At 38.9% G+C, this 144179-nt stretch overlaps 3 protein-coding genes and 1 non-coding gene across 5 annotated transcripts; 3 read left to right on the top strand and 1 right to left on the bottom strand.

Annotated features, from left to right (window-relative positions):
• Nucleotides 1–19181: 19181 nt before the first annotated feature.
• LOC127810441 (protein STRICTOSIDINE SYNTHASE-LIKE 13) lies at nt 19182–21473 on the top strand. Its single transcript, XM_052349930.1, has 4 exons — nt 19182–19751; nt 19961–20245; nt 20330–20497; nt 20941–21473. The coding sequence occupies exons 1-4, from the start codon at nt 19381–19383 to the stop codon at nt 21374–21376; spliced, it is 1260 nt and encodes a 419-aa protein (XP_052205890.1). The 5' UTR covers nt 19182–19380; the 3' UTR covers nt 21377–21473.
• Nucleotides 21474–44228: 22755 nt separating this feature from the next.
• LOC127809776 (electron transfer flavoprotein-ubiquinone oxidoreductase, mitochondrial) lies at nt 44229–110093 on the top strand. Of its 2 annotated transcripts, none has more exons than XM_052348843.1 (18): nt 44229–44698; nt 54624–54700; nt 55264–55370; nt 57878–57959; nt 58036–58144; nt 58588–58634; nt 58762–58836; nt 59353–59469; nt 64581–64649; nt 65146–65238; nt 65577–65679; nt 104808–104932; nt 105558–105607; nt 105707–105773; nt 106622–106701; nt 107259–107387; nt 107483–107549; nt 109696–110093. In XM_052348843.1, exons 1-18 carry the CDS (start codon nt 44302–44304, stop codon nt 109777–109779), a joined length of 1878 nt encoding a protein of 625 aa, XP_052204803.1. In that variant the 5' UTR covers nt 44229–44301; the 3' UTR covers nt 109780–110093. The 2 variants fall into 2 exon arrangements, with proteins under 2 accessions (XP_052204803.1, XP_052204802.1); XM_052348842.1 differs by having other exon boundaries at nt 59350–59469.
• An 8767-nt stretch (nt 110094–118860) lies between these two features.
• LOC127810734 (small nucleolar RNA R71) lies at nt 118861–118967 on the top strand. Its single transcript, XR_008025545.1, has one exon. It is a non-coding gene; the product is annotated as a small nucleolar RNA R71 (small nucleolar RNA).
• A 4523-nt stretch (nt 118968–123490) lies between these two features.
• Nucleotides 123491–137822, bottom strand: LOC127809881 (calreticulin-3-like). The gene is made up of 14 exons (XM_052349035.1): nt 137676–137822; nt 137320–137427; nt 135104–135296; nt 127767–128025; nt 127525–127581; nt 127382–127429; nt 126711–126797; nt 126565–126622; nt 125516–125583; nt 124834–124929; nt 124683–124736; nt 124519–124581; nt 124030–124062; nt 123491–123696 (listed from the first exon to the last, which is right to left on the bottom strand). Exons 1-14 carry the CDS (start codon nt 137776–137778, stop codon nt 123685–123687), a joined length of 1239 nt encoding a protein of 412 aa, XP_052204995.1. The 5' UTR covers nt 137779–137822; the 3' UTR covers nt 123491–123684.
• Nucleotides 137823–144179: the final 6357 nt, after the last annotated feature.

Genomic DNA, 144179 nt, shown 5'->3' with positions numbered 1-144179 from the left:
GGATTCCGGCGCCAGTCGACGAGGAGCTCACCGGAGAAGAAAACACACGTGGCTGCTACGCGCAGTTCACTCACCAGGTGCGTGGGAGCACGTGCAAGTGAGGTAAAATCTGATTTTTTTTGTATTATTCTTAGAATATTATTTTAGGAATTGTTGTGTAAAAATATTGGGAAAAAGGTTTGCAAAAATATTTATTTTGGAATATTAGTGCGGAAAAATTGGAGAAAAATAGGAAATGTGAGGAAGTTAAGGAGAAAAATATATTTTGATGATTATTGGATAAATAAGATGATTAGGGTGCCTTGTGGCTTGAAGTGAAGTGACTTGTGAGAAGTTTGAGGTTGGCACAAAGATTGAGGTTATGCACGCTAATCGAGGCATTTTGAAATTTGTCGAAGGTGAGTGGTTCTACCTGAAAAACTGCTTTGTTGCATAAGAAAATGTCTACTTCAAACTTGATTTGATTACTTGCAAAGGTTGTGTTGCATGTGAACAGTTTTAACCTGTGATGGTTGTTTCATGAGGGCAGTTCGTCCCTAAATGTTTTATACATGTGCATTAAATTTTGTGCGATAAATTATGTACAAGAAATGATGCTTAAATGATGCATGGTTGGTGATATTGGCATTGGCATGTTTGTGTGATGTCCATGTGGGATGTGAGTTGTCAACATGTGTGAGGTACTTGAGTGATAGCACTAGGGAAGCGTTCCAAGGGAAAATGCTCATTGTGACGAGGGCTGAGACCAAACTTCACCCTTGCGAGTCGATAAGTGGCGGGGCTGAGAGTGGATACCACCCCAGACCAGTTCAAAGTGGCGGGACTGCGAGTGGACACCACCCCGGGACCATTGAGCGGTAGCATTGTTTCCAAGGTGGACGTGGATTCCTAAGGATAATGTTGATCATTTTGTAGCCAGAGTTGTGTTGAGATCCTGATGCTTTTGAGTGTGAGTGTAATGCCTAGACATGATATGGGGGTGATACCCGGGTTCATGTGTTGAGGTTGTCCCTCTTAAGCACGATTGCGTTATGCCGATGTGTCAATGTGGATGTGTTGCCTTTAGAGAGATTGAATTTTCCCCAGTTAGGGTTAAGTGCTATATGGGATTCTCTTGGGTTGAGGTATATCGGAATATGTCAGTTTTGTTGCAGGGTTTGCATACATTCATGAAAATATTTTTGAACTCTCACTTAGATGATTCAGCATCTAATTTGGACTATGTCCCTGAAATATTCAAATGTTTCAGGTGAAAGCAGTGATGTTAATGGAAAAGGGGTTCTCGACATGTAGTCGTTGGCTTCGTTGGTAATCGTTAGCATATATTTTGTTTATGCTCGAGGTGTTAGTAGTTGTTGTTGAGAGATGAGACTCGATGTATTTCGTTTTGAAATGTCTTGTCGAACAATTTCTATGCTATGAATAAAGTGAATTCGGTTATATATATTCGAGGTTTCGATCTTGCTTTCTCCGATGTGATGATATTACTAGTCTTAACTTATTCTTTTAAGTTAATATGCTGAGATGACAGATCGGGATTGTCGGGATTCAATTTATGTTGAGTATGCATTGGATGATTGTTGAGTACTGTTGAGAAAAGAAAAAATATATCCCGAAATTCCGAGTTAACGCGTGCTTTTGGAAAGTGGGGCGTTACAAAGAGTATCAAGGGACATCTCCTTAGAGAGATAAACTCCAACCCGAATAAGCAACTTCCATCTTTTGGAATTCAACATGCTAAACCTCTTTAACATTTTCTCTATATACAAGCTCTGGGAGAGACCTATCAATTTCCTGACTCTATCTCTATAAAGTTTAATCCCTAAAATATAGGTGGCATCTACCAGATCATTCATGGAGAATACTCTAGACAACCAAACTTTCACAGACATCATCATATCCACACCCATTATCCATAATTAAAATACCATCCACATATAGGACTAGGAACACAATGTTGCTCCCACTAGCCTTCTTATATACACACGGTTCATTTGGATTTCTCAATAAACCAAACCCTTTGATATCATGATCAAAACAGATATTCCAACTCCTCGATGCTTGCTTTAGACCATATATTAATCTCTTCAACAAACACACTTGATGTGGATTGGCAGACTCAAATCCCCTTGGTTGTTCCATATAGATCTCCTCTCCAAGAAATCCATTCAGAAAAGTCATTTTGATGTCCATTTGTCAAATCTCATAGTAAGCAATGATAGCTAACATCATCCTGATGGACTTCAACATCGTGACAAGTGAGAAAGTCTCATCATAATCAATACATTGACACTGATGCTAACTCTTTGCCACCAACCGAGCTTTGAAGGTTGAAACCTATTCATGTGGACCAATCTTTCTCTTGAAGATCCATTTACACTCGACATGAATAATTCCCTTAAGTGGATCTACCAAGACCCAGACCTGGTTGGAGTACATAGACTCCATTTTAGATTCCATAGCTATCTGCCACTTCGAGGTATCAATATCAGATATGCCTCCTTATAGGTGGTAGGGTCAACTAACTTGTCACTATTCCCATACAAGAACAGTTCATGTATCTCCTCTACCAATATAGCATACCATTGATTTGGAGGATGGAGCACTCTACCAGACCTACAAGGAACCTGTGGATGATCTTCCTAACTTGATTCACCTTGCTCAATAATCCAATCAAGTATTTGTAGAACAGAAGACCCTTCTTTTACTAAATCTATTTTCTTTCTCATACCACCCTCTTGGATGAACTTTTCTTCCAAGAAGAAAACATGTCTGGTAACTGCAACTCTTGGGTTAGCCGAAAAATAGATATAATACCCTAAACTATCATTAGGATATCCCACAAAATGATCCTTCTTAGATCTAGGATCCAACTTCTCTGTTCTGAACCTCTTCGAAAAAATCAAGCAACCCCAAATCCTAACATGTTTAAGACTCAGAGGTTTCCTAACCCATATCTCATATAGTGTGGTTGAAACAAATTTAGTCGATACTCGATTTATCAAATAAATCGCGATAAGAATATCATAACCCCATAGTGAAATAGGCAAATCCATGTAGCTTAGCATAGAATGAACCATGTCCAACAAAGCCTGATTCTTACGTTCAGTCACACCATTCAAATGTGGTGTATAAGGAGGAATCAACTGTGAAATTATACCACAATCTTTGAGATAATCAATAAACTTAATACTCAAGTATTCATCTCCTCAATCTGATCGAAGAATCTTGATACTTTTTCATGTTTGATTTTCTACTTCAGTCTTGAATTCTTTAGACTTTTCAAATACTTCAAACTTGTGCTTCGTTAAGTACATGTAACCATACCGTGACAAATCATCAGTAAAAGTTACAAAGTGGACATAACCACCTTGGGCCATAAAATTTATGGGCTCACATATATCTGAATGTATTAATCCTAATAATTCAGTAGCCATTTTCCCTTGTCCAACAAAAGGAGACTTAGTCATTTTTCCAAGAATACACGACTCATAAGTTGGCTCAGATTCAACACACAAATCACATATAAGACCCTGATAAGCTAACTTCATAAGCCTACTCTCGCCAATATGACCCAGCCTAAGGTGCCACAACTGCTTGGGATTAATTTGATTACCTTGAGAACTCCTTCTCTACTCTTTCCTTTCATCTATAACTGGGTAGTTATTAACATATTTAATAACTGAGGGAGAGAACATTCAATCTTATTCATATAGAAATAAGTAATAGAGGAGAAAGAACTCGACAACTATTGCAAGACAAGATCAATTCGGAGTTGAGTGTTCATTGGGAATTCCAAGGCATCCAGCTAACCAATCATATTGATTATGCTGATAGCATGATCTCCGACATCTGAACCCTCAACCATTTATGCTCGAAACAACTTCTTTGATATCTCATACCGAGTTATCCGACTATGCTTGCCAAGGAGGTCCTGGAGATGTTGTATCATGCTCACAACACTTATGAAATGCTCAAGCTAACGCTGCAAATCATTGGACATCAATGCGAGAATATAGTTATTGGCTCTCATGTCATGTTCTTTCAAAATCTCCCAAGTGATAATCTCCTCCTTAGTTGCAGTTAAAGAAATGTCAGTAGGTCGTATATAGGATACAATGTCATCTATATTTTCCATATTGAGCACTATTTTTAGACTTCAAAACCAGTTAGCCTATTGGTTTCTAGAATACAAGTTAATAGATTTAAATCACCCAATTTATCTGCATAAAATAAATTGATATATTAGCTTATATATTTGTAAAACTTCATTTAATTAAGGACCTTTTATTAAATCGGTACTCCCATTAAATATTTTGAAATCCTGCACTTCCTAGGAAGAAAAGGTGATCCTTATGCAGAATTCAATAGTTGGTAGTCGAATTATCTTTTATAAGAATACCCCTCACATTTACAGTTTTTTGGAATACTCTCATAATTGAATAGCCAACATTTGCCACCACATCATATGTGGAGCTAAATCTTTGACTTCTAACCCATCATAAACCTCACATTTATAGTTTTTTGTCCTAATGGACTAGTTAGATCCCACCTACTGTCTGGTTAAGTGCAATGAGTTGAACATCGCACTCTCTCACATTTTAGTTACTTGGTTAGGTGAGACCCGTTGAATACCGCCCCATCTCATGGTTAATAAGAGAAATCAAACAATCTTTCATTAAATGCACCCTTACATTTTAGTTACTTGGGCACACCCAATCAAACTAATGAACCCCTACGATAGTGGAAAGCCACAATAAATCAGATTTATCGTTTAGATTTAATATTAATTTTATGGGAAGACTTTTAGGCTTCTTATTTTAAGGTCTCATCAGATTCCATCATTCATTATATCACACAATCATTGCATAATAAAATAAATAATAAACTAACCATGATAACCATGGGCTTGCTCATAGAATAAACTCGAGCCTCTAGAGTTTAAACTATGTCATACATCAACTCCTTGATAGACTGCTACTATACTGCTTCTGTAACAGCCCGCCTCTTGGAGCCCCCGTGCACAAAGAGGATTCGTGAAAGAGTCATTATTTGAATGAATAACGTAAGCTAAAAAGCCAACCACAACCCTTATAGAAGCCATAACCTTTTTATCACATAACATTTCACAACCATCCTTACATAACCATTCACAACATGATCCCACCTGGGCTTACATAACATACACCTATCTCAAGAACACAAAAGCATTACCCTAACCAAACACAATGACATCCAAGATCTAGTTTCAGGAGAGCTCTGCACTTGCTATCATGGCTCGATGATCCAGACCCAACTCCGTCGAGCGTACCTAATATCTCAGACAATTCTCTTACTTGGAATGATGGAAAGCAAAGGTAAGTCGCGAGACTCAGCAAACTCATGAAAGAAAGGCTGTAGGTTAAAGACAAAACTCTTCCCCAACATCCCTTGCAATTTATGCCAATGCAATGACACACCATGTCATGCTCAACACATGTCTTAATTCTAAATGCACATACATAAAGTAAGCTGCACATAAAGGGTCATTGGGGACCACATAAAGTACACACATTTGCGCCCAAGTCTAGCATACAAACCTGTTAGTAGCCCAACATAGGCTACCATATCATTATTCCTGACCCGCCTTTTCCTGACCTTAGTCATATTTTCCCGACATTCATAACATACTACTGTCGTAGGCGTCCCCACGACCTTATGCACTTCATGCACTTCTCAAAATCACTCATCCTTACCATACAATGCAACATATAAGAAATGCAATGGCATGCTCTAAATGCATGTGATCGCCTAAGGTACCCAAGTTGGCTCTCAGACCAACCCGGTCATGTTAATGCGCACGCATCCCTTCACACACAAAGTGTAAGGCCCCCACCCAAGTCCCCCAAAGAACCAAAGCGAGTGCCCTACTAAAATAGAGACAACTTGAACCTGGATGAACCTATCATGCATGCAACTGATAAATACCAGAAAAACCTATTAAAGAAAACTTGTCATCCCGGCATGTATATCAAAACCTCAACCTGCTATACAACAGTTGATCTCTAGGCTTTCATAGCCCAGGCATGCATAACATACATCACAGACACACTGGCCACAAAATAAATCATAATCCATACAGACCCAATAAAATGAATCAAAATGCAATTCGGAAGCGACAAAATGCATAAAAGGAACCCCCAGGCTGACAATTGTTAGGTCTGTATAGCCCTGTACACCACCTAATCAGGAAGTTGGGAACCACTAGACTCGCCCACAACTAGGTCCTTGCCTTTACCTGGAATGAAGAGAAAATAAGGTGAGTCCAAATGACTCAGCAAGCTTATAAAGAAAGGAAGGGCGGATAGGTGGGTGCTAAGAGTAAACTTGTATCTCAAGTGCATAACAAATCAAAACTCATGCATAACATGCCATGTAATCAAATAAACTGATACAGATACCAACTATATAAGTAACAATGCACACATACAAGATCTTGGGGCCCAAATAAGAAATGCACTAGCACCAAGTCCTTATATCAAACCTGTTACTGCCCTGAAGGCAGACTGCACCTATACTATGAGTCGTAGCTCGCTAGGGTGGGAGCTACCACACCCACCGGCACACATAAGCGTCCAAAATAAAAACTGGGCATGCTAGGACGTCCCTAAATAACTTGGTTCGAGAAGCCTGACACTGTACAACTGTATCTTAAGCCAAGACTGTGCAAATGCAACAAATAAGGGTAGGGTAGTAGACCGAACATGATACAAAACCCCCATAAGCCAAGTATCCTACTAAGCCTCGCCCATATAGGAAGTTATATGCCGAATGTAATGCTCGTGTCTAACAACAAAAATATTTAAATCACTGTCATGCTCGTGACCAAGCACACACTCATGTGTAAACCCCCATATGAATAATCCTAAGTCCCTACATGCATTTAAAATGACATAATAATGGAAAATAAAATAAAATAAAATACATGCAAAGACTCTTGGCCACAAATCAACCCCTTGGCTCAAACTTATGAGATCCTATCTTCATTTCTCAATAAATTGGAGAGGGAAATAACTCTCCATAGCCATATAAACAAGACCCAATAGATTGGGTACTAGGAGAAATTACCATCCTTCTTTAGATGTATAAAATAATAGGAATTGCTCACTAGACACAACCAAATCAAGCCTATGCCTTCCCTTATAACATCCAACCAAAATAATCCCCTTAAGAACCCATTAACGCCTCAGCCAACTACTTACTATCCATGCATGCACATATATATATATATATACAATGAATTAAAAGCCATGGAGACTCAGCCATACACAAGGTGTCGGCCAAATAGCATAATTAAGAGCCTCACCATGTAAATAGAATCTCGACAATATCTGTATATAATTCACCCTTCTGCCACTTAACTCAAAGTATACCCTTACTTCTCAACCATGTATATATGTATATATATGTATATCTATACATTCATAGCAGAGAACCAGCCCACTCACCCGGGCAAACTAAATTAAGGAACCTCAAAGGAATCAAGGGAAGGAAAAAAGAAAGGAAGAGCTTGCCTACAGAACTTCTCCTTCCTCTTCTTCTTCTTTTTCACGACACTTCTTCATTGTTCATGCCCGATCACCTCTCTGAAATTAAAATAATTCTCTCTTCTCTCATCTCTCAGTTTTATATGTATAGAGCAAAGGTTAGTAAAGGAACAAAATGTGGCAAGATGAGATGAGAGGCTTGATATTTTATTCTTAGTAAAATGGTTTTGATAATGACTATATGAAAATCAATCTCTATGGATTATATGAATGAGAAAACAAATTTGTAATATATGATTTTTGAAGCAAGGTATGAAATCTTATGGAAGAAATATTGAGTATGGTTGAGTGAGGTTTTGTTTCAAAATATACTTTTGATAATCTCAACTTGCTTTCAAAATATCAAAATGAGGATATATTAAGTTTTCAATGTTTTCAAAAGAATAGTCGACTATGAGTTTCATTCTGTTGACTATGCCTAAGAATAGTCGACTATGCTGTTAAGGATAGTGGACTATATTTAAGGATAGTCGACTATGCTATTTCGATCTGTCGACTATTTAAGGCATCTGTCGACTATTTTTCAGTCTGTCGACTATCATGTAAGGATAGTCGATTATGGCCTTTCATCTGTCGACTATTTTTGTTCATAAAATTCAAAATTTTCTTCACATTTTTGCAATAGTCGACTGTGTATATGTATCTGTCCACTATGGGATTTTTGTGTTATAAGATAGTCGACTATGCATTTTTGTCTGTCGACTATGTTTTGTTTTATTTGTAAAAATAGTCAACTATGCATTTTCTTCTGTCAACTATGTGTTTTGCAGAAAGCTTCCAACGGCTAGTTTTTCAACTCCAACGGTCACAAACGACTACATTTCTCTTCAATCTCTTGGGAAGCTTATAAATACAAGTCATGGATGATCAAGAGAGGACTAATGGATGGGAATGAGTTGATCTAAAGAGTTCAAATCATTTTTACTCGAGCTTATAATATTTGCGCCTTCACTGTTATATTTTCTCTCCAAGGCTTTGTTGTTCTATCATTGTAAATTTATTATTAAGCCTTGTTTTCATTGTGAGAGAACTTGTAACTAAGAGTGTTAACTCTTAGCTTATCTCTTTCATTTGTATCGTTGTTATTTTCCTAGCTTGTGTAGCTAGAGGGCCCATTTGAGTGGGAGGTTGTATTTCCTAGTCTCGGACTAGATGACCTACTAGGATTGAGTAGGGGGTTGATAGTGGATGGTTTGAAAAATCCTTAATGAGGAGCTAAGGTAGTGGATTAGGCTTGGGTTAAGCCGAACCACTATAAATCTTTGTGTTCTCTCTTGCTTATGTTTTTTGATTTGTTTATCATTGCTAGCTTTTCATTATCCTCACTTGCATTGAATTTTTATTTTCAATCAAAAGGATTTCAAAGTTTTAAATCAAGTTTTTAAAATAACCAATTCACCCCCCCTCTTGGTGTGTGCCATAGAACCTACTGTCCTAACAAGGCTCCCACCACTGACTGGAGTTAATTTTGGTGACAAAATGGTCTGGGAATTCAGTCTCAAAAAGACCCATTCGGATGCTATAGTAGATAATTTCGAATGAGAGGAATTAAATGAAAATGGGCATTTTGGATAGATTTGACACATCTTCGTATTTTTGGCATAACTCTCTCATCCGACCTCCAATTGAGGTGATTAAAGATTATATGTAAAGAAAAGAGAAAGATCTACAAATTTCATGTTTTAAGTTTTTTGATATTAGGACTACATCGAGGTCAAAATCAGGTCACAAGGAAGAAATTGCACACTGGAAATCCAAAACCTTAGCTCCATTCAAATCACCTACTCTCCCATTCGAATCATCCTTTCCCCATTCGAATCAGCTAGTGTAGGATTCAAATCACACTCAAAAAACCTTAGCTAAATCCCAATTTTTCTATCTTGCATCCGGATGTCTCACCCCACATCCGGATATCACTCACCAAAATTTAAAGAGTCATCCGAATATATTCAAACCATCTGAATAACACCAAACCACATCCGGATACTACACCACCACATCCGAATACCACCAAATCATATCCAAATGCTACACCCCCATATCTGGATATCACTCACAAAAATTCATGGAGGTATCCAGATATGCCCCAACCTATCCGAATATGAATTAAATGCCTTTGGATACTCCAAACATATACGCAATACTTAAAGAATAAACACTAAAAATAACATACTACACATTAAGACATGATAAATATAGAATAACTAAATTCGGGTCATTACACAAAGCATGTCCCCCAATGATTGCAACCTAATCCCCATGCAACACACAACATCATGATATGTATACACCAAGGCGGGTAGCTGATGATACCAGCTCTCTTGGCCCATCTAAAGCTTATCACAATAGTTGATAACTAGCGCCTATACATTCAGCCATCGGTTGCTACGACCCACTGTCGACTGTCAATGGCTTTGTACCTACACCCTTAGACATACATAGACAACACTAGACTTATATACCTTAGACTTAACTGGTGTGCCCTAATAATTGGAAGGGAAGTCAAATGAAGCAAAGCTAACTTCGGAAGCCATCTTCGAAAGATTAGAGCATAGCTTCGGAAGCAGATGGCAGCATAGCTTCGGAACGGAGCTTCGGAAGAAGGACTTCCGAAGAATCCTTCTTTAGGGAGCTTCGGAAGACCCCTTCGGAAGCTAACTTCCGAACAATCATGTACAGCCCATTCTCGATCTCTATATAAGGCTAAGCTTAACACTCCAGAAGGGATGTATCAATTGAACACTGGTATTTTCTCTCACTACTTACCTTCCGAAGATCTTTGTTTCCTTTCCATTCCTCATGTAAATACTCCTTCCGTACTGACTTAAGCGTCGGAGGGTCTTCGTGGGAAAAGTCCCACAAGCCTTCTAACCATTCTCTTGCAGCACCTTCGGAAGCTACTGCAAGCTACCTTCGGAAGATACCTTTAGGCCACCTCAAGTGGCCAGCAATCCTCTGTTGGAAGAAACCTCGAAAACAAACCTCGAAAGCCTTCGGAAGACATCAGGAAGCCCATCGGAAGTCCTTCGGAAATGCCCTTCTGGGCTTCGGAATTAACTTGTTAGTCAGCTTCGGAAGTTTGCCTCGGAAGTCTCCTTCGAAAGCCACCTGCAGAAGCGTTCTTTGTTCCCGTCTCATAGTCAACGGCATTCACGAACGTTCCACTCATAGAAATTTTAATTGTTTTATTTTGGAAACAACATTAACATTTCGTAACCTTTCCCCATGACTTCTCATGCACTTGACAACATAGACATCAGTATACCATTCCTGCTTTTATCCCTTCTCATACATAGGAAACCACCTCGACATTCGTATTAGTAAATATTACATCTTCCTCATTTAAACCCTTAACACAACCCAGTAAGATCATATCTAACTCATCTAAGAACCTAGCCCAATGGGTTTAGCATCATTCTCAAGGAAAGCGGAGCAATACAAAGCCCCGTGATAGACCTAGGAAACGACACCAAGGAAACCATTTATTTAACTCACTCCATCAACAACGAACCCATTAATAAAATATAAGTCATCGGAAGGTTTTCACGCGGGTTTGCATTATTAATGCGTGGAACCGAATTACGGTGAGGGAGGGAATAAAATATAAAAAATGATAATGACACACATAACAACTTAAGAACGTAAGGAGAGGGTTAGAAGCTTGCCTACGAATAGCCGATCAAAGCTTCCTTCACACTTCCGTTATGAAGTATTATAATTAAGATAAATAATGAGTTCTTGGGCCCAAATAATTAATTTCAACCATGTAAAATTGATATTCCCATGTACACAAGGCTCTGATAATTTATTTAGCTTATCTGGTCATTTTAATCACAGATTAAACCAAATTTTCCTTACTTTTCTTGAATTTTTCTTCCTTGTGCGTGCTGCTCACCGGGTCCTCTCTTCTTCCACTTTTTCCTTATGTTCTTGTTGGCTTGGAAACGCCTGAAATGGGCTTAAATGAGGTGCAAAACGGGTGGCTTGGGGAGAGCCACGTGGCGGCCACTGAGGCAACCGCTAGGAGACACCACTACCTCACCGAAACAACGTCGTTTCAGGGAGGATTTTGCTAAAAAATCAACAAATCCTTCCCCAGCCTCGCATGCGCCCTGCTGTTTCTAACTCGCACCTCGCATGCGATCGCCCGTGCTAGTCATTGCCTTCAACTTATATATGCTTTTAATTTATTTTAACCTAACCCTTAATCCACTTTCCAAAATTAATCCAGCGCCCCATAATTTTTAGAAATCGACCCTTGCACCCCATGATACCTTTATTCTTATTTCACTTACGTTCCAAAATTTTCGAAAGCTTACACTTACACCCTAATTAATAATTTCTTAAATATTCCAAAATAAAATAAAATAATTAATTGTCCTAATTTTTCATTTCCTCAAAACAACATAAATTATTATTCTTCTCTTAATTCCTCAAATACTCAATAATTACTCCAAATACCAGAATTAATATTTATTATTTTTATCTCCAAAATTTTGGGATGTTACAGCTTCTACTGCGATCAACTCCTTGATGTCATTTTCAATTTACAACTTTTGTAAAATAAAGACTAAAAGAAACTACTATAGGCTTATGCCTCAGTACACACCCGAATGAATTAATTATTACATATTTGAATTAAATCAAATGAAGCCTTGTAACATTAATTCATACTGAGCCCATGCTCATCCTAAACATACATCCGCTTCTGCTATTTCAAAATAATTTTAAAAACATTTATCCTGCGTATGTCAAATAATACAATTCGACTTCCAAACAAGCATATCTAATTCCCCGTATTAATTTTCAATGTGAATTACCGCACAATCATAAAAATGAAGCAATTAGAACATGTTATCTGGCTCCCAGAACTGACAAGTCGGTTAAATGCAATATTTGACACATACATCAACATATATACATTAAATACCAAGTTGAGGCTTTCATACCATTAAAGGGAATCACTAGTACGTTGGTACAGATAAAAATAAAATTTTTATTGTGTATTAGATACACGCAACGGAATATAATATACATGTCATACATAGCTTGGATATTTAAGCAACACGCATATTCAATAATTGAATACATAATTAAATGCATACCTGCTGTCCGATGTAAGGTTGGGGTACAAAAACAATCTCTGTATTGAGACCGTGTCCACCTCATGCTGTGGTGGTCCTAGTCTATCTACATCTAGTATGCAGTAAGGTACCGTTTCGATCATCTCTTCCTGTGCTAGACACAAAAGATCTACGTATCACCGATGCCCGTGTCTCAAAATTTTACACGTAACAATTACACATAAAATATTTATGATAGTAGAAGAATTTCAAAGGAAGAAGAAAGAAGAAGAAGAGAGCATCATTGTGTGTTGGGAAAAAGAGAGAAACGTAAAGGCCATGCCTCTACCTTTTATTAATTTAATGCCCCCTCCATTTTTCTTCTTCTTCTCCCAATTTCATTCTAGCCTTATGACCATGTAGCCCCCCCCTCAATAATGCAGCGTAATAATTCAATTTACTATGCACTATATATTTTAACTATGCACTATGCATTTCAACTATGCACTATTAGCAGGAGGGGCCAAAGGTCAACTTTTGACCAACCATTTTCAGAGACATTTAGAAAACAAGATGTTGATACCAAACACAATACTATATGATATGTGACTTCCTAGGTTCACTACCTGCTAGCAATCAGATAACACCGAAACCATTTTCAATATCGGTTAACCCTTTGACCCATTACCGAAACTTCTCCAAATCCTAATGATGTTCTGAGAATTCCTAAATAACGCCTAACAACGGTTCATGATAGTATAGCTAGGTGGCAATGAAGTCTCATTTCAAATAAACCTATTATAGTTTATGATTATCGTGTGCTATAATCCTTTCATCACCTAATCTCCTGATTGAGCAAAAGCCATGAAGTGACAAATTCACAAACTTAGCAACTATGTATCAAACCTCATTAATGTGACTAGATGACACCCCATTAAACATATTTCCTGACTTTCAATCTGTCTTAGGCAGGGACTGTCCCATCATATCAATAGTAAATTACATAGGATGTTCACCCTATCAAATACTGACTAGGGCGAATAATCATATTCCCAACACCTGTCTCCATATAGCAGTAATACAGAAACACATAGATGAACATTCCCACCTCCTAATTGGATAGTTCATCTCATTAGCAAATCTCACACACCAATACACAAAATAACTGTGCTGGTTCAAGTCTAAAGATCAGCATACTATCGTAACCTAATGATTTGACCATTATCCACCAAGCCATATGATCATTCATCGGCGTCACATTCGACTGATAATTCCCCAATAACCACCCACGAGTCTACTAGCAACATCTCATGTTATATGGCACGTGACACACCATCCTCCCATTGGTATCCCCATACTGAACGAGATAGTAACCTTTGTGCTAGTGCATACTCGATTAATAAGAATCCCCATCCAAAGAATCTAAGGACTAGGAATAGTTTAAGAAATTCTGTTATCAGAAAATCTTGTCACACAGTCTCAACACCTTGAGAATAAAATTCTCACATAGAAGATTCAGGGACTCATTTATTTAATTGATTGGAGAAAATATGAATGAAAAAAAACCTTGTCTTTTATTGATTTATACAAAAATATAATTAATGTATAAATACAAGCCCATTAGATGTCATCCAAATTTAGCATTAAGGAACACAACACTAAAGAAAGCTTGAAAGGAAGAAGTGAAGAAAATAAGCTCCAATGATGTAACACCCCACTCCAACTGAGGGGCATTATAAATGCGGAATAAATAAACATGAATTTCAGGGATATATTTTTTTCCACAAATATACTGGAATAGCGTTTGTACGTGAGTAGTACACTAGGGAAGTTCCCAGGAAAGAAGGGTGGGTCACAATGGGACACACTTAAATACCAAGTCTTTCCTTAGCCAAGATTTTCCTAGACATGCACATTCACTACATAACACTTTAAATCCGTAATTTTCCCGATAATCCCAATTACCTTCTCAACATATCAAGCTAAGAAAGGTAATATCATCATAAACAAATATAGAAGCTAGATCGAAACCTGATATGATACATAACTGAAATCATTTTATACATAACGTCAAAATTGTATCATTGTCTAACATGACATCATCAAAAGGAAATACATATAATCCAAAACATATACTACAATTCCACCTATAAGTCGTCGTCAGTCCTCAATAATTCCTTTCCCTTTGGAACCGCTGCTTTCACCTAGAACATTAGAATATTCCAGGGACAAAAGTCCAACATAAGATGATGAATCATCAAAGTGAGAGTTCAAAAACATTTTCATGAATGTATGCAAGACATGAAACAATAGAATATCACGACAAAACCTGGCCCAAGAGAATCCCACAACACTTAACCCTAACCGGGGAAAATACAATCTCTCTAAAGGCAACACAACAACATGGACACATTAGCACAACACAGTTCTAGCTTAAGAGGGAGCAACATCAATGCATGAACCCGAAAATCACCCCGTCATCATCACGTTTCCACTCAGAAGCTTATGGAGCACGTCAACACAAATCCTGGCCAAATGATAATCAACACCGTCTAGGGAATCCACGTCCACATCGGAAACAATACTACCGCGCAAGGCATCTGGGGTGGTGCCTACTCGTAGCCCCGCTACTTGTTAGTCCGGGTTGGTGTCCATTCTCAACCACGTCATTTTTCAATTCACAAGGGTGGTGTCCACTCTCAGCCCAGGTCGATAAATTGGGTATTTTTCCTTGGCACGCTTCCCTAGTGTTGTCACTTCAAGTGCCACATCATAAGTTGACATCCCATCCCATATGTACAACCCGTCACCCTAGTGTAACTTCCCTCGCCACCAAGCCCGGCATGAAAATCAAGGCGGTCATCCTAGCACATAACCCGAGATATCCCTGTCCAACAAACATACTTGGGGACTTACGGCTACACTATCGGGATAACATCCCAGGTTGACATCCCAACACAAAAACATGCCAATGCCACAAAACATAACTCGATGCATAAACAATATTTCATGTACACAATTTATCGCACAAAATTCAATGCACATGCATAAAACATGTTGACATACCCGAATGAAACCAATCATCACAGGTTAAAACCATTCACATGCAGCAAAACATTTGCATGGATCAAATCAAATTTATAAAAGGATAACAACTTTGAATAAACAGATTTTGGGGTTAAAACTGCTCACCTTGACAAAACTCAGGGTACCTCGAAAAGCGCGCACTGCCTTGATTTGCGTGCTCGACCTCGTTTTTCATGCCAACCTCAAAAGTTGCACCAATTACTTTACTTTAATCCTCAAGGCACCTTAACCAATATATAATCATCAAAAATCTGATTTTTCTCCTAATTTCCTTATTTTTTTTTTCCCATTTTTCTCTCCAAAAATTCCAAATAAATGTCTATCAAACTATTTTCTCTAATATTTCTTCACAACAAATCATAATAACCTATGAACTTCAAGATAAAATTAATGGACTTACCCAGATGCTACGTTTTCACTCAAAATGAGGCTCTTTGATGCTAAAATCGAGATAACAAAAACTCCAAATCCAAAACTAATTGCACGGGAACCTAAATCATGATTTTTCAAGAATTTACAAATTTTTCCAAATTTTTCCGACATTGCATGCGCTCCTACGCGCCACTTGAAGACTTCCTCACGCGCCCCACTCGCGACTGCTGTTGGGCGCGTGTTCCACATGTGCCGTTTCTTCTTCCTTGGGCAATTCGTCGGACTGGTGCACCTCGCCTGGTTTTTTCGTGATTTCTCCCTCCTCCAAACTCCGTTTTGCCCCCGTTTGAGCCTACACCTTCCTCTATTTACCCTTTACCGGATAATAGCTTAAAATCGATCGATTGGAGCCATTTATTGACTGCTCAACACGATTTTCCAGCGAAGCTTATTTTTCTGACGAGGCTTCAGATCTCACTCATCTTTCAACCAAAATGGCTCAAATTGCACAGAAATGAAGATTAGGACATGGGCAACAAAAACCCCTTGTCCAATTCTCCCAATTTATTCAAAAAATCACGGATTTATAAAATTAATTTTCTTCATCTTCTTGGGCATCTCTATTTATAGGCGACCCCGAGCTTCCAAACGCTCCAAGCTTGCTAAACTGACTCCTCTGAGGCTTCTACTGCCCCTAGATCGACCTAATTGCAACAAAAAACCAATTGTAATCATTACTTTTGAAGCTTTCAAAATCCGATCGAAAACTTGGTCGAAAATCTTCCAAATATGACCACTACGTGCCCGATTGTCGACCCAAACCCGACCCTGATGCATCCCTGACCCATTTAACTCGATTCCCCATGGTTGGTAGGTGCTAGTTAGCTACCAGAAGCTGTTGGTCGGCCATGGAAGCTTCCTTCCTCCTTCCACTTTGAAAAATTACACTTTCACCCCCTAATTTTTGTCTCTTATGCCTTGGCCCATTTTCACAAAGCCCCTAAACTTTCAAATATTGCCATTGAGTCCCTCAAGTCCTAAAAACTTTCATTCCTTCTTGGAAGATTCCAAAAATTTGCCATTTCAACCTCCCTCTAGTGAATTCGATAAACTGCACTTTGGCCCGAATCTTTGTTTTGGCCACAAACCCATTCGTTTCTTCCAAAAACTATGGAAAGGTTGCCCTACTTGATGAAACGAAGCTTCTTGAGGCTTTCATTTCCATTTCGGGAGTCTCCTACGATTATTCAGTTTTACAACCTATCCCATAGCTGCATTTTAGTTGTACCGAAAACTATTCCTGATCCAAATTCTTTCGATGGCATAAATTATTCCTTGAAATAATCGACACTACTGCATCATTTTCTTTAGGAATCTCGGCTCCAGGGTACTCCCTGCAGTCGATTCAGTCAATTTCTCGGGCTATTCTGATACTTATTTTTCTCAATTCCCATTTTCTAATAAAATATTCATTTCTTAATTACCCAAAGTTCTCAGATATTACAAAGGACCCTTATTTATAGAGGTCCAAGGGAATTGAAAAGCATAGAAGTTCGTGCACAATAACATAAAATCCAAGAATGCAATACCAACAGAGTCAGAAAAATGCGAAGAATAGTAGGAAAATTAATTGGATGGTACTCGTAAAATTCATAGGGAAAAATACTCTTTCACCCAGGTCACTCAGTCAAAAGAATAAAAAGCAATTGATATGCCTAGCAAATATCAAAAAATCTACACATGGGTTAGAGCCACATATATGGGTTAAGAACACCCAACAAACAACCCAATAGACGAAAAGCAAGAAGATCTATCAAAAAGGGATCGAGTGGTGACAGAGTGGTCACCACTCGATCATATGTGACCACTCGGTCACAAGTACCCTTTACCCCTGGGAGCCTCCCTTGTAGCCAATAGACCCTCTCGGGGAATTCCTCGAAACGAATATACCAAGAATATTTCAAGATTTACAGAATATGCCACGAATGTGCCGAGAATATTCTCGAAATATGCCACTCGGGATGGCACCACACGTGTCCCCCTCTCCCTTCTCTATAAATAAGAGGCCTGCCTCCTCTCTCAGGTATATATATATGCTCACTCTGATACTCAAACTTTGTTTTGAGCTCAAACACTCGAAAACTAACTTAAGCATTGGATGGTCTGCCTGGGGACATCCTCTCAGGCCCCTAACTTTTTGTTTATCTTGGCAGGTCTCTCGATCATTTAGGACCTCTCAATCATCCCGGACATCTCTGTCATTTAAGATCTATCAGTCATTAGAGGGCACTCGTTCATTAGCAAGCCATATTTTCATTAGGGCACCTGATCATCTAGTCTCCTAATCATTTGCCTCAAGGTCTACTGATTATCCTTGCATAAGAATATCAAGATTACCTTTTCTACATTACAAATTTATTAATGTATTTTGGTAACGATAATAAACTTTTGTAAAAAAGAAAATTGGAAATGATTAATTATATTTTTTAATTTTGGCTTGTGTGGGTGACATAATTCTTTGAAACTTTACTGAAGACCTCTCTATAGGTCTGTGTTACTAATTTTTTACAGTGAGATTAAATTTAAAAGGGAAAATTCCTAATTTATAGCGAAATTAAAATACTTCATATTATGTGACAAGGTGGTTGCAGTTCTAGTGGGCAAAAATCAGAAACACTTCACCTTCATTTGGTAGTTTAATGATAGATAATTACATTAGTGAGTTTATGTTTTGAGTTCGAATTTTATGAGCATTAGACATACTCTTTAGGTCTGGCACAATTCTCTATCATACTAATGAAATCAAGTTTAAAGTATAAAAAAACTAAAGATAATATTATAAACATCTATTGAGGTATATCATTGACACATTTAATGTACTTGATTTAGCCAAGTGTAAGATAGATAAAGGTCAACATGTATGACAAACTTGAACATCTGTCAAACTTTCAACCTTATCCTTCTTACTTCATAGAAAAAAGAAAATCTAATCCTGGCCCTCTGTAGTTGGCTGCCAACTAGCAAAAGACAGATGCAATTCGAAGAACATGAACAAGACAACAGGCAACCTACTTCCATCCCATCCCCAAGACCCTCACAAAGAGCGCATGCTCTCCTAATTCCTATAACTTACATACGTACTCAATTAATATCCATATAATTCCACCCACATAATATACATCACCACATCTATACTATTCTCTTTCTTTATTTCTTCTTCTTCTTTTTCACTCGTCTCTCCTCCAGGACAATTAAGATTCTTTCTTTCTTTCATGGAGAAGAGAAGCCAACTGCTCAAAGATGAGCTTTTCCTGCAACATCCATGTCTGCTTCTTTTGGCCTTAGCTTTGGGATTGATTGTAATGGACCCATTTGAGATGAGTCCGGTTGGAGGCCATGACTTCCGGCCAGTCAAGCATGACATTGCACCATACCACCAAGTCATGGCCAGCTGGCCTAGAGACAACCGAAGCCTCTTGGGACTTGGGAATTTGGAGTTCGTTGATCAGGTATTCGGCCCTGAGTCGTTGGAGTTCGATTCGTCCGGGCGTGGCCCGTACACTGGACTAGCCGACGGTCGCATAGTACGGTGGATGGGAGAAGATGAAGGTTGGCAAACGTTTGCTCTTGTAACAAGGAATTGGTGAGATCTCTCCTGCAATATATAGAATATAGTTTTAGGGCTAGTGATACTTTTCACAAATTCATGGGCTGGAGTTAATGGTATTTTAATCATTTTGTCCGTGGGCAAAGTAATACGTTTGTTAAAGGACATGCATGCTCGCGCACACAAAATTCGATGCTTACCTAGGATATAATGAAAAATTAACTTTGGGTTTTTAACTGTGTAAGGTCTGAGAAACAATGTGGGAAAGGGGTGGACTCAACCACACCGAAGCAGTGGAAGGTGGAGGCGCAATGCGGGCGGCCTCTTGGCCTAAGGTTCGACCAGAAAACTGGAGACTTGTACATAGCGGACGCTTACTACGGCCTGCTGGTTGTCGGGCCAGAAGGTGGTGTCGCGAGTCCTCTGGCAACTCATGCCGGGGGGAAGCCTATTTTCTTCGCGAACGATCTCGACATCCATGCCAACGGATCCATCTTCTTCACCGATACAAGCAAGAAATACAACAGAGTGTAAGTTGATTAATTATGTTCCTCATGAACTGGCATTAATTATTTTTTTTGATTAATTAGCTGTATAAATTTTGAATACTGTAGGGAGCATTTCTTAATTATGTTGGAAGGAGAAGCCACCGGTAGGCTTCTGAGGTACGACCCTCCAACGAGGACAACTCACATCGTATTGGATGGCTTGGTTTTTCCCAATGGAGTACAATTGTCCAAAGACCAGTCCTTTCTTCTATTCACTGAGACTACCAATTGCAGGTAAATACGTATATGTTCAAATCCTTATGCATGGTACGTATCTAAATATGCTTGTATATGTTCAGGGGTGCGGGATAGTGCAATACTCAGTCTGTCTCTTAAAGCAAGGGTTAAAACAAGTAAAGATAGATTGAGTATTTCATCCCGTAGCCCCTTGAATTTGGCACACCTCCTTAGTGTGTGTGTGTGTGTGTGTATAAATAAAAGTGATATACATGTGAAGGGAATGCGTCGAACTCTTGTAAGACTGGGTGAAATACCTAGCATGTCCCTTGTAAGGGGCAAGTTAACCGATTTGTCCTTTAGAAGGGGCAAATTAAGTATTTCACCCAAACCCACCATAAATTCAACGCGTCCCCCTCGATCGACATTAAAATCATCTTCCATCTTGGAGTGAATTAAACATATTTTTCTCTTTTTATGATCGGTTGGTGACGGAAAAGGTTGATGAAGTACTGGTTAGAGGGTCCAAGAAAGGGAAGCACCGAGGTAGTGGTGGACTTGCCGGGGTTTCCAGACAATGTGAGGCTGACTGAGAGGGGTGAGTTCTGGGTGGCGATAGATTGTTGTCGAACAAGAGCACAAGAGGTTCTGATTCGCAACCCGTGGTTGAGGAGCGTATACTTCAGGCTACCATTGCCATTACGGTACTTGGCGAGGATGATGGGGATGAGAATGTTCACAGTAATATCTCTTATCAATGAGAAAGGAGAGGTGTTGGAGGTTCTTGAGGACCGAAACGGCCAAGTGATGAAGCTTGTGAGTGAAGTTAGAGAGGTGAAGGGGAAGCTATGGATTGGGACTGTGGCTCACAACCACATTGCCACTCTTCCTTACGCTCAAAAAGTGGTAAATGGGGATAATAATGCTATTGTGTAACTGTATACATGTTTGTTGGCATTGGCAATATTTATTAGTTCCATAACAGTATTATGTTTGTAGCCAAACATAGCCTGATACGTAATTTCTAATGGGAGATGACTAGTTTTTTTTTTTTTGTTTTTTGGGTAAGAAATTTTCTTTATTTTTTTAGTATTTCAATACAATTTCTCATTTCTATTTCAGTTGACATGAAACTTGGAAGTTGCAAGAGGGCATTAGGGACAGACGAAAAAAATATTCAATAATATATCAAGTTGTCGAGCTCTATGATATCACAAATTAATAATGGTACATTGTCTATTTATGATTTCAATAAATAATAGTTGACTTTAAAAAACTTTAAAATTTAAAATTAATATCTGCTCCCTATTTTCCTCTATCTTTCTCTCTATCATCTCTTCCTCCTTCCCTCTTTCCCTCTAAACTACATATATAAATTTTATTTAATAAAAATAAACTAAAATTTTAACTATTATTGTCAAAATATAACAACTAAAATTTATACCTAAGAGATCGAAACTTAATAAAGGTAGAACATGACTGCAGCACGGCAAAGATCAACGTTATGCATGAGCAAAGATAAATGATTTCCTGGATAGTTGTTGGAAAGTGTAATGGACTTGATGTAACAGTATGATATTTTGAGAAAAAATAATTTTTATAATTTAGATGCCTTGTTTATGAATTATTGGTGATTGATGAATTTGAGGATTTAAGTGGAAAAATTAAAATTTTATTGTAAAAAGTAATTAATAGTGATTTGTGAAAATTTTGAAAATTAAGTATAATTTATAATAAAATTGAAGCAAGTACAATTGAAGAGGGGTATATAATGTATAATATTATTAAAACTTTAAAAAGAAAGAATTGGAGAAGGCATACATATATAATACATAATTATTAAATTGAAATAGAAGGAATTGGAGAGGGCAACCATGCCTGTACAATATTATATTAATTAATGAAGGGATTGACATGGAGATTGAGGATTAAAAGTGGCAATAGTGAATGCCTCGGATGTTCCACTTGCTAGCAAATTAGAAGCTCTTGCGCTAAACCCATATGAAAGCTATGAAGCATTAAATACAAACATGAGAGCATTAATTAAACAGATAAGGTAGCACATGGAGAATAGCATAATTAAGATAAGATTAGAAATTATGGTTGAAATTGATTATGAGAAACTTGTCTACCAAGGTATAAAAATACCTATAAATGAGAGAGAAAAATTGAGGGAAATGAATAAGAAGTTGAATGTCCAGAAGAGAGACTTATGTGGGAAGGAAATTGAAAGAAAATTAGAGAGAGTGTGTCGGTGAGTATAAAAATAGTTAGAATCAAATGAAAGATATTTGAGGTAATGTTGGTAATAAATAAATTTTATGGTTTAATATATTGAATTTTTATTTAAGGGATTCAAGGTCGTGGCACTGGCTCTCCGAATAAATTTTAGACATTTACTTTAGTGTTTTAGTAAAAACACTAATTTATGCACCAAGTGAGCAAAAAGCTTGGAATCTTCTATTAAAAGGCAAGTTTCATACCCTCTCTTCGTGCTCTTCAATCCTTACGCAAGTTCTTACCATTTCGTATATTTTATTTTTTTCCTTTACCATGATTCAGTCTCACTAATTAATTATGTAAATACGTGTGATAACCATTTTATAATATGTGAGTTGTTATTGAGTCTATGGACGGTGGGCTTAAACTAAATATATGACTCTGGGTGATATTCGATTCTAACCGTCACGGGACATTGTATCGCCCCTATTTCTTTAGGAATGATGTGGACCTACAGAGGTTCTTAGAGAGTCAGCGAGATACAATATGGTTGTAATAATATTGGTGGGTTCACATGGTTGTCCTATAGGGCTGTGGCAGTCAACTAACCAGCCTCCGTCTGATCTTTAATATTATAAAATATTTTGGATCAGTCAATAATGTGAGCAACAATGGGCATTGACCTTAATCCTGAAATAAAGTGGTACAAATATTTATGCCGCATAAGGGTTCATATCCTGACCCCAGAACCATATGAAATATCAATATGTTGACTTGTGAATATTGAACTTAAGCCTTATGCCATAAATGTGTTGGGGAACACACAAATATGTGTTAAATGATGTGATTTACAAAACATGGAACATGTGGGTTGGTGCCCCTAAACTACCAGAATAAATATTCCCATAACAACTATGAAAAGATCTTTGCATATACGTGACGGTGTGAGTTACATATGATCATGCATGACATTGTATATATGATTATCGAGTAAGGTTTATGATAGGTATTTGTTCTCTCGGCCTCTAAGCGAAAGCACTGCTATCACTGTGCCGGTGACGCTCGGTCAGGATAGGTGTGTGTTACCATGCCAAAGAGGATGACATACGATTGATGAACACTATGGGTTTTGATATTACATATGGTATTGTTAAGCATATTGACAATTGTGAGCTTAAGAGATATTTGTATTTTGTTAAACATGTGCATGTGTTGCATTATGATATGAAACCTTTCATGGGGGTATGATGTGGCACTACCTAAATTACAAAAATACCCATACGTGCTACTAGTCTCACTCGCCATGTGGATCTCCTGAGAGGCTAACACGTGGCAAGTCCATAATTCGAATAGGAGTCCAAGAAATTCGGACCGGACCGCGAGACCCGTTCCAGCTTGACTAGGGTCATCAGGAGTTGTGCCCCCCCCATTGCGAGTTTTATCTTGGGTACTGTTGTTGTCAAAATACAACAATTAAAATTTGTGATGAAGGGTCCATTCGAGCTCGGTGTCGGGTGAAGTTAGGTTGCCGTAAGAGAGGTCGCATCAAGGGAGTTTTCCACTAGGATGCTCGTTGTAAGGATTTCACCACTAGCTCTTTCACCACAAGGTTCTGCCACAAGACTTCGCCACTAGTTCTTTCGCCACAAGGCTTCGCCACTAGCTCTCGCCATAAAATTTTTACCACAAGTCTTCACCACTAACTCTTGCCACAAGGTTTCACCACTAGCTCTCGCCACAAGATTTTCTCTTCACCGCTAGGTCTCGCCGCAAGCTTTTTCCTTCGCCACGAGATCTTACCACAAGGTTTTGACCCTGTTGATACTCAGAAAAAGGGTTAGAATGCTCGCAGGAATCTTCCCCCGTGAAGACCCTCTGATGCCAAAGTCAGTCTCGAATCCCAATGTCTATTCACCAAAACAGTAAAGATGTATTCTAAATGTCTAAATTTTACCTAAGTTGGAAATGCCCTTTAATATCCTGTAGCTGGGTATTTATAAGGCACGATTCTTAAGGGTGGCTAGTGCTGACATGTGGCGATTGATGAGTGGGTCAAATTTTTTGAAAAAATGAGGAGGGTTCTTCAAAACCGCCGCGAGGCAACTTGCGGCAGGCTGCCGCGAGGTTAGCCCTCATAGCCAGCCTTGGCTAGTGGTAGGCTGGGCCAGCCTGGTCGCGCGGCTAGCCCTTGCGGCCAGTTTGCCCCGAAGTAGGGCCTCGCGGCCAGCCTTCCCTCACGACAGGCTGCCACGAGCTGGCCCTTGCAGCCAACACTTTCTTGTAGCAAGCTGCCGCAAGGCTGGCCTTTGTGGCCAACTCGCGGCCCACTTTTGCCGTGAGGTTGGCCTTCGCAGCCAACTCCTGCCGTGAGGCTGACCCTTGTGGCTAAACTTTTTTACTCTATTATTTTTGAGAAAAATTCCTCATTTTTTCCCCTACCAATTTTCCATGGCACCACAATTACCCCCTACTCTTCTGTTTTGTCTTTAGGCAAAATTGAAAAGTAGAATATTAGCCAAAGAGTCAAGTGTAGCACCTGAATTCAATCAAAGGTTCCAGGATGCCCGAAGATCTTACTTCAGCCAGGGGCTTTAGGTACCAGATTATCTCTTAGGCAACCAAGCCCTCGAGAAATAGGTCCACTGTGGGAATCTTGTCGGGAATCTGAGCTTACCAGGAAGCCTAGGCATCGGATCAGCCAAGGAGTCGGGTCTAGCTGGGGAACTCAGCACCGGACTCAGTCAAGGGATCCTGGTGAGCCTACAGGCATAGGCTTCAGTGCATTCGGTAATCCCAAGATGGATCATATTACACTAGCTATTGTGTTCTCCATGTCTGTCTTTCGGGGTTAGCTTACTTCAGGGAATCTGGTTTGGCCAGTGGTTCAGTGCGGTATTCCTACTAGACATCCAAGTTTGTCGGGAGACCTAGGCAGCAGATCAACTAAGGAATTGGGTCTAGCCAAAAAGGGATCCAAGTGAGTTTGCAGGCATAAGCATCGGATCCTTTGGTGATCCAGAGCCATCTTGTAGCCATCGACACCAGATTACCACTAGGGGTAGTCCACCTCAGGGAATCTGGGTTTAGCTAGTGATCCGGTGCGGGATTCCTACCAGACATTGAAGTTTACCGGGAGACCTAGGCGCCAGATCAACTAGGGAGTTGGGTCTAGCCAAAAAGGCATAGCACCAAACTAAAACGAGGGATCCGAGTGAGTTTGCAAGCATAGGCATCAGATGTTCTGGTAATCCCGGGCCAACCCGTGGTCATCAACACCAGATTGCCACTAGGCGACTTGACACTCGAAAGTGAGCTGTGCTTGAGCGGCCGTTTCTACATGACACATACAAATAATCTGGGCCCATGGAGATTTTACGTGGTTCGGCTTATAGTTTTGCCTACTCCACGGGAATACAGGGGGTATATTCTTTTATTTATCGGGGGATGTTATTACAATGGAAAATTAAAGACAAATCCAGCCTCCAGCCGGGTCTAGTAACGTTTCAGGTGACAAGCTCAACTCTATGTCTCACGTTTCGTCCCTTCCCCTGGGGTTAAAGCTAGAAAGTACCTATCGAGGTGCACGGTGTTCCAAGCTTTTCCTATTGCTTCGCCTAGTAGTGTCGGTAGCATGCACATGTTATGGCCTAACATCTTCTAAATTTTGTAAGGTCCTTCGTACTTCGGGCTGGGTTTCCTTTCCTCGTCTATTACCTTCTTCTGCGTCTAAAATTTTCATTTGGATGATAAACTGTTCTGCTCGATCAAACAACTCAGTCACAGAATTTGGCTAGGAGAAGGCTAAGGATCTTCTAAGCGGGGCATATGTAGTTCCGTTTAGCAAGGCTGACGCCACCAATCCGAATGGGAGATTCCTTACTTCCTGCGTAGCAGTCCTGAACTGCTCGATGTATTGCTTTAGGGATTCATTTGGCTTCATCTATAAGCTCATTAGATATATTGCACTATTCTTCTTCGGGAGATAGGTGGAGAATGCATTTAAGAATTCTTTCTTCAACTATTCGAATGATCGTATATGTCTTACTGGTAATTCAGTGAACCACTGTTGAGCTTATCCTACTAGGGAGAGCGATAAATCCTTACACCTAGTGACCTCATTCCATCCATGTAACATGGCCACTGTAACAAAATGCTGTAAGTGTTTCTCAGGGCCCTCTCTTCCTGAGTATACAGAAAGATGTGGCAATTCGAATCCCGGTTGCACTGGTTGCCTCTAAAGTTCCTCCAATAGAGGGAACCCTTTTGGAGAGTTACCTTTGGCACCATCATTACCTACTTCTGCTCTAGCACCTCTTCTATGAGGTGTTTGATGTCAGACACGTTGAGTGTTTCCTGTTTCCCTTCATTTTGGCAAAGAGATGGATCATAAGGGACTCTTGAGTAGGTTTTTTTGCTGTCTCCCTATACGTGGGAGCTTTTCTTACCCTCTTGCTATATTTTCTTCTCGGGCCTATTACTTCCGGGACTTGACTATTCAGCCCTGGACTTTTGATTCTTATCCCCTGCCAAGGGGCCCTTGGAGGGTTGTCTCGGGATCTCCGATGTTCTCCCTCCATCTTGATTTGTCCCATGTGGGGAATATGAATGTCTGGCATTAGTTCATGTAACAAAGCAGTGACTCCCTGTAGTCTTCTCATATTCTCCTCATTGTTCATCTTGAATTCATCATTCTATTGTTTCAGCTCCTCAAAATTTTTCTACAATAGTTCATAATCTGAGAGTAAGACTGTGGGTGGAGCTATTCTTGAAGTCCCCATGAGGTTTTCATTTGGAATTGAAGACTACCCAAATGAGTGTTGTTCCTGACTAGCGGGCACTGCATGTGGGACTTTCTTCTCTAACCCTGTCGCATATCTCCTCAATCTAACTACATGTGCTTCTCCTTGTTCTGAACTCTCCATGCCCTCCAGTCCGGTGGTATGGTTGCATTCGAGCACAGGAAAGTTCTCAGAACGCACTTCATTGTTAGGGTGATCTACTGAAAATTCTGGTACTATAGACTGCACCTGATGGGGCCATTTCGTGGCTCCTATCCTGGTACGAGCGCTCCTTCGGGCAGGGTCAGGCGAGTTCGCCCAACCGACTGATCTTGTCCCTCTCGGCATCTTGTGTTAAGATTGGCTTTTTGTTGCATTTCCCACAAACAGCGTTAAATTGTTGTTGCCAAAATACAACAATTAAAATTTTGTGTCGAGGGGTCCACTCGAGCTCGATGTAGGGTGAAGTTAGGTTGCCGTAAGAAAGGTCACCTCAAAAGAGTTTGTCGCTAGGATGCTCGCCGCAAGGTTTTGCCTTCGCCACGAGGTCTCGCCACAAGGTTTTGTCTTCGCCACGAGGTCTAGCCTCAAGGTTTTGTCTTCACCACTAGGTCTCGCCGCAAGCTCTTTCCTTCGCCACGAGGTCTCGCCGCAAGGTTTTGACCCTATTGATACTCAGAAAATGGGTTAGAAGGCTCGCGGGAATCTTTTCCCACGAAGACCTTCCGATGCTAAAGTCAGTCTCGAATCCCAATGTTTATTCACCAAAATAGTAAAGATGCATTCAAAATGTTTAAATTTTACCGAAGTTACAAGTCTCCTTTAATGTCCTATAGCTAGGTATTTATAGGGCGCAATTCCCAAGGGTGGCTAGTGCTAACATATGGCGATTGATGAGTGGATCAAATTTATCAAAAGAATGAGGAAGTTGCTTCAAAACCGCTGCGAGGCAACTCACGGAAGCCTACCGTGAGCTAGCCCTCTCGGCAAGCCTGGCTGCACGACTGGCCCTTGCAGCCAGCCTTGGCTCGCGGCAGGCTGCCGCAAGCTAGCCCTCGCAACTAGCCTAGCTACGTGGCTGGCCATTTCCTTGTGGCAAGTTATCGTGAGGCTGGCCTTTATGGCCAACTCGCGGCCCACTTTTGTCGCGAGGTTGGCCTTCGCGGCCAACTCTTGCCACGAGGCTGACCCTCGCGACTAAAGTTTTTTACTCTATTATTTTTAGGAAAAATTCCTCATTTTTTCCCCTACCAATTTTCCATGGCACCACAGGTACCCCATAATGGACTTGCCTATAAAAAATAGGGGTCCTCACCAGGTATGATAGGCTCTCTAGCTTTTACATTTTCTACTACCTGCATTTACTCTACTGACTTAAGCGTTGGAGTCTACCCCGGGGAACCCTAGCCTTGTCACTCCGTTGTCTTGCAGGTTACATTCCTAAGGTCCGACATTGCCAAGTCCGAAGCATCTACGCGTCTATCCATCGAGGCAGCATTTAGTGGTCGGTCTTAGCATAACCAAGGGATCCTAGCCTGAACATGGGATCCCAACCTGACCAGGAGATCCCAGCCTGACCAGGGAATCCCAACTTGACCAACCCCGTTGCTCCATTGTCTTGTAGGCTACATTCCCACAGATCTGAGGCTAGGAATACCCAAGTCTGAAGCTTCCGCTTGTTGAGGCAGCGCGTGGTGGTCGCTCTCACAGATCATCATCAAGGTACATGATATAAAAAAAAAATGTGAACGTGAACATGCATAATGGTGCACAGCATACAATATGAACTAGGCCCAAACAGTCATTTTGCATAAACATGAACATGTGCCATATAAATCTAGAACTTGACATAGGAACGTAATGTAAAGTATAACGAATATATGCAATAACTCGAGACATGACATGGGAACGTATGTGGGAAACCTTGTTATGGCTAGTCGTGGTGATTCTTTCTTGTTACGATTTTATATTGAGCCCCATTTATTTTCATTATACTTGTTGAGCCTTGTAGCTCACTTTTCTTTATTATCATTCCAGGTTTAAGAAAAATAGTGCTCGGGGATGGATACTATGGAAGTTGATATTTCTTTTTTTAGGTTCTATGTGTACAGGGTTGTCCCGATCGAAAAGATCTCTAAAGGTGAGTGTTGACAGGGGCTAAGATGGGGTGTTTTGTGGGTTTGATTTGTTGATGCCATGATATGTATGTAAGAGCTCATGAAATGTGTAATTCTTAATAAATTTACTTTCACTATCGTAAATAAGAATTAAGGTGAAAATCTGAGTCGTTATACTTGAGTCTTCAAACAACCACCTTCAAGATTTTGAGAAAGTAAACGCCTTTGTATGGGGCACTTCCAATCCTTGTCCAGTATGGGATTCTTTCTTATGTGGGTTGCTAATCGTTCTTTAGGATAGACTATTTCTTTGTCCGAGAGAAGGTTTTTGAACAAACAAGTATCCTACAAGACTAAAGCTTGATTAGAAGGCACACAAGGTGTTAGAACGGGAGGTGCTATGGCACACACCAAGAGGGGGGTGAATTGGTTATTTTAAAAACTTAATTGAACTTGAAAAGCTTTTTAACACAAATTGAGGTTTTATGAAATAAAACGTGAAGTATATAAAAGTGACAGATAAAAGTTTGCAAAAAATAAATATGTGAACCAAGTGAGAAAAACGAAATGCTTGGAAAAATAAATAGATCAAAGAGCACAAGCACAAGAAACACAAGGATTTATAGTGATTCGGCTTAATCCAAGCCTAATCCACTACCTTAGCTCCTCACTAAGGATTTTGCAAACAATCCACTAAAACCCCCTACTTAAACCAAGTAGGTCCTCTAGTTCAAGACTAGGAATTACAACCTCTTGCTTATACAAGCAAGACCTCTAGCACCTAGCTAGGAAATACAAAACCTCCCACTCAAAATGGACCCTTTAGCTACACAAGCTAGGAAGCATAGGAAATATAGAATGTGAGAGAATCTAAGAGATGAATCTCTTAGTTACAATGTCTCTGAAGATTAAACAAGGCTTAAATGAATGTATTAACAATAATAGAACAAAGCCTTGGAGAGAAAAGTATAACAATGAAAGTACATAACACTGTAAATACAAACGAATATAAAATGTAAGCTCAAATCAATTCGTTCCCGTCCATTAGTCTGCTCTTGATCATCCATGACTTGTATTTATAAGCTTCCCAAAAGATTGAAGAGAAATAAAGTCGTTTGTGACCATTGGAGAATGAGAAACTAGCCGTTGGAGATTGAAAAACTAGCCGTATAGTCGATAGATCAAATGGGTTAGTCGATTATTTCTTCAAATAAAACTAAGCATAGTCGACAGATCCTTTTACATAGTCGACAGATCAAAAATTACAAAAAAAAAAATTGAATATCATGTACAAACATAGTCGACAGATGAAATAGCATAGTCGACTATCCTTACACAATAGTCGACAGAATGAAATACAGTCGACAGAGACCATATATAGTCGACAGATTAAACAAGTATAGTCGATTATCCTTATGCATAGTCGACAGCACTAAACAACATAGTCGACTATCTTCTTGGAAAATCTGAAAACTTAACAGATAACATGTAGAAGCACACTTGATTAATACAAAACATCACCACATATAATGTCCTCATTTTGTTTAATTTATATTTTACCTTCTATTTACTTTAATATATAAATGTAAATAAGAAAATACCCCCCATTTGGATTCAATAAAAATATCTAAAAAATCAAAATCCATAAGAATAAAAAAGTAGAATTTGGGTTTTAGTAGGAACTTAAGATTTTGCGATTTTACCACCTCTAAGATATACACTTTCTATTCTTTGAAAAAATTGTTAAAAATCATTTTATCACTAATGAATGTTAACTATTGAATTACTGAGAGTTAGTTTTCTAAAACTAAAACATTTTCATATATGTCTCCTTATAAGGTGCTCTAACCTTCCAGACTTAGAAAAGTATGACTTTGAATTCTCGATACTTGAAATTCATTTAGTTTTCATTCTCACAAAATAATACTTGATATTGAAATTGATTTATGTTGAAAACCACAATCTTGATTCTAACTTAGGGATTAAATAAAATATTATTTTTCATCATCAAAACTAAGTATATAAAAGTAAAACAACACGAGGAGTTGTCTATCTCGAGTCCCCTAATACTTAAGTCAGCCAAGATGTTGAAGAAGTAGGTTAAAGAATAAACATGTTTAAGAACATAAATTGTAAAAGCAAAATCTCATATCAAGATTCAGATCAAGGAACAAATCCCCTCCCTCCCCAACATGTTTAAGAACATAAGTTGTAAAAGAAAAATCTTATATCAAGATTAAGGAACAACTCCCCTCCGTCCCCAAAATGAAGAGGGTTGACCCGTATTTATACCTCAAGTTAAGGGAGACAAAGACAAATGGCTGGGCACGTGGCACAATTTCCTTGGCCATGCACAAAGAGTGATTTTGCCCAGCAAGTTAAGTACGAATTAGGCCAAAGTTGCCCGTCTAAGACATTATTCTAGTAAAAGAGAAATTACCCCCGCCGAGGGGAGTAGCCTTCCAGCACCTTGTCTCGAAGAAGTGTCTTTGTGTCAGCATGGCACAGGATGGCCATTGTCTGGCATCTTGTATCATATTCTATTCTTATTTATGAATAACAAAACTTAATAAAAGCATATTTATTAAAATATTTACTTATTCATATGCATATACATACATATATAGTATATATATCGTTTATTTTTTATATAATATTGAAGATTTGTTATAATTATAAAAATAAAACTTATGTTTTGTGTGTTAATATAATATAAGTTGTAATGTTTTAACATTATATTTGATATAGTTTATTTGCTTGTTTTTCTATAGCCTATAATTATTCAAGTAAATATTTAAGATAAGTATTATTAAAGATTGTTTTCTTATTTTTTTTATATAATATTGAAGATTTGTTATAATTAGAAAAATAAAACTTACATTTTGTGTGTTAATATAATATAATTTATAATGTTAGATATTGTACTATTATATAGTTTGTTTATTGTTTTTCAATAGCCTATAAATATGAAATACTTACTATTTATCAATATATTCTTTGTTGTTTAAGATATATAGTTGCAACAATTTTTTATTTAGTAAAGGTTTGTTGTTTACTATTACAAGTTTACAACTACAACAAATGGCCTTTGAATCTACTTCAAGTGGAGTTGGGAAGAAAGATCTAGCATGGAAATACAAGTTTTTACAAGATCTGAAGGATGGTAATTTTATTAAGTGCACATTTTTTGGGAAGGTGACTAAAGATGGGATATATATATATATATAAAGAGAGAGAGAGAGAGAGAGAGAGAGAGAGAGAGAGCAAAACAACATCAAATTGGGAACTACAAAAATGCAAAAGCTTGTGTGAGGTGTGAAGAAAAACCAAATGTAGAATTATGAAAAGTTGTCACACTCTGATGATTTTGACAACATGATTGAAATTGATGATGAAAGGAGGATGATGTTATCAACATTCACAACGGGAAAAGACCTACAAATCTTGCACAAGAATCCTTGACTAGTTTGAAGAAATTATAGGGAAATACCAATGAATTCTTTTGTTTATTAGAAGCCAGAAAAAATTGTTCAGCTTCACAAGGGAAAGAACTTGAAGCAAAAATTGAAGTAAGGGAATATTCAAGATATTTTTTATTAAAAAAAGAAGAAGAAGAAGGAAGAAGCATATTAGTACTCTTTAATTGTTTTATCAATTAAGAATTGTTGTTACATGTCTCCCAAGAGGAGTCATCCTAGAGGAAGTTGTAATACTTGAGAATTTTTTAAGAACTTAAGAGTAATTTTAATTTGGGTTATAGGTGAAATTTTTAAAATATTTGAGTCTTAAGTATAATCTCCTACAGTTATCAGTACCGAATCGACTACAGGAAGTGACCTGGAGCCTAGATACCTAAGGGAAAAGATATGTCCGTGACAAACGTTTCGAGATAGGATTTATGGTATTAAAAGAAATTAGAATCGAGATAATTTTTTGTACAACTTCGGTTCAAGCTGAAAAATCAAATGGGACCTATGAGAAATCAACAGAACTCTGAGGGGGCTCCAATTTTTCATAAGAATCAACCCTGAGGTGGTTTCGAGATGAAACAATAGGCCAATAAGGACACTGGGGCGAAATTGTCCTTTTCGAGTAAGTCTTAAGTTATTAATTTTGCATTTTTAGTAATTTAATGGAAATTAATTTGAGGTTTGAGGATGTAAATGTAATTAAAAAATTACCCAAGTGAAATTGAGATGGAAATTGGGGTTTAAATGTGTAATTTCCTTTATGTTTTGGTGCAATATATATATATATATGTGTGTGTGTGTATACATGTGTGCTGGTAAGCTTATGTGAAGCTTCAAGATTGTGTAAGATGGCCTTCTATAAGCTTTAAGATTCATCTTCTAGAAGTCAGGTGGCCAAGTTGCTTCAAGAAATGGTGACAAGGCAGGTTTGGGGCAGTGGATCCTCTATAAATAGAGGAAGCGTAGAAGAGATTGAAGAAAAAATGGAAATAAATAAGGAACATGGACGAGAGGGTGGTCGGAGATGGCTGAAGCTAGCTATAATAGCTTGCGACAGTTATGGTCGCAATCTTCCAGCAAACACGGGCAAGTAGCGGCGACCGGCTATGGCCATAGCGATGGCCCAGCAAGACAGCGACGATCCAACAGTGCCGTGGCGGCAGACGGAGGGCTAGGTGGAGGGCGGCGAAGAGCCAAGCAGCAGTGGCCGCAAGGCTGTACGCAGGTCAGGCTCAAGGAAGAAGAAGCAAGGGAGAAGAAAGAAGAAGGAGAAGAAAAAAAAATGAAGAAAAGAAAAATGAAAAAAAGAAAAGAAAAGGAAAAGGAAGAAAATGAGGAAAAATAGGGAAAAGCTTTTAGGAAATTTTAGGAATTAATTTGGGGGTAGAAGAGCATGTTAAAGTTAGGAAATTATCCGAACACGCATTTCAAGGTCAAGACACGCATACTGAAGTAGCTTATGAGGCTAAGTTAAGGTGAGTGGTCCGATTCCAATACTTAATTTGATTTCATAAATGGTTTTTGACATATGATTGGTTAGTTCAAATGAGTGGTTCAATCCAACACTTGGTTTTTAGTTCATTATAAATGATTTGAATGACTCATGGTTGGTTAATGAGTGGATCTACCCTCTAAAACTTAGACTGATCTTTATGAATGTTTGCCAATTGCTTTGATTTGTCAGCATATTGTGCATATTGAATTTACTACATATTGCATCAACTGATTATGCTTGTAAAATACATGGCATGTGAGTCTTTCGTGGCATTATTATTTCTGAAATCATGTCGTTATTATGATGTTCGGTGGGATGGGGCAGGGTCATCTTAAGAATGTGGCAAGGTTAATCTCAGCTAGGGGTGATGTTAGTATGCACCCAGAGGTTAAGTATGCCACAATAAGATCAATCCGAATCGTATGATGTGGAATGTATTTGTACGATTGGAAATGGAATTTCCCACGAGAGATTGTGGATGTCAAGGAGATTTCTTAGGGTTGACGTGTTGTGTCATTTTTACATGCCATGTTCATGAATATACATGCATTCTGTAAATTGTTTTATGCCATCATTTAGATGATTCAAAATCTAATCTGGGTTATACCCCTGGAATATTAAAATGTTCCATACGAGGGTTTTGGCAGGGGCGAGGACATGGTTAGTTAGAGCTGATGGAGTATGAGCATGACAATCGTAGTTTACATTTTTGAAGTTATGTAATTCTTGTTTGAAGAGAAGACACTATGTATGAATGATTGTAGTATTTTATGATATTTAGTAACGTTTTTATCCGCTGCATAATATTATGCCTTGTTTAACTTAAGTTTATTGACCTTGTTAGTTAAACGGGCATGACTGTGATTTTCTGGGATTTTGTGAGCATGTGAAAATTGTTATTTGGAAACACCGCATGTGTTCTATGATGTGAAAATTTATTCACATTTATTAGTCATAATTGAGTAGTATTTTTAATATTTTATATGTATTTTACTTTGAATTGTCTAATATTTTGAGTTTTCTTTGTATATATTTAATTTTTAGTATTTCTTATTATTTTACAAGAATACTACTCGGTGTTTAGGTTCAAAAATAAAAAATAAAAATAAAAAAATTATTATAAAGTTAATTTTAAAAATTAATACTATAAATTAATATTATAATAAATATTATAAATAATTTGTATTATAATATAATTAAAATTAATATAATTAATGGTATATTAAATATTATATTTTATATTATATTATTTATATATATTATACATTAATTTATTAAGTTAACTAACGTGAACATGGGCTGTGTGTGTGGAATTGATATATATATATATATATATATTATATTAATTAGGTGAACATGCGTGAATGTGTAGGGATTTGGATTGCACATATTAATTAGGTGAACATGCGTGAATGTGTAGGGATTTGGATTGCACACACACATATACATATATATATATATATATATTAAGAGATTTGGAGGAAGGGTTCGGAATTGGGCAGCAGCGCACAGAGCATTAGAGACTTGGGGCGGCAGGAAGTTTTGCGGCACACACAGGAAGCCATGCCCAATTAAACAGTGAAGAAATTGCAGATAAGGGGCAACGGCGTACACATAAAGAAGAGGCAACGGCCAAGAAATTTGGAAGCAACGCAAATTTCAGTGACAGAAATCATTGATTTTAGAGAAGAAGAATTCTGAATTAATTTATTTGATTGTTAATTCTTTAGTTCTTGAATAAATTCTTAGCTTTTAATTATGTTTTTCTGGAGTTTAATTATAATGATTTCTCTTATCATGGTTGGCTGAATTTTTTTTTATTTTTTTATTAGCTAAGGTAACGAGATAGCCACGAGATAATGTTGTGATTGATACTATTATTGGGTAATTTGATTGATGTTTATTTCATGTGATTATATAATATGGCTATTATTGCTGTGACAGCCTAATCACCTGTTAAATGATTTTATGAACATAGATGATACAGACTAAGTAATTCTATGTTAAGCTTCGCATATCACATAATTTAGATTGGATATTGAAACGGACCAAGTATGAATATTCATCTTTGCGGTAACTTGAATTTGCTTGAATTCATAATTTGAGTTAGTGAATTTCTCAAAACTTAATGTGTCGTTGATTAATTGATTTTACATGGACTAAGTGTAGAATTAGTAATTGGCGATAGTTTTATTATACCTAAACCAAAGGATAATAAATAAATTATGAAATTTTGCCGTCACATGTAAGTAAAATCCATCTAATTAACTTATTTGGTAAGGATTACAACATTCTTGTAGGTGAATCGAATTCCTGAGCTATCTTATCTCTCTGTTTTAACTTGTCCGATTTCTCTTTATTTTGCTATTTCCAATATGTCGTATTTCCAATACGTCGTATTTTATCTTTAGTTGATATTATCTCTAATTCGATTTTTCTAGATAAAGAATAGGATTGCTCCGTTTTGGTACTTGTTTCGACAGTCCCCGTGGGAACGATACTTTACTCATTCATGTTATTACTTGATCGACTGGTGCAGTTGCCATTGCATTTTAGGCACATCATTCTGCTTCTGTATGAAAACAAAAATCCTGATGAATCCCTTATAGTGGCACGCCTGGTGAGGCGAGGTGTTACAGGAAGTTAACCATCCCCTTGAGTGAAGTTTCCTTAGAGCTTGAGCACATTCTTCAAGACAACTATTCATCATTCATCTGGGACTAACTTCCCTAGTCTACATAGTTCCCTTGGTTGAACTTCGCTCCTAAAGGAACTCAGGGAGATACGTCCCCTCCTTGCATTACCAGGGAAACGTAGCCCGCATGTTCCAAGCCCACTTCCTTCTGAGGGTCCTTCCCTAGTAGGGGGGTTTCTCTTAAAAGCCATTATGGACACAACCTTGGGATTATGTTATGTGTGTAACACCCCACTTTTTCGGTCATGTTATAACTTAAGAAATTTGGAATATTTTTTTTATATATAATTCAATATAATATAACTCCCACAATTTTCACCTACCTATCTAGCATGGAAAAAATATTACACATCAAATAAGCTAGACTAGGCATTCATCAATAGGGGAAGCAAAGATTGAACATAACATCTCAACATTGATCGTAAAATTAGTTCTTATAGCATGGACTTTTAGAACGTTCAGAGTTTCAAGTAGCAGAAATTTAAATACATCACTTTCGTAATCAAATACAGTATGTACTTAACAAGTGCCATCGCATTAGTCATCCACATCTGCATTTACTACAACAATATCTGGAACGTTTAAATATTCCAGGGGCAAAACCCAGGTTAGATGAATCTAAGTAACGTTGCAAAATATATTTCATATATGAATGCAAAATGTCATTTTTCATTTCATTTTGGCTTGAGTTGACTATACCTTAATGCCACTCCTCATTTTTACAGCCTCATTTCCAGGCCGAGGTATATGGGTGCACCCTTGGAAGAGCAGCGGTCCCAACCCGTACTCTCAAACCCTTATGTGAATGCATGATCAATAATATTGTCGTGTACATATGAAAATTTCATCATCAATACATGTAAATGGAATCTATATAACATACTCACATCAAGGCATGACAACGTGATAAAGCATATACTTAGAATCGATTTTTAGGGTCAAACCACTTATGAGCCCTTTTCATAAACTAAATTCAGTTGTGTAGTACCACTTACCTTAGTCTCATTTTTCAAAATTTCTCGAAGTGTGTGCCGATTTTAAAATTGTGCAAATCTCCAAATCCTATAGCCAAATTTTCTCTTGATCAATAAATATTCCACCAAATCGACAAATCTGATTTTTCCTATATTTATCCCTATTTTCCTAATTTCTTTCATTTTCCTCCTAAATAGGCCTAGCAAGTATAATTAAAAGAAAGTGAGCATAATAATCATGGCTATCGGAAGGCAAATAGAATCATGAATGACATTTAAGGCTCTTACGCTACACCTCTTACATCATTCTTCATGATACAAGATGAAACATGCACTCATGCTCACATGGAATCTTTTAAAACCATAATCATGGGACCGAAGTCCAAAATCTTGTGACTGAAGTCCATATCATAAACTGGGACAGAAGTCTATCTCTAAGCCGAAGCTTTCTTTACGGATATATCTTGTGGACTTGTTCGCTGCGCGCATTATAAAGTCTTTACACATTTTAAAACCATTTTCGTGCACATGCTCTATGCATCACCACAACTATGCACATTTGTAATGACTTCTCATATATAACTAACATGCGAATATTGAAACAACATGCACAAGAGGGTAACATTCATGTAAGACAACATCAAACTCTTGCATGTCCTCAATAAAGCATCAATATCAAAGAAAGATATGGTGATACAAATCCTTATTTGAGACTCAGTAGGTATAAATGAGAACCATAAAATAATATAATAGAAAAGAGGAATAACTTACAAAATGACTTGCTAAAATAGAAGCATAAACTTGCAAATTAGGAAATTAAGCAATAGGAGCTTGCAATTTAGAGAATTTAGCAATAGGAACTTGCGAAGAAAATGAAAGAACTTGAAAAAAGAGCAACTGAACTTGCCTTAAAAATATTTTTCTTTAACTCTTGCAATATACCAGAGTCGCTACTCAAGCCCATGCCAGCAAAATTTTCGTTAATTTCTCTCCAATATCTTCCCATTTCACTTAAACATCACTACTTATTTATAAGCCAAGATGAGGGAATGTCGTAGGAGCATCATGGCAGCAAATGAGATCAATTCCGGTGGCAAAACAGCAAGTGGGACACGTGGTAGCTGCTGGCAGCAGCTTGGCGCGTGGCAGGGCCCTGCGTGGCGAGGCAGCGCGCATGTTGTGCACCTGGAGCACGAGCTGACCTGGCCCCAAAACGATGTCATTTTGGGGCCTTTCTTTGCTGAAAAATCAACATTTTTCTCCCAATCACGCCGGCGATTTGAACCCCCAATCGCACCTGGCCTCCTCTCATGTGCGTGCCATCCACCCTACATGCTCCCTCAATTATAATCATGCGCAACTTATATTTAAGGTGATTCAACCACCAATTTTCAAAATTACACTTTAACCCCAATAATTTCAAATAATTGCTAATACACCTTCGGCCGAAAATGCATTAATTAATTTTTTTTCCACTTAATTCTTAATACCAAGATTTACATTAACTCATAAATATACGGTCATTACAAAACTAGTCGACTAAACAATCCAATTTAGTCGACTCATGATGAGTCGACTAGACTTTCCTATAGTCGACCTTCGACTAGTCGACTTATGCTCCCCATGAGTCAACTTACCAGAGCCCAAATCGCCCGATAATGCAAAAAACCCATCAGGATCTCCCAAAACTCAACCCAAAACCCTTAATCCAACCATATTCTATGCATGCAAGGCTATCACAACAAAAACCTGCCATTTCACAATGAATTACAAGGCGAAACAATGCCTCGTTCAAGATTTTTGGATTAATCTAACCCAAACTTGTGAAAATCATACTAACTAATTTCTTTGACAAAACTTACCTTTGACAACATAACTCTTTTAGGAGCTTACTACCCAACTCTAGAAAAGGCAAAAACCCCAATTAAGAAAGAGGATCAAGGGCTATTTCCAAAAATTTTGGGGAAACTAGGGTTTCCCATTTCATGAGGCAAGAGAAGAGATTTCTCTAAGAAAATAGGGAGAATAGGGGTAGAATGCTTGCCTTAAAACTCTTTTCGATGCTTTAACTTCAACCTAAATCTTGCCTTCCAAAGCCTTTACTTTCTCAAGAATGAAGAGAAGAAGGAAATAGAGAGAAAGAGAAAGAAATGAGGAAGAACAAGAAGGAGAAGAGGCACAATTGCCTCTCTCGACTACCCTCACTCCCTTAACACTCAATTTTTCCTCTCCCAATTTTACCCTATGCATCCTTCCTAATGACCCTCATATCCCTTCTTTTAATTATCTTCATAAATAAACACAAAAATCACAATTTATAATACTCACACATTTAAATCCATATTTATAAATTTATTCCGCACACATGAATTTATCCATATCCAATTATTCTTGTTTTAATAATCCCATTTTTACTCCAACCATACATAACCAAATATCCATCTTTCTTTTAAACCATTCTTTATCGAAACTAAAGCTTACCAAAAATATAATGCATTTAAAATAATGGCAATTTAATTTAGGCCTATTAAGGGGTCGTTACATTATTAGTGAATGACTATTGTACTCTTGCAACCCTAATTTTTACCTATAAATATAGGGTTTTGGTTCTTAATGATATATATTTTTTGAGGTATGATTATATTCATCTCTTCTCTTTTCTTTCTATTTCACAACAATGTATAATTTATCAATGTGTAATTGTAACAATTTTACTAGTTAGAAATTATTTAAATATTTTTATTAAAAATTAGTATTTTTATAAATTTTATTTGTAATATTTAGTAACATGTTCATTTTAGTTTTTTTGTTAAGTTTTGATAACTTATCAGTTTTTTCAAACAAAACGCATAACTATATAAATGACAACTAAAAATACATTTATCCAAATACATTATGGGTTTAAACGTTACCCAACTTTTAATCTTTACACAACTTAAAAATTAAGACTGCGTTCTCTTTATGTTTTCAATTTTCAATTTTGATTTTTAAATTCATTTTTAGTTTTCTTTTTTGATAGCCTATTTTCAAAAAACTAAAAACGTATTTTTTTTATCATTTTGAAAAATTGGTTCTTAAAATAGAAAATTAAAAAATGCGTTTACTTTAAAATTTTAAGAAAAAATATTTTATAATATTTTATTCAATGAATTTGATTATTAAATGATAAAATTAACTATTTTTAATGAAATTTTACTATTAAAATAAAATAATAAATTTGATTAAAGAATAGCTGACATCTGAGTGATAATTTATATTAAATATTATTATACATAATATGTGTAATATACTTAATAATATACTATATGTTATCCTATATTTTTAATTATAATATACATATACTACATTTTTAAAATTTTAAATAAATATATAATTTTATTTTCAAAATTTAAGAATAAATTTTTCTTTTCTTTTTTTTCTCTTTTCTTCTTCTATTCTCTCTGGCGCCCTGCATCTTCTTTGTCATCAACGACCATCATCAACTAGAGATTCACACGATCAAAGCCTATTATTAAAAATGCCAAGTCAAGAGGGTTAACATACACAAAAAATGGGCTAGATTTAACGACAGAATTTTTATAGATCTAATTTTTAATTTTCAATCAAAATTAAAAAATACACTGACAGTTGCCACCAGCCATTCTGGCCGGTGGTTTCTAGGAATTAGAGGTAACCACCTAACACCCTTACTCCCATTGACCAACATACTAAAAAACCAGCAATATCCAACAGCCGAATCTCCATAAATCTAAGCTTAAACCTCCGGCTAGATACAAATCGTGCATACATACGTATATATCATGGATTGAAGGGAGAAAGAAGTAGTATAGATGATCCGTGAGAGGGTTATTAGTAGGATGATATAAAAGCAACTTAATCCACACCACCATCACATGTCACATATATAATAAATGAAACATCATAACAGAATTGTTAAACATACACATACAACTGGAACAAAAGATTCATCCTCTATATACAATACATCAAGTCATAACCACCAAAAACATATATACACCATCGAGCTCGAGAATCTAGCTAATGCTAGCAGTTCACCACAAAACATCCCAGGACCTCTTTTCTGGTGAGCTATGTACACATTTATAGACATAAAATTAGCCCCTGCTAGACTCTCCATTCGCCCTGTCTTTGTCCTTACCTGGAATGATACAAAGGAAAAGGATGAGCTACAAGACTTAGCAAGTATAACAATGAGAAAAGAAGGCAAGATCCAAGAACAAAGAAATGTCAACAACATATCATTAGCAACTCAATCATGATAGAAGTATAAGCTAAGGAATCATGCCAATTGCCATCCATACCAAATAACCCATGAGTAAGTGTATATCATAAGCGGTACCATGACATCCCATCTGACAACCATAACCACCACTGGCACTTGGGGATAAAAAGCTCACTCCTAGAGCTAGGCCCTTTCGCCACACAACCCTTGAGGACATTCAACTCCCACCCAAGGTCATAGCCACAACACAAACCACGAGGTCATCATTGGGGCTAGAAAGCTCACTCTTAGGGTGATGCTTATGAATACACACACCCTTAAGGACAATTCGCTCCCACCTAATGACTAGGTCCCCCAATACCACAAAACAAGACCATATATGTGTAAGTAAGTGATGCTCACAAATGGGTTCAATACCATGCCAATGAATGCATAACCACCCCCCAAAACAACTATACCTATTTTGGGACCAAGAAGAAAATACTCAAAACTTATCCAAATGACTTAGATTCTATGCCAAATCGAATCTTATCAAGTCTAGTTTACAATGCAACAAACGATTCTCGAATCAATTTTTTTTTTTACTAAAAGTTATGCCCAAAACAATAGACCATGTGCAAGCTGCTAGGGCTAAAAATTGTCTACCAGATACTACAAATGGTTGACAATTTCCTCCCAAACTGTCGACCGATAGTAGCTCAAACCCTCCCGAGACACACCAATACAACACAAATAGGGGGAAAAGCACACACAAGTTATCCCCTAACCCAAAAGCATTATTCCTTATGGAATTGCAGGGTGACACTAGCCCTACTTTGAAACCCAAGAAAGACCAACAAAGTAAAGCAAAGAACATGAGAATTTTACAATGGATTCTACATAGCCTTTCAAACCAAACATTCTTTGAGAAAACAAGGAATTTTCATACTCAAATCCCCAAACACCCTAGCTAGAAGCTTATGAGAGATAAGGGGAACAAGAACTTGCTTTTAAGAGCCCTTTTTAATGATCCTCCTTGAGCCAACAAGATTCCAAAACCCCTTTACGTCGAACTTCCTACAAGAAAACTAGTAAGAAAGAAGAAAAGAGAAGAAGAAACCCTTAGCCTCCCACCCCTTTTGCATACCATCAATCAAAGAAGAAGGAGAAAAAGAAAACCCTTACCTTCCTTCTTTCTTCCCCTCTCGATCGGTTCCTTCTTTTCTTTCCTTTACATGCAAAAATGAGCCATTTCTCTCATATATATATATATATATACCATTCCTTACACAATTACCTAAATGCCCTTGGTGCCCAAAACACTAAATTGAGAATTCCATGTGTAAATACTAGCTTAAACATTAAATCAACACTATATAAAATTTTCACACATACCTTAAGCCATTGCGGGTCCTACTTCATTTAAAGTTAAATCTTTGACTTTTTCCACTTTCCATTGCATATCACCTAGAAATATCACATATAATTCGTCAAATTAATACTCTAATAAAGTAATTATCTCATTCCAATATATATATCTTTCAGATCCACCAACGTGTTGTTACAATGATGGCTTTGAAGGGAGAAGGAAGAGAAAGGAGAAGGGGGAGAGGCAAAGCACAAAAAATGAATTGTGTTTTTTGTATTTTGGATTTAGAATTATTTTGGTTGAAAACAGTCAAAATAAATTTTTGTTGTTTTGAGTTTTTTTAATATTTTTATTATTTTTAAAAATTAAAAATAATCTAAAAAAAAGAAAAAGAACGCAGGTTAAAAGCTGATAAACAAGTTTTAAAAAGGGTAAGCCAAACAGCCTCTACGTCGACTTCATTTCCAAAATACAATAAAACTCCCAGAAAACTGGTTCAGTAACTTGTCCATCAGTTCATCATGTTTCGATTCCTCTTGTTCTGCGAATCCAAATTCAAATTGTCTTTCCCAAAACCCAATTTCGGTTGTTCATCGCTTTTCTCCAATCCAACAAACTCTCCCCCGTTCCGTCCTCAAATCACTTCGAAGCATTCCAATCCATTTGGGTTTCCTCAAGAACATCACAATGCCATTTGGGCAAGAAATAGAGCATCTATTAGCGTTGGAGCTATGTTTGGGCGTTCTCAGCATTTGAGGGGTTTCAGTAGCGAATCGAGCAGGGAGTCTATCAATTATGATGTTGTAATTGTTGGAGCAGGACCCGCTGGAATATCGGCTGCTATACGGTTCAAGCAATTATGCCGGGAAAACGATGTTGATTTATCGGTTTGTGTCGTTGAGAAAGGCGCCGAAGTGGGTATGCTTCCCTGTTTCTTTGATTCAGTTCTGTTTCCATGGCTTGCTTCACTAAGGATTTAGTTCAGTTTTCCGTTTTTGATTTTTCTTGCCCAAGAGAAATTGAGATTTGTATCCTCATGGGAGGTCATTAACCATTCAGAAACCAAAGAAGCAAGAAAATTTTTTATCCTGTATGAAAAATCCTGTCTTCTATTTGGTCTGACCTTTATTATGTGTTTCTTTCCTTTTAGAATTGTCCTCAATATAAAGAGGCTGTTTGGCTTACCCTTTTTTTTAGGGCTTATAAGCCTTTCTACTTATAAGTTATGTAAAGCTTAAAAGCTAACTAGCGTTTAAATTAATAACTTATTTGAATAAATGTGTTTTAAGTTGTCATTTATATAGTTACGTATTTGGTTTGAAAAAGATGATAAGCCATTAGAACTTAACAAAAAGACTAAAATGAATATTTTGTTGAATAATACAAATAAAATTTATAAAAATACTAATTTTTAATAAAAATAAATTATAAATTGATGTTCAACTGATAAAATTATTGTAATTATATGTTAATAAATTATACATAATTATTAAAAAATATACTAATACAATATATATATGTTAAATAGATATATGTTAAATATATACACACACACACACAGATGGCGCGGGTAGCGAACGATGGAGGAGGAGGAGGAGGCGGCGGATGATGGAGGTGCAGGTGATGGACTACGGTGTCGTGTACCTAGGCTATGAAAGGTTGTACATAGTTGTAGGCTGAGGGGGGTTATACCTAAGTGGTTATAACAAATTGTTCTAGAAGGTAGAAAAGAGGAGGCTAGGTCATTGTACGGGATTCCCTTGTTTCATGGCATTAGCCCGAGATGGTGGATTAGGAGGTGTGAAAGGATGTTTAGTCTGTACAATATACAAGAGTAGCAGAAGTTGACTATGGCTGCCGCATACCTCAGTACAGGACTATCAGTTGGGGTTTGAAGAGTTGAAATCGTTGATGATTAATCACAATCCCCATCTAACCAAGGCTTATTTCATCTCAAGCTTCATTAGCGGCTTGAGTGATGAATTAAGGCCCATGGTTAAGATGCTACAGCCAAGAACCATTAAGCAAGTAGCTGAAAGTGCGAAGTTGCAAGAATTAACAGTGGAGGCCCTAATGAAAAAACAAAGGTTGCAAGCAAGGGGGATAAATTTGAGGGGTCAACAATAAGGGGGAACGGGATTTAACAAAGAGAACCTGAAATTTAACCAAGGTTTGAGAAGTTGGACAACTCCAACAACTGTTAACCCCATGCAATCACATGGGGGAAAACTGATGGAGCAGAGGAGGCAAGCCGGATTATGCTTCTGGTGTGGAGAAAAATATTCCCTAGGGCATGTTTGCAAGGAAACAACTACTTTGGCTGGAGGGGGAGGAAGATGAGATGGAAATTAAAGAAGGAATGCCTATATTTCAAGGGGAATCTGAAACCAAGGATAACGAGGAAATTTCATTGCATGCACTGAAAGGGCTGGCCGACAGTAAGATCATTAAGGTAGAGGGAAGGATACCGGACTGCAAACTGATGGTCTTAAATTGATAGTGGGAGTACCCACAGCTTTTTGGATGAAGGTACAACATAGATAGTGGGTTGTAGATTGACCGGCACTCATTCCCTTTCCATTACCGTGGCTAATGGTAACCGGGTAGTCAACAAATGTGCATGTGTTGGGTTTTGTTGGGAGATGCAAGTAGAAGAGTTCGAGATTGACTTAAGATTGTTAAAGCTAGGGGATGCGACATAGTGTTGGGAGTGGACTAGATGAAGAATGTGAGCCCTATAATTTTCAATTTCAACAAGATGGAGGTGACTTTGAAAAGGATGGCAAGAAGATGACACTGACGGGCAGCTTGGAAACGGGCACATGCAATATGATCACGGGGAAGAGATTGCTGAAAATATTAAAGAACAAGCTGTCCCAGGTGGCATAGCTGTTCTCTATTCAGGCCGTGGAGTATTTGAAGGAAGATAAGGAGCCAAGGAGAGAGCTCATGTTGATAGTCAACAGCCCATTTCAACCCCACTTAAAGGTACAAGAACTTGATTCTCTTAACATATTGTTAGTTGAGTTTGAGTACTTATTCATGGAGCCCAATTCCCTACCACCCACAAGGCCCCTTGACCACACCATTCCACTCAAACCCAACTCCGAACCAATTAACACACGATCGTACCGATACCCCCCAATTCAAAAGACTGAAATTGAGAAATTGGTCAAGGAAATGCTTCCAAAATCCGTCATTCGACCAAGCCTCAGCCCTTTTGCCTCACCTACATTGCTTGTTAAAAAGAAGGACGGGTCCTAGCGATTTTGTGTTGATTATTGTCAACTCAAGGCCATGACAGTCAAAAACAAGTTCCCAATTTCCATCATAGATGACCTACTAGATGAATTAAATAATGCAACAACATTCTCCAAATTAGACCTTTGATCGGGTTACCATCAGATTCGAATGAGACCCGAAGACATACCCAAGATTGCATTAGTGCATTTAGAACACACCACGGGCATTTTGAATTCACAGTGATGCCCTTTGGCCTTACCAACGCCACTGCCGTGTTTCAAGCCCTAATGAACCAAATCTTTTCCCTTTACCCCCGAGATTTCATTTTAGTGTTCTTTGATGATATCCTAGTATACAACCCATCATTTTCCAAACATATTGAGCACTTAAGAGTTACCTTTGAAGTCCTTAGACTCAATCGATTATATGTTAAGAGGTCAAAATGTGCCTTTGCCCAAGGGCAGGTTGAATATCTAGGGCACATCATTTCTAGTTCAGGGGTTAAGCACAGACTCGAAAAAGGTGGCTGCCATGATTTCCTGGCTAAGACTAGCCTCTATAAAAGCATTGAGAGGATTTATCGGGCTCACAGACTACTATAGGAGGTTTGTAAAGGGCTATGGGATAATCAGTAAGCCACTTATAGAGCCGTTAAAAAAAGGGAATTTCCATTGGGATTCCAAGGCTGAAGAAGCCTTTATGAGGCTGAAAGAGCTATGGAAGAGGTTCCGGAGTTTGCCCTACCAGATTTTAGTAAACCATTTGTGCCGGAAACGAATGCGAGTGACATGGGAACCGGGGCTGTATTAATACAGGAGGGCAGGCCACTGGCTTTCATTAGCCAACCATTAGCCCCTAGACACCAAGGTTTGAGCACATATGATAAGGAGTTGTTAGCCATATTGACTATTGTGGAGAAATGGCGGTATTATCTAGAGGAAAATTAGTTTGTCATAAAAATTGAGCACGAGAGTTTAAATTTTTTGTTTTAGCAGAAGCTACACATGCAATGAATATGGCTTGCTCTCCAACTCTCTTTTATACCATCTCCCTTTTCCCATTTTGCCCTCATACCATTATACATATTCCCTCTTAGTCCTTTCCTTTTTCATTACTTAACTAATTGAAAAATCATACATATATACTTTAAATATCTAATTCAACTCATATCCCAAAATTTCACTCACATAGAATTAACACACAAAATACCAAAATAATCTAGACCCATGATCGGGTCGTTACACTCTCTCTCGTTCTCATTTCTATCTTCAAAGAAACCCTAGGTTAGGACTGGTTCCTGACATTTACTTTCCCTTTTATTGCTGCAGACTTCTTGGCTTGTTTCTGAGACTTTGTTTCTTTTGTTGTATGTTATTGATGTTGCTTTTTAGTCACTATTGAGCTGTTAGTCAGTGTTTAAACTTTTTAGTCTGCTCACTATTGCTTGACAGTCATCATTTTGTTACACAATATTTATTTTGTTTTAGGCTTTCAGTTTGTACTCAGTTACCTAGTTAATGTTTGCTACAAAAGAGTTATATATGTTTGCTAGAACTATAAGCCTGTAACAGTGTAACTTATAACTTTATATGTAATCTTGTTGTGTGTTAATATTATATATTTTATAACTTTATATTAATTATAATATAAGTTATATTTTGTTTGTTAATATTATATATTATTAGATTTATTATGATTATTTCCTTCCATGTATTTAGGAATGTGTATATAGTTAATAGGTAATTAGTCTCAATTAGTCTCCATATTTTTAGGCCTCATTCATTGTAATTAGCCTGTAAATAATAGAATTGAGAGTCTAATCTCTTAAATTTTCTCTCCTACTTACTCTCACCATGGTATTAGAGCGGTGTTGGGAAAACCTTAAAGTCTCCTGCTATGTCTCTATCTCTAGTGGCACTCAAACCCTATTGTCTTTTAAACCTGCAACTGACCTAGCCTGTTGGCACTTTTTTCGGTGCCTTTTCCAAAAACCAACCATGCCATCACCTTTAGACACCTTTGATCGACCTACTCTTGGTGCTGCTCCGCCACTGGTGAAGGCACGTGCCCCCACACGCCATTGCACACAATTTGCTTTTGCCTACATGCACCATCGTAGTCCTGCCTTCGGCTACCCCAGATTGGACCTCCAGCACCCTCTAAGCCTATTTCCTTTGTTAAATCCCTCACCATCATCCTCCAATAGTGTGTCACAGAACCTTCTCCTACCCAAAACACTATTCCCAATGTCCCTACTTTGAAATTTCACCATGTTTGACATCAGTCGTTTCAGCACCTGAAGCCTCCTTTAACCTTTGCCGTCTCTAACCTTGGGGCAGACACCTAACATCACCACTATCAAATTGATAAGGTCTGTCAACTATCTTTCATGGGCAGTCTCTGTCAAAATGTGGTTCAAAAGATAAGGCTAAGCTGATCATCTTACCACAAAGGCTGAAAGTGTGCCAGCAGCCAACCAAGCTAAATGGGAACAAGTTGATGCCCAGTTGTGTAGTATCCTATAACAATCCATTGATTCGTCAGTCTTGCAACTCTTTTGCCCCTTTGAAACTTGTGCTAAAGTATGGAAATAAGCTAAAGAGTGCTATGCTAATGATATCCAACGCTTGTGTACCGTGGTTTCCAATATCAAGAACCTTAAGCAAGAGACCTCCATGGAATCTTATCTAGGGAAGGTTCGAGCACTCATGCAGAAATTTGATGCTCTTCTCCATTTTACTATGACCCACGTTGAACAAATCGCACAGAGAGAGAAGTTTTTCGTGGTTATTGCTCTCTTTGGACTAAAACCTGAATTTGACGCTGTTAGACATCAAATCTTAACCAACTTCACTAATCCTACCATGAAGGATTCTTTCAAAAGGTTGTTGAACATGACAGGTGTGCACCATGTGTTTTCTTCATCTACTGTTGTCTCTCCATCCAAATCTTCGGCTCTTGTATCTCAGGCTTCTAACTTAGGAGGAAATAAGGGACATAATAATGGTCTTCCTCGTCCACAATGCACTTTTTATAAGAAAATGGGTCATCTTGAGAAAAAATGCTGGAAGAAACATGGTCGCCTAGCTACTTTGCCCGTGTCGTCTACAAGTGCAACTAATGTGTTTCAAAGTGATCCTCACCCTGATCCTAGTCTTACCCCATCTCCACCAGGTTCACAGTTGATACCTATGTCTGCAGTAGAGTATGATGCTTTCTTGAAATTCCTGGCCACACAACAGTCTCAAATTGGTAACCTCGTTGCTTGCATTGTGAAAGGTCAATCTCCTTATCCTTAGATTATAGATTCTAGCACCATTGACCATATGTGTGGTAATAAACTTCTTTTCTCCTCGCTTACCTGTTCTGATACTTTGCCCACTATTACTCTTGCTGATGGCACCAAAATTGCAGTTAAAGAGATAGACCAAACCACACCCAACTTGTCTTTATCTTTGAATTTTGTTTTATATGTTTCTGGTAGTCCTTTTAATTTAATTTTTGTTAGCTAGCTCACTAAAACCCTTAATTGCTTAGTCACCTTCACTCATAACTTTGTTTGTGTACATGACCGGGATACGAGGCAGATGATTAGCGTTAGACATGAGTCACGGGGTCACTACCATCTTGCTACACACCTAGTTCACCGATAGCTTGCACTAGCACCACCTCTCCCAAACTCCTCCGTCATTGCCTTAGTCACCCGAGTCTCTCTAAACTCAAGAAATTGGTTCCAAGTTTATCCTTTTTATCTGTTTTAGATTGTGAGTGTAGTCCCCGTAGAGTCCCTAATTGAGCTAAGTCCCCTTTCTCTCTGATTCGCACAGATGTATGGGGTCCTAGTCGTGTTAACTCTACTTTGGGCTTTTCTTATTTTGTTACCTTTATTGACGACTATTCTCGTTGCACCTGGATATTTTTAATGAAAAGTCGTTCAGAGTTTTTCATATTTCAAACATTTTGTGCTGAAATAAAGAACCCAGTTTGGCCAAATTATTTGTGCCTTGCATAGTGATAATGCTCTAGAATATTTTTCATCTCAATTTACAACATTTATGGCTACTTAGGGCATTTTCACCAATCTTCTTGACCATACACTCCACAATAGGATGGAGTAGCTGAAAGGAAAAATTGTCATTTGATTGAGACTGCTCGAACTCTATTATTGCATGCTAATCATCATTCTAAATTTTGGGGTGAGCTAGTTCTTAATACATGTTATCTTATTAATCGCATGCCCTTTTCTATTTTGCAAGATCAAATCCTTCATTGTATTTTGTTCCCTACTCTATTTCCTTTCTCGTCATGCCTTTGGTTATGTTTGTTTTGTGCATTGTCTAACTCTTGGATGGGACAAGTTTGCTGCTAAGGCTCTTAAATGTATTTTCCTAGGCTATTCTCAGTTGCAGAAGGGCTATAAATGCTATTCTCCTGAGTTAAACTGATACATCATGTCTACTAATGTCATTTTCTTTGAACAATAGTCTTTCTTTTCGGTTGCTCAGCCTGACTCGCAAAGCATTGATCAAGTTTTACCCATTCCCTTTTATTCTCTTCCTTGCCTTTAGAGGATTTGCCTATATCTTCTTCCATAGATCCTTCTATTAGGACTCCCATTATTCTTACCTATCAAAGATGTAAAAGGAGTGAAGCGATAAGGACAGCCAAGGAAATTGGGTTAGGGGCAAAAGAGTCAGAAGTTGGTTAGAGGAGAATATTATTTTATGTGGCTGAAACAGAATAGGGGAGAGATATAAAAAGGGAGAGTGGAGGAGAGAGAAGGGGTGGAAAATTTGTTGAAGAAACCGTTGGAGAGTGAGGCCCTCTCGAATAGGCCTGATTTCTTTTGTTTTCTTTCTTGTCTTTGCTATTTTTTCCATTACTGAAGCTACTGTAAGAGTTGAATTCAATCAAACAAGAAAGGTTCTATCACCTTCTCTTCTCGCTTACCATCATCATCCTCGACTTGCTATCGAAGCCAGCCAACTGATTGAGCTGACCCATGTTGACTCACTCTCTCTGCCAGACATCCCTTCTACCACGGATTTGGACCCAAACAGTCTCCCTATTGCCCAATGCAAAGGTAAACAGGTTACCCTTAACCCTTAACCCATTTATCATTTTTTGAAATATGACTGCCTATCACCTGCCTGCTGTGCCTTTGTTTCGAGTCTCTCTTTTATCCCTATTCCTAAAGATACAGGTGAAGCTTTATCCCATCCTGGTTGGTGCCAAGCTATGATTGATGAGATGGAAGCCTTGCACTCTAATGCGACATGGGAACTGGTTCCTCTCCTACAAGGAAGGACCACAGTTGATTATCGATGAATTTTTTTCTCCCAATATTAACTCTGATGGAACCATTGATTGTCTCAAAGTGTGTTTGGTCGCTAAAGGATACACTCAGATCTTCGAGCTAGATTATAGTGATACATTCTCTCCAGTAGCCAAGATGGCCTCTGTTCGTCTATTCATTTCTCTGGCTGTTATGCATCATTGGCCACTCTGTCATCTTGATATTAAAAATGCGTTCCTTCATGGTGACTTGCAGGAGGAAGTGTACATGGAGCAACCACTTAGGTTTGTTGCTCCGAGGGAGTCAGTGTTAGTTTGTAAACTCCGTAAGTCTTTCTATAGATTGAAACAATCTCCTCAACCATTTGGCCGATTTAGTACTGTGGTTTAGGCATTTGGAATATCCCGGAGTGAAGCCGATCACTCTGTCTTTTACTGACACTCACCATCCCAACAATGCATCTACCTCATGCAGCAGTTGAAGGAGCACCTGTTCAAACATTTTCAGACAAAAGATATGGGACTACTCAGATACTTCTTGGGTATTGAGGTGGCACAGTTGAGAGATGGTATTTCTATATCACGGAGGAAGTATGCATTGGGTATCTTGGAAAAAATTGGTCTATTAGATTCTAAACTCGTATCCTAACATCAAACTCTTACCAAGTCAAGGGGAGCCATTGTTAAACCTTGGGAGATATCGGAGACTGGTGGGAAAGTTGAATTACCTCACAGTAACAAGACCAAACATCTTTTTCGTTGTGAGTGTGGTTAGTTAGTTTCTCAACTCCCCATGGGACTCTCACTGGAATGCTGTTCTCCGAATTCAAAAGTATATTAAGAGTGCGCCAGGGAAAGGATTGCTCTATGAGGATATGGGACACTTAGAGACTTGTTGCTATTCTGATGCTGATTGGGAAAGATCTTCTGATCGGAGATCTATTTTAGGGTACTGTGTTTTGATTGGAGGTAATTTGGTTTCTTGGAAGAACAAGAAGCAGAATGCGGTAGCAAGGTCGAGTGCTAAAGTAGAATATTGAACCATAGCTAATGCAACATGTGAGCTTATATGACTCAAGCAACTCCTACTAGAACTAAAGTTATGTGAAGCGTCTCCAATGAAGCTTGTGTGTGATAATCAGGATGCCCTCCATATCACCTCCAATCCAGTATTTCATGAAATGACCAAGCATATTGAGACTGATTGTCACTTTTTTAGATAAAAACTAGTTGAAGGTGTTATTGTCACTGAGTTTGTTAACTCCAATGATCAACTAGCAGATGCCTTCACAAAGTCACTCAAGGGTCCTTGGATAAATTACATTTGTAACAAGATTGACACATATAATATATATGCTCCAGCTTGAGAGGGAGTGTTAGATTTATTATGATTTATTTCCTTCCATTATTTAGGAATGTGTATATAGTCAACAGGTAATTAGTAGATAATTAGGGTAATTAGTCTCCATATTTTTAGGCCTCATTCATTGTAATTAGTCTATAAATAATAGAATTGAGAGGCTAATCTCTTAAGTTTTCTCTCCCATTCACTCTCACGTGTATTATATTGCATGTTTGTTTGCTTTCCTATAAGTTTTTAACATTGTTTATTTATTTTTTATATAATTATTGAATTTGTTATAGAACTTATATGTTGTGTGTTAGTTTTATATAGTATATTGTCTGATTATATTTTTATATTAATGCATTTATTATTATTATTATTATTATTTTGTAAATTTAGCCCTCGCTTCGGTCAAGTGAACGCTTTTTTAGTTCCTAGCACCTAGTGCCTCAGGCAATGTATGTTAATAGTGCCTTAAGGGCACCTTTTACCCCTGACCACCTTAATGGATTGTTTGAGTTCTAAATGGCGACTTTTGAGACCTAAAATAAAATGAAAATAGGAAAAGGCCTTTGCAGAGAAGACTGAAGATTCATTCACAACCATGGATTATGTTTTGATTTTCCTCCAATATTTGGAATTTGATAACATAAGCACAGTGTGTATATCCATATGCGAAGCTTTAAAATTGTAGTGACATACTCTTTGAAGAGAACTCTCCTCCGCTAAATCACTTTCTACAAAAGAAGAGGAATAATAGTATTGGCTGTTTCATTTTATGAGCTCCTTGGTTGGTCAAGGTTTTCCTTAATTTGCACATTTTTATTATCATAATAAGAATACAGGTATTGTGATGCCAGCTACTTCTTGGCTCTGGAGTTCTATTTCTTAGAACTGTCATGACTAACTACCTTTGTAATTATTTTTCTTGTTGCTCTTTTCACTTGAATTTGATTGCAGGAGCTCACATTCTGTCTGGGAATGTATTTGAACCCCGAGCACTAAATGAACTTTTCCCACAATGGAAGCAGGAAGAGGTATCCCCCTTTCCCCTCTGTTCTTTGCTTTTTTCGTATTGTTTTTTATTTACTACATTACTTTTGTATGGACTGAAGAAGCATGTGCATATTTGACATCTGACTCTGTTGGTGTTATGATATGAAGACCCGAAAGTTGTTCTGTTGCAGATTCTCTATAAACAGATTACACAAGAATTTGCAATTTCTGAATTGTTTTGTGAATATTGGATGTGATCCCCAAAAAGAAAATTTGAAAAAAGGAGACAAAAAAGAAGGAAAAGAAAAAGATAAAGAAAAGGCTTTCTGGTATATCATTTAGGAATAGATTTTCTGTGTGAAGTCAAATAGGTTGATGCACAAAAGAAATATGGGCTGTCTTTGCTAAATTTTCTTACATTGTTTCTGGCTAGGTTTCTTGGCAGGCCAATTCATATTTATGCATACTTAAATAAAGTAATATGCTAGTTTTTCCTATTTTACACCATACATAATTTAACTACAATAGATTCTGAATTAGTTCATTTGCAATAATACCCTTACCAGTTCATATTTGAACATACTTTTGTTACCATCATTTGCAGGCACCAATACATGTCCCTGTTTCTTCTGATAAGTTTTTGTTACTCACCAAGAACCATGCAATTCCCCTCCCATGTCCTTTTAACGACAAAGGAAACTACGTCATAAGGTAACATATACTATCATCGGGGCATTATGATGCAAGGCGAAGAAGAAGGTTCTTGCCAAATTTCATTTAATCTTCCAATTATTATGGTGAATTTGGTGATATATAAGACTGCAGTGGTATAAAATTTTTGTAATATATAAAGCAACCAAGATCTATATGTGTGGAGATAGGGATGAAACACAAAGCAACTAGACTAAATATGGGTGTTCTCCTATAAATGCAAGATTATCGTTTCTGTCTTGGGATTAGAGCTGGCTAATATAAAGAAGATTGTGATCCATTTCTTGTAGGTTTTATTTTTTCGAAGGATACAAGTATAAACCCAACTCAGATGGGTTTGGGCTACCATGCAAATATGCCTTGCTCTTTAGAGTTTAGAAGCCATTCCTAATAGGATCTATCTTAAGGGGATCCATTTGTGCCCCTCCATATCTGTTAACACTAGATATGACATGGGTAACAGTATGAGGTTTGTGTCTGGCACTCGCACCCACATTAGACTCTTGGATCTGGAATTTTTAATAATATTTGAAGGAAAAAAAGCTTATATTTGATGATAATGAATAATTTGAATATTTTAACATGGATGAATGATACAAATCTCATTTTTCCTCAAAAGGCCCTGTAATTTGAAATTTATAATGAAACAATTTGTTAGAACTAATATTCAATCGTATTATTTTTAATTGTTTACAACATATTTATGTACCATTGCCCAGCTCTTGAATAATTATCCAAACATTATAAGATTCAAGATTTATGTATCTCTGATGCACTGATGCATATTTGCATCCTACCCTTGTAATCAAGTCAATGCAATATAGGACAGAATTGAAACTAGACTCTCACTCCAAGTTAACTAAGCCTCTTGACAGTTTACACTGAACTTCTTGTTTGAATGATGTACCAAAGCGGATATCTATCTTTTTCTCTATCTCAGGGCATGAATCTATATAACTTGAAAATTCTTAATTTATCTTTTCCTGCAGTGGTTAATATTCCCACACCCTTTTATCCTATTCATGTATGGGTAACTCAACTATGTGGTTTGGGTAACATTTTTAGTCCACATATAAACTAGTGGTTAGCTTATGTGTCCCGAAGCCTAGGCTAACACGTTAAGCCTGATTAGCAGGTCATGTGATTCACACATGATAGCATAGTTATACCCTACATTTAAGCCTGTGTATGCGTGATTGTGAACTTTGAATAGTCGTGTGTGCAAGAATCCAACTATCACTTCTCCTGCAATGTCAATTCTATTAATATATCTGACATGTTTTTCTATAAAGGTGCTAGTTTCAGTGCATGTATCCCTAAATGCTGTACTTATTCTCATCTTTCCTGTACACCTTTATACTCCAAATGTAGAGGGAAATTATTTTTGGACATTTTTTGTTTAGTAAAAAGATTTTCCTTTCTTCTTTCTTGCCTGAAAACCTTATCACTACATTATTCATTCTTTCACTGGCATCAACAACTAAAACTTCCCTCAACCTTGCCCTCCACAATGATAAACACAGGGGATGTTCTCCCATTTATTAGAAGAACGAGCTACACTGTTCAGTTCCACTACTAACATTATGGAAGGGAGCTCAAATCAAAAGACAATTATTTTTGGGCTTTTGTGCAATAATGTTTTTTGGTTGTTGCCCCGGGGCTACTATTCTGTCTCAAGCTCAACAAGTGATCTAGGGGTTACTGTTCCATGTCAAGTTCAAGTACTCAACAGGCATATGAATCAACCCTGAGTCAATCTTGTGGTTCCAAGTGGAGGAAGGTGTTGCACCCTATTTCTTTACTGTATATGCCTGAAGTGCATGAACTGTTGGACCGAGTTTGGCATGAAGAATTTCAAGGAGCAACTTGAATTCGAATAATAATTACATTACTAACAAGGCTAATGCATCTAAGTTTATCCATATCATATCACATTTTAGAACATGCTGCCTCCTACTTTCTCATTCCTGCTACACTATCAAAACAATCTGTGTTCCAGGTAACAGAGGTCCCACTGACAGGGTCCCTGCCACTGCCTGGAAAGATAACATGCAAAGAATTGGACACCTTTCCTGGGGATGATTGAATGATAAGTTTGGTCAGGCTTTTCTTGTTGGTATGAGGCATGGCTGGGTGGGTTCTTTAGAGGAGCAGTTGGAGTTTGAGTGGACGTACATTGGTTGAGCTATGGTTCCCAAGTCACCTTACTAGGCTTTCAAGTGGCCCGTCAAGGATGGCTGCCATGGAGAGCAAGAATTTCTGGTTTTTCCACATGGAGGCCTGGGAGCTGTGCCTTATGTATTTCTAAGATAGTCTTCTACATAGTATCTCTTTGTTGAAAGGAAGCATTTGACCCATCCGGCATTTTACTCCTTACCTTATATTTTTGTTGGCCTTATTAAATGGGTTATTAGTATTGCATTCCATGCCTTGGAACTAGCATTTTGTTTTCACATATTAGTAGTGCAAATATCTTAAGGAATTTTACTGTAGATCCTATCTTGCAGTTTGAGTCAATTAGTTCATTGGATGGGACAGAAAGCTGAAGAATTGGGAGTTGAAATATATCCAGGCTTTGCCGCTAGTGAGGTGCTTCTTGAATTTGTTTTACATCATGTTGGATATAGTTGAATTTTGTATATTAACAAGTAATGCAATTTTCCAGGTTTTATATGATTGTAATGATAATGTTGTTGGTATTGCAACAAATGACATGGGAATAGCTAAAGATGGTTCAGAAAGGGAAACTTTCCAGCATGGCGTAGAATTGAAAGGCAATTCCACTTTCTTTTTCTCTTGTTCTCGACCTAGCATTGCATAAGATCTTTCAGGTTGAGTAATGTTGCTGTAAGGGATGCCTCTAGGCTTCATTCTATTACTGCATTTTGTTTCAGAGCATAGAAAGGCTGGAATGAATAGTTGAAACTAAAAGTTATTCCTCCTCACACAAGAATGGCAATCTTACAACTCCAAACTGACCCAGTGACTCTGCTTACATGTTGTAATATTCATCATTACTACAAATGTTAACTAAAAAGGGAATTTTCTTGTCACTTGCAATAAATAGGGATGGTTCAGTAACTCCTCGGCTTGTTTTGTAGACCTTTCCTTTGTAGCTAGCTTTTAAGAATGTGTTGCCCGCTAAAAGAATGACCTTATTTGCCAGGTTAATTTCTTAGTCTAGTCTTCAAGTCCTAATAAACCTGGCATTTTGCAGGGCACATTACACTTTTTGCTGAAGGATGCCGGGGTTCCTTGTCAGAGGTTCCAGATATTGTCCTTCATGGCTGCAATATTGGTTTTGGTTTTTAGAATTTTCTGGTCAAAGCTATAGTTACTACCTGTTGTTAACTTCCTTTTATTTGTTTTTTCTTTTCATGTATGTATGCAGAAAATAATTAAAAAATACAACTTGAGGGACAAGGGACAGGGGCAACATCAAACTTATGCTTTGGGAATTAAAGAGGTAAGCTAACCTTGTCCTTCGTCAATCCTTTTTCCTTTTCAGTTTCCATTCTTTCTGGGGCTAGGATGGGTGGGGTCATTCAACAATTATATTTTTTTGATATAAATTCATTTGTGTTGGAATTTGTTACTTTCCCTTGTTTATTATCGTTATCCCAATGAATTTTAGTCAACAATATTGCCTCGTTATTTAAAATAAAGGAGCAATCATTCAGGGTCTTATCTTGTATCATATGTCCTTTTTTTTTTTTTTTTTAATTTAATGTCCAGTAAGTGTCTCGTGTATGCCAATGTTATTAATTTTGCTTGGAACTCTTTCGAGCCATGGGAAGAACCTCAGGACTTGGTTAAAGAGGTAGATGTCTTATTGAGCAGTTTTTTATCAATTATGTCTCAATGTTTTTTTTTTTTTTGAAATCTTGAATCATAATCAATTGGGTGATTTTTTTGAGAACTGTTTAATGTATGCTTTTATGTTTCTATCTTGTAGCTGATTCTTGAAGTGGAATTGTAGCAGGTGTGGGAAATTGATGAAAGCAAGCATGCACCTGGTCATCTGCTTCACACCTTGGGTTGGCCCTTGGACCACAAGACTTATGGGGGATCCTTTCTGTACCATATGAAAGATAGACAGGTATTAGTCAACCAAACAAGCAAAAATTTAATTGACAATAATTAATCAACTGTATGACCAACTCCTGGAGTTCTGAAACTTTAATGAAGTTTTCAAAATGAAGCACTTGCATTTCAATAAATATATATATTTTTTCATTTTCTCCTCAGGTTTTATCTTTCTAGTTTTGTGCCTTCTAAGCTCTTCAATTAAATTAAACCAAGAGGAGGTAATATCCCATTAATATATTCTAGTACTTTGTAATTATGGAGAGCAAAACAGTGTGAGAAATTCACCTGCATTTAACTCCCTTTCTGGGTATTCCACTTTTTAATAGTTCAGGAAAGTCTGAACTGGTAAATTGTTGTGTGAACTGCATCATCATATTGGGAGCTTCTGGGATTATTGGTTGTGTGATAACATGCTGGGAAAAAAAAAAAAAAAAAAAAGAAAAACTAGATTTGAGGAAAAAAAGATCCTAATATTTTGTTTACATTTTTTGGTTATTCTTTTCACTTTCTTTGTCTGGAAGAGTTGTTACTTTTCAAAGACCTTGAAAATGTGTTTTGATGATAGAATTGAATTTAAATTTTAAGAAACACAAACTATTTATTTCATGCCAATCTTCCTCTGCATTCTCTAATGCTGTTTTTAGAGAAAAGTAGATGCACTGAGAATAACACAGAAAACAAGGGTGAACATCAATGGATAAGGGAGGAAATCTTTCAATCATAACTTAAACTCATATTCAGCTTAAATCAGAAATCTCCATACAAATTAGTTTAAAATATCCAGCAAACCAAAAGAATCACCATGCTAACATAAAAAGGGTGAAGAATACTGGAATTTCTTTTATATTACTCTTTGAACTCATTACACTTGTGTAATCATTGCACAGGATATTCCAAGTATTTGCAATACAAGGATACCTGATTTCCCCCCCTCTTTGGTTGTTTTTAGTTAAGCCAAAGAGTTTGTTTAGTTAGATGGCCATCTTTTGTAACAGGCCCTATATAAATGAAAACTAGACATGCCCTCCCAATTACTGTCTCATGCAGCATCTCTCAAAGGAAAAGAAGAATCAGAAAAATTTTGTGATGGAGGATAATAAATATATAGAATTTTATCCATGAACTGGCAGGAATCTGAATTTAATGAACCAAAATATGTCCATATAACTGAAGAAGCTTAGCAATTGTTATATACATAGGTTTTTATGGATCTATAAGGACATGGAACTTGTCCTATCATCCAATTTAATGTGTTGAGGTACCCTTGAGTTGGACCCTGAATGTATGCATACACATACTTTACCATTCTATTCAGTATGATTTGAACATTATGCCTTAGAGAGATCTGGAATTTGGCCTATGATTGTCATTGCGGTGGCCTGTCCTGAATCTGGGGAAGTACCCCTGTCTGAAGGGTTACTCAACCGTAGCTGCAACCACACCCACACCCACTAGATTGACTTGGAACAGGAGGTCTGTGAAATCTTCCTCAGGACCTATGTCAGTGCTTAGCAGGTAGAAGGATATCCTCAGGTTGGGAACTAGGGGCTCAATTTAATTTGTCACGAACTTGATTCAAAGTGCATGTTTTGAGTTTTAACTTGGCCATTTCTGCCTTACTTTCCTTGATTTCAGGTTACTCAACTGCACAGTTAACTTCAATAGTTGACTCTTCCTTCCACAGTAGACATAGATTGTATTCTGTGATCGATAGTTGACTAACAATCAGTTGTCCCTCCTTGACATTTGATCTCCTAGCACAATCCAGCACAAAGTCAATTGCCCTACTTCTTAGTTGAGGTCCCTGGCTCTTTGGTTTGGTTAGTCAATCATCAATTGGCTGTCCTTGCTTGAAGTGGATCTTCTTCACTCTCTATCTGCCCACAGTGCACTTAACAGTTGATTGTTGTTTGTTTGTCTCAGTCAACCTTTCAGGCTTGCTGGTACTCTACACAACAATGGACTGTCCCTGTCGACTTTGGCTTATTGTATTCACTCCATTGATCTTTTGATCCGGAGGCAAAACTAGAAAATATTTTTTTTCTTTTTTTTTTGGGGGGGGGGGTGGGGGGGGGGGATATTTATACTAATAAGATTTGAATAACAAATAATTAATACAATATGAGTAATTATATAAAAATATTAGATTTATTTTATTTAAATTGTACTCTATACTATTTCTGAGAAGCCAAATTGGGTAGAACTTGTAATTAAGGCTAACAACAGAGGAAAAGAGATTTTTGCTAATGGGAACTTATGATACCCACATATTTATTTACTTCTCTCTTACGTAATTTTGGTAATCTCTTACTCTTCATACTTTTTTGATAAATCTATAAATGTTTATCAAGGAAAAAGAAGCCTCTTGAGCATGATATAACAACAAGGAAATTACCCCACACATACAAAGAAACAACTCCACCAATGTAACACAAATCAAAAGGAATAACCAAAAGAGGACAAGTAAACAAACATAATCAAATTCTTCCAGGACCCATAAATAGCATAACCAAACCACATATTCGTAGCTTGAAAGATCTGCAATGCATCTAAAATTATCATAGAATATAAACAATTTTATAAAGGTTTCCAAGATATTTACACAAAAAAGGTTATCAAGCAGCTGGGGGAGCCATCCCAACCCCCCCCCCCCCCCAACCTCCACCCCCCGTGACAGTAGTTCTAACTACGTATTTGCACTCCCTTGGCCTCGTGCTAACTTGACCCACACTTCACATGCATTCATTCTAGGTTCTTAACCCATAAGCATGCCAATCACAAGTCTAATCTATCCATAGTCATGAATGTCACTAATTCCATTGCGCAATTCGTGATAACCCATGCAATATGGTTGATAAAGCAAACAATGTTCAGCTTATACATACTCTAGCTACTTCACACACTTTAGTCATAATCAGCCTACAACATGCTTCTATAACAAAACATCCAAATTATACATGCTTTTATTGACATTCTTTCATTTACATAGAACGTGTGTTTATAGTATAATGTACAACCTTACTAGTGTTAGCTTATCAAACAGGTTTAGTACATGTCAAAAATGTAGTCTTCAATGCTTAGGGTAACAAAACCTTCACAAGTCCACCATGCTCAGTAAGGTTGTCCTTGGGCTAAAATAGTGATATACACATATCACGAGTCTAATTATTCAATAAGAGAATATATGACATGCACACACATAACTAATGCACCAACAACCACAACATGATGACAACTCCTGTTAAACACATTTTCTTCTCATGTGCACCCTAGTACCAATTCCATTCACATTCCTAGTCAACATTGTCCCATGTCATAGAAAGGGTCATGGGCTCACCCTTGGAAACATGGTTTCTTAAAATGGTCATCATTTCTTATTGTACAAGGGGAGTCCAACTCACCCACCAAGGTCCTCCTACACTGTTTTAAAAAGGCATGCTTTAAGTGAAAAGCATAGCATGCTTAGGGCTTTTTGTGGGTGAAGCTAAGCGACTTTAGCTTAGCGCAATTAAAGTGTGCTTAAGTTAAACTTTTCCCTAAGCTTTAAAATGCTATAAAGCAAGCTTCAAAAATACGCTTTGTTTTTTTGGTCAGACAATATATAAATAGTTGGATTTGTTTTTTGCTATGGTGTGCCTGCTTGTATGGAAATCTTAACCAAAAAAAGCTATTATCAGACCTTAAAAAGCTCTTAATAGAATTACATATACATTTTTTTAGAAGACTCAGCTATATTTGCCAAGCAAAAAATATTAAAGGAAACACATAACTAGTTGTAAATTGCAGATTGCTAATTTATTCTTGATTTTTGTAAATTAGGGATTGATGATTGATTCCTGATTGTTGTAAATTGGAGAGTGTTGATTGATTGTAAATTAGGGATTTGATTGGTTGCGGATTGCTGTAAATTAGGGGTTGGTTGATTGGGGAATGTTGTAAATCAGGGACAATTTTTTCTCCTTATGCATTTTTGCTATGATTGTGTGAACTTGTAAATGGGTTATAAAATATAAACAAAAAAGGTTATGATTGTTATCTCATATTTTACTAAATTTTCTACCCTCATTTTTATTTTTTTGGCTAAGTTCTTTTCTAGTAGTTTATATTTTTATGCTCATAAAATTTTATAATTTTTATTTCATTTATGCGCATTTTACTTTGCGCTTAAGCTCCATTGGCCTTCTGTGCTTAAGTGTGCTTAGCGCTTTTGAAAACACTGCTCCTACATTCTACATGCCATCTTAGTCATTCATCCTTGCCAACACATAAAATGCACATGGAACTCATGCTAACATTGTGCTGTCATAAAAATCTCATGCCCAAACCATACAACATGTCACATAAGAAACCATACAATGTACTTGACCTTTGCCAATGTTGACGAAGAACTTAGTCTCTCCCTTCAACTTTAGCATAATCTCTATCATTCCTCCTCTCTTCTTTTATTCTTTATTTTCTCACTCATGGGACAGTGCCTCCCTTTACCTTCTGGAGAGCCTGTCTCTACCAATTCTTGTGCTGGAGAATGAGATCGGTGAGGCCTATTTATAGGCTTTTCAAGCTGCTGAAACAACTGGATGTGTGGTAACCATGGCTACCACCTAGCCCTTGCATGGTGGCACTTCCTTTCCTTGACAAATGGATAGCTTCTTCAGCAAAATAGAAGCATTCCAGAACCCTCTCATCTCCCCTAGGTTGTTAAAGAGTATATTGGAAAGATGTAGAGTTCCTTAATCCACTTCATTAGCCCTCAATCACTCGATCAACCCCAAATCCTACTTTCATATATCTTAACCAAAGTACAGGGTCTTACAACCATTATCATAGTCAATTACTAAACCATCAAGTATGTTGTCTCACGTACAATTTTTGCTGAGTCACTTGAACTGAACCCTGCTAGACATATGACATATATTTTTAGTCAATGTTAGTTGGCAATGGTGTGATCAATTAAAAATTTGAATATATTACTACGATAGGCTAAAGAATCTTGTTGATTTCATAAGGTTTAACATAGTCACATTGGCATTATTATTTGTTCTTTCTCTTCACCATTGCATATGTTCCAGAAAATTGTGAGCTAATTAACCTAACTACATACTTCCTTGGTTGGTTATACAGGTTTCTATTGGTCTTGTTGTTGCTTTGAATTATCACAACCCTTTCTTGAATCCTTATGAGGAATTCCAGGTAGGGCTAAAATCACAATCTCTCTCTCTCTCTCTCTATATATATATATATATATATGTTTGTGATATTTTTACGGACATGTAAATCCATAATTTAGAATTCAATTTTTCCTTCTCATCTTTAAGAGTGCTCTCTTTCCCAACCCTCTCTCCATCCTCCACCTCATCCCCCACCCCATCAATTAAAACCATTTTTTGAAATCATTTACAATGCAAAACATTAAACTCAGTAAATTCTTCTTTGGTTATTCTTCACTCAAATTAATGTAAACTCAGTAATGGATGAATTCACTTATCATATAGACAGAGCTGTCTTGGTGTATGCTATTTGCAGATGACATTGTGTTTGTGAGTGGATGGATTTTAGACTTCCTTAGTATTGACTTAGGGTTTATAGCCAGTTAGACAACCCCGGGGGGGGGGACATACTTTCTCTGCCAAGTGCAAGCATTTTGTATCTTTTTCAGCCTTCTTTTATATTGATTTTCTTTATACAGAAACTTAAACATCATCCAGCCATCAAACCTCTTCTTCAAGGTGGGACTGTCCTCCAATATGGTGCCCGGACATTGAATGAAGGCGGTTTCCAGGTGCATGCTTTTTCCCAGTAACTGATGTGAATTAATATCAAGATATGAAGTATGGAATGCTGCCTCTCTGAATCCATCTTCATCCTTGCCTGATGCAATGTTGTGAATAGGTGCCTAAAGATAATTGTCTTATGTAGCTTTAGTGGCTGTTTCCTCAAGTTATTTGAGTGCTAGAAATTAAATTGTTACTTGGTAATATGTAGAGCCAGTGATTTTACAAATTCAGTATGGCAGCTTAATATTCTCATTTTACATTGGGTGCCTAATGGGCATGCTACTTTGTTACATATATTGTTAGGTGTTATACGAATATAAATATGATGCTAGTTAAATTTCAGTCTATTCCATATCCAGTATTTCCTGGTGGAGCAATTGTGGGATGCTCTGCTGGCTTCTTGAATGTACCAAAGATAAAGGGGACGCATACTGCCATGAAATCAGGTTGGACTTATGTTGCTTTAGATAATTGATTTATCTTTGTTGTAGACAATGTCATATATTATGATACGCCGAATTGATGCATGAAACAATTCTAATAAGTGAATTTGAAATTGCAAATAATAGGCTAAACATTTGAGAGGCCTTATTTTTTAAGATAAAATATTTGGATATTGTTTCTTGGTGATTACCTCTCTGCAGTTGCAAATTGTTCTGTTCTATTCCATTTTTCTCATGGAACCTGAAATCAATTGGTTTGGACGAAAACAAGATTCCTGGTTTTCTTTTTTTACCCTTTAATCAACTGCAGACTGGATTGATGTAGGATATGTGAAGTGTGTTCCTATTAGCAGATTGTGTGCTGAAGCACATTTTTTGGGTCTTTTTCTTTCTCTGTTGCAATTGTTTGGAGATTACATCAACCACTCAACATTGATTCTCTGCATTTTTCCAAATGGTGATGAGGTGAGAAACATAATTTGTATCACTGGAGATTTTTCTTGATCCTTTTTTTTTTTATCATTTTACTATTTTTGAGAAACATATCTGTGTGTGTGTGTGTGTGCACATTTTGGGTGGGTATCCAGCACTTAGATGCTGGTATAACTCTCTGGAAATTTCATTTGAGTACATCTGACTGGAAGGTTATGGGTTCAAGTTATGGAAACACCCTCTTTTACAAAAAAAAAAAAAAAAAAAAGCAATGGGAAGGTTGCATGCAAATATGATCCTCTCTCGACACTTGCAAACTCTGGACCCTCATGCACTAGGGACATCCCTTTTTGCCTCTAACCTAGAGAGCCTTAGGATATTTTGCCTTGGGCTACCTATAATTGGATTAGATTTTGGTATGGACAAAAATCTAATCCATTTTGGTATGGATTAGATTTTTGTGGAGAAGTAATTCTTTTTTTTTACCCTAAAAAATGATTCATTCTTTTTAAATACTCAGATTACAAGGGTATATATACACACACACACACACAAAGAACTGAATATCCTATCCACCTATTCCGAGATTTACATACACAAAATTAGGAAACTACAGCTAGCATTGGGAGAGGTTTATTCTCCACTCAAAATAGGAAACAAACTAATAGACCCGCATCACACTTTATTCTAAAAATAAAAACTTAACTAAAATAGATAATGCAAACTATTCTAGGGGATCAGGATCAGATTTGCCCAAAATACTACAAAGGGAGAAATGAGATTGAGAATTTGGAGATAATAGAGCTGGAACTTTGTTTTGAATTTGCAAGTTCTCCGGATTTAGTAGCAGTTCATTGTGTAGCTACTCTTTTGTGGTTCTTAGGGTTGATTAAGAACTGATATTTCATGGCTTTGTGTTTAAAAGTAGACCTTTTTAAGGCATGTGTACAAAAATGTTGGAATATTAATTTTTGTGAACCAGTAATGCACCCATAGTTCATTAGTGTTATGGTGAGATCCCTGATAGTTAACCCAGATTGCAACCAATTCTCAATAGTTTCAGTAATTACCAACAAGAAAACAAGAACAATCCAGGGCATTCGAGAGGCCCTTACTCTCCAGAATTTTCTACCCAAAACCCAGCCACCCTTTCACTCTTCTTCTCTGCTATTTATACCTCTCATTTGCTCCTCCCTAACCGAATTCCCCTACACATGCAAATTATTCCCTTAGCATGTGGATTACAAATCTACCTCCCATGCGCACATGCTGGTTGTTACACCATCATGTGCTGATTTCCTATTTTAACCTTCATGCATGTTGCTACTTGTGGTGTCTTTGGTAGGTCCGGTACACCAGTGGCCTATCATTACTCCCTTCCCGCACTTTCACCTTGTCCTCAAGGTGAAAAAGTAGGAAATTGTTGCTGAATCATGTTGTAGGGCTCCTAGGTTGCCTCTAATGGGGGTAAACCCTTCCATTGGACCAAGACATCCAACCCACGCAAATTGGTACCCCTTCCAGGCCAAACTCCCAGGACCGCTTTTGGTTCAACTCTCATCTCTAAATCTACATTCAGCTGGTGTGGAATCTCCACTTTTGCTCCCCCTTCTCCTCTTGCCTCCCTTAGTTGTGACACATAAAAAATAGGGTAAATATGGCAGTGTGTTGGTAGCGCCAGTTTGTAAGCCACTGGCCCAACCCTCTGCAAAATTTCAAATGGCCCATAGAACCTAGGAGCTAGCTTCTCATTAGGATGGACAGCTAGAGTCTTCTTTCGGTAGGGCCTTAGCTTCAAATAGACGAGGTCACCCACAACAAACTGAACATCCCTTCTTTTCCGGTCAGCTCCCCTCTTCATGATAGCTTGAGCTCTTGACAGTTGGTTCTTGAGTTCTTCCAGGGTTTGATCCCACTCCATCAATTGTTGTTCCACTGCAGACATAGCAGTAGTTCCCTTGTCAAATCTAATCAAAGCTGGCGGTTCCCTTCTGTACACTACTTGAAAAGGAGTTACCTTTGAAGCAGTGTGGTGGTATGAGGTATTATACCACAATTCAGCCCATGGCAGCCACATATACCAGCCCTTAGGCCTCGATGATGCAAAATAGTGTAAGTACGTCTCTAAGGTCCTATTGAGGACCTCTGTTTACCCCTCCGTTTGCAGGTGGTAGGCTGTACTACGATTAAGTCTAGTACCTTGGAGCTAGAACAACTCCTCCCAAAAATGGCTCATGAATACCTTGTCTCTATCCGAAACAATAGACCGAGGCATGCCGTGAAGCCTTACTATTTCTTTGAGAAAAATCCCTGCTACTAGTCCTGCTGTGAACGGATGTTTGAGACCAATGAAATGCCCATATTTACTGACTCTGTCCACCACCACCAATATAGAATTCATATGGCCCAACCTTGGTAAACCCTCAATAAAATCCATGGCTATATCATCCCAAATCTGATTTGAAATAGGAAGAGGCTGTAGAAGTCCCCCTGGTGTTAAGGATTCATACTTATTTTGCTAGCAAACGTCACAACTGCTCACATATTGACGTATGTCACGCTTCATGCCAGGCCAATACATACTCGCTGCAATTCGTTTATAAGTTTTCAAGAACCCCGAATAGCCTTCAACACTTCCATCGTGACCCTCATGGAGTAATAATGGAATTAGGGAAGAACCCTTAGGTAGGAACAACCGCCCCTTGTAGAGGAGCTGGTCATCCACTAGCTGGAAATCTGATCGGGAAGAAGGATCCTGCTGTAGCTCTCTTATAATTCCTTGCAGGTAGGCGTCTTTTTCCACTTGAACCACCTTTGGAACCGTTAGGGCTAATAGGGCTGCCTAGTGACTGATTCTCGAGAGACTATCTGCTGCCTTATTTTCTAACCCGGGGTGAAACCCTATCAGCTTCATCATCCATCTTTGATATTTCGGGCTCACCATTCGTTATTCCAACAAAAACTTAAAGCTTTTCTGATCTGTCCTCACAATAAACTTTCTTCCCAAAAGGTAATGCCTTCACTTTTGAACTGCAAACCCTATGGCCATCAGCTTCCTCTTGTAAACTAATTTTTTTCTCTCCGATGGCTTAAAGATGTCACGGACCTAGCAGCTATATGAGGAATATTGTAATAAATAGTAGCTTTTCCGTTTCTATTGTTTAGATATTGATTAGAAGGGGAGTTGAGCTCGCTGACAACATGTGCAGCGAGCTAACTAACGCCTACAAGTGGGGAAGCAAGTGGCTGGTTCTATAAGGATTTTAGGAAACCATTTTTGGCACCATTTTCCAGCTGGGCATTATAACTTCCCTGCCTCAGCCCAATTGTACTCACTTTTGATAATTGAATCCGTGATATTTCCCTCTCAATTTTCTCTCATTCTCTCTCAAATTCTCTCTAACTTTCCCTCCCAAATTCTCGACTCACTTTCCCTCTTAATTTTCGCAAGATTCTCTCCGCAAGATTCTCTCCAAAACAGAGAGAATTCCCCACTATTAGCTTCAGGATCTGACATTTTGGTATCAGAGCAACTCTCGGGCCAACGAACGGAGCAATGGCGGATGGAACAAAGATGAGCCAAATGGAAACGCAGTTGCAACAGGTAGGCGCGACAATGGTGGAGGTCCAAGGTCGGGTGGATACGATCGAAGAGAAGGTTGGAGTGGCAGTGGATCGAAAGTTGGATGCGTTAGTAGAAAAGCTCAGGGGCGATATGCGCCTGCAGATCAGGGAGGAGATGCAAGAGGTAAGGGAGCAAGGAAACATGTTACGCGATCAGCTTGCAACAGTTTATGCTGATGTTCTCTGGCCAAACGCAGGCGAGAATATCGCCTGATTTTCCACTGAGGGAGAGATCAGCGCCAATTCTTCCCGGAGTTGGTGTTAGTGACCGAAGTGCCAGGTTGTCTGGATGGGAAGGAGATCCGGCCACGGTAGGAGAATTCATACTGGAGAGGAGGCGTGAGGAACCGAATCACTTACAACAATCGGGATTTCTAGTACCCAAGCTGGAATTGCCGATGTTTGAGGGAACCAAACCTCGTTGGTGGGTGTGGAGATGTGAGAAACTATTTGAAGTTCATTAGGTGGCCGAGAGGTAGAGAGTGTCGCTAGCCTCGGCCTACCTTCATGATGCAGGAGATGTTTGGTTCCAGGGGTTGTCCAGGGTGAAGGAAAATTACAATTGGGAGGATTTTGCACAAGACCTATGTGAGAGGTTTGGTGAACGAAGCCGTTGGGATGTGGTGCAAGAATTCAACCGATTGAGGCAAGAGGGAACGGTGCTGGACTACTAAACAAAGTTTGAGGAGCTGAAATTCCTTATGCTTAACAAGAACCCCTTCTTACTCGAGGAGTATTTCGTGTCAAGCTTCATAGGGGGACTAAAATGAGGAATTGAGGACGGCGGTGCAAGCTCTTCGACCAAGGACAGTACAAGAAGCATCAGAAGGAGCCTTCCTACAGGAGATGACATTTGAAGCGCTGCTTAAGAAGCAAAGAGGACATAGCAGAGGAGTTATGGCCGAAACAATGTCGTATGGAGGGAGGCTTGGGAAAGAATTTCCGAGGACTGGACAAGGGGTAAGGTATTCCTCGTTACCTCCAGTTCCTCAAAACTACCAAAATAGAGATAAGTTGTTAGAACAAAGAAGAATGGCGGGGCTGTGTTTCAAATGTGGAGACAAATATACTCCAGGGCACCAATGTAAGAAACAACTTTGCTGTTGGAAGGGGGAGAAGAAGAAGAGGAGGATGATATGGTAATAATGACTGAAGCATAGGAGGAGGACAACGGGGCCATTTCACTACATGCTATCAAAGGAGTAGCGGGTAACAAGATCATTAAAGTGGAGGGTCAAGCACAGGAGGGGACCCTAATGGTGCTAATCGATAGCAGTATTACTCATAGCTTCATCGATGAGGTTACGACCAAGAAGATGAAGTACCCTCTGTCCAACACACAGCCATTGTCAGTTACGGTGGCCAATGGAGAAAAAGTGATAAGCAAGTCCGTCTGCTTAGGATTTTGTTGGGAAATGCAAGACGAATTGTTTGAAGCTGATATGAGGTTATTGAAATTGGGTGGCTGATCTGAGGTTATTGTTTGGAGTAGATTGGATGAAAGGAGTAAGCCCAATCAATTTTGATTTTAATAAAATGGAGGTCTCCCTAGAGAAGGAATGGAGGCGGGTAATTCTCCAAGGCAATCTGGAAACGGGATCGTGTAAACTGATGAGATGAAAGAAGTTGCACCAACTGTTCCGGAAGAAGATGTCTCACGTGGCTCATCTCTTTGCCATTGAAGCCAGGGAGGTGGAAGCAACCTATGGGGATGCGGAGGAAGACAAATCAGAATTCTATCACCAGTATTCTCACAGTCCATGGCAGGTATCTGAGTTGGCTTTACTTGAGCTATTACTGACTGAATATCAAGACCTATTTGTAGAGCCTAAGTCTTTACCCCCTCCCAGGTCCCTAGACCATGCTATACCCCTCATCCCCCAAGCTGAACCTTTTAATATCAGATCTTATCGATACCCCCCAAAACTGAAAACAGAAATTGAAAAATTGGTGAAAGACATGCTTTCCCAATCTATCATAAGACCTAGCCGTAGCCCGTTTGCATCACTTGTTCTCTTGGTCAAAAAGAAAGACGGAACATGGTGTTTTTGTATTGATTATAGACGATTAAATGCCATCACCATCAAAGATAAATTTCCCATACCTATTATTGAAGACCTACTCGATGAACTCAAAGATGCTTCTATCTTCTCCAAATTAGACTTAAGATCTGGGTACCATCAAATAAGAATGGCCACTATGAGTTCACTGTTATGCTATTTGGTCTTACTAACGCCCCAGCCACCTTTCAAGCCTTGATGAACCAAATATTTGAACCTTATCTTCGAAAATTTGTGTTAGTATTCTTTGATGATATTCTAATATATAGTCCTACACTTAACCTTCACCTAGAACATCTTAGGACTACTTTTCAGGTCTTGAGATTCAATCAGTTGTACCTCAAGCGGTCCAAGTGTGCTTTTGCACAAACTCAGATTGAATACCTGGGGCATGTTATATCCAAGGAGCGAGTAGGCACTGATCCTAGCAAAATTGAAGCCATCACAGCTTGGCCGAGACTCAAAAATGTTCGGTCATTGCGAGGATTCCTGGGGCTTACAGGTTACTACAAGAATCTTGTAAGGAATTATGGCCAAATCAGCAGGCCATTAATAGAACAGTTGAAGAAGGAAGGGTTTAAGTGGGATCAAAAGGTGGAGGAAGCATTTGAACTACTTAAGAAGGCCATGAGTGAGGTACCAGTGTTGGGAATGCCTGATTTCAACAAGCCTTTTACACTGAAAACGGATGCAAGTGGGGTAGGAATTGGAGCAGTCCTATCTCAAGAAGGGCGGCCTATAGCATTCTGTAGCCAAGCTTTGAGCCTTAGACACCAGGGCTTAGCATATATGACAAGGAGCTACTAGCTGTACTTATGGCAGTGGACAAGTGGCGGCATTACTTAGAAAGAGGTCGATTCGTTATCAAAACGGACCATAAAAGCCTCAAATTTCTACTACAACAAAAGCTCCACTCCCACTTACAGAAAAAAGGTATGGAAAAGTTAATGGGGCTAGACTATGTCATTTAATTTAGAAGAGAGAAGGAGAATGTGGTACATGATGCTTTATCTCGCTGCCAAACAAGAGGGGTGCTGAATGCTATAACATCAGTGGTGCTGGACTGGTTACAAGAAGTAACTGATAGCTATAACCACGGCACATGGGCGAAAGAGCTTCTAGAGCAACTTAGTATAAATGGAAATTGCAGGCCTGATTATACATTATCCAATGGGTTAATAAGATACAAAGGAAGATTGGTTATTAGGGAGAGTGACACCTTAAAGAATCAGATTCTACATTCCTTACATAGCTCCCCCCTTGGAGGCCATTTCGGAATTTATAATATCTATAGAAGAGTTAAGCAAGTTTTCTATTGGCCACAACTTAAGAAGTTTGTGATGGATTATGTGATGAAATGTGACATTTGCAGGAGATGCAAACATGAAACAGTGCCCCAGCCAGGATTACTTCACCCTTTGGCCATTCCTGAAAAGACTTGGACCCATGTTACCATGGATTTCATTGAAAAATCACCAAAATCTGAAGGCAAGGACTGCATCTTATTGGTGGTTGACAGATTTACCAAATTCAGTCATTTCCTTGGTTTGTCACGCCCATTCACAACCCAAGAAGTTGCAAGAACGTTTTTGGATAACATGGTGAAGTTACACGGCGTGCCACTATCTATTGTGTTCGATCGGGACAAGATCTTCACTAGCTTATTTTGGAAGGAGTTAATGAAATGCATGGGCACTAAGCTACACATGTCAACGGCTTACCATCCTCAAACGGATGGACAATCTGAACAAGTAAACCAATGTCTCGAGTCCTATCTAAGGTGTCTTTGTTTCCTAAAGCAAAGAGAGTGGCACAAGTGGGTGGCCGTGGCTCAGTGGTGGTACAATTCTTGCCATCACAACTCTATTAACATGACTCCTTTTGAGGCATCATATGGCTATAAGCCAGCATTGTTACTAGCAGTGGAAGAACCAACAACAGTGGCTGCGGTGAAGGCTTACATGCAACAACGACAAGAAATCCTATAACTTCTAAAAGCAGAATTATCCAAGGCTCAAAATAGAATGAAACAAATGGCCGACATAAAGAGAAGTGAGAGGGAATTCTCAGAATGGGAGGAGGTGTACTTGAAACTCAGCCATCAACACCTTAAGACTATCTCTTGGCAACCAATCTCCAAGTTAAGCCCCAAATTTTATGGCCCATTTCCAATACTGGCTAAGGTTGGGCCAGTAGCCTACAAACTACAACTACTAGAGGGAGCCCGAATGCATCCGGTCTTCCATGTCTCTCTCCTCAAGAAGAGCGTAGGGTCACAGGCTGCCAATCCTTCCCTTCCATCTAGTCTCCATGAAGAAGCAGAGCCAACAGTTCCTATGGCTATATTGGATAGGCGTGTCATCTACAAGCAATGGGCCCCTATCATCCAAGTGCTGGTCAAATGGTTCTCCTTACACTCAGATAACAACACATGGGAGTACCTCCTAGATTTATTGAAGCAGTTCCCCACCACAGCCAACCTACTGCCATTTCTTGAGGACAAGAAATGTTTTGAAGGGGGGGGGGGGGGGGAGAAGATGTCACGTACCTAGCAGCTACATGAGGAATATTGTAATAAATAGTAGCTTTTCCATTTCTGTTGTTTAGATATTGATTAGAAGGGGAGTTGAGCTCGCTGACAGCATGTGCAGCGAGCTAACTAACGCCTACAAGTTGGGAAGCAAGTGGCTGGTTCTAGAAGGATTTTAGGCAACCGTTTTTGGCACCTATTTCCTGCTGGGCATTATAACTACCCTGCCTCAGCCCAATTGTACTCACTTTTGATAATTGAATCATTGATATTTCCCTCTCAATTTTCTCTCAATTCTCTCTCAAATCTCTAACTTTCCCTCCCAAATTCTCGACTCACTTTCCCTCTTAATTTCCGCAAGATTCTCTCCAAAACAAAGAGAATTCCCCATTGTCAGCTTTAGGATCTGACAAGAGCGTGACTAAAATATGCAACGGGCCTGTGTCTGCATTAACACCACCCCCAATCCTTGCCCTGAAACATCAGATTCAATGATAAATGGCTGATCGAAATCTAGTAGTTCTAAAATCGAAAGAGATACCATTGCTATCTTGAGTCGCTGGACCGCTTGCTCAGCTTCCACATCCCCCCAAAAATTATTCTTTCTTAGTCTCTCGTGAGGGGCCACGCCATCTTGCCGTAATCTCTTACAAACCTCCTATAGTACCCCGTGAGACCGAAGAACCCCCTCAATTCCTTCAAAGTTGTGGGTGTGGGCTAATCCGTCATGGCTTGCACCTTGCAGCGATTAGTCGACACGCCTTGCTGGGAAATGACGTGGCCTAGATACTCAACTTCCAATTGCCCGAATGAACATTTTTTCTTGTTTGCAAACAACTGATTTTCAGCCAACACCTTCAAAACACAGTCAAATGCTACACGTGCTGTTCAAAATCACAGCTATAAATCAATATATCGTAAAAAAACACTAGTACAAATCGTCTCAAATACTCCCTGAATATGTCATTCATTAAGGATTGGAAGGTGGCCGGTGCATTTGTTAATCCGAAGGGCATAACGAGGAATTCATAGTGTCCCTCGTGTGTTTGAAATGCAGTCTTTGAAATGTCCCCCACCTTGACTCGAATTTGATAATAACTAGATTTGAGATCCAGCTTTGAGAAAACTGTAGCCCCATGTAATTCATCTAGCAGCTCGTCAATGACTTGAATTGGGAACTTGTCGGGGACCATTACCTTGTTTAAGGCCCGGTAATCTACACAAAACCTCCACCCCCCGTCCTTTTTTTTCACGAGTAGCACCGAGCTGGAATAGGGGCTGACACTTGGCTTTATAATTCCAGCTGCCAACATCTCACGTACCATCTTCTCAATCTCATTTTTTTGAAGATAAGGGTAGCGGTAAGGCCGAATACTAACTAGAGAAGTGTCGGGTAGGAGGTTGATGGAATGGTCCTTGTTTTTGGTGGGTGGCAGTCCCTCTGGGCTAGCAAAAACCCCCTCGAACTCAACCAAAACTTCCTTTAAACCCCTAAGCAGACCCACCTACAACTCATTGAACTCGACATCCACCTTTCCTATTTCCAGCAGTACCCCTTCCCCATTTTCTTTAAACGCCTTCATCATAGCTTTCAGGGAGACTAATGTCTTACTTAAACTCGGGTCACCCTGCAAAGTCACCGCCATTCCACCAACCTGAAACTTCATGGTCAGATTACTCCAATCCAAACTCATTTTTCCCACCGAAGCTAGCCACTTCATGCTAAGGATGACATCAAAACTCCCTAACTCCAGCGGAAGAAAATCTTCCACTATTTGCAGGTTATCAAGGATCATTTTCACGCCCTTGCAAATTCCTGCTCCTTGCACAGCCATCCCGGTTCCCATTATCACCCCATAACCAACAGTTTCTGTCATTGGCAAACTCAAACGTTGCACCAACTCGGACGCTATGAAGTTATGGGTTGCTCCTCCATCCACAAGAACCACTACCAGATGCCCTTCTATGAGTCCTCTTAGCTTCATTGTTTGTGGTGTAGTCAATCCCACAACCGAATTCATGGATAGCTCGATCACTTCTCCCCCACACCCCAAATCTTCTTTGCCCCCTTCCAATGTTTCCTCCTCTCTTACAACCTCTCCTACTTCTTCGTCATAGATCATCATAACTTGGAGCTCCTTGTTTTTACACCTATGACCTATCGAATATTTTTCATCACAACAAAAGCAAAGGCCCTTCTCACGCTTCGCCTTCCATTTAGCCTCACTAAGTCGTTTAAAAGGGAAACTCCTGACATTTCTAGAGGCATGATACCTGGTTCCTGTTTGGGTCACGGACTTTTGGGAGGAATCTGAACTCATCCTTGGTACCAGGGACATCCGGGTGGTGACCAATGGTGCTAAAGGGTAGCTACTCTTTGGGGGGGGGGGGGGGGGGGGGGGGGCTGCTGCCTTATAACAGTTCTGAAGAGCTGCGTTCTTGTCCTCAATATTTTGAGCCACCACCATGATCCAATCGAGCCCCCGAGGTTGCAGCACTCTGATCTCAGCTTTTATCTTCGGTTTGAGACCGTTTAGGAATTGGCCTTCCAAAAACGCCTTAGGAACATCTGGCACGGATGCAACCAATGTCTTAAACTGCATTTATACTCCTTAATAGTTCCCTCTTGCCGGAGAGCCAAGAAACGCTCCTCCAACGACCCTTCTTGAGTGGAGCGAAACCTGCCCAGAATTCCTTGCTTCAAGCTGATAGGATACCAGATAGCAAATCCAAACAACAATCAAATATCAATAGTTTCCAATACTTTTCAGCAGAAAACAAGAACAAACTAGGGCATTCGAGAGGCCCTTACTTTCCCATTTCTTCTATCAAAAACTCGCTACCCTCTCCCTTTTCTTCTTAGCTCTTTATGCTGCTCCTCTGTCCCTCTCTAACTGAATTCTCTTGCACATACAGATTATTCTCTCAGCCTATGGATTACAAAACTACCCCCCAAGTGCACATGTTGGTTGTAACAACCTGCATGTGCTAATTCCCTATTCTCCCCTTCATGCTTGCTGGTCTTTGGTAGGTCTGGTACACCGGTGGCCTATCATTACTCCCCTCCCGCACTTTCACCTTGTCCTCAAGGTGAAAAATAGGAAATTGTTGCTGAATTGTAGGGCTCCCAGGACCCACTTGGGTTTGGAGTATGTGAATCTTGTTCAATTCGCTGGGCGGTCTTCATGATTTGTGATAGACCCGATGGCCGTAACACCCTAACCTTTGTCCTGATTTTTGGCTTCAACCTGTTAACAAATGTGCCCTCCAGTATGGTTACTGAAACTTCTCCCACCTGGGATGCCACTTCCCGATCAACCTTAAGGAACTACTTGGCAGGCTTATTCAGATCCGAATACTCTTGAGTATCACCTCGGCTCATCATAAGAAATGGGTGGTCGCAGCACTGGCGAAGATGCAATAGTAGTTCCAGAATAGAAGCATAGTTATGGAGAACTCGTCCTTGCTCAACAAATTGCTCAAATTTCACCTTGGATCTTTTAAACAAGGCCTCGTAGAAATCTTTTTCAGCCTCTGTGAGTTCACAATAAATCACCTTAATGTCTGCTGGCAGAAGAACTATAATTGGCCTGCCATCTTGGTCTATGCTAAACTTCGTTCTTCTTAACATAATTGGCCTCAAAATTGACTGCACCAACTTAAGTCCTCTCTCATCACCCTCCTCGAAAGGCCTTTGGACAAGTTTATTCCACCATGCCCACTTCCCCCATGGTTTCCCTCTCAAAAAACGAAGGAGACTGTAAATGTCCTCCAGACTGTTCTCATCAAAAGTGGTAGGAGATGGCTGGACCCTTGATGGCGCCCCAATCATCGATACGATGCCCTCCTTGGACGTTACCAGAACCACCGTACTTGACATCAGATTCCTGATCTTCTTCCTCGGCTACTTCAATGCCTTGGCCGCTTCCCGCCTCATCTTGAACTGGACGAAGCTGTAGCCCTTGGCCTTGCCCATGACCTGGTCGAAGATGACTTTGCAGTCCTCAATCTCGCCTGTATGACTCGAAGGCAGAGACTAAAGTTTCTCGCGTCGTGTCTCGCGCGATGCTGTAGACGACGAGCTTGCGACGAGATATGTCGCGATCCGCAGCATCGCGGAAGCGAGTGAAGAGGAAAGCGTCGGGCACGGCGGCGCTGACAAGGAAGTTAATACGCTGGTACCTGGTGTAGGGCTCGAGAAGTTTCTGGATCTTCTCGGGCTTGGTCTCACCGGAGGAGGAATCATTGTCGACGTTCGAATCGGACTGAATTGGCATTGCGGTGTCTTTGGTTGGGACTGGAGCTTGGTATTTTTGAAGCTTCTTCTTCTTCCTGCGTTTCTTCTTGACGCTTTTGCTGTCACCGTGTGGTTGTCTAGTCACCGGCTTTTTCTTCTTCGCCTTCCCCTTCTTCGCCATTGCTTGAGCAGAGATGCAATGGCGGCGCCCTATGGCTTCGTCTTTCAGGTTTGTTTTCTTACCCACACGAATCTCTCTTCGTCTCCTTCAGTCCCATTGGGCCCATGGAAGTGCAGCACCCTCCAAACACCGTGTTGCTGTGTCTGTCTTCTCCTTGTCAGCCAACACCTGCCACTCCCAACTCCTCACTCGTCACCTTAGCGACGGCCGGAGGCCAGTGTGATGAGGCGGGGCTGGGCATCACCCATTTTTGTGCCATCATCGGAGGAGGCAATATCACTACCCGCTGGTGATTCGAAATTGGGGACGAAGGGGCCTGACCTTTGTTTGGGCCGAGTCCAAAAATGCTTCCACGAATCACCAGATTCATCTCCTCAATTGGTTGGGCTAGGTCCATCATCTGCTCTAGCCCAATCGGCCTTGACACCCTCTTCTTGGCTCGGATGACCGGCTCCATTCCGTTGATACAGTGGCCCTCCAGCAACGCCTTTGGCATGCCTGTGAGCGGTGAGGTCAGAGTCTCGAAGCCAAGGCGGTAGTCCTTGACGACCCCCACTGTCAAAACGCAAGGACCCTTTCTTCCACCGTGCCTTCCTGTACGGGCCCTGAACCTATTCCTCAACATCGCTGATGAGATTCAACACAATAGGTAGGATTTCTAGTGAATAAGGTGAGTTTCGGTTGTATTGCAACTCTTAATTACAAGGAAAAACAATGTAAACAAGCAACAAAGCTGGGCATTTGAGAGGCCTAGGACTCTCCTGCAAGAAACTCTAAATTCTTCACACCCTTCTCTTTCTTCTAACCTCCTTTTTATAGGTTGTTATCCCTCCTCCATAACCGTATTTGGTTATGCACATGCACATGCTGGTTTGTGTAGTGCCCTACTCTATCCCTGGCGCACATGCTGGCTGTTTCGCCCTCTCGCTGTGTCCCCAATATTCCTTTGATTCTTGTTGCGCCTTTGGTATGTCTGCAGTATCGGCGGCCTAACATTACTCCCCTCCCCAACCTTCACCTTGTCCTCAAGGTGAAAAGAGGGAAATTGCTGCTAAATTAGGCTATAAGGCTCCTAAGTGGCTTCCAAAGGAGGTAACCCCTTCCATTGAAGTAGGACATCCAATCCTCGTAAATTACTTCCTGTTCCTGGCCTGACCCCCAGCACTGCCTCCGGTTCAACCAACATCTCCAAATCTGCACTTAACTGATTGGGAATCTCCACAGTGGCTTGCAACGCACCCTTGGCTTCTTGTAGCTGGGACACATGGAAGACGGGGTGAATGCTGTAGTGTGAAGGCAGCTTTAACTTGTAAGCTACAGGCCCGATTTCCTTTTCAATTTCAAATGGACCATAGAATCTAGGAGCCAACTTCTCATTGGAACAACCAGCCAATGTCTTTCTATGATAGGGTCTTAGTTTCAAGTAAACTAAGTCCCCTACCTTAAACTTCACTGCTCTTCTTTTCATATCAGCCCTCTTCTTCATTACTGCTTGAGCTCTTAGTAGCTGTGCCTTAAGTTCCTCAAAATGTGATCTCTTTCAACTAGCTGTTGCTCCACTACTAAAATAGGAGTGGATCCCCTTTCAACCCTCAATATTGCTGGCGGTTCTCGCCCATAAACTGCCTGGAATGGTGTAATTCTCGAGGCTGTGTGGTATGAAGTGTTGTACCAAAGTTCAGCCCAAGGTAGCCACACAAACCAAGCTTTAGGTTTAGAGGAAGCAAAACAGCGAAGGTATGTCTCCAATGTCCTATTCAGCACCTCCGTTTGACCATCCGTTTGTGGATGGTAAGCTGTGCTACGGTGGAGCTTGGTGCCTTGGAGGCGGAACAATTCCTCCCAAAATTTGCTCATGAAGATCTTGTCCCCATCGGATACAATGGACCGTGGTAAACCATGAAGCCTCACAACTTCCTTGATGAAAATTCCTGCCACCTCTCCAGTTGTAAAAGGGTGTTTAAGCCCAATAAAATGACCATACTTACTGAGTCTATCCATCACCACCAAAATCGAGTCCATTTTGCTCGACCTTGGTAAGCCTTTGATAAAGTCCATAGCAATGTCATCCCAAATTTGGTTTGGAATAGCAAGGGGCTGCAGGAGCCCTCCCGGCTTCAAGGCTAGCACCTTGTTTTGCTGGTAGACAGCACAATGACTTACATACTTGTGGATGTCCCTCTTCATACCCGACCAATATACATTTGCTGCAATCCTCTTGTAGGTTTTCAAGAATCCCGAGTGTCCTCCCACATTCCCATCATGTCCCTCATGTAAAAGCAATGGAATGAGAGAAGAGCCCTTCGGTAGGTACAACCTACCCTTGTAGAGGAGGTGGCTGTCCACCAATTGGAAATGGGGTCTGGAAGTAGGATCAAGCTGGAGATCCTTAACCACACCTTGCAACCACTCATTTTCTTCTACTTCTCGAGCCAGCTGATCAAGTTGGAGAACTTGAGGGATGGTTAAGGCTAAGAGGGCAGCAGAGTGGCTAATGTAGGACAATCCATCTTCTGCCTTATTTTCCAGCCCAGACCTATATTGAATTTCGAACTGAAATCCCATTAACTTGATCATCCACTTCTGATATTCTGAGCTCACCAACCTTTGCTCCATCAAAAATTTGAGGCTCTTTTGGTCGGTCCTGACTACAAACTTCTGTCCCAACAAGTAATGCCGCCACTTTTGCATCGCAAATACAATGACTGATATAGAACAGTGTCGTGAACAGTAGCGGTGAACAGTGTCGTGAACAGTATAATGAACAGTGCACATGGACAAAAAAGTAATTATAGCATAATTCTATTTTAGATTATGTCTATTTTAGTCTTTTTTCATGTTAGGGTTTGCTATTATGATTGCTTGTTGCTAGGGTAGTATTTAAAGTCTTTTTCTTTTCTCTTAGTGGCAGTTTTTCTAATAGAATTCTGAAAATTTCTGTAGAAAAGCTACCCACCTAGCATGCATCTTATTGACATGCTTCTGGCTGTTAATAAACTTTTAGGCTTGGTGATCAGTGAACAACACAAATTCCTTCTGCACAAGGTAGTGTTCCCATTGCTTCAAGGCTCTCACAACTGCATAAAATTCTTGATCATAAGTGCTCCATTTTTGTCTGGCCTCACTCAATTTTTCAGAAAAGAAAGCCACAAGTCTCTTTTCTTGAGAGAGTACTGCTCCAACACCTACACCACTGGCATCACATTCAACCTCGAATACCTTGTCAAAACTTGGCAAGGCTAGTACTGGGTCAGTGCACAACTTTTCCTTGATGAGGGCGAAGCTCTTATCTTGGTCCTCTCCCCAACTGAATCTTCTTTTCTTCAGACATTCAGTGAGTGGTGCCACTATGGTACTGAAATGTCGTACAAATCGCCTATAGAAAGTGACTAAGCCATGGAAGCTTCTCACATCGGACACTGATTTTGGAGTTGGCCAATCTCGGATTGCTTTTGTCTTCTCCTCATCCACATGTATACCATTCTCACCAACCACATAGCCCAAGAATAGGAGTTTATTGGTGCAGAACGTGCACTTCTTCAGGTTGATGTAAAGCTGATTTTCTTTCAACACGTCCAGAACTTGTCTCAAATGGATGAGATGCTCTCCTTTGTTCTTGCTATAAATGAGAATATCGTCAAAAATACACAACAACAAAAGAGCCAATGAAAGGTCTAAGTACCTGGTTCATTAATCTCATGAAGGTGCTAGGAGCGTTGGTCAACCCAAAGGGCATTACCAACCATTCGTAGAGCCCCTCCTTACTTTTGAATGCAGTCTTCCACTCGTCCCCGGGCTTGATTCGAATTTGGTGGTAGCCGCTACGAAGGTCTATCTTTGTAAACATACTAGACCCTGAAAGTACATCCAGCATGTCTTCAAGTCGTGGAATAGGAAACCTGTACTTCACAGTTATTTTATTGATGGCGCAACTATCAACACACATGCGCCAAGTCCCTCCTTTCTTAGGCACCAACAAAACGGGGACTGCACAAGGACTCATGCTCTCTCTGATAAACCCCTTCTTCAATAAGTTTTCAATCTGCTCTCTCAAAATTTTATTCTCTTTCGGACTCATTCTGTAGTGAGGCAAATTTGGAAGGCTTGCTCCTGGCATGAGGTCAATCTGGTGCTGGATATCTCGCATAGGAGGCAATTCATTTGGGAGCTCATCTGAAATCAAAACCTGAAAATCATTTAATATTTGCTGTACTTCAACTGGAACCATGTCCCCTTCCTTCCCAACCACCATAAGCCCTTTTACCACTATTGGGCAGATGCAGTCAGAGTGCCTTGCAAAATTCACAATTTCTTGTTCGCTGCTTGTGAGAGTAAGAAACTTTCTAACCTTTGTTTGTTCGCACTTCCCGTCTGTTTGAGAGGAGCCATAGCGATCTTATAGCTGTCCCACATAAATAACACCATATTGTCACGTCCCCGGAAAGTAGAGTCAACATCAAACTGCCAAGGGCGACCCAAAAGAATATGGCATGCATCCATGTCAATGACATCACATATCACCTCATCCTTATAACGTTTTCCAATGGAGAGCGGTACTTTACACGTCTCAATAACCTGAACAAAAGACCCCCTCTTCACCCAGCTATGGGAATATGGATTGGGATGGTTCTCAGTTGGTAACTGTAACATACTTACTAATTTCTTTGATACAAAGTTCTCACAGCTTCCATTATCCACAATCACTTCGCACACTTTATTCTTAATGGAACAAAGCGAACGGAATATGTTATGTCTCTGTCCCTCTTCTTTTGGTGACAAGAGGACTCGTTGCAGCACCAAGTTTAGTCTCTCCAATCCTTCCTCAACAGCAAACTCTACTCCATCATAATCACCTTCATCCGCCACTTCTTCTTCTACCTCTAAAAACGCCTCACGCTCCACCGTTAGCTTGTCTTCGTTCTGGACAATTATTGGAGTGATGTCCAGATTTTTGACACCTATAGCAAATATCAACTGAAGGTCTGGCATACGGATTCTCCCTTTGAGATGGAACTCGCCCTGTTCCTCTATTAGCAAATTTGGTGTTGCCTCCTTCTATATTAGCCTTGTTCTGGGAATTAGCCGAGCGCAACAATTTGACTGAATCTGAAAATAGCCTTGAAGCAATGGGAACACTACCTTGTGCAGAAGGAATTTGTGTTGTTCACTGATCACCAAGCCTTAAAGTTTATTAACAGCCAGAAGCATGTCAATAAGATGCATGCTAGGTGGGTAGTTTTTCTACAGAAATTTCCTTTTATGCTCAAACACAAATCTAGGAGTTTGAATCAAGTTGCTGATGCCCTTAGCCGAAGAGCCTCTCTATTAATCACACTTTCCCAGGAAATTGTGGGATTTGAATGCTTAAAGGAGTTGTATAGAGGTGATGATCATTTTGGGCAGATTTGGAGCAAGTGTGTGAATCACGAGCCTATGGCAGATTTTCATATCAACGATGGGTATTTGTTTAAGAGCAATCAGCTTTGTATTCCTACCTCTTCCTTGCATGAGAAGTTGATTCGGGACCTACATGGTGGAGGTTTGAGCGGACATTTGGGGCGTGATAAAACCATAGCTACTTTGGAGGAACGATATTACTGGCCTCAGTTGAAGAGGGATGTTGGCAGCATAGTCCGAAAATGTTATACGTGCCAAACGGCGAAGGGTCATACCCAAAATACAGGATTGTACATGCCACTTCCCGTTCCCGAAGGCATATGGCAAGATCTCGCAATGGATTTCGTGTTGGGATTACCACGGACTCAAAGAGGAGTTGACTCAGTATTTGTGATAGTCGATAGATTTTCCAAGATGGCTCACTTCATCGCTTGTCGGAAAACTTCTGATGCCTCAAATGTAGCCAAACTGTTTTTCAAGTAGGTTGTTCGCTTGCATGGGGTTCCCAAATCCATTACTTCTGACAGAGATACAAAGTTTTTGGGGCACTTTTGGATTACATTATGGAAATTGTTTGGTACGAAATTAAATAGAAGCAACACTGCCCATCCTCAAACAGATGGACAGACAGAGGTCACAAATCGTACACTTGGGAATATGATTCGAAGTGTGTGTGGAGACAAACCAAAACAGTGGGATTATGCATTAGCTCAAATTGATTTCGCGTATAACAGCGTAGTTCACACAGCTACAGGTAGATCTCCATTTGCTATCTTGTATATTGAAGTTCCCCATCATGTTGTTGATTTGGCAAAGCTACCTAAGGGTAAGAGTACGAATAAAGCTGCTGAACAGTTGGCTGAAGAAGTGGTTTCTATTCGTGATGAGGTAAGACAAAAGCTAGAAAAGACTAATGCAAAGTATAAGACAGCGGCCGATTCTCACCGTCGAAATAAGTAGTTTCAGGAGGGCGATTCAGTGATGGTGTTCTTGAGGAAAGAGAGGTTTCCCGCTGGTACCTACAACAAGCTGAAGCCCTGAAAATATGGTCCTTTCAAGGTGCTTAAGTGGATTAACGACAATGCCTATATCCTTGATTTGCCAGCCTCCATGGGAATTTCTAGTACCTTCAATGTGGTAGACTTGTATGAGTACCATAAAGATTCCAAACCCCTCTATCCAGAATATAACTCGGGGTCGAGTTCCTCGGAGGTGGAAGGGACTGATATAGAACAGTGTCGTGAACAGTAGCGGTGAACAGTGCGTCGGTGAATAGTACGATGAACAGTGCCGTGAACAGTAGCGGTGAACAGTGTCGTGAACAGTGCACATGGACAGAACAGTAATTACAGCATAATTCTATTTTAGATTATGTCTATTTTAGTCTTTTTTCATGTTAGGGTTTGCTATTATGATTGCTTGTTGCTAGGGTAGTATTTAAAGTCTTTTTCTTTTCTCTTAGTGGCAGTTTTTTTAATAGAATTCTGGAAAGAAATTTCCAGTGGAATCCAGTTCCCTTTGATTTCTTAGAGATTTCGCTTGAAATCTTTTCTTCTTGCTGCGTCAATGACCATCAATTCTCTCTCATAAACTAATTTCCTCCTTCCCAACTGATTAAAGACATGACTGAAATAAGCAATAGGTCTATGATCTTGCATTAAAACTGCCCCCATACCTTGTCCAGACGCATCCGTCTCAACCACAAATGGCTTGTCAAAATTCGGCAAAGCCAAAACAGGTAGTGACACCATGGCAGCCTTGAGCCGTTGGAAAGGTTGCTCAGTTGCCTCATCCCAAAAAAAATTGTTCTTTCGAAGTCGTTCCGTGAGAGGCCATGCTAACCTGCCATAATCCGTAACAAAACGCCTATAATATCCCGTGAGACCAAGGAAGCCACGCAATTCCTTCAATGTGGTAGGAGTGGGCCAATCTAACATGGCTTTTACCTTACTACAATCAGCTGAAACCCCTTGCTGTGATATAATGTGGTCTAAGTACTCAATTTCTAGTTGTCCAAACAAACACTTCTTCCTATTCGCAAATAGTTGGTTAGCTGCCAGCACCTCCAGAACACAACATAAGTGTTGTGCATGCTGTTCAAAATTCTTGCTGAAAACCAATATGTCATAAAAAAATACTAGCACAAAACACCTCATTTGCTCCCTGAAGATGTCATTCATCAGTGACTGAAACGTGGCTGGCACGTTAGTCAATCCGAAAGGCATTACGAGGAACTCGTAATGGCTTTCATGCGTCCAGAAGGCTGTCTTTGGGATATCCTCAGCCCTAACACGAATTTGATGATACCTAGATTTAAGGTCGAGTTTGGAAAAGACCTTGGCCCCATGAAGCTCATCCAACAACTCCTCGATCACTGGAATTGGAAACTTGTCGGGCACGGTCACCTTATTCAAAGCCCTATAGTCCACACAAAAACGCCACCCTCCATCCTTCTTCTTGACAAGCAGGATCGGACTAGAAAAAGGGCTGGAACTAGGTTGTATAATCCTTGCCGCTAGCATCTCTCCTACCATCTTCTCAATCTCGTTTTTCTGTAGGTAAGGATAACGATAGGGCCGCACACTGACCGGTACCGTGCCTGGTAGTAGGTTGATTGCATGATCCCTTTTTCTGGAAGGAGGCAGCCCTTCAGGTGTTGTGAACACCTCCTCAAACTCGGCTAACACCCCTTTTAGGAACGATGGAACCTTTACCTTGACTGTCATTGTATTCAGCTGCCATCATTCCCAGTTCAAGCAACATTCCTTCTCCATTCTCCTTGAAGGCCTTCATCATAGCCTTCAAGGATACCAAGCTTTTGCTCAAGCTAGGATCTCCTTGCAAGGTCACAGCCAATCCCCCAACCTGAAATTTCATAGTCAAAGCCTTCCAATCCACTCTCATCTTCCCCATTGCTGCTAGCCACTTCATCCCAGGGATTACATCAGAACTACCCAACTCCAAAGGCAGAAAATCCTCCACGATTTGTAAGTTTTGTGGGTGCAATTTCACCCCCTTGCAAATGCCGGCCCCTTGCACCGCCATTCCTGTCCCCATAATCACCCCATATCTGGCAGTTTCTGTTCGTGGCAACCCCAACCGTTGCACCAGTTCTGCCGCTATAAAATTGTGCGTCCCCCTCCATCAATAAGTACTACCACTGGTTGCCCTTCTATATCCCCTTGCAGCTTCATTGTTTGCGGTGTTGTCAACCCCACCACTGAATTCATGGAGAGTTCAATGACCTCACTGCCTTGCCCCACTTCCTCTTCTTCTTCCCTTCCTTCTTCTGTTTCCACCTCGACTCCTTCCTCTTCCCTTTCTTCATCATAAATCATCATAATGTGCAGCTCCTTGTTCTTGCACCTATGGCCAACTGAATATTTCTCATCACAACGAAAGCATAATCCCTTCTCCCTTTTGGCTTTCCACTCGGCCTCACTGAGTCATTTAAAAGGGGCATTGATGCCACTACCAACCACTGGCAGCTTGTTGCTCACCTGACAAAAGACTCTCGAATGAGGAGTCGAGCTTCTTGATTGTATGGGAGGGGGTCGAACGACATTGGTTGTAGAGTGGGTAGGGAAATTACTCCTCGCTGGTCCGAACGCCCTACTGCAATTGAGCATGGCTGCATTTTTATCCTCGATACACTACGCCATCATCACGATTCGATCCAACCCCCTAGGTTGCAGTGCGCTGATCTCAGCCTTGATTTTTGGCTTAAGGCCGTTGATGAAATGACCCTCCAAGAACGCCTCAGAGACGTCCGACACTGGTATGGCCAAAGTCTCGAACATCAGCCGATAATCCTTGACAGTACCATCTTGTCGTAGAGCCAGGAATCTCTCCTCTAGCGACCCCTCTTGAGTTGGATGGAATCGGTTGAGAATTCCCTGCTTGAGCCCTTCCCAACTGCGGATCCCCCTGCGCCTGGACTCCCACTGGAACCAAGTGAGGACCCCTGCCTCGAAGCACAACGCTGCGGACTCGATCTTCTCATCATCGGACAACTGGTTGATCGCGAAGTACCTCTCCGCCCTGAAAATCCAATCGTTCGGGTTGTCTCCCGCGAAGGTTGGCATTTCCAGTCGCCGACCTCTCCCTTCCTGTCGCCATGCAGCGCTCATGCCGCCCTCCATTCCTTGGTTCATACCGCACCCCGGGGTCACTTCGAAATCTAGGGTAAACTCCGTTGGCCATTCGCTTCCATGGGCCTTTGCCTTCCTCTCCCGTTCCTATTCATCCCACCTTGTTCGCATGATGGCGAACTGTTCGAGTATTTCTGCTACGTTCCGGTTTATGGTTTGAATCTCTCCCCTCATCGTGTCGACCTTCTCCTCCAGGTCCCCCACTCTCTCGGTTAGGTTTACCATGGTGATCGATGGATGCTCTGATACCAAAATGATGAGATTCAACACAATAGGTAGGATTTCCAGTGAATAAGGTGAGTTTCGGCTATATTGCAACTCTCAATTGCAAGGAAAAACAATGTAAACAAGCAACAAAGCTGGGCATTCAAGAGGCCCAGGACTCTCTTGCAAGAAACTCTAAATTCTTCACACCTTTCTCTCTCTTCTAACCTCCTTTTTATAGGTTGTTATCCCTCCTCCATAACCGTATTTGGTTATGCACATGCATATGCTGGTTTGTTGCACAAACTAGCCAAGTGCCCACTCTATCCCTGGCACACATGCTGGTTGTTTTGCCCTCTCGCTGTGTCCCCAATATTCCTTTGATTCTTGTTGCGCCTTTGGTATGTCTGCACGGGCCTAAACCTATTCCTCAACATCGCCTTGAGCTCCTCCCATCTCTCCTCGTTCTTCCTCTCTGGTTCCTACTCTTCCCACCTTGCTCTCATCCAAGCGAATTGTTCCAGCAAGCTCGCTACCTTCTTCCCCACCGATTGAACCTCACTCCTCATGGCATCCATTCCCCATTGCAAGCTGTCCATCCTCCCTTCCAATTCCCCTACTCGATCCGTCAAGTTGACCATTAGGATCGATGATGCTCTGATACCAAATTGATAGGATACCAGATAGCAAATCCAAACAACAATCAAATATCAATAGTTTCCAATACTTTTCAACAGAAAACAAGAACAAACCAGGGCATTCTAGAGGCCCTTACTCTCCCAATTCTTCTATCAAAAACTTGCTACCCTCTCCCTCTTCTTCTCAGCTCTTTATACTACTCCTCTGCCCCTCTCTAACTGAATTCCCTTGCACATGCAGATTATTCCCTCAGCCTATGGATTACAAAACTACCCCCCATGTGCACATGCTGGTTGTAAAACCTACATGTGCTAATTCCCTATTCTCCCCTTCATGCTTGCTGGTCTTTGGTAGGTCCGGTACACCGGTGGCCTATCACAAGCCTTCCCAACTTCGAATTCCTCTTCGCCTAGACTCCCGTTAAAACCAAGCCAGAGCCACAGCCTCAAAACATAGTGCGGCAGATTCAATCTTCTCTCCTCAGTTAATTGATTGACCGAAAATACCTCTCGACTCGAAAAATCCACTCATCGGGATTCTCCTCTTCGAATATGGGCATCTCTAGCCTCCTTCCCCGTATTTCCGATTGGTACCCACCTCCGATTCCTCCTTCCCAGTCGCGGCCTCCCACAACCCCAAGGGTTACTTCGGAATCCATGGTGAATTTCAAGGGTCCTTCTCGCTCCTTGGTCTTGCTCTTCCTCTCTCACTCCTGCTTGTCCCACTTCGTTCGCATGAAAGCAAACTGCTCTACCATCATTGCCACATTTCATTCCATCGCTTGGATGTTGCCTCTCATGGCTTTGACTCTCCTTTGCATGCCCTCCATCTTTGACTCCAATTCACCCACTCTCTCTGTTAAGTGAGATCCCTAATAGTTAACCCAGATTGCAACCAATTCTCAATAGTTTCAGTAATTACTAGCAAGAAGACAAGAACAATTCAGGGCATTCGAGTGGCCCTTACTCTCTAGAATTTTCTACCCAAAACCAAGCCACCCTCTCACTCTTCTTCTCCACTATTTATACCTCTCCTCTGTTCCTCCCTAACCGAAATCCCCTGCACATGCAGATTATTCCCTCAGCATGTGGATTACAAATCTACCCCCCATGCGCACATGCTGGTTGTTACACCAGCATGTGTTGATTTCCTATTTTAACTTTCATGCATGCTGTTGCTTGTGGCGTTTTTGGTAGGTTCGGTATACCGGTGGCCTATCATGTTACCTCTTGGGGAAGGTGGTACTGTGCATCATTACAAGCCTTTGAAAACTAGAAGCCCTCACAAGTCTAGCACATTTTTCTCACGTTTCTAATTCTCATGAATAGAGAAATGAGGCAACTAAACTCTCCTAATTTTCTTAGGGCAACAACTTAAAATTGAGAAACTTTGATTCTTCAATGACTACACCATTTTGTATCCAAATAAAACTGCACACAATGATAAAAAAAAAGTGTTAACTTTATCCATATGCTGGAGTCATTTCCAATTTCTTTCTAAAAAATAAGGCATCCCCAATGAACAAAGTTCCCCTCATTGCAAAGATTGGGGAGGTCATCTTTGTACACAATTAACCTTTTTCTTTGTATAAGGAGGCATTTCTTATAATTTGAACCTATTGCCTTCTGATTACAAAGAAGCAACCTTATAGTTGCTACTAAGGTTCACCCTTTCTCATGTACTTGTATTACAACTGTACCCCTATGTAGAAACCTGGCAAACTAGATCCAATAGTAGCATTTAAGTCAAATTAAGCTTGAACAAATTTATGAAACATCTATAACCCTATACATTTTAGATTTTCCTTTCTCTTCCATGCTTGCCACTGCTCTTCAGTCTCCACTACATTTGGAAAAACTACGCTGAACTTTTGTAATGGTAGAATGTAATAATTTCGGACAATTGGTTTTGCATTGATGATGCTTAAATTCTCTGACCTGATGTGCTTGCACAGATCTTCAGAAAGCAACAAGGAGAACTTTTAGAATCCTATATTTTCCATCATATGCTAGAATGCATGTGGAATTGACCACAATAAGGTTATGGTAAACATGCAAGTTGTGGGGGCTTGTATCCTTGGAGCTTCACCCGCCATGTGAACTTCATGGTGATTAAAATGCCATCCACGACCTACAACGTTATTCTTGGGAGATCTCTCATTAATAACATGAGGGCGGTCATCCATCCCGGCTACCTTTTGATGAAGTTCCCAATGCCCGGTGGCATGGGACAGGTTAGAGGCGACCAGAAGAAGGCTTGGCACTGTTGCATCTCATCCACCAAAACGGCTAAAGGTAGAGAGGTCTCCCATGCACTGGTTGAAACCATGTCCATCTATGAACAGGTATCGCTGAAACCATCGCTGGTGGAAGCCCTAGTACTTGCCAGACTCTATGAGGACAATAAAAAAAAGTAGGTCTATGTTGGGAGCCAATTGCCACCAGAAGAGAAGCAGGAGATTGCACAGTGTTTACAGAATAACGTGGACATTTTTGCATGGATGCCCGCAGATATGCTGGGAATCGATCCCTCAAGTGATCTCCCTTAAGCTAAACATAAAGCCAGGAGCCAAGCATGTCAAACAGAAGAAGAGGAACATTGCCCCTAACAGGTTGCTAGCCCTCGAAGAGGAGGTTGACAAACTCTTGAAAGCTGGATTCATTCGTGAGGTCCACTATCCTAATTAGCTTGCCAACGTCGTAATGGTAAGGAAGCCCAGTGGGAAATGGCGAGTCTGCGTGGACTTCACTGATTTGAATAAGACATGCCGGAAGGATTCTTATTGTGAGGACCCACTCCCGAAAATCCCGCTAGCATAGGAGTTTCAAGAGGAAGTCCCCACAAAATAGATACAGATACAATTCCAAAAAATATAAACATTCCCAAACTTGCTTAGATAACAACAGGAGCTAAAATAAACATTTACATCATCATCTGTATAATATGCGCTCAGGCTTAACCGCTCGTACATTTTCTAAAATAAAAAGGAGCAATGGAACTATAGACACAAAATAAGACTTTTTCTTTATGCCCCCGAGACGAACTCTCAAGGACCTTTTGGTTGGGAGAGCCCTGTACACATGTCTAAACCCCAAGATACTCAAGCTCTACTCAACCTGGCCCCTTCCTTGGCCTTACCTTTATCTGGAATGACGCAAAGGAAGCAAAGTGAGCCACAAGGCTCAACAAGTAGTATATAAAGCAAGTATGAAGCATTATGCATGAAGGTATGAATGATAAGCAATAAAATAAATTAGATCTTTTCCCCCTTCCACAATTACATAAACAGATACCATGCCCCACCACAATATATGTATATACCACACACAAATGTGAATCCATATCAAATCATCACTTTATGGACCATTGTCCACTCACGTTCTGGTTTTATACCAGGTGAGCATTATGAGCTGAAGCTCCCACGATCAAGCAAGTGCCCATCGAGTTTGTTTTGGATATCCTTTTCCCTACACGGCATAGTCGTAGCGCAAAATAATAGGTGTGCTAATTTTTATATATAAATATCTCGCACATACCATCTACCACATCATGTGTAAATTGCACATGCTTACATATCATGTGAGGGCCCACGCCCAAAGACTATTGAGCCAACTTGCACCATTTAACCTTTAATTGGGTTATGATGATTAGCACAAAGGATATTTTCCACTAAAACCATTTTTCAAGTAAGAATAATTGCATAACAATAATTTTCAGACATTCGGATTAGAAAGTTGACTCTTGGCAATGGAAAGTCGATTTCTTCATAGCCTTAGCCGACCCGATCGAGAGCTTGATATGCAGAGTCGACTTGGCTGAGAGCCGATTTTTGGACAGTCGACTTCTGCTTGGAGAAGTCGACTCCTGGCCTTAGAAGTCGACTCCCAACATACTAAAGTCGGCTCCTAAACTAGAAAGGTTGACTTTTCGAAGACAAAAACACGAGGAATGAAAACAAAACTGAAACAAATACACGCAAGATCAACAAATCTTGCATTACTATTGATCCTAACTAAGAAAATGTCATTCCTTTGAAAAATATAGGGTGGAACAAACCCTATTTGAAGTTCCAAAAGGTCTCAACAAGATCAACCAAGAATCAAGGAAGAATTACAATGCTTTCTACGTAGACATCTTTCAAGAACTCTTTCCCAAAACATGGAGTTTTTTCATGAATAAATCACCAAGATCTCATGACTCAAGGTTTTAAAACTAAGAGAGGAGTTAGAACTTGCCAAATGGAGAAAAGGAAATAGGAACTTGCATTTAAAAATGGAGAAGAGGAAGAGAACTTGCCTTTGATGGATTTAGATGGCTCCTGACGCAGCGTGTAGCGCATGTGTGAAAAAACACACCAAAATAAACCCTTGAAAGAGCAAATTTTAATGGCCGAAGCTTGGCTTTCAAGAAGACGCAAAAACAAGAATGTTTTGCTAAGAAAACCCAAATAGGTTGCTGAAATTTGATTGAGAAAACTTCATTACAAACTCTAGATTTTAGGCATATTTATAGTATTTGGCTAATTCAAATCCATCTAATATTTGTTGACAAAATCCAACTAAAATCCTAATAGAAATAAATCCTAAGTAAAAGTCAACTAGAATCCTAATAAAACTAAAACCTTAATCAAATATGAAGCAGAATCCTAAATCAAGTAGAAACATGAAATAGAATCCTATCAAGTAGAATTCTAAAACATATGAAGTATTAAAATATTGTTCTACCGCTACTATTCCTGTGATATTGTTCCGGTGTGGTCGGGTCGGCCTTGGGTCGGGTCTAGATTAGTGACCGCATCATTCACCTTCACTTGAGAAAAAATTCGATCTTGAATTTTTATCCGAGTAGGACAAATCCACGTTCGGCAAGTACAAAGAGAGATTAGCCACATTGAATGTTTAGAAATACGCATATGATTAGGCAAATCCACAACATAAGCATTATCATTAGTCTTCTTTGTAATCTTGTAAGGACCATACTTCTTTGACTTGAACTTGTTTTGCTTTTCTGCTGGAATCCGTTTCTTCTTCAAGAATATCATGACTTCATCTTCAACCTCAAATAACTTGTACTTCCTATGCTTATCAGTTGTCGCCTTATATTTCTTATTTGTGCAACTTTTGCTTGACATCTTCCTGAACCGCTTGAACTTTTTTGCTAAGGGAACATGAGCAAAGACATTTCTACCCTTCTTATCCATATCTGCGTTGGCATGGGTCCAACCATCGCCATGTTTGTTGCCTTCTGCCTCCATTGCATTATTACTGTTAGATTGAGGACGGTGAACATTCCATCTCGAGTGCTTCTCTAATTTGATAGATCTTATCACAAGTCTTTTTCCTCTCATTAGCTTTCTTGATTTTGACTCCTCAACGGCTTCTGAATTCATTCGTAGATTTTTCTTGCTAGGAGAAGCATTCTTTTGCAACTGTTTCGAATTAAGGCTTATTCCACGACTACTAGCAGTCTCTCCATCACTTAAAATATTGATGCTTGAATCCTCCTCTAGTCTAAGAACTTGATCAGCTATAATGGTAGCTACTACAACATTCTTAGTTTTAGAATCTAATTTCAGATTAATATCGAAAGTAGTTGCGCTACCCGAGTTAACTAGCCTGGGAGATCCAACACCCCTATTCACAAAGAGACCCTTGTGACCATCTTGCTTTTGCAATTGCAAAGGTGAATATGTTCCTATTGCCTTTGATTCAACCATGCCAGAGCCTGAATAAACTGTGGAAGGATCTGCTATCATGGCCTCCATCTCCTTTATAGTCGCAAGCCGATTAGAAGAAATACCACCATCCTTGGATTGCGAAGCAATGCCTGAGCCCTCGGGATTGAAAAATACCCCAGTATGAGTCAATAACCTTGGAGTTCTGTCATGTTAGCAGCATAAATCAGACCTGAGTTTGCAAACATTGAGGTTGTTGGGACAACATAATGTTCAAGATCAAGTTCCAAACTCATCGAAAAGCCATTCTTTCATTTATACTCATTGTTTCCCCAATGGTTATGTTGTTGCGCATTCCTCCTAACCCCTTTACCATTAGGGTTGGCTATCATACGACCAAGATCATCTTCATCGTCGCTATCATCCATCATTGGTCTTCTAGGATTAATGAGGACAGGATTAATGGTTGGCATTCCCGGTTTAACATAGCTGGCTTGATTCACGCCATTAGTCTGGTTTCGATTATCCTTAACTCGTTGCAAAACGCCCAATTGGTTGTGGATTCGCTCCAATTGCTACTCCATTATATGAGTTATTTCCTGTTGTTCTTCAATTGCTCTCCAAACCGCGAGTAGCCCCCGATCACCGTCACGAGGCTGGTTGCTACCGTTACCTTCAAGATTGGCCATTTGATTGGTTGATGAACCGCTGTGATACCACCTGACGCAACGTGTAGTGCGTGTGTGAAAAAACACACCAAAATAAACCCTTGAAAGAGCAAACTTCAATGGCCGAAGCTTGGCTTTCAAGAAGACGCAAAAACAAGACTGTTTTGCTAAGAAAACCCAAATAGGTTGTTGAAATTTGATTGAGAAAAACTTTATTACAAACTTTAGATTCTAAGCATATTTATAGTATTTAGCTAATCCAAATCCATCTAATATTTGTAAACAAAATCCAACTAAAATCCTAATAGAAATAAATCCTAAGTAAAAGTCAACTAGAATCCTAATAAAAGTAAAGCCCTAATCAAACATGAAGTAAAATCCTAAATCAAGTAGAAACATGAAATAGAATCCTAAATCAAGTAGAATTCTAAAACGTATGAAGTATTAAAATATTGTTTTGCCGCTACTATTTCAATGATATTGTTCCGATGTGGTCGGGTCTTGATTGGTGATCGCATCTGCTCTACTGAAAGATAAAGGAAACCACGAACTAAACTGTTGAAATTGAAATACAACCCGCTGGAACAATAACTTAAATCCTCTTTTGAAGCTCCAACACAAGGAGAAGATTAAAGGAGAGAACAAGCAAAGGAGATAAAAGTTGGAAGAAGAAGAAAAGGAGGAAATGAGATGGCTTGCATGCCAAGCCTAGCTGCTTCTCCTTTTAAATCTTTTCCTTCCCCATTTTACCCCCACATATATATATATTGACACATACATATCCCCTTTTATAATTCCTTTAAATATAATATAAGTTATATATATATATATATATATCCATACACAACGGCAATCCACTTCTTTCAATTTAAGCCCACAATTTTTGACTTTTAACTCTCTTGCATAAGCCTTGCTTTGATTATTAACCTCACTGATTTGACTTTTCCACTCTAATCTCTTTTGAATTTTCCATACTCACTCTTTTGACTTTTCAACAACACATTAAATTTTTCCCACATTTAGATCAAGTAATGCCAAAATATAACACACTTAAAATATTAGCAAGATAACTTAGACCCACTAACGGGTTATTACACTTATCCTCTACCATGTATTGATCGACTGGTGGACGATACTTTAGGATACCATATGCTAAGTTTTTTGGATGCTTTCTCTACGTATCACCAAATAAGCATGTTTTCACTTGACGCTGAAAAGACCTCCTTCATCGCCAAAACAGGAACCTACTATCACAAGGTTATTGCCTTTTGGGCTAAAAAATGCGAGTGCACTTGTCAGTGGATGATTAATAAAGTGTTCAAGGACTTGCTGGGAACCACCATGGAGGCATATGTTGATGATCTGGTGGTCAAAAGTCGTCGTGAGGAGTCACATGTGGAAATATTGGCATAGGTTTTTGTAGTATGCCGCCAATATGACATGCAGCTCAATCTGAGCAAATGTGCCTTTGGCATTCGATCGGGCAAGTTCCTTGGCTACCTCATTACACAGTGCGGGATTGAAGACAACCTAAAAAAGATTCAAGCTATCTTAGATATGCAGGCTTTGTCAAACATAAAAGAGGTTTAGCGGCTAACAGGCCGTCTTGCAGCACTCAATTGCTTTCTCTCCAAGTCTGCTGAGAAAAGCTTGTCATTATTTCAAGTATTGAAAGGGGGGAAAGACTTTCAATGGGATGATAGCTGTGAACAGGGATTCCAGGCCCTCAAAGACTACCTCTGAGAAATACCCCTACCCACTAGGCCATAGACGGGAGAAACACTGTATCTCTACCTAGGAGAGCTTCCTGCCGATCCTGCAGAAGCCAAGGTATTAAAGGTTCGGGCAGCCTGTTTCGTAATCATAGATGGCATTCTATACAAACGAGCCTTTTCTATACCATTGGTGAAATGCCTTGGTCCGCAAGAAGCATAGCAAGCGCTGACTAAGGTGTATGAGGGAGATTGCAACAAACATCTTTGGGGAAGAGCATTAGCTGCTAAAGTCATGAGAGCAGGATTCTTTTAGCCCGCACTACATAAGGACGCTTCCACAAAGGTTCGGATTTGCGACAAGTGCCACAGGCACGCGCTGTTATCTTCAGCACCCACAGCGGGCATCCAACAGATTTTCCAACCCATTCCTTTTGCACAGTGGGGGCTAGACATACTTGGTCCCTTTCTCATCGCTTATGGACAACGCAAATTTCTACTCGTAGTTATTGACTACTTAACCAAATGGGTAGAGGCAGAGCCCTTAGCGACTATCACAAAAGGGAAAGTAGAGAATGTCATATGCAAGGACATCATTTGTCGCTTCGAAATCCCCAGGATCCTAAACACATACCATGGTATGCAGTTTGATTCTGATGCCTTCTGTGCCTTTTGTAGCAGATGGGGGATCCACCTACATATGGCATCGGTTGCTTATACACAGGCGAATGGCCAAGCCAAAACAACCAACAAGATCATTCTCCATGGCCTCAAAACCTGGCTGGAAAAGAAAAGGGTGGTTGTGTAGAAGAGCTTCCAACCATCCTATGGGCCTACCATACCACCAGTCAGGTATCCACTGGTGAAACCCCATTCAACCTTGTGAAAGGGATTGAGGCCCTTATCCCTGTTGAAGTAGACATCCCATCCCCACGAGTATTATCCTTCGACGAACAGAGAAACTCAGAGCAGTTGTCCAACAACCTGGACTTGATTAACGATTAAGGGATTAAGCTAGTATCAGATTGGCGGCCTACCATCGGAGAGTAGCCAATGGCTATAACGCCTGTGTTTGAGACAGACCACTACAACCGGGCGATCTAGTGCTTAGAAAATCCGTTATCACAGGCGTTCTCCATGAAGGAGGCAAGCTTCGAGCAAATTGGGAAGGCCCCTATAGAATCTAAGAAATGTTAGGCCCAAACACTTGTGTTCTCCTGACACTCCAAGGGGAAACCCTGGGAAAGACTTGGAACGCACCTAAGGAGATATTTTGCTTCCTTTGTCGTATAAACTGTATCATGTAGCATTGTATTCTCTCCCCATCAAAGTGCACAACACCCCCTGGATATAAGGCCAAATGAGCCGAATCACCTACAAATCACTAGCATGTCTTATCATACAAATCCCCAGGGGGTGCGTGCGTTTGTTTACCCATTCTGTTATGCAAGGAGCGCCTTAAAAGGTGAAGCGGACTACGCTCCCATAAACACACATGAAATGGAACTCAAAGTGGTTAGGTATACTACAACCACCATCTTTAGATATGATACGGACATATTACAGGTAGTAGGGGAAAAACCTAACTCCTATACTAGGGCGCGTAATGGGCACTACTGTACTTCCTCAGTGGCTAGCCTTTCTTAAAACTTTACGTGTTTCGGTGTCCTCCCTCCCACATTTCGTGAGGGCATGCGTTGGACGAACAAATTCCTAGGCTCCTTAGCGATGAATAAGCTGGGGAATAGTGGCAACAACAGGTAAACCCCGACAATATCTGCAAGTATAAGGCGACCTAGAAAGGTAGAGTGTGACCAATCCCCCTAGTCGTGACTGAAACAGTATTACCCCCCACTAGTCTCGAAACTTTAATGGAATACTTCATCTTACAACATGATATTGTTCTCACATTTATCTCTTATTCATATGCAACTGCCTTACCCCCCACAAGTTGGGATAAACTAGCATCCCCGGAGCAGTTAATTGGGGAGTTGGATTTTTCTTGTATGCGCTCACATGGGTGCAGGTGCTCGGAAAGCATGCAACTTTCAATCCTATGCACAACCATCAACAAGGTGGTACTCCACTCTTATACCACACCTAACAGATGTTATCATGTCCATCCGAGGCCAGACCTTTCTCAAAGAGACTTTATAGGTTTCAGTGTCCTCCCTTCTGCATTTCGCCGGGGCACCCACTGGACGAACAAATTCCTAGGCTCCTGCAGCAATGAAAAAGTCGGGGAATAGTGGCAACTGTCAAATGCTGACAATATCAACGAATCTAAGGCGATCTTGGAGGCTGGGGTATGTTCGTCCCCCTAACTACAGTAGTAACAGTGGAACCACCTTGCTGGCTACAAAATTCGTAGGTATCCATGACGCAAGCAAGACAACTAAGGCCCACATGCACAGGTAGTCATTGGTAATCAAGTATTACTTCCAAACATTCAGTTCCTCATTGCATATATAGCATCAATTCGGGTCAGCTTGCATCCTAGTTTTCGGGGCATCGAGCATCCATGTTTTACTCTTCCCTTTCCCTTGCAGCCAAAGGCAAGAGTGGGGAGCTATTGTTGTGGGGTGTCCTTAGAAAATCAAAGCCAAAAATCCCTAGAAATATCCCAAGTAAGCCAAAGACTCAGATGACTCCGAAGAGTCTTCGGGGGCAAGAGTCTCCCGAAGTCTTCGAAGAGTCTCTCGGAAGGTCTAGCCTTAGCGTCCCAAAGGCCCAAGATTCATTCAGAGTCTCTCGAGCCCAAGCTATCCAATGGCTCCGAGGTGGTTTCAGACCCATTCGAAGGATATTGATCGGGGGACTTTGACCCCCAAGATACCTCCAAGCCTTCCGACCTCATTTGATGCATTTTCCCCGAAGAGTCGGGAGACTCATATCAGTATGCCACGTGTCATGTGGACCCCACCACCAATAAATACTTGCCCATTTCAGGACAGAAGGACCTTTTGGCCCGGACTCTTTGAGACTTCTCTCTCGCACAAGCTCAGGACCCGAAGACTTAGACTCTTAGCCACACAGAACCTATCAGATACATCTAGCATACGCATAAATATATATGTAGTTCTACTTCAAGACAACATTGTCTGACATAGGCATCGGAGGGCCTATGTGGGGAAGATCCCCGCGTGCTTTCTAATTGTTTTTGTGCTACAGACCCTTTCGGTGCCACCCTTTCAAAGACTCTCCAGTGAGCGAGGTCCCTCGGAGACTCTCAAAAGCCATCCAGAGACGCCCAGCGTCCTCTTAACTCTCTCGGACAACGGATTGAGCCCGACACCTGTTAACCCTCCTGTGGTGCCTTGAACCTTAAGCCTCTGCCTAGACTCTATCTGAGTTGTTTCCTAAGATAAATAAATTTAATTGTTGTAATTAAGTAACAATAATAATTGATACTTAGAGGCTAAGTTCAAGAATTTTTGGTAATTTAGCCTAATTAAAAGTAGTCAATTTCTTAAAGGCTGGATATGTTGTTATTGTTGTTGTTACCGAAAATATTTGAGTATATTGTAGTTATTGTTGTTTAGTTTAATGATTTTGAGATTATATTTGGTTGGGCCTTTATGCATATCGAGAATAACATTGGCTTTTGATTGATATTGATTTGTTCAAAACACCTAGTTCACATTAAATTATATATCTAAGTTACATTTGCTACCACGGAAGGACATGTGTCAATCTCAACATACTCAATTATTGAACATAGCTCTTGTATAAATATTTATATAGGTTTTAGCTTTCGTTTTTGAACATTTCTATGCATTTCTGATAAAACCCTAGGGTTTTATCGGGAAATTTGAAAAGAGAATAGGGAAAAGAGAAAGTGATTTGATCTCCAAATTAGCTAAAGCTTTGAATTGTATTTGATTGCTTGAAAAATAAGCCAAAGACAATTACATATATAGATTTCCCTTAATCAATTAGGATTTGTATTCTGTAATTAACTAGGATCTCTAACAAAAACGGAAACAACTAAGTATCTAATCTAACTCAAATCCCTTAAGTTAAGGAAACATAATCAAAGACAATCAAGTAATTAAGGGTAACTAATCTAGACTAATATCTAAAATTAAGGAACTTTATCATAATCAACTAGGATTTGTAATTTAAAATCAAAATCCAAGAAAATAATTGAATCCCTAAAATTTTGGAATGCTAACATTCCCTGCCTCTTCAAAACAGCTTTGTCCTCGAGGCTGAGTCGCATTAAACCCTGGGAACCTCTCTTCCAATGATTTGAAAGTCTCCCAAGTGGCATCCTTGATTGGTAAATTTGGCCTTGTGGTTTAGCAAATATCTCCATAATTGCACCAAAAACCCATGTTGTGCCTTCCAAAGAACTCTTTCCATTCTATGGCTTGTAATAGTTGTGATGTCATTGCCATACTTTCCCTTGAAAATCACCTGCTTTCCATTGAGAAAATTTTTCATGATTAATTTAGAAAATTTCCAGAAAATATCTCCTAGAGTCTGTAATCATCCAATCCCAAGCACCACTTCATACTCCTCCAATAGCAGTAGGAAAAAAAATCCACTAATAACTCCTGACTCTGCAGCATGAGCTTCACTTTGGGACACGTACTATCATAGGCTAAAACTTGTCCATTAGCAACATTTACCTCAAATTGCTTGATAGAATAAGCCAACCACTTACCAACCTTGCCATCCACAAAATTATTAGTGCTGCCAGTATCAATCAAAACATTAGCTGATTGGTGCATAAAAAATCCTTCAATTTGAATAGTGTGAGGATTAGAATAATCCTTCCAGTTCATCTTTCACTGGTCAATCATCAAAAGTTTGCCTTGCTCGCAGCAGTGCTCTATACTCCATTTTTCATCACAATGCCAGCATAAGCCCTTTTGTTTACCATTTTTTTGACTTCTTCTTGGGTCAGTCATCTGGTAGGAGGATTTTGGCCAGGAATAATTGGAGCAGTTGACTCGGTAACAACTTGTTTACTAGCACTATTCTTGGCTCGGCAATTTTCCATATTGATTTTCTCCTCTTGCAACCTTGCAGAAGAAATTACAGAAATCATTTTACTTGGTTAGTGAGTCTTAACTTTGTTGAGAATGAAAGTGATAATATAAAAGATAAAAGTTAACCCTTTATCTAACAACTTAAGATTTTTGATGAGATAGTGATTAACAATTTAACATTGTATTAGAGTAGGCAAAGGTCTAAGTTTGAACCTCACTACTGACCCAATATTTAAATTATTACACGTGTTTGGACCAGTTATGCAGTAAAGCCCGACCACACGTGAGGGGGTGTGTAGAGAGTAATAATGATATTATAAAAGATAAAATTATTCCTCTATCTAACAGTTTAAAATTTTAAATGAGATGGTGATTAAGAATTTAACAAATTTCACAGAGAATATCTGGATGAAGACCTTCAATAAATGTTTGCAGCAGCTGGTGTTCAGTCCAATCTTTAGCCTGATTTTATAGTTTCTTAAGTCAAATTTGCTACTCTAAGATAGTAGAAGTCTGGCGAATTTTAGCAAGCTCGCCCTCAACATTCTTGTATTTAGATGGCCCAAAACAAACTAGAAGTCCTTCCTTAAACTGCTCCACGAAGGAACTTCACGACAGGTTTCAAACCAATCATACCATTGAATAGCAATACAGTTTTTATAGGCTAAATTGAAACCTCGACTTTTAAAAGAAACTTTTATAGGCTATGTTGGAATCTTTTGCTTTTATGGACGAAGCAACAACTTACAAGCCCCTTTTAATGGGATAAGTCAACAACCTTTCTTTTAATTTTTCTTGAGAAATTTCACTTTCAATTGCAGCAACATGACAATTTCCTTGAGATCGGTGTTGAGAGTGTAGTGAGTAGGCATGATGTGGTTGTAATTGATGAGTTTGATGAATGCCTTGATGTGAGATTTCTTGGCCTCCTTGTGAATCACCCCTCTTAGAATATTTGGTGATGCCGGCGAAAGCCTTGACGTGCGACTTCTTGGAGGTCTTCTTGGCTGAGTCCGTGTAAATCACCTTATTAGGATATTTGGCACGGTTGGCGACAAGGCAGTGATCGTACGGGGGGTCGTGAGTGTCATTATTGAATGACCACATGATGACGACCTTCCAGCTAGTGAATCAACCTTTTTTGGTGCAACTGTTTGCCTTCTCCTTGAGTCCGCCTGTGACCAACATCTACCATCTTCAATGCCGAAGTACGGCTTTGTGCTGTGTCCTTTGATGGTTGTTTGGGTTTTGTGCTGCAACCCTTTCGTCGTTCCCGTCAATCTCCATTTTTGTCACCCTTCACTTTCTCTAATGCAGTTTCGTGACTCTGGTTGGTTATCCCTTCAATGGTGACGGTTGTGATTGCGGTTAAGGGTGATGGTGACAATGACGATGACGATTGTGGCTGGGGCTGCAGCTATAGTGGACAAAGATGAAGGAGATGGGCAGTTACCGATGACAGTAGTAGATTTTTACTTTACCATCATTGCCGCTCTCTCTCTCTTTCTCCCTCTTTGGACTCTCTGTCTCACTGCTATGATACCATGTTGATTTTAGATAGAAAAACCCCTCACTTTATTATTCGGATTGGACTAATTTATATACAAATGGTAATTGCTCAACCGTTACAGAAAAAACTGCCACTTAGAAAATAAATAATTGTATAATGAATGAAAAACAGTCTCTATAATTTGCTTAATTACCTAATTATCTCTATTTCTTATACACGGTTTTCTATAGGATTATTACCTGAAGAGTTTCTGGTAATTTCTTATTATTCACAGAATCAATTTACACATATATTTAAAGGTAAATCCTGAAACCTTCATAAGGAAACTAGAAGACTAACCAATGAGGAAACTAACTGCTAAGGAAACCTGTCTCCTAAGGAAACCTGTACATTTAGGAAACTAACTAATAAAGGAAACATATCTATACATTAAACACCTATATATTAGGAAACTAGAAATTAGAAACCTGTACATTTGTCAGACTGTCAATCATACCTGGGAATAGTGACCTTTGTGGAAGAATAATGGGTGAAGGACAACGTAAAGAAGAAAATCTTGGAATTTCTTTCATGCCTAGACTTGCTAAAGAATTATGCACAAAAGTATGGTCATGAGAGTAAAACAACAGCAACATATCAAGCCTTAAAACCTACTAGGCTGGATCATCTACATGAATTCTTGCTTGCCTAAGAAAAAATCAAGACTCTGCTGGTATTTCCAGTGCTAACATCTCTCCTCCTTTTGTGGATCCTTGGTTATTGCACTATTGTGAATGTACACAAAACCAAATATTTAAATATACGTGTAAATATGATGACTCTATATTGTATTTTTTTATCCGTAAGACAACGGCACACCTTTTGCAAATATTTAATATTTTGGAGAGCCACCTAAGCACTTCTAACTGGTCAGACCTAAGGATAAACTGAAGAATCTTTTCAACGGCATTTTCACTTGAAATAGAATAAAAGGTGTACAAGTAGATGTCCTGTACTCTTAATGCTGTATCTGAAACCTTATGTAGTTACCTAAGGCATTTTGCAGAAGCTGCCTTTTGCACATACTGCAAAAATAGATTGCCATTGACAAAAAAATGATTATGCTGTTTTTACAGGCATGCTAGCAGCAGAAGCTGCATTTGGTGTACTGCATGAAGGTTTGAACATGGAAATATACTGGAACAACCTACGGAATTCATGGATATGGGAAGAACTTTACAAGGCTCGGAACTATAGACCAGTAAGTATTGAAACTTATTCCATCTTCGAAATGATATATTCTTCAACCTACTTTTTATTGTTATTCTCTTTCTAATCTATGATTTCCTCAAGCCTCTAAGTCATGTTTCATCTCAACAAACTATTACCCTGGTAATACCATCTTTGAAAGTGTGATGAGTATAATGGGAAACTTGAAGGCCTAATAGCATTGTTTCTACCTGTATTGATGCTCAATATTTACATTTGGCACTTATACCACATGCTTAGATATATACACCATTATGTTGGGGATGTATGACATATTTTATTTACATCATTCTTAATATTTTGTGCAGTACTTACCCCTATGCTAGGTGTAGAAATCCACCATTAGGAGAAATTATGTATATTTTGGTATTATTTAAATCAATGGTCCTGTTTCATATGATCAAGAAAATATTGTTATATGTATTTGGATTGTGTTGTCAGAACCCCGACCATGTCATTCTAGGTTAATAGCAAATAGATGAAGAAAAATGGTTAGATGGCTTAGTTTACAAGATCCTCTAGAATGGAGGAGAGCCAACTGATTGGATGGAAAAATATGGGTGAAGATTGATGAATTTATTGTGTGCTAATGTCACAGAATTTTCTTCTCTTTGTAGGCTTTTGAGTTTGGACTTTTTCCTGGTTTGGCTGTAAGTGCTTTAGAACAGTAAGACGTCTCCTTTTGTCTGATTATGTTGAATAATGTTTTGATTTTTGTTCCCATTTCATGCATGAAACATCTATAACTGGCCCTTTTTCCCTGTAGCTACATACTAAAGGGAAGATTCCCCTTTACCCTGAAGCATGGCGTACCTGACCATGAAGCAACAGAGGTAAGAAATTACTACCTGATAATGACAAATTTTGGTAATGATTGAAACATATTTAAGAGAAGAATTGTTAATATTGCAATTACTGAGTATTTGAATAGGCTCAAATTCCGTTGGGCAACTGTTATATGATGGAAAAACCAGTTTATTTATTTTATGAATGAATGATCACCAAAATTTGGTGGTATCAAATCAGATAGCATACCTGGTATGTTTCAACCGTGAATTGGTTTTTTCCTGGGGAGGACAGCTTAACATGTTAAAAATATATAATAAAATTGGAAACATGATGCCTTTTGCATGCCCTTTCTGTGATATTTCAATTTTGGGGTCATTATCAACAGTGTTGTATAGTTAGTATCTGAGTTCTGATTAGGTCTAAGTTGTTGTGCGTGTTATAAATTTTCTTTTAATGTCTAGAGGATGGACAAATCTCTTGATTCTTCCTTGAATATTATGCAAGTGAGCTTCTGCCAATTGAAAGAGAAAAAGAAACTCCGCAGGGATGCCCTCCTAAAAGCTGGTAATTTAGGTCAATTTGCAATATCTTGGAGCTGTCATTATAATCCTACTCTACACATGGATGCTAAGAGCATTTGCTTTACCTGTTTGGTTATCAATATACATCTTCATTTAAAAGAACAAAATGCATTGGCTTTTTTCCCTCATATTACATTAAAAATACTGATGTAAGTTAATTCTTTGAATGGATTAATTAGATATATGTGAGTGCTAATATGCATCCTCCAGAACCCAGGCAAATATCTATTGTACTCTGTATTATGTTGTAATTGCTAGAGTACTAACCTTGATTACAGCATCTATTGATCAATGCAATGTCCCACTTGCAGGAGGCACACTTATACTCTCCAATTCAATATTCAAAACCAGATGGGATTGTGTCATTTGATGTGCCAACATCTTTATACAGGTGCTATGAGCGTATTTCCATTTCCTCTCTTACTCAGCCTCTCCCTAACTTCTTTAGATGTGCCAACATCGTTATACAGGTTTTATAAGTATATTCTCTTTTCCTCTCTTATGCCACCTCTCCCTGTTCTATTGAGAAGTATAATGCTGGAATAGGCCTAGAGTTTAAGTTGTTTAACTAAATATAGTGTCAGCATTAGCAAATATGGAAGGGACATTTGGCTTTTGAGATGATTGGATGACATTATAAGTGTAACCTAGGATTTATAAGAGTTCTCAATTTAAATTTGGGACATTTTTATGATCCAGAAGTGTCATTGCTGGATTGAGAAAATTGAATACCGTGCTCTTGTGGGAAAAAGTCAAAAATGTTCTTGATGGAATAATGTGAAGGAACAAGATGGATATAGTAAATTATTTTTACTTATGACCTTGCTATTTGGAAAAATCACATTGCACACAGTAAACCATTCTTTGACACTGTTTTTCAGGCAGTGAAATGGGAATTGATTCTTTCCTCTTGTTATGATGGATCTGTTCCTTTCTTTGATTGTTTAGGAGCAACACAAATCATGAACATGACCAACCAGCTCATCTTCGACTTAGAGACCCCAAGATTCCTGAACTTGTAAACTTGTCAAAGTATGCTGGACTTGAGTCCCGATATTGCCCTGCACGTGTATACGAGTAATATGCTTGTTCAGAGCATTTCTTTTTCTTTCAAGAGCAACTTCTGTTCTTCATCTCTGATTCTGCTTCTTCCAACTTGAACTGTTACATAGGTATGTCCCAGATGATAAAGGCAAGTTGAAGCTGCAGATTAACGCCCAAAATTGCCTGCACTGCAAGGTAATTGCAAGTTCTTTCCAGAATAAATATATAGTACTGTCTAAAAATTGTCCAGCGCATTGAATGATTATAACGCATACTGCATGCATCTTAAGAAGCTCAATTCTCTCTTCCATTCCACCCACAGAAAGAGTCGCATCATCTGCAAATTGGAAATGAAGTAGCAAAACAAGGGTATCAGTGCTATCCCTAAAAGTTGACAAAACCAAATATCTTTCAATACGCCATGGAATAAGACCAATAAATGTGGTCGTAAGTCTTTTTGCATATCCATACACTAATAAACTATAAATGCAATGCCAAGAATTTGGAACCCATGATAGAGGCATTTTAAGACTTGCCACCATGTAACCGATAACTAATTTCATCCTTGAAGACAGGACTTTTGCATGGATTTTTGTACACATGGCCCACTAGACTCCTACATAACGGCTTCAACTTGATTTAGCATAATGAGTATTGAGGTATTCAAACCTTTCCTACAAGACTTAGTGCAGCAAAAATCATGCTAACAGGCTATTACCTTGCATGGAGAAAACGTCAACGGTGCTGGATAAAAGCCATGGTGAGATCTTTTGGAACTGATGCTTTGTACCCATTCATGATCCCCTGCCACTAACTTTGCTCCTATGATATACTTTTAAATTCCATCCTCAGTGAAGTAATCTCCATTCCTTGAATCTATGCTTCCCATAAATTGATATGATGCCATTAGCATGACATCATCCCTAATAACCTCAGCCATAGTTGTCAAAAGTGTGCCTGCTAGGCTCAAGGTTCAGTTAAGTACATCTTGCTGTATGAGGTGCGCACCTAGGCTCTAAGGTGTGTGCCTCACCTTGAGGAGCAAGGGGCATGCCTTTTGTGCCTGTCATAATTTTTATGTTTTTAATTTTTGATGGTCTTGTTAAAATCTAACTAGTAACAACTAGGAGTAAAGTTAAAAGGAAAAACAATAAAAACACCCTACTAGCTATCTAATAAATGTGCGCCTCACTCCTAAGCTCCAAGCACTCTTGGGCCTTGGGGCACCTTGAGCCTTTGACAACTATGATCTCTTCCTAATGCTCCCTGTATAACTCTCTCCCACAGGCATTAGTCAACTTATTGAAAAACTTGGTGTTCTTTCCCCTTCCTTGGGAAAATCTATGTCTAGATGTATTCTTCTAACTTCCTCAAAGATCAGTAGTCTACCGGCTCCACACTTTGTTTTAGCTCTCAACAAATTCCTGGTCCCCTGGAGAAACTCCCTCCCTTTCATTATCCGATTCATCCAACAATCTATTGATCCTGACCCTTTAATTATGCCAAATACTCTGTTTTAATTTTTCAACATGCTTCTTTAGAAACTTGAGTTTTGTTGCTAGGAAAAGCTAGAGGATCCACTAGGCAGTCAACCATATCCACAAAACTATCCTCCTTAAGTGTTACCAGACCTAAATTTAATCAGCCTTTGAATTTCATCATGCTTGAACATAATGAGGTGTGCTTTGAAACTGCTTGAACAAGGCCAGGTTGGGAAACATCATGAAAATTGTCCTCGTAGTGCCCCAAAATCAAGAGTCTTCAAGATGTGACATAAAGGAATCTCTCTAGATCCATCAAATCTTCAAGGCGAAGCCAGTCATAATCAATCTCGCATTAGGGGATCTTTCAACCACATCCCCTCTCCGGCATGCCAAGGACAGCACCAAGTGGCCCAAACTGTGGGATCCCTTCCCGCTCACTCTCTGCAAGCGAAGGAATTCCCTTAACCTTAACCCTCCGGAGTTCCAAACCTTTGTTGGTGTTAAGTTTGAAACTCCTTTTAATAGTAACTAGTACTGTAGTTCTGACTAGCATTTTAAGCAAGAGTTATTGGGCTTCAAAGACCTCATTGTACATACGAGGGCTAGGAAATTGATAAGATTGTTTGAGTATGCGTGGATTCACTTTAATCCTGTTCAGTTCCTATGACTTAAAAAAAAAAAAAAAAAAATGCCTTCTCAGTTTCACTATGGTGGACAAGTTGTATTTGGTTCAAACATGGTAATGTAAGTTTGGAGAAAGGAACTGCTTTCATTTTGCTGCTTTTTCCCTCCACGTTATCCACAAAAATAGTCTTGTATCTCCCAAGCTTAACTATACTTCTTCCTGAAACTTTCAGGCTTGTGACATTAAAGATCCAAAGCAGAACATTGAGTGGAATGTTCCAGAAGGCGGCGGCGGCCCGGGCTACTCAGTTATGTAGGCCATAATATCTCTGCTGCAAATTAGGACTCACCATCATCTGCGTACGTAAGTTGCAGTAAGATCTTACTCATCAGGAGAAGCCGCCTTTCCCTCAATTCTCCTTGAGCATAATGAGCAGTTTCCACTTTTGATTGTCATTTTGGCATCTGTATCAGAATAACCAAATCTTTGTTCCCTGTTTGGCACAAATTGTTTTAGCATTTCTTTTGCTTTCTATTTTTTCTTTTTGGCTTAGAAAAGCTTGAAGTGTTTGGTTGCTGGCTTAAAAGAAAGAAAGGGGTGGTTTAGTTGAAGAAAACATTTTTCAGTTTTCATCTCTAATTTTCTTCATCTCCTATTTTCCTTTTCCTCAAAATTGGAAAAATGCATTCAATTGTTAAATATGGGAAATTATTTTGTAATCTTAAGGATAGTTATATAAAACATGTGTTCAACTATTCTATAATAGAATATTATATTGTTAAATATTATATTTTTTATCTTTTGATTATATGTGGCGATGCCTATGGAAAAAGTCAAGACTACTCCCTTAGCGAGAGAAAAAAGCAAAAAGTAGAAAAAAAGAAAGAATAAGAAACACTTTATGACCAAATATGTGCTTTGATATTTTATTTGTATTAAATGAGATTGATAGCATTTGGTAAATATCTTTGGATTGTTGTCATTTAATTAGAAGTTATTAATCAATGTAATGAAAATTAAAGGGCAACATATCAGTATATATCAAATTTTTAGTGTGTTAGAAATGAATTTAAGTAAATTATACCTAAATTTCTAATAATTTGGTGTTCATTTGCTTGCTTGGGGTTTTCTATGCTTTAAAAATAATTCTGGAGGCAACAAACTATAGTTTAGTTTTTTTTACAAACTCTCTTCATAGTGGATCAATGATTATTATTCTGATACCATATGAGAACCTGAAAATCTTATTCACAATTCTTGTTGTACATAACTGATGTATTTATATACACAAGAGAATCTCCAATCACATTCCTAACAGATTGGGATTATAATAAGAATAATCAATCAAATGAAAAAGGAAACAATTTAAAAGCAGAAAATTCTCCTAGCTGTGATCCCCTAGTTGAGCATCTTAATTGAACATAACCTAAAATAAATAATAAGATTTGATTTTGTAGTATCTGTTTATCTTTGCAATTGCCTATGAACCCATACACCAAGGCACTTCTTTCTCGGGCTTTTTGTTTTATAAACACTTAGAGTGCGTTTGATAAGGGTGGAAAATGAGGGTAGAATTCGAATTCCATCTAAATTTCAAAAATTTCTATCAAACAGTTTTTCAATTCCATCTTAGTTTAAAAAGTGAAGATTTTCCTTGAAATCAAGAATTAAAATTCCTAGGAGTTGGGGTGAGAATTAAAATTTCACTCTCATTTTTCACCTCTATCAAATGCACCCTTATTGTTAGTTATGTATACAGTATAAGCATGTACGTATGATAACCAATATGGTAATCGGTGAATCACATAGTAGGTAAGTGATAGATATGCTAAAACATACTACCTATCTCACTAATAAAAATGCATCGTGCAAGTCTAGTGACAACTAACTACAATAATGAGACATCAAAACTCAGAAAACATATACTAAATTCGTTGTGAATTCAAATGTCCCACTTAGTCTTTCCTATTGAATGACAATATGAGGTCCTTATAGTCATGGCACTAAGATCATCAACTAAACAATATTTGTGTGCAATAAAACATTAAGTAGCATCAATAAACAATAAACCATGATAAATATATAGTAAGGAATGTTGGTATCATGAAATAGTAAATCAATGATGGGTACTAGAAAAAAATTCACTGAATTTTGATTCAATTCACTAATTCGATCAAGATTACAAGGAAAACAGGGCATTTGACAAGCCCTCAACTCTGCAAAAAACTAAATCCAAAATCAGCATGTCTCTTACAATTTTCTCTCCTCTTTATATTTTCTCATCCTCCATCTCTAATCGAATTTATATTCACACTTATTGGTTTGTTACACAAACCAGCGATTTCTAACTCTACGCCTTCACACATGGTTGGTTGTTATGCTAGCTAGCCAATTTACTCTCCTATCCCTTCCCCTTGGATTGTCTTTGGTACGTCCAGTGGACTGGGGCCTATCATTACTCCCCTTCCCCCCCCTCCCCAACTTTCACCTTGTCCTCAAGGTGGAAAAATGGGAATTGCTGCTGGAACAAGTGGTAACGCTCCCAAGTAGCTTCTAACGGTGGTAGTCCCTTCCATTATATGAGTACCTTTAATCCTCGCAAATTCTTTCTGTTCCGCGATTGAAATCCAAGCAATGCCTCCAATTCTACCAGCATCTCAAGGTCTTCATTGAGCTGTTAAGGAATCTCCACGCTAGCTTTCAATGCCCCTCTTGCCTCCCATAGTTCGGACACGTGGAATGCAAGATAGATAGGGCAATGAGGTGGCAGTATTAGCTTATAGGCTACTGAGCCTACCTCTTCAATTTCAAATGGACCATAATATCAAGCAGCCAACTTTTCATTTGCATGAGCAGCCAATGATTTCTGACGATATGGCCTTAATTTCAAATAAACCAAGTCTCATTCTTTGTACTTCACCTCCCTTCTTTTTAGATCTACTCCTTTCTTCATCATTACTTGTGCTCTCATCAGTTGTGCCTTTAATTCCTCAAGGATTAAATCTCTCTCAATCAACTATTGCTCCACCATTGAAACCGAGGCAAATCTCTTCTCAAACCTCAATAAGGGTGGTGGTTCTCGTCCATACACTACTTGAAATGGAGTCATCCTAGAAGTTGTGTGGTAGGAGCTATTATACCATAATTCAACCCAAGGCATCTATATGTATCACACCTTCAGTTTTGAGGAAGCAAAACAGAGTAGGTAGGTTTTTTAAAGTCCGGTTAAGTACCTCCGTTTGAGGGTGTTAGGCTATGCTTCTGTTGAGTTTGGTGCCTTGTTCGAAATATCTCCTCCCAAAATTTGTTCATAAAAATTTTGTCTCTATTCGATACAATAGACATTGGCATTCCATGAAGCCATACCATTTCTTTAATAAAAATTCCTGCCACCTCCCCAGCTCTAAACGAGTGTTTAAGGCCAATGAAATGCCCGTACTTACTACGTATGTCCACCACCACCAAAATTGAGTCCATCTTGCCAAACTTTGGCAATCCCTCAATGAAGTCCATAGCAATATTGTCCCAAATTTGGTTTAGGATAGGAAGGGGCTACCAGAGTCCTCCCGATGCTAAGGCCATATATTTATTTTGTTGGAAAACCAAGCAGTCACTTACATACTGATATATGTCCCTCTCTATTCCCTTCCAATAGACATTTGTCGCCACCCTCTTGTAAGTTTTTAAGAACCTTGAATGTCTTCCTACACTTCCATTATGCCTCTCATGAAGTAACAATGGAATGAGAATGGATCCTTTTGGTAAATACAACATTCCCTTGTAAAGGAGATGGTTGTTCACCAGTTGAAAATTTGGTTGTGAAGAAGGATTAGCTTAGAGATCTTCGAAAATTCCTTGCAATCTTTCATATGCTTATACCTCATGGGGTAACTGATCAATTTGGACCACCTTAGGCACTTTTAAGGCCATTATTTGCTGCTGGGTGGAAGTTCGTGACAGCCTATTAGCAACTTTATTCTCCAACCCTGACTGATATTGTATCTCGAATTAGAACCCCATTAATTTCACCATCCAATTCAAATATTCCAAACTCACTACTCGTTGTTCCATCAAGTATTTGAGATTCCTTTGATCAGTTTGAACCACAAACTTCTTGCCTAACAAGTAGTATATCTATTTTTGCACAACAAACACTATGGCCTTCGGTTCCCTCTCATAAATAGATTTTTTCCTCCCTAAATGACTGAAAGCATGACTGAAATAAGCAATAAGCCTTTGCTCTTGCATTAATACTGCCCCCATACTTTATCCTGAGGCATCAAATTCAATGACGAAGGGCTTCCCAAAATCTGACAAGGCTAAAACAGGTAGAGATACCATTTTAGCCTTAAGTTGCTGGAAGGCCTTCTCAGCTGCACATCCCAAAAGAAATTGTTTTTCCTTAATCTCTCAGTTAGAGGCCTTTCCAAATTGCCATAATCCCTCACAAAACGTCTATAATACCTCGTGAAGACAAGAAACCCTCTCAATTCCCTTACCGTTGTAGGAGTAGGCCAATCTAACTTAGCTTGTACCTTATATCCATCGGCTGAAACCCTTTTGCTAAGATATAATATGGCCTAAATATTCAATTTTCAGCTGTCCAAACACACACTTCTTCCTCTTGGCAAAGAGTTGGTTGTCCGTTAGTACCTTTAACACATAACTTAAATGTTGTGTGTGTTATTCAAAATTCCAACTATACACCAATATGTCATAAAAAAATACCAACACAAAACACTTCAAATATTCTCTGAAAATATCATTCATCAACGATTGGAAGGTGGCTGGCGTATTCGTCAGCCCAAATAGCATTACTAGGAACTCATAATGCCCTTCATGAGTCCTAAAAGCAGTCTTGGGGACATCCTCAGTCTTGACTCTAATATGATGGTAACCAGATTTCAAATCGAGCTTGGAGAAGACCATGGTACCGTGCAACTCATCAAGTAACTCATCTATCATGAGAATGTGAAATTTGTCTAGAATAGTGACCTTGTTTAAAGCTCGATAGTCCACTAAAAAATGCCACTCTCCATCCTTCTTCTTTACCAACAACATCAAACTAGAAAATGGGTTGGAACTAGGCTGAACAATTTCAGCAGCCAACATCTCTTCCACCAACTTCTCAATTTTATTTTATTTTTTGTAAATAAGGGTAACGATAGGGCCTTAAACTAATCGGTGTGGTTTTCGAAACTAGATTTATGGCATGATCTTTCCTTCTGTAATGTGGCAACCCCTCTGGTATAGAAAAAACCCTCTCAAACTCGGCCAACACCCTCCTTAGCATCAATGGAGCTCCCTTCTGATCTTCTTTAATTTTGGCTGCCAGGGTTCCCAATTTCCGTCGAAGTATCGGTTGCAAAAATGCTTTCCCCCATCACTTATTATGGCTCGAGGAGTACCAAAACAAGTAAAAATATTTTTCTTAAGGAAACTCAGCATGGTCTGGCTGTCATTAGTAGGTAATGCAACAACCTCGACCCACTTAAAGACGTAGTCCACTGCTACCAAAATATAAACATTGGCGAACAAGGGTGGGAATGGGCCCATGAAATCAATGCCCCCAAACATCAAACAACTCAACCTCAAGAATTCCATGGAGAGGCATTTCTTGCTTCCTTGATATGTTTCCTGTTCGTTGGCACCAGTCACACTTTTTCACCAATGTCTGAGCATCTCTAAAAAGAGTAGGCCAATAAAATCTAGATTGAAGGACCTTTGTTGTTGTCTTTGTTGCCCCCAAAAGTCCACCATATGGTGAAGCATGACACTGCTCCAAGATCAGTTCCATTTCTTTTTCTAGGACACACCTCCAAATTACTTGGTCGGCACCTCGTCAGTAAAGAATAGGATCCTCCCAAAAGTAATAGTTGAGATCTGAAAAAAACTTTTTGTGCTGATGGTAGTTAAAATTTGGAGGCACAATATTACTTGCAAGATAATTCACATAATCGACATACCAAGGTGCCTCTGTTCCGCTGGTTGCTCGTTCCACTCTAAAAGGATGTTCATCTGGAAATTTCTCATTAATGTCCTCTGTTTCAAAATGATTAAGCTGCTCCACTCCAAAGAGGTGGTCGGCCACCACATTCTCTCATATCTTCTTATTCCGAATTTCCAAATCAAATTCTTGGATAAGTAATATCCATCAAATTAGCCTCGGTTTGGCATCTTTTTTTGAAAATAGATATTTCAAAGCTGCATGATCTGTATAGACTATCACTTTTGATCCAATGAGATACAGTTAAAATTTTTCAAATGCAAATACTACTGCTAATAACTCTTTTTCGGTAGTGGCGTAATTTATTTGAGCATCATTGAGTGTCCTATTAGCATAGTAAATAACATGTAAAGTTGTATCCCTTCATTGTCCCAAGATTGCCCCAACTGCATAATCACTAGCATCGCACATGAGTTCAAATGGTATATCCCAATCTGGTGCTACAATCACGAGTGCTAAGGCAACTTTTCCTTAAGAGTGTTAAAGGACTTCAAACACTCCTCAGAAAAGTCAAATTTTGCATCATTTTCCAGCAAGTTGCACAAAGGCTTTATAATCTTGGTAAAACCCTTGAAAAATCGTTTGTAAAATCCAACACGACCTAAGAAGTTTCTGATACCCTTAACTGACGTTAGTGGAGGGAGTTTCTCAATTACTTGAATTTTTGCCTTATCAACCTCTATGCCCCTAACTGAAATCTGGTGTCCTAACACAATTCCTTTTATGACTATAAAGTGACACTTCTCTCAATTAAACACGAGATTTGTTTCTTCACAATGCCTTAGAACAAAAGTCAAGTTCTTTAAACATTCATCAAATGATGAACCAAAAACTGAGAAATCGTCCATGAATACTTCAATAAATCTCTCCACCATGTCTAAAAAATTTGACATTATGTAGCGTTGAAACGTAACAAGTGCATTGCATAAGCCAAAAGGCATCCGTCAGTAGGCAAATGTGCCATATGGACAAGTGGACGTTGTTTTCTTTTGATCTTCTAGAGCTATGGGAATTTGGTTGTATTCTGAGTAGCCGTCAAGGAAACAATAGTGGGAATGGCCTGCTAGATGCTCCAACATTTGATTAATGAATGGTAAGGGAAAGTGATATTTTTGGGTTGCGTCATTCAACATGTGATAATCTATGTAAACTCGCCAACCTTGTAGTTGGTTGAACTGGAATGAGCTCATTGTGTTCATTCTTTTCCATTGTGATAGCTCATTTTTTTCGGCACAACCTAAATAGGACAAACCCTTGCACTATCCAATATGGAATAAATAATCCTAGCATCAAGCAATTTCAATACCTCATCTTTGACCACTTCTTGAAGATGAGGGTTTAGTCGGCACTGATGTTGCACTACCGGCTTATAAGTTTCTTCCATGAGGATCCTGTGCATGCAAAGGAAGGGACTAATGCCTTTGATATCTGCTATAGTCCATCCAATAGCTGATTTGTACTCCTGTAGCACCCTAAGTAATTTATCTTCCTCATCCTTACTGATAAAATTTGCAATTATAACTGGAAGGGTAGTAGATTCACCAAGATAGGCATACCGAAGATGGGGTGCTAATTGCTTTAGCTCAAGTTTAGGAGCTTGTTGAACGGAGGGTAGCGACCGTGGGGGACCTGTGCCAAGCGACATGTACTGCTTCACTTTTCTGATTAGTTCTAACCCCTGCAAGTACCTAGCACACTCATCAATAGCAGTTGAATTTGAACCTTTATCTTGTGAATGCATAATATGCATGATTCCCAAGGATCCGACGGGTGGTCTAATGTGAAAGTATTTGGTGCCTCTCTGTCCACAATCTCAATCTGGAAACAAGAATCGGACGGACTAGGAAATTGAAGTGCTTTGAATACGTTAAAAGTAATTTGCTTCTCATTTAACCTTAGCATGAGTTGTCTTTTCTGCACATCAATCGATGCTCGCCTAGTAGCTAGGAAGGGCCGACCCAAAGTTAGCGAAACATCCCTATCATCTCCCATATCCAAGATGACAAAATCAGTTGTCCTTTCTCTATCATCACTGCAATGGCGCCAAAAACTTGTCCGCTTTCACCAAAATGTCTTCGACAATCCCACGTGGATGTTTCACGGACCAATCGACGAGCTATAATGATATTCTCATAGGCTTTGTTTTCCTAACCCGAGCGTCCTGAAAATAGAATACGGCATTGATTGATACTAGCACCCAAATCACATAGAGCTCATTTAAAAAATAAACTACCAATGGTACAAGGAATAGTAAAACTCCCTGGATCTTTAAGTTTTGGTGGTAGTTTGTTTTGCAATATAGCGCTGCTCTCCTCCATTAGCATGACAATTTCATGCTCCTCCAACTTCCTGTTATTTGATAAAATTTCCTTTATAAATTTCACATAGTTGGGAAATTGAGCTAGGACATCAACAAATGGTATGTTAATATGGAGTTTCTTAAAGACCTCTAAAAACTTCTCAAATTGCTTGTCCATCTTGTGTTTGCACAACCTTTGAGGGAATGGAATTGGAGGAACAAATGACATGACCGATGGTTGAATAACCTTATCTTGTTCAGCTATTACTTCAGGCCCTTCAAGTTGCTCTGTTGTCTTCAGACCCGTATCATTTTCTTTTGCTACACCTAGTCTCTAAACATAGATTTCTAGCAGCTGCACCTCACTCCTTGTTATTATATTCGCTTGCTCTTTCGAGCTAACTTCCGTATTATTAGGCCATGTGCCCAATTGCCTTTCTATTAGAATTTTTGCTAACTGCCCAATCTAATTTTCAATATTCTTAATGGATGTATCGATCCAGTTACTTTGTTCTTGAAGCTTTGAGACTACTTCTTCCCATTCTCATTTTTCCTCTTATGGCTGCCCTTGTTTTGGTGGATTTTGGATGTTCTGAGTAGTACCATAAGAGAAATGAGGATGATTCCTCCAACCCAGATTGTATGTCTGTGAGAATGGATTATTCTGTTACCTTTGAAAATTTTGCTAACGTTGAAAATTCTGAGCATAGGCAGCTTGCTCAATGAATGGTGGATCTATGAGCAGTGAACATTAAGGCGATGGATGAGTTGCTCCACAAGTTGCACATATGGGAAGTAATCCATGTACCATATTAACATTCGAAGAATACTTCAAGGCTTCCATTTGCTTTGATAGTGCGTCGATCTTGGCTAACATCAACGTGTTAACATCAACTTCATGCCTTCCAGCTACTCTTTTATGTGAGCTTTTATCTGGCCTCATCACAAAATGCTCACTCGTTGTCTCGAAAAGGTCATGAAGCTCCCTAATCGATTTATTTCAAATAGATCCTCCTACTGTAGAGTCAACTGTAGAGCAGCTGTAAGGAGTGAGCCCAGCATAGAAAAAATGATTTTGAGCTAGTAGTGGAAAACCATGACTAGGACACTTTCTTAATAGCTCCTTGAACCTCTCCTATGCTTCATGAAAATTTTCAGACTCAGCTTGCTAAAAAGTTAAAATCTCATGCTTCAGCTTGTTAATCTTGGTCGATGGGAAGTATTTGAGTGTGAACTTCTGTACCAAATCTTCCCATGTAGTAATACTGCCCAATTGTAATGAGTCTAACCACTCTCGAGCCCTATCCTTCAAAGTGTGAGGGAAAAAGCGCAACTTGAGTGCCTCTTCATTAATTCCTTGGTACTTGAAATTCCCACAATACTCTAGAAATCGAGACAGATGGGAGTGTGGATTTTCATCGCTCATTCCATAAAAAGGTATGTTGTTGGCAAAGAGATTGATCATGTCTAGCCTCAACTAAAAGTTCTCATGCCCGTAGGGAGGATAAATTATACTTGACCAGCTCTCAATCACTGGGGGCATCATGAAGTCCCCCATCAGAATGTCTGTTTCGTTAACTTCAACGGGATGGCCATTCGAACAAGTTGATTGGCGTTGTCACCCATGGTATTTAGTTGTTTTTCCTTCCTTGCTCTCTGTTCACAATGCCTTTGATGGAACGTCCTTTCTATCTTAGGATCGAACTCACAAATATTCGAACGTTCTGAACGACTCATGCACTATCTCAATCCCTGCTTGCACACAAATTGAAATAGCTTAGCCCAAAAAATAATGAAAACAAAATTTGACATTTAAAGCTAATATCAATCAAAGCAGTAATCAAAAGAGCTAGTCCCCGGCAACGACGCCAAAACTTTGTCCGCCTATTCTATCTTGCAAGTGAACGGATCATAACAAGTAATATAGTGATAAGTAGGGGTGTCGTACCTAGGAGGACTAACTTTTGACGTCTACTCTAACTAATTTAACCTTAACCTAACACACCCATTGGTATAGCTATTAACAATGACTTCAACTATAATGAAAACTGATTAACTAATAAAAGATGCAACTAAAACAATTTCTTTGATTCAAAACTCACAAAGCTAAGGCACTAGGGTTTGTGAATCCACCGTCGGCCTTCTATGATTCAATTGTTCATTACTCGGATCTTGTTATTCTTTATCTTAGGTTGAAAATTGATGATCCAATTATAATTAAAAGCCTCTCTCGATGGTCATTCAATTTTATGTATATATATGAGATTAACTATCTCTAGTCAACCTTCAAACATATAAACATGAATTCAATCACAGTGATTATCACAAAATGGTATCTCTACCTATTATAGGACCCTACGTTGTTTGTTAACATGTCTAATCCGTATTGAATCTCTCTAAAGCAATACAAATCATAAATACATTTCAATGACGATTAGGCATCAAAACGGCATTATGAACATAACAAACAATCAACCCGAATGAATAAGAAAAAAACAAACTAAGTAACTTTAAATCAAACCATTAGAAGTCGAGGTTTCATCATTCACCCTAGCTATAAACACTTAGCAATGCATTCTTACAATCAAAAGAAAAATAAAAGAGTCAGAATCTATAGCAGAGATTGAGAAAGAAAAAGAAAAACACAACCAAAAGTATAGTCTTCAAGTTGCCTTCTTTCACCTCTTCAATCTTCCGTTAACTCCTCTAAAAACTCCCAAAACTCCAAGATGGATCCTTTATATAGCCATCCCTAGGGTTTTTGAGTCGTGCTCCATGAAAACTCTTGTTCCCTATTGAATTGGACAGAGACGGGCCAAAATCGCGCTTTGAATTGAAGTTTAGAACCCTACCCGATCCTATCGCGGTATGCTTATTGCGGTAGACCTGTGAGCTCTAGAAAGCAGTTCCTAAAGTGGTCTTACAGCGATATGCATACTATTGTAAGACCGTGAGCTCCAGAAACTAACTCTTACAGCAGTCCTACAACAGAATGCATACCGTTGTAGGCCACTAGATTTCTTCCTTAGCCTTTTTCTTCTTCGCCTTCCACTTTTCGCTCTTGTTCCACTTTCACTTTCTCCACATCATTTCGAGTTAATAGTTAACCATGCCTTCAAGTTTTATTTCCACTCCTATCATGCACCAAAATCGTCCCTTTTTGTTCCATGTCCGCTTTGCATGTGATGTGTACTTATATTGACAATATTGAGCCCAAAATGAGTAACAATCACGTTCATTGAATACTTAAATGCTAAGCTTGGACAACTAAATAAGAGAGCAAAATATACTGATCAAACACCAAAGTCTTGCTCAAGCTAGGGCTCCCATGCAATGTTACGGCTATTCCTCCTATCTGAAATTTCATTGTGAGAGTCTTCCAATCCACATTCATCTTTCCAATAGTTGTTAGACACTTTATTCCCAAAATTATATCCGAGCTCTCCAATTCTAGAGGTAAAAAATCCTCCACAATTTACAGATTTTGGAGATTAGACTTCACTCCTTTGCAAATTCTAGCCCCTTGCACTGTCATTCCCGTTCCCATAATTGCCCCATATCCTATTGTTTCCATCCTTGGTAAACCCAACTATTACACCAACTCGGTTTCTATAAAATTATGCGTTGCTCCTCCGTTAATAAGGACCACTATTGGTTACCCCTCTACGTCCCCTTTTAGCTTCATAGTTTATAGTGTAGTCAACCCAACTACAAAGTTCATTGAGAGCTCAATGACCTCACCCCCTTACCCTGGCTCTCATTCTCCCTCCTCTAACATTTCACCCTCAACTCTTGCCTCTTCTACCTTTTCGTCATATATCATCATCACTTGCAACTCTTTATTTACTCATCATAGTAAAAACATAGGCCCTTATCCCTTTTTGCCTTCCACTCTGCCTCGTTAAGTTGTTTGAAGGGCAGGTTACTCCATTTACCATTGGCTTACGATCGATATGGGTTAGTAAAACTAACTGTCAATTGTTTGGAGGGCTACTACGAGTGTGGCAGAATCCCCCATCTCTGATACATCAGAATTAGGTTTGGAATGGCTTATCCCTTGTTCAAACCCAATCCAACTGCGCCTCCACAAACCACCTAATTCCGTTCCTCTATATGTTGAGTCAAATCCATCATTTGCTCCAAGCCCCTCAGCCTCAACATCCTCAACTCGGCCTTAGTATCAGGCCTTAAACGATTTATGAAATGCCTTTCCAGCATGGCTTCCGACAAGTTCTCAAAGGGCAACACCAACATCTCAAAGCGTTGGCGGTACTCCATGACGGTTCCTTTTCGTCGGGGGGCTAGAAATCGCTCTTCTATGGAGCCTTCTTGGGTGGGTCGAAAATAGCTCCTTAACAACAATTTAAAGTCCTCCCAATTCCTCACCCTTCGTCACTTTTCTTCCCATTAAAACCACGAAAGTGTAGCACCCTCCAAATAGAGTTCTGTTGTATTCAACTTCTCATCATCAGTCAACCCATTCATCACAAAGTACCGTTTGGCTTGGAATATCCAACCATCTAGATCTTCGCTTTCGAAGATAGGCATCTCCAATCAATAAGTACGGATTTTCGGTCGCCAGACTCCATCGGACGCCCCTACTTCAGCAAGCCTTCCTCCTATTTACGGTGTCGCCTCGGAATCCTGAGCAAATTCTAGTGGCTGGTCTTCTACCTTCTCCTTACTCTTCCTTTCTCATTCTTGCTCTTCCCACCTTGTTTTCTTCCATGCGAACTACTCCAGAATGTTCGCGACATTTTTCTCCACCGATTGAACCTCACCCCTTATGGCATCAATTCCCTGTTGCATGCCTTCCAACCTCATTTCCACTTTGCCTACTCAGTTCATCAAGTTCACCATTAGGATTGGTGGTGCTCTGATACCAAAATGATGGGTACTAGAAAAAAATTCTTTGAACTTTGATTCAATTCACCATTTCGATCAAGATTACAAGGAAAACAGGGCATTCGAGGGGCATTCTCTCTTCTTTATATTTTCTCCTCCTCCTTCTCTAATCGAATTTAAATTTGCACCTGCTAATTTGTTACACAAACTAACGATTTCTAACTCTACCCTTCCGCACATAGCTGGTTGTTATGCTAGCCAACCAATTTACTCTCCTATCCTTGCCCCTTGGATCGTCTTTGGTATGTCCAGTGAATCAAGGACCTATCAATCAACAAGTCAATATCTTCAAGTATACTCCAATGTTAGACACACTCCATGTGAATACAATGACACCTAGAGTTAAACCTGGAATTTTGTATCTATTGTCTTGTTATTAAATGAGTTTTTGTCCTAGATAGAAGAATTGAATTTAAATATAATCTTATTATTAGATATTGGTTATATTCGATATTAGTTGTAATTGATAATATGATGGGTAATTTAACATAAGCAACTTGTTGGTTTCAATGGTTAAGAGTTACCCTAGCATTGGTGCTAGGGATCATCGTCGATCATGAACCTTTATTATGGGTCATAATAGGGTTACACGTGCCACAAGCCAAGCCGTTAGAGTCAAAAGAAAGAAGATGAGAGTAGAGATGAAGTCAGGGCAGAAAGAGAGAAAATCACAACAGATGGAGGGGGAGAGAACTTGTTTATGTATGTAGTAAAAAGATTAATTTAAAGTGTGTTGTTAATTGCTAGGGAGATCAGTATAATTTTTAAAACATAAGAAGAGTCAATGTAATCTTGCTAGAGCTTAGGGGCGATATGTGAAATTTATCCTAATATATATATATATATATATATATGGTGTGCAATTTTAATGTTACAAGAAGCATTATTGATGCAACAACATTGATCGGCCAGGCTTTGCTGATGATAAAGCAATGTTGATTTGTCCTTCAAGAACAGTCGTCCTTCTTACTCAGATGGTTCTCAGAAATGAAATAAGCTGTTGACGACTCTCAAAGTTCATCCTGAAAAAAACCAATAAAAATGAAGAGTAAAATGAAGGTTACAATTAGGATTTGGTCGATCAAAGGCCCGGGAATGACTTTGGGCTTAATGGCACACAAAAGCAGTGCTAATATAGTAACATGTACAAAGTGTATGCATTTATATCGATTTTTATAGAAGATAAAACTATAGATAAAAATAAATAAAGAGTTCAAATTCAGGTAGCTGACTCTAGCGGGTTAGCCTTTGATATGTTATTGCACTTCTGAACCGATCTATTGCTCATCTATTTTATAACCCTCTTTTCCAACTAAAAATGTGTAGAGGGAGAGAGAGAGAGAGAGAGAGCTTACATGGTAGTCATCCACGTAGTCATAAGGGTCATGCTGCAAAAAAATGTTATTGAGTTAGCTATTTTTGGCGTCAAATCATGATCATCGTCTTTATCAAATTAAGTTGATTAACAAAAATATTTCAAAAATTACACTATTTTATGCATTTCAACCTCTTTTAAAAATAACAACACATGGGAAACGATAGAAATTTAAGTTAAAAGTACAAGATACCTTCATAATTTTTATCGTACATTGTAACAACAGTCGGAGAAATTATAGCATGTTCGTTGTTTCTTCTTTTGATTAGCCACAATGTTGAATCAATCTTATTGTAATGTTATATATCTATCCTATAAATTCAGATGATCCAATGCTTAATTTCACCATGAGATGGAGCAGAAGATTACTTGATCTCAATTCAAGACGAGCTGGTCATTCATTCATTCATACGGCATAAACAAGAAGGTAGAAATTGAAGGATGTATTTGTATAGGAAAAAATTTATACCCTTCTTCTGTGTTGCCTTTCTTTCTTGGACCTTTCACTTTTCTCTCTTTCTTTCTTGCCATCCTACACCCACCCATCATTATTTTAGTTAGTTAGAAAGCATTCAGAAGAAATTTGTGTCAAGCCAGAAAAATTCTAATATAATTCCTCATGAACTGAACCACCTCCTCCCCAGCTCTTCTCAGTTTCTCTGCCTCCTCAAATGCATCTTTTTCAACCTGAAGAGTGAGGACTATGAAAAACAGACAATAGTAGCAATTCTAAAGACTTGTAGTAACCATTTAATGATAAAAGGCTTGGAAAGAGCAACCGCACCTCCCGATTCTTAGCCCATAGTTCTTCCACTACTTCTCTTGCATACTGGGGATCATCACATAAAAGAATATTGTCGAATACTGAACCTGCCTTTACCTGTAATAAAAAGAGAACTCCAATAGTTCCAGACTGCTATGCAGCACTTAGTAACAACTCATAAAGGTCCCCCAACATTTCTTCATGATAGGCTGGAAAGGCTTAAATAAAATAGGAAAAAAATTTGTCATATTGGAAAAATAATAATGGCAAACTAATGACAAGAAAAACAAAAGGGAATTCCTCATGCACGAAACTCTCGGCTTTGCAAAGCTCAAAGGGTCATATTTGTCCCAGCTTTCCCCTTGCTTTTTCGTAAAGAGGTTTCTTCCATAACTTGAACCCATAATCATCTAGTCACCAAGGAGCAACGTTATCATTGCTACCAAGGCTCATCCTCAACTAATGACATGAGCTTCATATAAAAAATCGTTATCGTGTACCAATTCAATTTTAAATTGCACAAACACCATGATTGATGATAATCTTAACTATTTCACTTAATAACAAAATGACCCCCACCTAGTCAGCTTGAAACAATCAGAAAGTACAAGATTATAGGACTATTAACAGGAAAAGTACTTGAAAATAGGAATTAAATGTTTGAAAGGAAATTTTTGTTGTTAATACAGGTCAAGCCTCTTACCTGCCAAACCTCAATGCCAACATATTTTATTGGTTTCAACACATAAAGATCTGGATCATCCTCAAACTCTGCAAAGGATAACAGGTATTGTATTAGCCTACCGATGAAAGCCTAAAGGACATGGTGACAGATCTTAGGGCAAAATGTTCAACCATCCACTTGCTATAGTTTTGAAGGCAATGCTCCAATTTGAAATATTGACACAACGTGATTACTTTCTTAAGAGTGTAAAAGGGGATCCAATATATTTAGCAAAAAGAAAAAGATGATCTGATATATTTAACAGCTTATATCCTTTAATAAATGATAACTAGATATGACGACCGTTTTTAATATTTTATATGCCTCTTAACCCAAATGGAATAAAAGTTGATTTGTTTGGTTCCAGATCCTGTTTTGCTTTCCGAAACAAGGACCAAAAACATAATGATCCAGCAGTGTTCTGGGATGAGAGAACCAGAAGCAATTTAAAGTTCCAGTCGTTGGCTACAAAATAGGTCCATTAGTGTTCAGCAGGGTGAAGAACTCTAGTAGTTATCAGTAATACTTAAACCCAACTTCCACAAAAGATATCAATAAAGATGGCATTTCTGGTTTTGAAATAATCAAACCTGATTACTTTGAGCACCACTAAGCAAAATATTTACTTGTTTAACCCAGCCAATTAGTAATTTGAACAAACAATAGAAAAACTAAAAATATTTGAAAAATCAAATAATGAACCATCCAAACCACTACATCAGTCTTTTCTAACCTAATCTAATATTATCTTTTGAAAACTGCAACTACCATGAATAATGAGAGTTTGCTTATGATATTGCTATCAATACTTTGTACACAGAATGTATATACATACATAAAATAATAGCAATTCATGTCCGCTAACTCAGAGGGGATTCAACATATGTATCCGGTTAAAAGATGGATTTCAAACAAAGTGTACTAACCAATGGATGGAAAACCTTAACCTTTAAGACAACAGGAAAAATATGGTCATCTCAAAATTTGTGACCTATACCAACCAGAAATTCCTTAGGACAAATTTGTACCTGGATTGTCAATCCATGGGATCTTCCACTTGCCCTTATAATTGGGATTTTTGATTTTCTGAAGTACCACATATGTAAAATTAGAAAATGCAATAAAATTCATTGAAAATATATAATCCAACTAAACATTATAAGCTTTTAAGCACCTTGGGCTTCCATGGTCCTTTATATGCTGGATTTGGAATCTTTTTTGGCCTCCAGATCCCATCATCATCTTCATCCCAATCTGCAGGCTGGACAAAAAAGCAGCACGATAGCGCCATGGCACAACCAAAAAAAAAATTACCCTCATTTGATAACTTATTGAAAAACATGCAATAAATAGTCCGGCCCCATAGTTGCCAGAAAAAGAGAAAAGGATAAATATACTACAGCAATCTGATCATAGCAAATCACCATGTCATCAAATACTCATAACAAAATCAGCCTGTTATCAGATTATCACAGAGAACTATAAACTTCTGTTTTTTTTTAAATAGAGGAAAAGGAACCTAATACAAATATATATATATATATATATAAAACGTTCTACTTTGTGTGTAGAGAGTAAAAATAATAGTATAAATGATAAAGTTAACCCTCTATCTAAAATATCTAAAAGATTAAGTTTTTAGATGAGATGGTGGTTAACAATTCAACAAGTATAAGACAAGAAATAATTGTTGGTACAAGACTACGAATATTTTTGGATATCTGTCCGGTATGTTTTGAACTCTGAATAATGGGGAAGTATCCATTTGCTGGAGACAGAGATTAAGGCAGGTATGGAAGCGAGAGAAGCAAATAAAGAAGGGAGTACTTTGAGCTACTAATCAACCTTTTTAGCCTTTGGATCAGGGATCTCAGCGGGTATTGAATCATATCCCTGCAACAGAAGAAATTTGAAAAAAAAAAAAAAAGGCATACTATAAGAATATGAAACTTATTTCAGACAAATTACCAATGCTTGGAGCATGATACCTCTGGTTTGACATCATTAGGATCATTAATATACTCTCTGTCATCCCAGTCAGCTGGCTGCAAGAGAAGGAAAGTCGAACTATAGGTTTAGCAGGCAGAAATCTAAATGCATTTGGAGTTTCAGTTCACAAAAGGCATGATGCTATTCCCCAAAATTATCATTTGGAAAATAAACCCTCCATGAATTTAGGACATGGACATCAAATAAAAATTTTACAGAACTTCCAATACTGAGATAAAACCTTCTTTGCATGGACATCTTTGATTTTACGTGGAGGGAGGATGTCCCAGTCTGTGTACAAGCTTCCGGTTTCTCTTTCTCGGTTATCAACCAGGATGCTGTAAGTTGCATCAGGCCTCAAGATAAATGTGTAGAAATGAGTCAACTTGTCTGTTTCACATTGTATATCCTTTTTTATGGGATAATGCTGCCCCTGATAGGTAAATATAACATGGAGCTGCTTTTTTTGTGTGCCACATATATCTGGTCCAAACATTAGACTGCACAAAGGAAAATTAGCAGAGAGGAAATAATCTTGTACGAGCAAAATTTATACTGCCAATCCTGGCGAAGAAAAGAAATAAAACAAGAACTTGGAAGTATCAAGCCTTCCCATAACTAAAAGTAACCAAACAGCTGCAATTTAGAATTCCAAGCCACTGACAAATGCCAGCTAATACTGAAATATAAAAAACCTACAGATGTGTATTTGAGTGATTATATCTAATAAATCTTTAAAATTTTTCTCACCAACCTAATCCAGGTTTCTCTGTGCTCTTGTTGCCTTCTTAATGGATTCATCCATGTATTGCTGATAACAGAATTAAAAAGGATTACATGCAGCCAAATCATCTCACCAAGTTTCTCCATTTTAGCCTCTGTATATGCATGCCGTCTCTTAAGTTTCCCATTTGAGAGCTTAATAGCTTAAAACAAAAACTCACAAGGGTTCATTTCAGGCATTGTTAGTAATAAACCTTTTTAAGTCTTCGTCACGAAAACAATGCGTGCTTTTCTCTGTCTTTTCCTGCTATTCTGTTACAATGCAATCATTTGTTGAAACCACATTGACTTGTACTAGGTGGTTATTTTTGGGGCTAGGGGGGTTGCTGTGTGTAGAAGAAATAAGAATAATTCTTCATGTCTCCAATACTGTGTACACTATGTACTTATAGATACAAACTCCTAAGTCTTGCAAACTCCTAATAATTCTCCTAAGTTTTAGGAATAGATTACATTCCTAAAAATTAGGATTAGATCACATTCTACTAGATTACAATAACTAATTTACAACAGATAAATAAAACACAAAACATATAAACAAAACAAATAAATTGAATTTAGATAACACTATAGATAGCACCCTTATCTTCTTAGTTCTCGGCTCTTAGTTTTTCTCATCAACACTCCCCCTCAAGTTGGGGAGTGGATGTCAATCATACCCAGCTTGCTTACTAGAGCTTCAAATTGGGTACTAGGCACTTGATGGCTGGATGGTACATAAGCAATCTGTAGCAGACCAAAATCCAATTTTTCCCTTAGGAAATGTTTATCAATTTCAATATGTTTTGTCTTATCATGCTGCACCAGGTTATGAGCTATGCTGATAGCTGATTGGTTGTCTCCCAACAGCTCAATAGGTTTTTGCACTAGAATCTTCAAATCCTCTAGGATAATTTTCAACCATAAAAGCTCACACATACCTAGTGCCATGGCTCTAAATTCAAACTTTGCATTGGATCTAGCTACCAACCCTTGCTTTTTACTCCTCCAAGTTATCAAATTCCCCCCTAGGAATACACAATACCCAGTTGTAGATCTTCTATCCACAAGAGAACTACCATAATCCGCATCTATATAGCCTTGGATCTTCAAATCAGCCCCTAGAGTGAATAGGATTCCTTTTCCTAGAGTGGCTTTGAGATAACTTAGGATTTTTCTCACTGCATTCATATGAGCTTCAGGAGGGTTATGCATAAACTAACATACTAGGCTAACAGCAAAGGATATGTCAAGCCCAGTATGAGAAAGGCATATTAGTCTCCCTACCAAGCACTGGAATCTCCCTTTGTCCACTTGCTTGTAATTTTGTGTCGAGATCAACTGGAACCCTTGCACCTTTTCCTCCTAGTAACCCAGTTTCAACAAGTAGATCTAGGACATATTTTCGTTGGGACAAGAAGATACCTTCCTTGGAGTGGCCCACTTCGATGCCTAAGAAGTACCTTAATGGTCCAAGGTCTTTTATCTCAAATTCCCGGGCTAAGTTCTACTTTAGGCAGCCTTGTTCATTCAAATCTTCCTTGTTACCACAATGTCATCGACATATACAAGTAGAGCAGTTACCTTCTCTCCTTTATGTTTGATGAATAGGGTGTAATCCTCTCGACTTTTGTGGTATCCCATAGATGACATAGCCTTTGAGAATCTACCAAACCAAGCTTGTGGGGATTGCTTGAGCCCATATAATGCCTTCTTGAGTTTACACACTTGATTATGCCTTGTTTCTTCATGGTAACATCTTGGAGGTATTTCCATGAAAATCTCTTCCTCTAAATCTTCATGTAAAAAGGCATTCTTGACATCAAGTCGCTATAATTTCCATCCATAATTAGCTGCCAATGCTAGGAGAACTCTAACAGTAGTCATTCTGGCTACAGGTGTGAATGTTTCTAGATAATCTATGTCATAAGACTGTGTATAGCATTTGGCAACCAGTCGTGCCTTATACCTGTCAAGTGTCCCATCAGCTTTGTATTTCACATTAAAAATCCACCTACAACCTACTAGTTTTATCCCCTTTGGTCTGGGTACCAACTCTCATGTATGATTCTTTTCTAGTGCTCTTATTTCTTCTAACATGGACTCTTTCTAGTTAGGATCTTTTACTGCCTCCTCCATTGATTTAGGAATAGTAATTGCATCCAATGAAGTCAGGAAGCTTTTATGGATAGGAGATAGGCGATGGTAGGATAAGTAGTTGGCTAATGGGTGTTTGGTACAAGTTCTAACCCCTTTTCGGATAGCAATAGGAAAGTCCAAATCTGTAGACTTAGGTTAAGTTTGAGGTGGGTTCGAAATGTTGGGTGAGTTCTCATAGTATGGTATTTCCAAACTAGGATCTGGGGTTGTTGTTGAGTGTGGCTATAGATCACCAATGGACTGTCTTCTCTTGTATACATAGGGAGAGCCTGTATACCTAATAGGAGAGATAAGCCTAGAATTTGCCTACTCAGTGGGAGAAACCAATCGAATTGGGGAGGCATGCATTGGGTCAGCAGGAAGAATAGGATCAGTATTCTGATGTGAATGACTAGGACCCAATGGAGCTATTTCAAGAATAGGACTGAGGTATTCCCATTCTATATAAACTGGTCTACCAGTGTCTTGCATGGCTAGAGTTGGGTTAAAGAATGACTAGGATTCAATCAAAGTGACATCATTTGAGACATAGAATTTACATGTTGCTGAGTGATAGCATTTATACCCTTTTTTTTGTCGGAGAATGTCTAAGAAAAACACATTTAAGGGCCCTAGGATCCAATTTGTCTTTATGTATTTTGAGTATGTGGACAAAACAAACACATCCAAACACCTTTAAAGGTAATGTGTATGGAGATTGAGGTCAGGGAAAAATGATGCTCGAAGCTGGAAAGGGCTTTGACCATTAAGAATCCTAGAAGGAACCCTATTGATAACATAGGTGGTTGTTAACACCGATTCACCCCAAAAATATTTTGGCACATGATGATGATGTAGGATAGTTCGGGTGACATTGAGGAGGTGTCTTATCTCCCTTCCAGCCACCCTATTCTATTGAGGTATATCAATGTAAGATGATTCATAGATAATGCCCTCCTTTTGAAAGTAATTATGTAAGTGATTGTTGAAATAATCTCTTGCATTGTTGGTCTTAAACCTTTTGATAGAGGTGTCAAATTGGGTGTGAATCATTTTACAAAATGAGGGCAACACAGACCCAATGGCAGCCTTATCTTTTAGAAGGAACACCCAACACATACGAGTACAGTCATCAATAAAAGTTATGAACCATTTTACCCCAGAGCAATTTGGTATTTTGGATGGCCCCCAAACATCAGAGTGAATCAAATTAAATGGTTTAGAGGAAAATTTATTGATAATAGGATAAGAGACTCGGTGATGTTTAGCAATAATACATTCATCACACTTAAAACTACTAGGATCTAGAGAATTGAATAAATCTTGAAACATTTGTTTTAACAAGACAAATGGAGGGTGACCTAATCTAAAGTGATGTACCCAAATAGCAGAAAGATTAGGGAGGAGTAGGGCATACTATGTTGTCTCCTTGCAGGATAATGACTCTTCCCTTCCAAGATATAGAGCCCATTGTGAACCTTAGCTACACCAATCATCTACCCGGTGTCCTTGGCCTGAAACTTACACATGTGAGGTAATTCAAGTCCCTGGTTAGCTTATGAATAGAAATCAAGTTTGTAGTTAATCTTGGGACATGCAGGACCTGATTAAGTGGCAGCCAAGGGGTTAGAGCTACTCTGCCCTTTCTAGAAATCGGTATTGAGGCTCCGTTTGCAATGATGATTTGTTTAGTTGGTTCAATGATGTCATAGGTTAAAGGCATGGAAATCAAGGGTCATACGATCCGTGGCTCCAGAATCAAGGATCCATAGGCTATTCTTATCGGTTTTAGAAGCTGTAAATGTCTCATGGGTTAGAGTTTTACCTTGTTGTACCAAGGAGCAGGATGCTCCATCTTGGAATGTCCGAAGAATTCAACCTCTGTTGAATCCACTTTATCAGTTTCTTCTTCGGAATCTTTATTGGATAGGTAGCTTTGGTGCTTCATATTTTTTAAGACTTCAATCCGGCTCAAGACCACCTATTTCCCATGCAACTTGAAGTATGTTTCCCTAGTGTGTTGTGGCCTTTTGCAAAAGGTGCACCATTACCCTTCACGGTTAGATCCATGATTCTGAAATCCAGATTTCCTAGGGATTTGAACTCTAGGTTTTCTAGGCTTGATTCCTCCTCCTCCTTGTTTGCTAATCATTAGTGCTAACCTTCGTTGTTGTGTTCTATAAGCATGGCGTATCTTCGATTTTCCTCACTCCTGATGATGGAAAACACTTCATTTAAGTTAGGGCGTTTATCCTTACCCAGGACTTGAATTCTCACTTGATCAAATTCTAGATTAGGCCAACTAAAAATTCGACTATTCGATCTCTTTCAACAATCTAATTAAGAGTAGCAACATCCTCTTGGCACACCATTTTGATAGCTTGATAGTGATCAAGCTCCAACCATAATCCTTTCATCTGGTTGTAGTACTCTGTCACTGTCAACTACCCTTGCTTGGTAGAGTTTATCTTTGTTTTAAGCTCAAAGATCACCGAAGCATCCTTGACTTTTGAGAAGGTTTGTTGGATAGTCTCCCATACTTCCTTGGTTGTACTTAGGAACATAAAATTCCTACTGATCTCTGGTTGCATTGCACTCTAGAGCCAGGACATAATCTGTGAGTCTTCCACATCTCAGGCCGTGAAGGTTGGATCTGCTTCCTTTGGTGGAATTCCGGTTAAGTGATTCCCTTTCCCGCGTCCTTTAAGGAGAGTCTTTTCCAGTTGAGCCCATTGTAGAGAATTCCTACCGTTTAACCGATAGGACTAGTGAACACTTGGCAATTCACCAGCTATAGGGGATTAATCAACTGGAACTATATCTCCAGTTATGGTGGAAGGAGGTGTGTTGACATCTAAAGTCTCTGACATGATCTCCAAAAAGAAAGAAAGAAAAAAACCCACAAAACAATGAAGGTTCTGACGAATAGGAGAAGAGGTTGTGCACTAAAGGCACTAGGGTTACTGGTAGATCAAGCTGGAATCAAGTGGCTCTGATACCATGTAGAAGAAATCAGAATAATTCTTCATGTCTCTAATACCGTGTACACTATGTATTTATAGATACAAACTCCTAAAACTATACAAACTCCTAATAATTCTCCTAACTTTTAAGAGTAGATTACATTCCTAAAAATTAGGATTAGATCACATTCTACTAGATTACATCAACTAATTTACAACAGATAAATAAAACACAAAACATATAAACAAAACAAATAAATTGAAATTAGATAACACTATAGATAGCACCCTTATCTTCTTAGCTCTCGGCTCCCATCTTTTCTCCTCAACACTATGCAATGCCACCTAATGGTAAAAGTTTGGGTCAATGGCAAGCACTCCATCCATGACACATGGTGGTACTAAAGCAGGGTCAATGTAATGTGGTCCATTTCCTCATTTTAATCTCAAATTCCATGGTTTATTCTTATTTTATGATAGTGAAAACCCAGGATAACTACTTCAGGTGTGCTTTTGGTATACCCATTGGACATGCACAACAGCACACAATTCCATAGTTTCAAAACTCCAATATATCCATTCTTGATGAGGTTTTCCTTATCCATATTCTTCACCCATGCATTTTGATATCCTCATCTAAGCTACTACCATTTATTGGCAAGTCACATGCTATATCCAAAACAATTTAACTTATACATCCTCCTCCTCTAATATTCTTTCTCATGATTGCTCAATGCCTACTTATCCAGAAAAAGAGATTGCTCAATGCTTAAACCTAGCCAAAACTATGCTCCAGACAACTCTGGTAGAAGTCCCTTGTACTTCTCAGTTTTAATGCAAAAATATTCATGTATGCATTGTTGAAGATCCTAAATCTAGGGATTTGGGACTTTTCACCAGAAAATAAGTTTAATATTGGGTAAATCAAATTGAGGAACAAACTAGTGCTGATTTTGGGTAATTTAGCATTGATTTATTTTTGTGCAGTACAATTTTTTTCCGAAGCCCATTCCTATCATTTATCCACATAGGGTCATTTCCACTTTAATTTCAAATTCTTATTAGCCATATGCATCTCACTAACCACACAATATATATATATATATACACATATTGCCTTCATTTCAAATTTTGAGCTTTACTAGTTAGTGGTTAATTAATGCCTAGCATTTGACTCTGCATGCTATTTTAAAATCAGCATTATTTCTTATCTTAATTTTGTGTGTGTGTGTATGTGTGGTGGGGGATCACTTACACCAGTTGTTAATTGATGTCATCATATCTAGTTCATGTGTGCTGCATGCATTTAAATCGTGGTTGTGTTACCTAGTCTGGTAAACTAATTGGTAAAATGGAACCTAACCATTAGAAGCCCTCATCCAACAACTAGCAGAACTAAGACACTATAATTAACAAATGCAGGCTCAGTTGGACTAAGCAATAATGATGCAGAACCAACAAACAAACAAGAAGGAACTCAATGGAGAAACTTAAATCAATATCATATCAACTAATAATCTTGCGGGCAGGATTAGAGAAAAAAAAAAAAAAACTCTTACATATTATTCTATAATCATCTCCTTAGATGATCAAATGATGACAAACACACCTATATGAGAGTTAGACCATAAGAGAGACCAACGTTGTAGAAGGGTGAAGCGTAACCATCAAAAGCCTCTCCGATGAAAGATATGCGAATAACATAATAACTGACCTGTAAGGAGTGTCACCACCAAATTTCTTCTGATTGACATAACCAGAAAGAAGCTTAATGTAACCACCACCACATTCAATGTCCTGTTCAAGCTTTATAGAATACTGGACGACTAGAGTTCTGTCCTTATTGCTAAGCTCTGGTATCTTTGCAGATATGGCATAATGCTTGGCATCATTGAAAGTCTGAATGCCTGCAAGGTTTCAAGGCATTATTTGTAACTTGCATAGTTACTTAAGGTAGATTTGGCACCAGCATTTTTTGATTTAAATTAAAGGCCTTTGATAGCTAGAATTAATTTTCTTTTATTTGTAAAAAGGCAAGCGTTTGGGCCAACCAAGCACCAAATGCTCAAAATACAAAAAGCATAAAAAGTGATGCTTTCACTAGTTTTTTTTTTTTTTTTTCTATTCTCTTTTTTTTTTCATTCTTTACTGCAATGAAAAAAATAAAATATATTTCATATTTTCATATAATTCTTTTGATAATATGAAACAATCCTTTATTTGTAGGAGCATCATCATTATTATTATCTTGTAAACTATGTTCTTACAAAAATAACTAACAAAAACTAGCTTTTAAGCAGTTATCAGCTACTGCATTGAAACATCTTTCCAGCTAGTTTTTTTCCCTGCTTTTCTAAGCTAGCATCGTAAACAAAAATAAGAAAAAGAAAGGTACAAAAATAACCAAACAGAACCTTAGCATTTAGCAGTGCCAGTCAACTCAGTAGATAAATGTTAGCTGTATAACCTAAATTATTGCAGCTCAGAGTCCCAAGGAACAAAAAGTATGGCAAATTAACTTTAAAAGGAAGTAAATGTACCTTGTTCCTCTTCATTATGATCAGCAATCATTATCTTTGTTTCCAGAATATCCAGAATGTTTGCCAAATTTCATTCCCTCTCTCTCCCACATCTTTCCTTTGGTTTTCGTGTGGACTTCTTGTTTTCAGAGTTCATTGTTTAATACATTTTAACAGCCAAACTAAAGTTCTTAACCACTTTTCCTAGCCACATGCATTTTCCAGTAAGCAAATATTTATAGATTGTCTAGCCAATAAAGTCCTCAGATATATGTACACATGATTTTGTGTGTTTAGAAGAAAACTCATGTAATGAGCCTTGATTACTTGTAGTTTTTTATTATTTGCTTGGCTAAGGTTCTTCATCAAACATGTGTATGATTTCCCCTATTATGTCCCAAAACCAAGGATCCAAGGAGACACCAAGTGCAATGCATTGCACCTACATTGAGTATGGCAACATTAAGTAAACAAACACGTAACTGGAGGCCACTCATTCAATCACTAGAGAAAACAGACAAAACAAAAACTTGAAAACAGTTCAATGCTTTTATGATAAAGGTTTCTGATTCAGCATTAGCAACTTACTGCCTGCATTGCCTACAACAAATGGAATGAATAGGTAGTTATGATGGTGAGCCGGGGTCTCAAGTTCAAGTCTTATGAGCCCCAAATGTGACTTCTTGGTCCCTTGTGGTCCCCAACCACCCCCGCCATCACCAATCGGGTTTTAAGGGATGAAGGGGCTAATGACGCAGCTATGAAAGCTTAGTGGGGTATCATTGCAACCCCTCGGTGACACCTTGGGTACAAAATTGCTAGCCACATCATGCCTAACCTCATGGGTGGGCTTGTGAGATGGGCAGGGTTCTTCTAACTTCAAGTGTCCCTCGGACTCCCAGCCTTACCCTTTTTTCAAGCAAAATAAGAAAAAAAAAAGAAAGAAAACAAAGCAGTACAGACTGAACCAGAATTTTAAACCTGTTATATTATGTCAAGGTTGTTATTAGTGAAGTACAGTTTCAAACTGTTTTGCTCCATGTTTGTAGCTTGTGGTTAAAGTTTAGGAAAATTAGTTATTAGTTCTACCATAAATAAGTCTTCAGTTGTAGTACAGAAATGTAGTCAGTTCCTTTGTATCAGATTTCCTCTTACCTTCCAATCAGAATAAAAAAAGCATTTTTATTCCTTTCTCTATCCTACAAATTATAGAACTAAAATAAGTTAGTTTAATATAATATCAAATCACAGAAAGAATATAGCAGCAGTCACTAGAACACAAAAAAAATTATCTCAAAAGAAATCGGGCTCCCTAAGCAATCTAATTGCACTAGCCAACATCCAAGAAGAAATGTTTCTGTGTATAAGAAAATCAATCATAGTTCACCACCAAAGATGTGAAAAGGAGTACCTTTATCATCAGGATCAGCAGCCCACTTCCCGGCAGTGTGCTTAAACGTACCCGCTTTCCCTTCACTCCTCTTCCAGTCTGACAGAACCCAACGGCTCTTCCACCCATCTTTTTTTTTTTTTTACCAACCACATATAAGGAAAAAGAAAATTATAAGATACCCAATTTCATATGAAACAAACAGAAACGAATTTACTCTTACAGAAAGTAGGAAACAGAAATAAACCCAAATGAGTTGAAATTGGTAGTAAATATGAGAAAAGAATCATCATGTTTGGGCTCTTATTCTTCTCAGAAACCAAATTGCAGAAATCACAGAACTGAAAGAGGGTGTGATGAGAGTTGGATGGATCTACCATTGAACCGCTCTTCGAAGAAAATCTCGGAAAAAGCAGAATGAATTAGAAAGAAAGAATGTAAAGCAAAGAGCAAGGGCAGAAGTAGCTTCAGCTCCGCCATTTCCGTGCAGTGCCCCTTGCTAAATGGAGAGTGATTTTAAGAGATCACTTCTTGTAATTTGCCCACGTAATTCCACTTTATTACAATGGTGCCCCATCTATTTAAATAAATAGATTGTACCCTCCTAAAATTTTGAGTATTTCCCTATACACTTCTTAAACTTTGTTGAATTTAGGTTAGACATTTTTTGAATTTTTCTTTGTTGTGAAATTATTATTGATTTGATAAAAAATAAAAATTTTAAAAATGCCTATATTAAAAACTCAAAATTTAAGAATATACAGTTAATTTATTTAACATTATTAATAACAAAAGACTTATCATATTGTAAATATTTTTTTAAAATTATATATTGATTGAATGAATTTTAAAATTCAATGACACGGTGAAATCTTATTTCATTTTTAATTTTAAAATAAAAAACTTAACAAGTGATTTTTATAATTTTATTTTTATTTTATTCTCTTTTAATATTATGCTGTGGTGTATTTAATGTTTAATATTTATTTAGACCAATCAAAGACATCTAAGTTACTTAAATCTAGTGGATGGCTGCAGCAAAATTCCTTTGGTGAGAAAGAAGAAAAAATTAAAAATCAAATATCAGTGGCAAGCCATCTGCTATGTATTAATATATATCTTAATTAAAAACAAAGAGTATGAAGGCTTTATAAATTTATTTCAAATTATTTATTTTGATTATTTTAAAATGTTTTGGAAAATGTTTCTAAAAATAGAATGTTAGATTTAGAATTTTGTCATTTCGGCAGCGTTCCCACTTTCTAAGGGCATGTCATTGTCAACGAGCGAGTCAAGTCAATGATGCGGTCTTCGTTTGGAAATCTGGAACTGAAAAATCGGCATTCACTGCCAGCCAAACCAAAAATATATGGTGGTACTGAGACTCATAAGGTGGTTGGGGATAATTGAACCTTTAAAAAACTTTGGCGCTTTTTTCAACACTTTGGAGTGTGTAATATATATATATATATATATATTATCTTTTAATGTCTATAAGAATGATTGGATGAAGAGTTACGACAAGAGTGGTACTTACAAACACTGTTTAAGTAAGACCGACCTTAAAATAATAAAATTTATGTCAGGTTAAAAAAGAACATTCCTTGATTGGTTGCCAAACTGGTTTATATAGGTAAGAAGAAGAAAGCCCCTTGACTATTGCCAACCGTTATAGGAGGATAGAGAGTCGAGATTTCAGATGCTAAGGGGGATTAACAATCAAGATATTCGGAATTGATGAGGCATGTTACAAACACAATGATCTCGAAGGGTGTTGATGAGATGAGGGTGTTGGCTAGTGTTGGGCCGAGATCAAGTTTAGGAATCGAGCCATTGCTGGGGCCGAGCCCAATAGAGTTGGTATGGTCCATAGCCCCCTAAGTCGGAGGTGCGCAAGGGTGAAAATTCGTGCTTGGGATGCGCGACCGAGGTGGTGTTCATGTGTTTGGCGTGTTTTGAGCTCGGGTTGAGCTTAAGGGTTCTAGTTGTCATTTCCAATGCCCGAACAGCATGTATGGTCCCGAAATTCAAAATGCCAAGCCTAGGATATCAAACGACGTGTTGCAAGTAGAGAGGCATCATGTCGCCTTCAATGCGTGGCAGGTGGTGTGGTCCTTGCAGATGATCGACGACACTTGATCCCTATCTATTAGATGTGTCGTGCGGTGCTGATTTGCTTTTGGGGATGGACCTAGGTCACGACTATTGGGCGATACCAATATAAAAGATCTCCTTGATCCCTATCCATCTCTTTACTTTACTTTTCATATTCGCTTCTAATTTCAAACTCCAATTCTATGAGGGCTTCCGCTTCTTCCTTGCCTCTGTTTTCCAATCGCTCATCTTGGGCAAAGTTCTTCTTTCCCCTAGTTCCTTCAAACTTTGTTTGCCTCATAGCTAACTCCTTGAATTCGATTCCTTTGATCTTTCTCTGCTTCATTATTTTTTTTTTTTTTTTGTTATTGTTTGTTGGTGCCTAGGTGTTATGGCAAGATTGAGAAACGAATCTAGGGATGAAAATGATTCCGTGATTATCATAGGGGAGCTCTCAATGGAGAATTTGGCACTTAGGCTAGGGGCTAGTTATCGGACCTTGCTAGCTAGGCTTAGAATGGTGATTCATGGTATAGATTGGGGTATTTAGATCATAGTTCGGAATAAGCATGGGGTGCTGACTTTTTATAGTTCAATTTTCCCTGGTTCTTCCGAGGACCATGTAGGTACTGCATCCATGGCTAGATTGCTTTCAAGTCCACCTTCTGGCTTGGGTACTGCGTACGATTGAGTAAACGAAAGGTAATCAAGTTTGCCTCAATATACGATTCCCCTAGGGAGATCGTCATGTTGAGAGCACGAGCATCCCTATCAGCTACCGAAAATGAGAGTCTATTTGTGTGTCGACCGCGTGAGGAGGGAGAATGAGTCTATATGGTCTTAGACTCAGAAGTGGATGTAGGGTTCATCTATATGTACGAGACGTTCTTTATGAGTCTTGAGTTGTGATTCCCTCTCACCTTCTTCCAAAGTGAAGGGAAACGTCAACTATTGGTGTATCGATGCAAGGGTTTTTATTGTTTTTAAAACTTTTTTAAAAACATAAATAAGAACGCAGTGGGAAATAAGTTCAAGACCACCTTGCAAGACTTAGTTTCCCATGACCATATGCAAAAAGAAAAACAAACCATGTCATAGAGGATTTAGCACATATAACTTACGATAGTTTATAGTCTAGTGTAGAGGCTAGAATCTTCTCCAAGATAGCAACAGTTGCACACCAACAACTTCCGAATAGATAACTGATTAGACTGAATTGTCCCTCGAAAGCACGAGGGGCCTAGTTAGTCAACACTCCAAGTAGGGAATGAATCCTACAACTTAGATTATGTGTTAGCCAAGCTAAATGTAAGAGATGAAAGCTAAATAGATTCCAAAAACTAATAGACTCTCTATTAGTTTTGATTTGCTACACTAGCAGCAATGGAATCAAGAGAAAAATGGGAATAATGGTTAAGAGAATTCCAACTAAAATGAGAAGGATAAGAGCTTATGACTAAATATTTTCTCACACACCCATTTCTCTCTATGATCACCTATTTATATAGGAAGAGATGGCCATATTATTTTCAATATAATATATCACATATATTATATATAATGAAAGTGTATTTTTCTTTTCAATAATATATCATATATATTATATGAAGTGCTCATTCCATTTCAATAATATATTATATATAATTTGAAGTGTTCTTTCCATTTTTAATAAAATATAATATATATTATATATAATGGAAGTGCATATTTCTTTTTAATAATATATCATATATATTATATATATAATAAAAATGCTATTTTCTTTTTCATATAATTATTGAAGTGCTCTTGTCTTTTCTATACAATATATCATATATATTATATAGATAATGGAAATTTTCTTTTAATTTTCATATATTGAATTTAAATTAATTCTCTCAATATAATATAATATATGTATAACTATTATACATAAAATATTATATAAGAATTAATTATCCAATGAAAACCATTCTCATTATTAATATCCCAATAAAAATCATTAACTCTTAATGAAGATTATAACTTTTATCACTTAATTAACCACTACACTTGGATATGCGTGTGACTTTCTAGGTTCACCACTAAGTAGTAATCGAGACAAGTCAAGCTCTTTGACAGACTTTCTAGGTTCACCACTAAGTAGCAATCGAGACAAGTCAAGCTCTTTGACGCCAACCAAACACTTTGGTCTACAATGGAGATCTCTCCATTTTCTCGATGTAACTCGAAAGACCCTGAGTGATAACTAGCATTATGTTAGGGCAATCCTACTAGTAATGAAGTCATACTTCTTGAGAACCTATTTGGGCTTCCGATTCCCTTGTACTATGATCCTTCCATTGATTAATATCCAGATCGAGTGAGAGTCATGGATTGATCAAACTCACTAACTTAATAACTATGCCTAGATCTAGTGTGGCGTGATTGAGATGACACATCAAAACATCTTTCAATGTTAGAAACACTTTTTCAATCATGTGTACCATGGCCGGGGATTTATACAATCACAACCACCACTGATCAGATAGGATGTTCACCTCACGCCGAAGATCGACAGATCCCATTAGCAATCACTAATCTCCATATGCCACTGCATAAGAACCACACAATGCATCTCCCACCTGGTAATCAAATGGTATTTAACAATGGCAAATTCCTGACACTGTCATATATGACAACTGTGTTGCTTCTGATCTAAGGACCAGTAACACGATCAAAGTCTGTGATAGATCATAAATCCTTTAAGCCATGTGATCTATCACGTGTGTCATATTCAGTAAGCGTTCCACTAACACCTACCCATATGTATACTGTAACGCCCTCATTTCTATAATTAATATTTATAATATCCTTTTTCGGGGATGTGACACCAGCACGACTACCAAAAACTCATGGCAACCTCTTCCTTAGAAACCCCGGCTAAGACATACAAGGGGAAGCGTCAGAATAGTTGGCACCTACCGGAGTCTTTGTGAAAATACAACATCTAACATATTTTTTTCTGATAACAAAACTCTTCTATTGCCTTATCAATCCACTTAATACATTCAAAGCATATATTGAGATCAATTACATTAGGTAATATTGAAGCTAACACGATATCCCATTACAACATCCACGATAAGAAGACACTACCAGGACCTTTTGGTTGGGACTAGTCTGTACATGTTTAACCCCGCCCTGAGCACTGCCTACCTTACCCTTACCTGGTACCTTGCTTTTACTTGGAATGACACACATAAACGTGAGCTGCAAGGCTCGCAAGCATAATAGTATGAAGACAATAGGTTAAGAATAGAACTTTTCCCACACCCCATGTGTTTCATGCCAATGCAGTAACATATCATGCCATGTATAATATGTGCGTTAGCTCTAATTGCATAAACATAAAGTAATCCGCACATATCCTGTCCTTGGGGCCCACATAAAATGTACACATTGGCTCCCAAGTCCCACATACAAACCTATCGCTGCCACGGACTGGCCATCATGTCATATCAGAATTGTGAACCCAACCATATCAAGATCATAAGTTGTTATGGGGACTTGAACCCCCAGTCTCCCGTATCGTAAGTGCTGTGGGACTTAAACCCCCAGTCTTTCATTAGTTGATGTGGTACTCAAACCCCCAGTATTTCATACATTGTTATGAGACTCGAACCCCCAGTCTTTCATAACCCCCTCACTTATCATAGTCACCCTTGCTCACCATGCAATGCCACATAATAGAAATGCACTGGCATTTGCAGCAAAAACGTGATGTCAAGGCCCCTATAAACCAAGCATCAGGCCATGCTACACCCACATAAGAATACACACATGCAAAATGCTCTAAATGCATATGCTCATCTAGAGTACCTAAACTAGCTCTTAGGCCAATCGGGTTATGCCAATATTCACACACCCCATCACACACAAAGCATGTTTCTCCCAATGAATGTAATCCCAATCCCATGCATCACACAATACCATGACATGCACAAGTCAATGTGAGAATCTGGTAGTACTAGCTCTTCTGGCTCGTTACAGCTGATGACTGGTGCTCATACATCCAACCATCGGCTGCCATAACCCACGGTCAACAGTCAGTGACTTTGTACCCCATACCCTTTGATACCTATGGCCAACATTTACTTACATTTTCTTTTAGACTTAGCATTTCATAAGCTTTCCCATGACTCTTCATGCATTTTTCCCTTTGAGACACTTAACATAACCATCCATTTTGCAAGGAGATATAATTCCTCGCATACTCTGAACCTAACAATAAAGCGTCATTCTTGAAGAATTTGAGGATGAATCAAAACCCTCGTTTAGAGTATGGACATGACTCAACCAGAACTTATGTTACAGGCTAAATAAATAAACCAAGCTAAACTATTCATACCGAAGAGAATAATATGAAGAAGACTCGCAATGGAAACATACATGTAGTCGAGAGAAAGAATGACTTTAGACAAGGTTAAGAGTTTACAAAAAAAGAAATAGACGAGTGGGAATTTTCATAAAGGAATCAAAGGAGTAGGAGCTTGCCTGTTTAATGGCGAATCTGACAATTTTTCTACAGAAAATACTAGTTCCTGCAACCCAAACATCAAATCTATTTACATATTATTAATCCAAATGATTTACTGTGGTTGTGTGTGAAATTTCATGGAAAAAGGAGTCGAGACGCGCCCTCACGCGCCCCAGGAAGACTGGCCACGCACCACCCTTATTTTTTGGCTAGCCTTGCGCAGTTTTCGTGTTTCGGCCATATCTTCTTCACTTTAACTCCGATTCGACCTCCGTTTTTTCCTACACAC

Source organism: Diospyros lotus, chromosome 9, assembly GCF_014633365.1.
Source record: "Diospyros lotus cultivar Yz01 chromosome 9, ASM1463336v1, whole genome shotgun sequence".
In the NCBI taxonomy this organism is placed as follows: domain Eukaryota; kingdom Viridiplantae; phylum Streptophyta; class Magnoliopsida; order Ericales; family Ebenaceae; genus Diospyros; species Diospyros lotus.
This window is presented reverse-complemented; position numbering and strand designations above follow the sequence as displayed.

Coding starts and splice junctions, on each gene's coding strand:
- LOC127809881 (XM_052349035.1), bottom strand. CDS start 137,778: ATGGCGGAGCTGAAGCTACTTCTGCCCTTGCTCTTTGCTTTACATTCT. Junction 124,930..125,515: donor TTGGCATTGAGGTTTGGCAG/GTAAGAGGCTTG, acceptor TTTTTATTACAG/GTAAAGGCAGGTTCAGTATT. Junction 124,582..124,682: donor TGAGAAGAGCTGGGGAGGAG/GTGGTTCAGTTC, acceptor GGGTGGGTGTAG/GATGGCAAGAAAGAAAGAGA.
- LOC127810441 (XM_052349930.1), top strand. CDS start 19,381: ATGGAGAAGAGAAGCCAACTGCTCAAAGATGAGCTTTTCCTGCAACAT. Junction 20,246..20,329: donor AGCAAGAAATACAACAGAGT/GTAAGTTGATTA, acceptor TGAATACTGTAG/GGAGCATTTCTTAATTATGT. Junction 20,498..20,940: donor ACTGAGACTACCAATTGCAG/GTAAATACGTAT, acceptor GTGACGGAAAAG/GTTGATGAAGTACTGGTTAG.
- LOC127809776 (XM_052348842.1), top strand. CDS start 44,302: ATGTTTCGATTCCTCTTGTTCTGCGAATCCAAATTCAAATTGTCTTTC. Junction 104,933..105,557: donor AGGCTCGGAACTATAGACCA/GTAAGTATTGAA, acceptor TTCTCTTTGTAG/GCTTTTGAGTTTGGACTTTT. Junction 107,388..107,482: donor TGCCCTGCACGTGTATACGA/GTAATATGCTTG, acceptor ACTGTTACATAG/GTATGTCCCAGATGATAAAG.